The 110000-nt window shown below is 38.8% G+C and overlaps 3 protein-coding genes, 2 non-coding genes and 1 pseudogene across 5 annotated transcripts in view; 2 read left to right on the top strand and 4 right to left on the bottom strand.

Moving 5' to 3' along the window:
* The window catches only part of LOC135225242 (uncharacterized), a 139342-nt gene extending 119463 nt beyond the window's left edge, over positions 1-19879 (bottom strand). The window contains exon 1 of the mRNA XM_064264573.1: positions 19374-19879. The gene's annotated coding sequence lies outside the window, so the exon portion shown is untranslated. The remainder of the gene's footprint in view (positions 1-19373) is intronic.
* An 18317-nt stretch (positions 19880-38196) lies between these two features.
* Positions 38197-57381, top strand: LOC135225650 (SET and MYND domain-containing protein 4-like). Its single transcript, XM_064264978.1, has 5 exons — positions 38197-38472; positions 53255-53484; positions 53625-54377; positions 54657-54781; positions 55947-57381. The coding sequence occupies exons 2-5, from the start codon at positions 53421-53423 to the stop codon at positions 57087-57089; spliced, it is 2085 nt and encodes a 694-aa protein (XP_064121048.1). The 5' UTR covers positions 38197-38472; positions 53255-53420; the 3' UTR covers positions 57090-57381.
* Positions 57382-58207: 826 nt separating this feature from the next.
* LOC135225651 (reticulon-4-interacting protein 1 homolog, mitochondrial-like) lies at positions 58208-101019 on the bottom strand (annotated as a pseudogene).
* A 1061-nt stretch (positions 101020-102080) lies between these two features.
* The window catches only part of LOC135225241 (uncharacterized), a 115823-nt gene continuing 107903 nt past the window's right edge, over positions 102081-110000 (bottom strand). Inside the window, exons 8-10 of the mRNA XM_064264572.1 lie at positions 103455-103611; positions 103039-103137; positions 102081-102827 (exon numbers count right to left, since the gene is read on the bottom strand). Of these exons, the coding sequence (XP_064120642.1) occupies positions 102552-102827; positions 103039-103137; positions 103455-103611 (532 nt within the window). The 3' untranslated portion in view covers positions 102081-102551. The remainder of the gene's footprint in view (positions 102828-103038; positions 103138-103454; positions 103612-110000) is intronic.
* Positions 107463-107535, bottom strand: Trnaf-gaa (transfer RNA phenylalanine (anticodon GAA)). Its single transcript has one exon. It is a non-coding gene; the product is annotated as a tRNA-Phe (tRNA).
* Positions 108335-108441, top strand: LOC135225906 (U6 spliceosomal RNA). Its single transcript, XR_010317120.1, has one exon. It is a non-coding gene; the product is annotated as a U6 spliceosomal RNA (small nuclear RNA).

Raw genomic sequence — 110000 nt, 5'->3', positions numbered from 1 at the left:
CGACGGAGCAACAACAGGTATATAATCCCAACGAGAACCCATCGCCTTTCTAAACCTTTCTAAACAGCGGAGGAATATCTTCGAAGTCGCTAATTACGCTTAACTACGGAGTATTTACGCTTGTCATTGACTCCTTATACCCGGGCTAAACAAAAAATAAGTTCTTATATAAAAAAAAAAAAAAACCCTTAGATTGCCACCATTCTTCCACCCCCCCTCCATCCCAACAACCTCCCAACCCAAGAAATCTCTCGGGATGATTTCCGCTTCTATGACAACTTCTGTTTCTTTTGACTATATTTTCACGATCTTCAAGTTTTTTTTTGTTTTTTTTTTGGGGGGGGGGTCGCGCTTTAATATCAGTTTATTGCTTTCCATTCCGTTTGTTTGTGTGTGTGTGTGTGTGTGTGTGTGTTCTGCCAAAGGTTGACTTCTAGTTTCGCATTCGAGGAGCTGTGATTCTTTCAGTGTTTTATTTTTTATTTCTGTGTGTGTGTGTGTGATCATCGTCTTTCCCTTTGTTTACGGTTGAGTGTCATCCTCCGGTGTGACATGGTCATCTGTGGAGTTGCAGGAGACTGGTTTTTTCTTCTTTTAAAGACATTTTTTGCCACCCCCCTCCACAGACACACACACACACACACACACACATATATATATATATGTGTGTGTGTGTGTGTGTGTGTGTGTGTGTATTCATTTATGTGTGTGTTTGCTGTGCGATTACAGCATCACCGCTGACCTTCATCTGGTCGAAATTCTTGAACTGAAAAGTGCAACTTATATAGCACAGGTTTTTTTATACAACTCCCTCCGAACTCGAACTACGCATCAGATCCTGAAGCATGAGGGAGCAAATCGTGCATCTTTGTAACAACTGTGCGATCTGATTTCTTGAAATATGAGTCTTTTGTTCATCCCTTTTTTCGTAACGATACTTTTATTTATGCTATTATTAGTACCAGCTTACTTTTATTAACACTATTCTTAGTACAATTTTACTTTTATTAACACTATTATTAGTATCGCCACTTCTAACAGTACCGGTTCTCCTGCTAGTAACAGGAATGATGGTAGTGATAATGCTGAGTTTGAACTGACAAAAAGTCAAATGGTTCTAATAGTGAAGGTATTAATTTTTTTTTCAAGGTATTATAATATAGTAGATTCACATCAGCTGTGCATTTGATGTCTAGGCCAGTCCCTTACGACCCTCCTGATTGGCTGTTGATAAGCCAGTCACAGGGCTGGAAACTCCCAGTCTCTCTCGAGACTTTACATGGGTAGGATCTACCTTCCACCTCTCCTGAGGGATACGTCTTTCAAAAGTATCCCTCAGGAGAGGTTGTAATACATCTTGCATATATGAAATCTATCGAGAGACAGAGTTTCCAGACCTGTGATTGGCTTATCAACAGCCAATCAGGAACGGCCTAGACATCAAATGCACGGCTGATGTGAATCTACTATAGTAGTAATGTTGGTAATACCACAAAAAATGACACTAGTACCACCGCTAATCAGACCACTGCCAATAACAGAAATGATGAAATGTTGATACCAACGTTGAAGATAAATGATAACTGTTAAAATACATTGTAATTAAGATAAATTATAATGGTTATGATAAATGATAATTTTTAGGATGAATGATAATTGTTAAGATAAATGATAATTAAGATAAATCATTTTTTTAGATAAATGATATTGGTTATGATAAATTACAATTGTTAACATAAATGATAATTGTTAAGATAAACGATAACTGTTAAGGCAATAATCATGATTTGGCCCAGTAATAATAACAAATGGGTAACAATTCCACAGATTTCACACAAGTGTTCAGAGAAACCGGAATCGCCCAGAGGCATAATATGAGCCTGTTCATCTTACGGACGAGTCTCTCTCGAAGAAGTGAAAACGGAAGTGATAACCTGGCCTACTCCTCCTCCTCCCCCTCCTCGTTCTCTCCCTCCCCTTCCCCCTCTTCCTTGTTCTTACGTCCTCCCCCTTCTCTCCCTCCTCCCAGCACCTGGCGAAGGGAAACTACGCCTAACATCGTCTACTCCCCGTCCCCCCCCCCCTCCCATCTCTGCTCTCTCTCTCTCTCTAATAAAGTTCCGACCGCAAGATTTTCCATCCTACGCCCGCACGCGACCGCCCAAGATCTCTCCCTCTCTCTCTCTCTCTCTCTCTCTATCCCAAGTACCGCAAATGTAGCGAGCCAGGCGGTAGACCTCGGAGATACCTGTGGTTCTAGAGAGGTGCTTTACGAATTCCTCGGCCAATTAAAGGGGAGACCTCTCTAGCAGTTAAGATATGTACCTGATTATAGGTCTGTTTTTTTTTTTCTGGCACGTGCTGGCGTTTTCGTGATCGCCACGTTTTTACGTAGCGCAAGTGATTAAATATGTATGAATGAAGAGCGGAGGAATAAACGCTAATATGACGATAAATTTGTCGAAATAGGTAAGTATGATAAGCAAAAGGGCTTTCATGCGCAAAAGCAAAGAGGATTCTGATTTTAAGAGAGTTTCAACATTTCCTCAAGAAACATGTCCAACTCGACTACCCCACAGGGCGCCATTTTACTCTACCCTATAACAATGCATTTCCCAGTTTCCTTCTGTTACTTCTTTAGAATGAACACCATGTACTTGGAAGCTTGAATTTCAAGTCAGTGGCACATGTGGTGGGCTTGTTCCATATGAATAGGGTTTATCTTCTGACTAATAATAATAATAATAATAATAATCATCATCATCATCATCATAATAATAATAAGAAAGGGAGAAAATTGATAAGTATCAAGTGGAAATTGTACCCATAATCATAGGAACACTAGGCACGATTCCAAGATCCCTGTAAAGGAATCTGGAAAAACTAGAGGCTGAAGTAGCTCCAGGACCAATGCAAAAGAGTGTGCTCCTAGAAACAGCGCACATAGTAAGGAAAGTGATGGACTCCTAAGGAGGCAGGATGCAACCCTGGAACCCCACACTATAAATACACCCAGTCGAATTGGAGGACTGTGATAAAAAAATAAAAACAATAAATAAATAAATAATAATAATAATAATATAATAATAATAATAATAATTGAAAAGAAACCCACAAATTCAATTTGTAACTTGTTTACTTCTAAGTATTTACATTAAGTTTTTCTCCACACTCGAGTACTTTCAGGAGCCTTATGTTAAGATATACAATATTCAATTGAACACTTCAAATGACAGAAAGATGCGACAGAGTTGCTTAAGATCGTGAAGTAAATTTCAGCCACATTGCTTAAAAAACATAATATATTTTGCGCATGTATAAATCGCAGGCAACTTTCTAATAACAGCGAAGAGTTTTTCAAGTGCAAAATCACGGCGACATTGCAAAAATTACATATTTCTTGGCCTTGAATAATATAACCCAAGACAAAGTACAAATAGCTATCAAAAGTTTCGTTATGAATACTGACGGAAGGGTATAATAAGCGGTGCTGGCTCTAATGACTTTGTGGAAATCCCTCACAGGCCAAAAAAGTCCTTATTAATTATAATATTAACAGCAAAACATGAATTAAGAGATCTTGCATTTATTCGTGATTCATGTTGAGCAAATATCGCAAGTCTTGCTGTTGTCACTGTTTGTAATTTGCACTGCTAATTTAAAACAAATTCTGCTCAAGTTACTGATTGTACGTACTTCCGGTTGTGTTTCAACGAAGATAAACACATTTCTATCTCTAAAAGAAACAATAATTCCACGCCTGACTAAACACCCTTTCAATTAGGTAGCTCATTATAATTAGCGCAGTAATGAGTATGTGTGAAAGAGAGAGATATCTCACAGGACGTGACTAATTAAGTGTAATTTAAACGTTATGAGAAACTGCAGTTCAACTTACGACCCGTGTAACAGACATAGAAATTGAGACCATTAATATATATATATATATATATATATATATATATATATATATATATATATATAATTTATTTATATATATAATGTGTGTGTGTATACAGTATATATAAGAGTATATATATAAATATATATAAACTTAGAAACCCTTTAAAGCAAGCACTCATATTCATGACAATGGTCACCATATGCCTATATGAGGACACAATCATTGCCATCAGTCGCCGGCCAGCGACTCGCACGATAACTTTCCGTGAATGATAATGAGATTTCCATATTCATAAAAAAGAGTGACGGATCGTGATCACACTCACCATCACAGACAGACACACACACACACACACTTTCCTGACAAACTCTCTCACTTTCTCCCTTAAACTTAGCGAGTGTGAATAATTGCTCCTGTAATTTAAACGGCGGCAGCGGCGGCGGCGGTGGGGACTGTCGCAATATGGTCGGTAGCGTTTACCGCATCTCCGAGGCATTAAAGTCACATTTGTTTTGAGGGATCGTTCTCTGCCACGCTATCCTACCGTGTGTCTGGAATTCCTCAAGTCCATAGCTCTGTTTCTCTCTTTCCAAACAAATTCTTTCCTTTTCTCTCGTCTTCTGGTAGTAAATCTCTCTCTCTCTCTCTCTCTCTCTCTCTCTCTCTCTCTCTCTCTCTCTCTCTTTATATATATATATATATATATATATATATATATATATATATACATATATAAAGCTAGGGTAAATGCATTTAATACAGACATTTAATACAGTTTCTAACATGGTTTTTATACTTATGTCTCGATCTGTCAAACAGTTGACTGTCCAGCGAACCACGACATTAAGAACAGACTTGGTGTAAAATACGTTTAAATACCTGTGGATAAAAATAATAAATGAAAATCAAGCTATTTTTACATTTACGTGAACATAACAAACTTACTTTCGTTTTAAATAAAACTCGAAATCAACGCAAATAAACCCTTCAAAGAACGTAGGAGAAACCACCTCGGTAAAAATGAAATTTGAAACGTAAATCGAGTCAGTGGGAAAGTACGTAAGGCCGTAGAATGTAAATCACATAAATCCACAAACCGTGACAAATGACGACCACCCACCCTCATCTAACCTATGACGGTGGCAATGAAGGAAATGCACGCTGTTATTGAGTGTGCAAATAAAACGTGAGGTGTGCATGCGAGCACGCAAGCACACTTCTATGAAATCGGTTTCTAATCAGGTATATATAAGTATGAGAAGCGGGGAAGGGTGCATCGACATGTGAAGACAGAAAATGACGAGGAAAAATTGATATTCTGGAAAATAATAAAAGAAAATACGACACTGATCAACGAATAAGGGAGGACTGAAATCCAACAAAGAAGAAGAAGGAGAAGGAGAAGACGACGGAGGAGGAGGAAGAGGAAAGAAAAGAAGTAGAATAAGAGGAGGAGGAGGAAATAGATGAAGAAAATGCGAGACAGAAGCGATACGACAATCAACAGAGAAACATCAACAAATCAACTTTCCCTTCGGCGCCGGCATTTGGAAAACCACTAATGAGGGGAAGAGAGCGCCGAAGAAAAGCGAGAGAGAGAGAGAGAGAGAGAGAGAGCTCTTTTTAGGTTTTTTTAACGGATGCAGACTAAGCTTCCACACGTGAGAAGCAAATCAAACAATGGGTGTTTTGGACGGGAAAAGCGCTGACAAGCTCAGAGTCTTGTTTTCCCGCGTTGTATTTCGCTTATTTTTCAGAGATTTCCGCGGGAAACTGCCACTTTCGTTATTAGAAAGCAGGCGCTTAGGGTTGCTTCGCTCAGGGATGTCTTTGCTTTCCGAATGGCGTTTCAAAAGCATTATACGTTTTGTGATTATTTCATGCCAGTGAAATCACTGCTACAATAGATGAATCTATACACACACACATATATATATATAGATATAATATTAGATATATATATATTATATATATATGTATATGTATTATAATTATATTATCTATATATATATAATATTATCTATATATAATTATTATATTATATTATTATATTAATATATATATTATATATATATATATAATATTTATAGTATATATATTGATACTATACTAAATATTATATTATTATATTATATATATTAATATATATATTATTATATATTAACATATATTATTTTATATAATATATACGCATGTATGTGTGCACGCGTTTGTGTGTGTGTGTGTGAAAGTCAGATGTGTATATGCATGCATAGGACATGTTTGTTTAGTTGAATCTTTAACATGACAACTGACTTGACGAATTATAACATCCTCAGAATACCAAGTCCTTAGAATGCCAAGTCCTTAGAATGCCAAGTCACGCTGACCTCCGCCTGGGAAGGCCAGAGAAAACTAAGCATAAATCACATCTTGAAACTCCCATGACAAATCAAAACTTTTGAAGCCACGTATGTAAATTTGAATCAAAAGAATTTCAGAAACTTCTTTTGCCAAGTGTTTACATGACTTTGACGAGAGAATGTATAGTTGCGTCCCTGAACAATAGAATCTTGAAAACATTCTTGTATGGTAATGTTTAGTCTTAATTTTAGTGACATGCTTTAAAATATGCAATAAATTATTAGAGATATTTCAACTAGTTTGGACCAGTGACAAGTATTGAGATGTTTTCAAATCTGTAATTATTAGATATATTTAAAATAGTTTGAACCAGTAACAAGTGTTCCCGGATAAATAACCCAAGTATTGACGTCTAAAGCTATTAGTTATCAAAAATTAAATAATTCTTTCCTCTACATTAACAAATTCCATCTTCCCTCCGCTCAGTATCGAAATTCTCTATCCGAAGAAAAAAATATAAAATAAAAACATCAATAACAATAACTGCGACAAAATAATTTGCGGGTACTTTTATGACACGCTTATGTGCATGTTGAACTACGCCATAAAACTCAAGTGTTTTCCCCTTTGATTACTGTACAAACATAAAACAAATAAAAGGCACTGGACCGTCAATGGAAGATAAAGGAAGAAAAAAACACCGACAAGGAGAGGAAGAACACGGGAGAGTGGGAAGATTTCAGTGAAGTTTCGGACAATTTTTTTTTACGGACTTTGAGAGAAATTGCTCTACAGTGGTTTGCAGTCTGAGGAATGCTGAGTTTTCTTGACTTTTCCAAAATACTAAAATATACAAAAGCGGAAACCGATGACGATAATGTATAGAGGGAAATTCAATTCCTTTAGGCTAACCTTGAACATCTACAGATTATTGCAATATACTGCTATTAACGAAGATACACCACGTGAAAAAAATAAATACATCTAAAAATACTAAGGAGTACTGTACACTGAAACTGAAAACATTTACCAAGAAGACAGAATACAAAAAATAATCGAAAAGGGTAGAAAACATAAGTTGAAAACCTTACAGGATAAACGAGAACGCGGAAGGAAAATCGACGAAATTCCAAAATCATCGTAAATAAAAACCGACACCTTTTGGATGAGAGACACATCAAGAGTCATGTGATCTAAAGTATATTTCTCGTAAGAATGATGGATATTCCGCATACAATAATATAATGATGACATGTGATACGAAGGACAGAATATAGTTTATATTATTGTCGCAACGGTTGGAGGTTTTCCAGTTCCGTGTTACCTTTGGCACGGAGCACACGACTGGAGACAGGTAAACGCCCACTTACAGGTGGGTGTACAAAATAAGACGATCACTTACTAGGCCAATTATATATATATAAAAAATTAAGTAAAAAGTTGTGGAGACTGAAAGAACTGGCAAATTAACAACTTAAATGTTATAGAGAATACGGATAACCAACCGATATGAATTTTGATAAAGAAATAAAAAAAAACAAGATTATAACATAAAATTAAAAATAACTTTCGTAGAGAGTGGAAAACATCATAATATCGTTTGAAAAACAAAAATTTTGTTAAACAAAAGGTTTGAACAGGAACAAATGCAGACATGACGAGGGGTCAGGGAAAGGAGAAAACAGAACAAGGAGAATGGAAAATGAGAACAAATAAAAGAGCAAGGACAGGAAGCATGATTAATATAACCCGAGAAGTTCTAAAGCCAAACAAAACACATTGAAATGTATATGTGATATATATCCATATTCATACCTCAAACACAAACAAATAAATAAATAAAAAAAGTGTATGTGTGTTTTGCGTACACACGCGAGTGTAAATGAACGCTTAATTTCTGTGAACTTACACTAACACCCATCTGGTACCTCCCATATATATATAGCAAAACCAAATCACACATACATCCACGCACGCAACGAAGCTTACCATTGTCTGCACAACCAAGATATACTAAAATACTTTCCCAACGGTGGAACGTTCGGTCGATCCGAGTCCCGAGGTCCTCACAATGCTTTCTACTCCCTTTCACATTGTACGGCTTATCTAAGTCAACTACAGTCATCCACATTCTTTAAAAGTCCGCAACCGAAAAACAATTCTTGTTTCCCCAGAATGTTCCCATGTTTTTACATCAAATCAAATTAAAGATAAAAGATTTTTTTCTGCCGTTAAGCCTTTTCAAAAACACAGTAAAACATTGTTGGTTCTTTGAGATCAGTGGGTGAATCTGATAAAATTCAGCTTCAAACTTACTCTTTCATGATAGTAATTAGCGTCCTTCTCAAGACCAATTTCTAGAGGAAATAAAATAACATTAATAAAAATTAAAATTGAAATAATAAAAATATAATACAAATAATAATAATAATAATAAAATAAAAATAAAATACTAGAAATAAAAAATTATAAAAAGGAAAAGTAGTAAAAATAAAAAATAAAAAATAAAAATAAAAATATTAATAAAAATAAAAATAATGAAAATGAAAGTAAAAATAAAAATAAAAATTAATCCAAGTAATATTATTCTTGAGTTTCCTATACCTGGTTTTCCTTTCACTTAAAAAAATCTGAATGCATGATACGTTTGCTAGAATGGAAAAAAAAAATCACGAGAGCATGAAACCCAAAACCAAGCACGTGCGAGCAAACACATCTAATTTTACAACCTACCTGAGAATTAATCACACAGGTGAACGGGAATGAATTAAGTGCTATGGAGCACAAAAATGACCGTTATCATCACTAAGTATGGAGCTACTTTGCTAAGCTTTCCCTGGCTGGGAGCCCGGCGCACGCGCCGTTGCGACTGGAGGACTGAGATAACTGGGACCGTCAGTTAATGAACGAGTTAATTGACCTGTGGCTTGGCACGAGAAAAGTCATGCTACATACCAGATGAAATCGGGAACTGCTTTCTTCGCTTCATCATAACTCGGAATTCTCTTCTTTCGATTAAATCATCATCATCATCATCATCATCTTATTATTATTATTATTATTATTATATTATTATTATTATCATCATTTTTATTATTATTATTATTATTTATTATTATTAATTATTATTATTATTATTATTATTATTATTATTTTTATTATTATTATTATTATTGGAGAAACAAATCCACAGTTATGTAAAAGTACATATATATTTAAATTTAAAAACAGCAAGGCTAGCTTTCGGGAATCTGTTCGGTCCCCCTTACCAATCCAGATTGATAAGGGAAACCGAACAGATTCCCGAAAGCTAGCCTTGCTGTTTTTAAATTTAAATATATATGTACATTTACATAACTGTCGATTTGTTACTCCATTTGAAGACTCGTGCTACTATGAGAATTTTTTTTTATTATTATTACTAATATTATTATTATTTGTTTAAGCAGCCATTTCCAACCAAGTCCAATCGGCTGTTCAATCTTCATATGAGACAGGATAAGTTCAATTAAATCATATCACACGGGAATATTTCAGTGATGCTGATCTGATATATATTCAGCCTCGTAAAACTACAAATACTTATAGGATTCAAGGGAAACATTCCCCTTTCATTATCAACAAGAAGCCATGCAGGTAATAAATCACAAGGTGCTTGTATTTTTACTTGCTCCAATGATCTCGCTCTTACGTTCAAGATCTATATTGCACGGGCCAAGAAATGTGACAACCAAGGTCAACCAGTTGCCGAAATTATCACCTTCCTAACTTAAGCTAATTCGGAGATCCTAGTAGTAACAAGTATTCCCTTATACCTGGACAGACACAACGTATTCCTATTTTCTTCTTAGTTGAGGAAATTCAGAAAATATTAAAAGTAGATTCCGGACTTCAGAAAATATTAAAAGTAGATTCCGGACTTCAGAAAATGTAACCGAAGATACAATTAAATTAACTTCGTTAATTAGGAAATCATAACTCGTTTTAATTATACTTCTAATTATATCTTACTCTGAATTTGGGATTGATTATCGTTTACTTAGTTCATATAAATCGCGAAGAATCGACAAATTCAAGGAGAGTTACGGAAGTAAAAGTTTACTGGAAGGGGAATATTTATACACGGCAAAATAACAAAATTTCCAAATCGACAAAGTGATTTTAAAAGCATCCTTAAACACCGCACCGAAAGTAGGTCGACAGACAAACCGAATCCGGAAGACCGGAGAATTCAGACGGACATCATAACAAGACTATACTATATGATTCTAGACCCCGTGGATTCGGCGAGGAGGAATGAAAAGAAAGCTCAGACAACTCTTATAAAACTATCGGCGTCGACCAATAGCCCGAGGCGAACCTCTGGTAGCACCAAACTTCCGTCCTTTCGACCCATTCGTCCGTCCTTCACCACTCGTCGAACTTGCTGAGCTAGATTTGCCAAGCGATCACGCAGTATACTTTCATAAAAGGAAAGTTAAAAAAAAAAAGAAAAAAAAAACTGCGTCCGTTCCTCCGGCGAGTGGGCCAGAGAGACATCTAGTGACCGGAGAATGAATTAGATGATGGCCTGTGTCTGGTACCGGCGCGTCGTTCTCGTAAGTGGAAAAGAAGAATTATGGTAAAACGAGTTGGATTAGTGAGTCAAGAGCTGGAAAAAGACTGGAATTCCCTGGAGGGGTTATAAAAGTTTTCTGCTGCGGGAATGATTAATAGAAGAGACATGATGAGTTCATACGATGGAGGGAAATTCAAGAAAAGCTTCGTGTGTTGAATAAAAGATCTTATGAGAAAAAGCGACAATGTGTATCGTACAATATATACGGTATATATATATATATATATATATATATATATATATATATATATATATATATATATATATATTATATATATATATATTAATATGAGTTATATTTATTTTATATAATATATATATTTATATATATTAGAGAGAGAGAGGAGAGAGGGAGAGAGAGACGAGAGAGAGAGAGAGAAGAGGCCGAGAGGATTTGTTTTTTTTTTTGAGAGAGGAGAAGAGAGAGTCATTACCCGATTCCAAAAAATTATATAATATTTTAATCAACAAAGATAAGGTACGTTCATAATACGTCAGCTTTCGCAACTTCATTTTAGCTGAAACTCGGTCATTCAATATTTCGCTATAAAACATGTCCAAATTATTACCCGAACCAAAGAATTTATGTAATGCATTTAACCAACAAAAATAAGGCACACTCATAATTTGTCAACTTTCATGTGATTATTAAGCCGAAACTTTGTCATTCAACATTTCTCTGTAAAATATATCTTATATATTGCGTAAACAAACGAATTTAATATTTAATCAACAAATATAAAGCACTTTTATTCTCTCCAGAATTGAGAATTCAATCCCGAGAACCCTCACTAACAAACAATCCCCCCTACCCCCCAAAAAAAACAAATGATCTTTTTCGTAATAACTCCTCCGGTAATTTTTCTCATTTTCACACAAACATGAAAACGCGGCGTGACCACAATCAGACGTTTCTGCGAGAGAGAAAACAATGGAAACGACGACAGAAATATGTAACTATGACGAACAATGACTCGGGGGAGGAGGAGAAGGTCCCGAACACGCGCTGTATATCGACTTCCGTCGTATTTTTGTTCAGACGTTGCCAGCAGACTGTCGTGTGCCGGAGTCTTCGGCGTCATCTCCCATTGTCTTGCACACACCAGAAAAAAGGAAAAAAAAATCGTGAAAAATGTCAAAAGTTAGTTAAGTTGCAAAGCGATTTCTAGGATATGCATTCCCACCCCCGGCCCCCACCCCCCCCCCTAACCCCCTTCTCTCTCTCTCCTCTCTCCTCTCTCCTCTCTCTCGTCTCTCTCTCTCTCTCTCTCTCTCTCTCTCAGAGTTCAGCCTTGGCATTTCGAAAAATATTACGGAAAAAAACTGTTTTTATTGATACAATTCATCTTGCAATATACATTTTTCTTGGAGCTCTTAAAACCAACGCACTAAAACAGAGCAGCGTTCTCATACTTACGGTTTCTTAACATTGTTTTGGTTAGATGTGGTACGACTTAGCTGAAAATTTTCTTGTAGGAGTGTTCCTGGCTGGATCCCCTTCACGCACGAATGTGATGACGTTCGTGAAAATCTTGCAAAAAGTTTTAAATGTTAATGATGAATGATATATCATTTTCCAAAACGTTGAAAACGTTAATAATGAATATTTTTTCTGTTCCAAAACGTTAATGATGAATGTTTTTCAGTTCGAAAACGTTAAAAACGTTAATGATAAATAATTTATCCTATTGCAAACCATCTAAAATGTTAATGATGAATGCTTTTTCATATTCCAAAACGTTAAAAACGCTAATAACCAATGGCTTCTCATATTGCAAAAAAAAAAAACATAATAATAATAATAATTTTGCGATGTTTCTCCTATTCATGTGTATTTTTCAGGCCTTTTGGAAAGAATTACACGCTGAATATATTATATATGTAAAAAAACGAGCAGACCCAACACTGACGTCAGTCTTGGAACCATTGCATAACGAACAGAGCTTTGATTACTCTGACCCCTTCCACCGGAAGTGGCCCGGTGACCCCCTATTACATCATACGTCGTGCGCGCTTGGTATGATTGCATTTCGTGAGATTATGCTCTGCAGTCTTTTTTTCTATTATTATTGCAAATATCGAAAGTGCATTTGCTCATCTGGACTTCTATATTTTGTGTGTGTATGCATGAGTTTAGTTCGACTTTGTTTAATGATTATATTTTTTTATTAATAAAATTGTCATTACGTGTGTGTGTGTGTGTGTGTACGCATGGGTATTTTTGTTTGTATGGTGCTTTTACGTTGCATGGAACCAGTGGTTATTCAGCAACGGGACCAACGGCTTTACGTGACTTCCGAACCACGTCGAGAGTGAACTTCTATCACCAGAAATACACATCTCTCACTCCTCAATGGAATGGCCGAGAATCGAACCCGCGACCACCGAGGTGGGACGCCAACACCATACCAACCACGCCATTGAGGCGCTACGCATGGGTGTGACAATAGTTTGGAGAGAGAGAGAGAGAGAGAGAGAGAGAGAGAGAGAGAGAGAGAGAGAGAGAGAGAATTAATTAGTTTTCGTTGGCCCGGATTTTACTTATGTACATTAAGCCAGATGCATAAACCCTAAAAATTCACAAAATATAGCACAAAACAATCAAAACCTTACCCTTTCTTATAACAAATTCGTCTTAATATCAAAGAACGATTAAGCAACCATAACTTAAATGGACCAAGAAAAGACTAAATTTTATCCCTACCTACTATAGTACTTATACAGAGTTCAGCGGTGTACCCACTGGTCAACAGATTCCACCAAATGCATGACATTGCACATAGCATTTGAATCATCTCCCATCAATCTTTCAAGAATCTCAAGTAAAGCACTGACTTACTGAGAAATCTACTCTATCATACCAAGGATTAACGACGAAATAACCTTCAATTAAAACATGTAACAAGTCTCTTTAAAATCTATTCGATCATACGTATTATAAAAGATTTTCGAACAATGCAAAAGCTTTAAGTATATACTAACCAAATTTACGAATTCGTTAAGCTGCAAAAAAAAAAAAAATTGAAAATATTTCTGCATAAATGATGGTTCAGACTGTTAGATATGGCAAATAATGGATATTCCTTTGCACAATTTTTAAATACCAGTGGTATTAAAAGGCTTACACTTAAAATTTTTAAAACTTATGGGATGGCAGAGGGCTAATACTTGACAGACTCGGATCGAAATTTTGTGACAAGTGGTAATAACAGTGCTTGCTATTAATAATAATAATAATAATAATAATAATAATAATAATAATAATAATAATAATAACACTGACACAAACAGCGTCAAAAGCAAATTCTTCAAAACGTTTTGTTACCAAAAAAAACGGCCCATTAATTGCACTAGCACTTAATGCAAAAACACTAATTTCTGGAAAACTTAGAAGCCATTAACTTTAAAATCAAAATCTTTCGATTCAAACTCAGTGCGATTAAACTATTTAGAAGAAAACGACACACAACAGTGAAATCCACTTCTTGTAAATGCAGCTCCTGTCTTCGCTAGAGGGTACGTTGTAATATCTCCAGCATGGGAGACCTGCTTAATATTGTCTAGGTACTGAGAGTACAAGCTGAATTAAGGTCAAACCTTACCTCCGTAAACTACCAATAAGACAAGGATTTACATTCCTTTTGCTCTACTATTTGGCTTTGAAATTCACTAACCACTTCCCATTCTTTCTTCTTTATTTTCACATTTTCTACCTTATTAACTAAGGCTCCCTTGTAAATTTTTCACAAAAATGTGTCCTAAAGAATACATATTCACAAACACACGCACGCACATACATACATATATTATATATATATATATATATATATATATATATATATATATATATATATATATATATATATATATATATATATATATAGATATATATATATATATATATATATATATATATATATATATATATAGTATATATACGTATATATATATATACCTACATGTATAACACGGATTTTTTTCCATACACTTATTTGTCTGTGATAAATGACTAACGCGATCCACTGAAACCAGCTGTGATACTTCCCCAATTCTATCAATGGCAAGCTAACTAATGCTATTCACATCCACAAAGCCAATTTCCCAGATGAGTGCAAAGGTGCGAGTACTTACAAGGAGAAATGGACCGCTCAGAATAATGGATGGAGTTCACCAATCACCATCAATAACGCTATGGGGAACAATTCTTCACCAGGAAACCATAATAGAGAGAGAGAGAGAGAGAGAGAGAGAGAGAGAGAGAGAGAGAGAGAGAGAGAGAGAATTTAAAATTCAAAGAGAAGTGAATATTATGGAATAGCTTTTGCTTTTGTCTTGTTTAAGTACGGCATCAACAACGGAATATTTTGGCCCACAACAATCATTCTTGAGTTCCGTCCATTAAATTACTACAATACACTTATAATTAGTACTAATTACATCCCCATCCACTTTCATTACATACGCATCATAACTAGGTACAGTAACACTAACAGCTTGGAAGCATGTAATATTAAAATAAAATATGATTCCGTAGATGAATAAAAATGAACACATACTTAATAACAAGGTCTAGTAGTAAGATAATAATGATGAAAATAGTGAAAATTTGTCCAATATAATCTTGGTTTATATTCGAGAGAAATAATAGCAATGATTATAAGTCAAAAGCTTCAAGAGGCACAAAAAATACAAATATATATATACATATGTTCATATTCCGTGTTCACTTTCTCCCAGTAAACAATTCTAATCTTTGCCTCTGAAAAATTTCAGTGGAAATATTTATCTAAGAAACGTGGAGTATTACAAAATACAGCATAGTCATGGTCTAGCTAATAAACAAACAAACCACGTGGTACTTAAGAAACCATAAAGACGTGGATGTGTTGAAAAAAGGCATATTTGTTCTTGGATTGTGAGATCTCGAATACTTCAAACACCTGTATCTGTTATTTGTTGAGTTCCGATTTCCATTAAAAAAAATTAATGTCGCTCTCATAAATAATACGTGCAGAGTATGAAAAGATATGAAGGATTAACTGGTGACTTAACAAGAGGATTCAATGTTTTCCAATCAGCTAATCCAATCCCTTATGAGATCACTACTTGGCAAAATGAATTGAAATCTCTCACCCTGATTTTTTGCAGCATCCTGAATGATATTCTCACGGGATTTTCTGAATATCTGTTTTTACTAAGTGATAACTTATTAATCATCTCAAAGAATACCTCCTTTGTTTAAAAAAAACACACGTTCTTGTTAATAATAATAATAATAATAATAATAATAATAATAATAATAATAATAATAATAATAATAATAATAATAATAATAATAATAATAATAATAATGTTCTAAAGGGTCCACAATAATACAAAGTGTAAAAAGTCCGTGTATAATTTTGAAGACTTTACAGATAGCTATCTGTAAAGTCTTCAAAATTATACACGGACTTTTTACACTTTGTATTATTGTGGACCCTTTAGAACATTATATATACTCTCGTGATAGAGAGTTATTCCCTAATAATAATAATAATAATAATAATAATAATAATAATAATAATAATAATAATAATAATAATAATAATAATCTCACAAAAACCGCGGTAACGCAAGTAAAGCACATAAAAAACGAACCATTTAGAAAGGCTTCCTACTTCTGTGAAAGCTTATTCATTATTATTCATGGCTTTACGCAGTGATCTTCACTCACTTTCCCAAATTTGGGCCAACAGCTGAACAACGTTCTCCCTTAGAGGTTTCGTTGGCAAATATATCCTATAACTACAGTGCTGTGTGTATTACATATATATATATATATATATATATATATATATATATATATATATATATATATATGTATGTATATATATATATATATATATAATATATATTGTATATACATATATATATATATATATATATATATATAATATATATATATATATATATATATATATATATATATGCAAAAAGTATACATGAGTAATAATGAAAAAAATTTACAAGCATGCGCTTGTAATCCTAGACAATATAAATAAATATATATATATATATATATATATATATATATATATATATATATATATATATATTATATATATATATATATATATATATATATATATATATATATATATATATATATATATCGTATTTGTATACACAGGCAGTGTGAATTGTATATTTCACTTATAAATTTGTACATTTTTTGTTTACTTCAGTTTCTTATGCTAAATACGTAAGCACAGATTATATGATTGCATGCGATCCAACTAAATAAACCCGGACCCATTACAGGAGCAAAATGTTAAAATAAGTGATTAGACGCAGCGTAGGAGTCAGTGAGAGATTCTTCATGAATTTACTTCTGCTTACAAGCGTTCACAGACGAAGTACAAATGATGGAAAATTAAAGTCGCTTCTACCTCCTCCATCAATCATGTCCCACTCCTCCTTCCTTCCACTCTGCTGGAGATCTCTCCGTCCATTGTCGACAAAACGACTCTACTGCAATTCCGTGTGGGAATCAAGCACTCGAGTAGCAAGATTCTTATGAAATCTTCCTCTCTCACAACTCTTACCTGGGACTGCATTGTTTTTTGGCATTTTCGTTCGTCGGAAGTGTCGTAATCATGTTTCTTGTTTGATTTTTATGACAATAATCTTTTATTGTTTTCGTTTTTATTGCTGTCTAATTCATGTTTTCACTCCCATTCTTTCTCCTTAATATTTCACTGAATAATTCTCCATTTTTTAAGGTGGACAGAGAACCATGATATCCAAATTATTTATATTACTAGTAAAAACCCTTCATTATATTACACTCACATTGCTAATTCTAACTTACCCTAAGAATATCATGACAGGTGCAAAAAAAACGCATTTTCTAGGAATCATTCACTGAAATAAAGTAATATATGTCTATTTGTTTCGAGGTTTCTACACCTTTATTCATTTATAACTTTACTAGAAAATTACACTAACTTATGAACATTACGTCCTAAAAAAGAAACAATTATAATTATTACTTCCCATCTCATGTGCAACTCTCAGAACAGAAGTCAACCAACAATGTCTGATTATTTTCAGATGTCAATTACACTGAGAAGTCAATCTTTTTGTGATTCCACTTCTTGCAGATATTATCTTCATTATCTGGTCTCTATTGTTGAGGTATTACCATCATTCACGATGTTTACTAACTTATCATATACACACTTGTTTTGTGTAATATTACAATTACTAAAAGGTCCTCATTCAAAGTGGATGGTATCTAGCCGAGTTATTTATTTAAAAAGTTACAAGCTTTCAAGGACAAATAGTCCTCGTTATAAAGCATCCGTGAAAATGAGGACTGTTTGTCCTTGAAAGGACGTAAATTTTCAAATAAATAACTCGCTAGATACCATCCAGTTTGAATGAGGTCCGTGAACTCATAATCAGCCTGCATTACTCAGAAGAACGTTTTGAGTGAGTCATACAATAGAGAACGACATCGGCTTATATACAGAACGCAATTTATCATTATAATTTGGTACGAGTAATTGCCATAATATTCTGGGAGCTTGCCAATAATGTGACTGAATGCCAAAGGCACAATGCTCTTGAAATTTTTCGCCTAAAATAATGAAACAATTCGCGTCAACTGAAATTAAAATAAATGAGAGAACAACGAGTGAAAATCGTTAACTGCTCGCAACAAAAAATCGAGGCTATCATAGTTTACCTTAACATCAGTTAAGTTATGAGTCTAGACAAGAAACGGGAGGGGATGTCTAGTGAGCCTAAAACTACCACCAGTTTATGTGACGTATATATAGGCTAAACACCCCTCTCTTCTTTATAAAAAGTAAAATACTCAAACCTGAAACATACTTTAGCAGATTGGTGCCACCGGCGATAAGTCATCACGTGCGCAATGATTTTCAACGAAATAAGCAGGTGCATATTAACCCCACTCAGGAAGGAAGTTCTTTATCTACCGTGAGCTGCATAGCCTGGAGTAAACACCGCTAACACGAGGTGAACAATAACCATTCTTCAGAAGCTCTCTCTCGTCATCATAATAAACGCGAATAGATAGATCCCACGGGCTAAAACTCAAAACACCAAACTCACATAACATCCGTGATACACACGAAAGCCTCTGTGATTCTGAGAATAGCCTCATCCTGCTCACAGATTTCACCAAGTGGATTGTACCCACCCACAATCCATATTACCAACGTTATTTCTGTTCAACAGTTTCACTTTCCTAACCTGTTCCATGCTCTCTCTCTCTCTCTGTCACACACATACACATACACGCACACTCTCTATATCTCTCCGTCTTTCTCACTCTCTATCTCGCACTTTTCTCGGTCCAAATTCCAAAACATCTCTCAAGCTCCCCTTACTCATTGACCCACCGATAAGTATAGTCCTTTGTGATTGCAATGCAATACGCACATTGCGCTAAACAACTTCGCGTATGTCAATGAATATTTAATATATTCAACTTACCTTGAACAACTATAGTATGCAAATAAATGCAGAAAGAATCCCACGATGAGGCCAGGGATTATAGGCCTCCCATAAGGCCACACTTACGCTGGAGTCGTCTAGTCGTAATCAACAGTTAATAGTCACTATTCGTAGTTCGTTAACGATAGTTAATCCGTTTTATCGTGAAGGTACTAATCAGGATGAATCGCTAAAAGATATCACTCATTCGTCAAGATATTTCATATCCTAGGGTTAGGTTCGTCACACTTTTTTCCAATCGCAGTCTTAATTAAGCGGCTTTCATCTCCGAGTGAAAATACCAGATATAACTCAAAAGTATTAAACTCGTTAGACGTAGAAAATAGTTAAATACTCAGTGACTTCTTTTTTTTTTAATTATGGACAAAGTGTGTCAGTCGTGTCTTCGAGTGAGTCAGCCGCATCCACACCAGGATCGGGAACAGAGAGGGAGAGTAACGTGTGCCTTCCACGGTAGTCAGGCACCAACTGCGGCGCTCTGTCACTCGTTACCTTCACCGACAGACGTTTTCCATGAAACCTGACCGGGAGAATGCGTTTATTGGCGTTTCCCTCGTACACACTGGAATTCTTTATTTAATTTTCCCGGGTTTTATAGACTTTACTGAAGGTGGAGACCGGTGGACCCTGGGTCATTTGCCTAAAAAGGCCCTGATGGTCTCTAGACAGTCTAGAGCTACGCGAATTGTTTTGAACTCGGTGTCAATGAAAGTTAGCTGGGGTTAATGAATCTCTCTTTCCCGCCATTTTTTCTAACTTCGGCGTTAGCGAACTTTTAGGTTTCTCATAGGCCTAACGTACAGATACCAAGACGTTATGCTGTTTTTTCTTGCTCACTCTCTCGAACTTATTAAGAGAAACACTTTCCGAGTTTCAAGGGCGGCTTTCTAACCACGATTCAAACCGAATACCGAGAACAGGTTTCCTGACGCAGCTTCAAAAGTACCAGACTCAGTTTAGCATTGGTCCCCAGCCTACGGTGTGCGCGCTTTCCCTATTTTTTTTTATTTTTTTCTTCTTCTTTTTATGCAAGGCTTTTGCTTTGTCGATACACTACGTATAGTAGTGACGAGCGGAGAATGTCTCATAATAAGTAAATAATGAATAATAGTATTTATGTTTGGAGAGGTTTCTGTTAGGTGCAATTTCATATTCAACTTTACTGCAGTGAATTAGCTACTTTCAGTTGATCTGGTTTGATTTTATAAAAAAAAATAATTAAACTGATTAAACCAAGAACTTCATTTTTCTAAAAGAAAATAGGCCCCAAAAAAATACTGTTCTAGGAATTTCTCACAAAAAAAAATTAGAAGGAGCAACTGTTTGAAAAACAAGCGCACACTCATTTCGCAATGAAAGGCTGTAAAAAAAATGCAAGGAACTTTAGCATAGTAACTGCGCATAACGCATTTCCTTTATTAATATTGTCGGTCAGTTTCTTCACAGTCATAAAATAATCGCTTTGGTTAAGTAACATAATGATGATACATTCTCCACTCGGGGCGTGCCTTCAAGTACAGCACTGTAATCTTTCAAATGAAGGAAATGCTCTACTTACTGGAATTCTAAAACATCTGGACCATAGGAAAATAGTAAGCTTTAGAAAATAGTATGTTTGTGCAAAAAAAAGAATGAATACGAGCTATACGATAGCCACTTGAGTATTCAAGGACAAAAGTAGTTTCGAGAACCTCTCTCTCTCTCTCTCTTTCCCCCCTATCTGTCGAATGAACTCATGGTTATATCAAGTTCATACTGATCTACAGTAGCAAACACGAACAGGAAGTGACTACTCTTCCTTAGCTTTTTATAGTATTCCTAGCTTTGTGGATGAGCTAAATTAAATATTTATTACCCTACTCTTTGTGGGAACATCTAAAATCTGTTGGTAGATTAATTTATTGCTAAAATCTCGGAACCTTACCCATTTTTGCCACAATACTATTATCTGGCACACCAGCAAGTAAGGGGTAGCATAATTCTCTGTGGTGACTGGGGTACTCTGAATACATCAGGATTTTCTAGATCTATGTTAGGGAATCATGCTTACTTCTTGTTGTAAGAGTAATAAGCTGAAAACTGGCCAGCGAAGGCTCTTCCTAATAGTAGTGAAGGCTTTCCTCACCAACACTCACACTACATAGTTCAGATTCAAAGGCTCTACCACCACACATGCAACCAAAAAGGCTCAGGCTACATAATTCAGACTTGAAGGCTCGACCACCACATTGGAACCAGCAAAGATCGATCAGACTACGTAGTTCAGACCCAAGGGCGTTACTACCACACATGCAACTACCTTGGCCCAGTCTACAAAGTTCAGACTTAAAGGCTCAACCATCACACATGCAACCACCAAGGCCCAGACACGTATGTAGTTTAGACTCAAAGGCTCTAGTTGCATAGACTGCGTAGTTCAGAACAGACTTAGGTTACAAAGATCAGACTTAAAGGCTCTATGTACACCCATGTAACCACCAAGGCTCAGAATACATAGCGCAGGCTCAAAGGCTCTAATACCACATACAGTACCATCAAGGCTCAGGCTACGTAATTCAAACGTTACCACCACACTTGCAGTTTCTGAGCAGCATCCTAACTTCTATTGCCATCTTGGTTTGGAAACATAAAGTCTGTCATGTTTCCTATGCTACGAGTTTGACCAATAATTGTGGAAGTGATGTTTGGGATATAGTAACAGAGCTGTCTGTAAGGATTATCTTTTTTTGTACAAAGAGAAAATTATTAAGAACAGGTTTTCATTCTTAAACGCCAAATGGGGATTCATGTCAAAACGTGGTATTTGGCAAAGCATATTATTATTATTATTATCTTATTATTATTATTATTATTATTATTATTATTATTATTATTATTATTATTATTATTGAAGCCACGCTTACCATACTTCCTCTTCTCTTATTTTTTTTCGAAAGAATTTTTATACTACGGAATTAGACACTTACCAGTCGCAACAACTGGAAAGCCACACACATATATATAATTACTGCTTGAAGCATTTCACAGAAAGAAAACAAAAGCTCCTCATGAAGGTGACGAAATCCTTCAGTCACCAATTCCCTCTAACTTTCGAAAGCGGAAGTTCTTACTGGAGTCAATAACCTTTAGTGTTGTAACGCTAATTATATCATTCGACGAATAAGTATCGATTAGGAATTGCTCAGAAATGAACAGGTGGTGTTAAACTCTACGGAGTTTAGGCGCCCCTTTTCAGAATCTCTCTCTCTCTCTCTCTCTCCTTTAAATGTCATCGTTTTGACTGTACGTACTCTATTAAATATAACAGAACTGGAATAATCAATTAATAAAAGTACCAAATGTTTTACCATACTATAGAATTTCAAGTTGACGCCTTCATTTTGGTAAATGAACAGTATTTAAAAGATAAATACTCCATCATCAGAAAAAGGGAAAAGAGGAGTTTCGTATTCAAATAACTATGGCGATTTCAGTTAAGTCAGATATTAATCGTAGAGATATGCATACTTAAATATTAACACTAGACTCAATGGATGGACTTTTCAGTTTCCCAGAATTTTAAAGTTCTTGCTTGTATGGTAATCCGTTTTTCCTTTCTAAGCCTATATTCCGTATTTATTTATATTCTTATGTGTTTTTCAATCTGAATATCAAAATCCGCATACAATAACATACGTTACTTTGATAAAAAAAAATTAAATAAATAAATAAAAAGCCTCAGCTCTCATAAATTACCTCGATAAAAATCCACAGCCGATATCATTAAAACTAAATTGCTATTGGCCGCTGATGACGCTCGGCACCTGCAATAGGTTATTGTGATATCGGCTGTGGATATTTATCTCCAGCTATTAATTTTTTCTTTTTTTTTTTTTTTTTACATCTCAGCCTCTTGGAAAAAAATCTCGCAATTCTCCTAAAATGTCCTTCCACAATTCTAGTTCTCTGATAAGAAAACTTTTCTGTCCGCCCTCAGATCTTCAAAACTACTGAGGCTAGATGGCTGCAAATTGGTATGTTGATCATCCACCCTCCAATCATCAAACATACCAAATTGCAGCCCTATATCCTCAGTAGTTTTTATTCTATTTAAGGTTAAAGCTATCCTTAATCATTCATCTGGCAGCGATATAGGCCAGGCCACTAATGGGCCGTGGTTAAAGTTTCATGGGTCGCGGATCGTACAGCATTGTACCACCGAAAATGGATCTATCTTTCGGTGGTCTCGGTAAAATGCTATATGGCAGATCTATTTTCGGTGGCCTTGATTACATATACGATGTACAGAAAACTCGATTGCGCCGGAGTTCACTTGCTTTTCTGATGTGTCAAAAACGATTTCTATATTAGGAATAGACATATAAAATCTATCTTCATCCAAGGTATAGGATTCCTTACTCGAAAGATCAAGGCCCCACAGACCGAACTTGAACGTAACTGATACAATGTCGAGGAAATGTACTTGATAACAATGAGTCATCATTAACCGAGCTGGTTATCGTCGTCATTATTTACGGCTTTATTAACATTCCTCGTTTTTTTAATATGTAGGTTTCATTGTTTTTTTTTTATGTTTTCAGGGTTTTTTTTTTTTTTTTTTTTGCAGCTGTAACCTACAGTCATCACTGTGTCTTTTTTCCAAAGCATCTTCAGGCAACTTCATTCTACAGCTTACAGGTACCGTTAGGAGTTAATGAAAAATGTGACAAAAATGTGTAAAAAAAAAAAAAAAATTAGTTCCTTCAATATCTTGTCGAAGGACACCACAAGGATTAAAAAAAATAAAAAATAAATAAAAAAGGAGAGGGGTGGGGGAAGTTTCACAGAGCAAAATTGAAACTTTTCCAACTCAAATATTTCTGGTATACATAAAAAGGTCAGTTTAGGTTAAGAATAAAACCAAAAACAGTCAGCAAAGTGGCCATTAATAACTATATAAATATCAAGGTAAGTGACTCCGTATTCCGTGCTTATTATACGAATGAAATCAATGTCACTCTCGATTATAAACTTTCTTTAAAAAAACAAAAAAGTTCTCAAATGTTAAGACAACTTTGCAGATCGGGAATTAGAGAAATTAGTTCATTTGAAGATATGGAAGAGAATTTTAACATGGAAGGCTAATGCCAGTGATCATTTTCACTTGCCTTTTAGAAAGTACTTCAGGAATTAGAATTATAAAGTATTTCAGGAATTAGAATCAGAAAGTATTTGCAGGAATTAAGAATTAGAAAGTATTTCAGGAATTAAGAATTAGAAGTACGAAATATAAGCTACAACGTTATTCAATATTTATAAGAATGTATTTCATGAGATCAAGAGACTTGTTATAAACCATTAATGAAAATAACTGTAGTGTCTATGACATGCAGATCTAAGCAGTACTGCTATGGTATTCACAAAACAATAATTCATTTTAAAAAATAATTCACAAGAAAATAATTCAGTGGGATTAATCATTTAGAGTAGACAATGCCTTTGGCAGAATTCATCTTACTTCAAAATGTTAACAAATTCACGACACCAAAGTTTTTTTTCTCTGTCATCAGACATACTTATCCTAGGCGTTTGATGTAGAACTGTCCTAAAAATATACCAAATTCCTCGGTTCCAATTTGTGTCTATATATATGTGTTTATATACATGTATATATACAGACATACATACATACATAATATATATATATATATATATATATATATATATATATATATATATATATATATATATATACTTCTTATATTTATTATAGCAAGTGTCCTTGAAATGATCTGTCCGGGAGAGAATTACAGATACAGAAAATAAAAATTATTGGAGATTTGCACAAAAACTAATTTTTCGTTTTAAATTAAGAGAAATTACTTACGACACAGAACTGAACGTTATTGGAACCCAGAAAGAACTACTTTTTCATTCTTTACGGAGACTAGTGGAAGACATAGAATATATTTTCAATTTTTAAAAAAGTAGAATATGTGACTAGTTATACATGGGGAAAAATCCTGACACTCAGTTCGCTGATAATTGTAAATTTAAGGCGACTGGAAGTTCATTAATCTTAACAAAGAAAAATAAAGTAGCATAGCTTTTGAGGTCTTGGCAAAATTATTTTTTATCTAATTACTGCACAATTTTATCTCCAAAGAGCTTAGTAAAGCATACATTTAAATTACATGCAAATATTGTTAAAATCCACATTACTTCATTTTTTCATCCTGTAGCGAGTTGTTTAGCATAATATATATTATATATAAATATATATATATATAATATATATTAGATATAATATAGATATATATTACCATATATGTATGGATGTATGTATAATGTATATATATTATATACTATATATATATATATATATATTATATATATAATATAATGCTATTAATATATGTATGATGTAATGTCTTATATATTTAAAGATATTAATATGTATATATATATATATCTATATATATATGGATGAATGTATAATGTATGTATAAGTATATGTATATATATAGTATATATATGTATAGGTAAAGTTAAATGTAATATATATATTATATATAATATATATATAGGTATGTAATTAAGTATCTGTATATGAGGTATATAGATAATATAGATCGTATATATATATATTAATATATATGGTTATGTATATTGTATATGTATATGTGTATATATATATAATATTATATATAGATAATATATATATATATATATTTACTATATAGACAAAAGTCATCAGAAAATCGCACATTTTCTGTTGACATTTTATGTGAAAGTTCTTATAGTTCTTATATATATCATCCATCATGGATATACTGTGATACTTCAACTCAGAGAAAGAATGAGAAACTAAGGTAATACATCTCAACAATATCAGGAAATACGAGAAACCGAAAATGAAAATGAAATGAAAAGGCATTTTCTCGGGGATACCGATCGGCAATGGATCTGATATTAGCCCGTATAAAACTTGTCGATAGAATCCACCTATATAGATAATAAAACGCAAGATCCATCGTAGCTCCGAGCAAGTTATAGTAGATGAAAGAGAAAGCAGCGGGAATGAAAGGAGTACGCTTTCGAATCATCAAAATCATCAAAAAGCATCGGACACGGGGCAGAGGTGGTTTGGTAAATGCCATAGAAATAAAAGGGGAAACAATGATACAGGACGATTGATAGTGATTGCCACAAACGATCGTGCTGTCAAGTATCAGAGATAAACGAAAAGAGGTGAAAATTATTTAGTTTAAATAAATAAGTAGGTAACGAAGAGAAAGCCAGAGGATTTTCTATGGTGTGGACTGCTAAGAGCAGCACAAATGTATATGAGTGTATGTGTGTATATATATACTATATATATATATATATATATATATATATATATATATATATATATATATAATATAAATTTAAGAGAATGATACACACACACACACACACATATATATATATATATATATATATATATATATATATATATATATATACATACATATAATGATAATGTAAATATATATATATATATATATATATATATATATATATATATATATATATATATACATACCGGAATCCAACCCTCCAGGAGTTCAAAGAGGACGCACTACCTTATCAAACCACGAAATGCTAGAACACATTACGAACACTGACTATCAACTGTCTCTTCTCTTCCTGTTATCATTACACATAGGTGAGATGGAAAAGAATATCTCTCTGAACAGAATCTCAGATAACCGGGAGAAAAGGTAAAAAAAAAAAAATCTAATAACGAAAGTTACCGTTTAGTGATATTATAAGGTGTCCCAAAATGCAGGATGGCGAGAGAAAAAAAATAGGCATATTTTGTATTTCTTAAGAGCATTTACGGAAGGTTTGGTATTTTTTTTTTTCTACAACCAGATTTCCTATTCCATATGTATAAATTACAAATATTATTTAAATGCATACCTCATCTACTAACTCTTATTTATAAGACATAAAATTAAGTTATCTAGTTCATGGTCGCCAAATAAAAATAAAACTAATAAAAAATAAATCTGAACAATAAAAATTTTTTCTACATGAAAATTTTTGCTTCACATCTGCCTCCAAATCACCTCTTTAAACGCAGCCTAAGAAATTCAGTTCAGTTTGCAAGTTCATCCTAATTGCATTCTTGCGGTTGCAAGTTGCTTCCATAACTGTGGTGATTTTCTCCTTCTCATGAATATTTCTTTCCAGTAAATTAAAATTTCCTCTGCATAAAATCTTCGTATGACTGTCTAATCTTTAGAGAGAGATGATTTGTTCATCATTTTTCCTTTACAATTTTGGCACATTTTTTATTTATCAGTTATCTTAACTGTTCGTGAACGGTGGAGAAATGAATTGTGGCGTTGACAATGCGTAGAGTTTCTTCATATTTGGAACTTTAGTTGAAATTATATATGGCCAGTAGTTGCAAAAATTATATACATATATATATATATATATATATGTATATATATATATAACATATATATATGTATATATATCATATATATAATATATATATACATATAATACATAGTATATATATTAGTATATATATATATATATATATATATCACATATAGATATATACTATATATATACATATATATATATATATAATACATAGTATATATACATATCTAGTGTCATATAATAATATTCATTATAGTAATAATATATAATATATATTATTATTATTATATATATATATACACGTGTGTATACAGCTATGCGTATGCGTTATTTGAATGGAGAAATGGCCACGGTACTCATTATGACCCCATAATACATTATTTTGATGAGAAACTTGGTCACTACACTGATCATAAATTCAAGCTCTCATAATCACCTTTTGAGATGAATTAGCACCAGTTCTTAGTGTAGTGTCTGAATTAACAGGTAGACAGCACCTTTTTTTTTTTTTACTTAGTTTTGTTTCTTTGTTTGTATGGTGTTTTTATGTTGCATGGAACCGGTGGTTATTCAGCAACGGGACCAACGGCTTTACGTGACTTCCGAACCACGTCGAGAGTGAACATCTATCACCAGAAATACACATCTCTCACCCCTCAGTGGAATGCCCAAGAATCGAACTCGCGGCCACCGAGGTAGCACGCCAAGACCATACCAACCACGCCACTGAGGCGCTTTTTTTCACGTAGTTAATTCCCATTTTAACAAATGTTCATATCCTCATCATATCTTGAATTAAAAACGATAATCGCTATATGTTACTAAAACATCTCAACAGAGATTTATTCCTAGACAGCTGTGACCTTCATCCAACTGGCTTTCATTAATTATACACAAACAAAACGCCTTAACATAACCAACCATAAATCCTCTGACTATCAACAAGAAAAAATCTTCCCTGATTTAATCGAAATCTCCCGAAAGACTCGATCTAAATCCATCCCCCCCTCTTCCTGAAGTCATGCATTGGCATAGCCCACTGAGAGATAGGCCAAATTAAACCGTTCGTCACGCCTGGGGAATTTCATTTTAGAGCAAAATAAGCGCAATCATTAATAGCACCTTCGCCTCTGGCTGCAACGGCCCGACTGAGACAACTGGCTATCGCTTTCCAGAGGGCGCGTTCAACTCGTCGTCCAAATAAGTTCGGTCAGAGTGTTGGGTGCGTTCTTTTGACAGTAGTTTCGTCCATCCAAAATTAATGTTTCTGGATAATAGGTACGTTCTCTTAATGCAATGATATTCTAACCTTTTAAATTTAGTATCTCTGAATTTGATTGCGTTATTTTAACGGTTAATTTAACCTTTAATTACATATTCCCGTGCGTGTTATGTTCAAGATAACGTCATCTTCCAACGAACAATTTTTTACAGCGAATCTCTTAAAGGATAACAATATTTTAGTTTCTCTCTCCAATATTCTACGTTGTTGATACAAAAGACTACAATATAGGTTTAACTTCTTAAATTAGAACTCAATAGTTTAAAAAGTTAAATAGCTATATTAAAAGGATTTATTTTTGCTCAAAGACCCAGATACGTTCACTTTGAGAAATTAATCTGATGTGACTGAAGATTTGATAACTCTAAACATATATGGCGACTAAAAATTAATATTAATCCTATGAACTGAATATCCATTATAATCTTGCCATATATCATTCTTTATTCACTTTAGATTTCCATTCTTTTAGCCTTTTTCCTATATCACTTTCGTCTCGTCCAATCTCAATTTCCTTCCGCAGACTTTTGCCAACCCATTTCTTTATCGAATATCATCCGATACGGCGCAATTTTTCCAAGGCAATTTCGGACGCAGGAACAGCTTGTTTACGTAGGGCAATTTTGTCGTTAAGTGTTCCATCTGAACATCACAGTAAAAAAAAACATTATAATCTTCCCCCCGGGGAGAAAAATCTTTCCAGCATTTTTCCTGTTTCCCCCCCAACCAGGCCCTGGAGAAATTTACCCTGGAGCCAGCAACACTCACAACTGATACCGCGTCTCTCTCCTCCCGAACCTTCATTTTACCCATGACGCTAACGACCGTGACACGGCATGAATTCTAATGGCTAGAAATTCGAGCGACCTGCATCCTCCAATCACTCATGCATGCGATAAATCCGACGGTTATCTTGTATCACCGAAAACGCCGCGTAAAATAAACATTACTTGGCAACTTTCTCACTCCGTCTCGATCCCGCGAGGGAAAATGCTCCTGGAGGACTTCAAAGTAGCATAGCCAGTCGGCGAGTGGACTGCCTAAGGGAAAGTATTGCGGCTGGCGACCGCCGCAGGTTGCTTGCTCTATATTTTTCCCGTGAAGATGATACGACTGGCCATAAGGAGATGGGTGACTGATGGTGACTATCACCGCTAGAACGCGGCTGGAAAAGGGGGTAATTTCTTACTACATACAATTCGCTGTTTGATTCTTCTGCACAAGAAAGTTTTATTATTGATTTCTATAACTCTCATATTCTACAATGCATCACTTTGATGCATACGTTATTAGGAATCCTGATTGGCAACTAAAGGAGGAAGGAAAAGTAAAAGTGCGAATAACAAATCGTGTGGCTAAGACACACAATTTGATATGTCATACAAGTTAGGTTTCTTACAATAGCTGATATGTTTTCATATACTAACATTATCTTTTTATTTTAAAGGTGAGTTAAGAGCACCACGAGGTAGCTACAACTGAGATAGAAACATATACATTTTACAAATGTATGGAAAGTACGTGATACACAGAAAGACACACACATATATATATACTTATATATGGTATATATGCGTGTTCAAATAATTATGACAGAAGAATTAAAAGCTCATGAACGAATAAATATCGCCGTTTATGACTTGGATCCATTCTCTCTTTTAAAACATGCAAGTCTCTCGTCCTTTCTACTTTATAATAATAAGTCAGACGTGTCCCACAGACATATGTATCACTGTAAGCATTTCCCATAAGTGAACTTCTGTTGACTTCCGTCATTTCATTTTATGAGTTTCATTCCTTTCTGTGACTTAGAGCAACTTTCGGAAATGAATACTTTAGAATATTTATTAGTGATAAAGTTTTCCTTCATTTTTTCACCTAAACAGAAGTTCTTTGAATCCCTCTATATCTCCTCTTTCTTTTCTTTTTTTTTTCTCTCTCCCTTTCCCTCTGTCATTTCAAAATAGGACCAAATATTTTCCATTTCTGTTCGTCATTATATTATTCATAAACACGTGCATGAATGAAATACAAGAAGCTATTCTTACGTTCCTTAAGAATTACCATACAGGAATAATTCACGAGTGATTGTATTCACAATCATGGACCTGACGTCCAGATATACAGTTATAAAGAGCATTTCACGGAGCAGGACTGAATACAGTATGCAATATGTTTCACTTAGCAGGTCTCTGTATAACAAGAAATGTTCTTAAGTGGTCCTAGCATTGATATCTCCTCTTAAGTGGGGAATCTCAGACGTCTCTTAATCCCCACTTAAGAAAAGTGCTCAAATGAGCTTCAACTGACTTTCAAACCTTTCTATTTCTTATTTTTTTTTTATATTTCTTTGGCAATTCCTACTTTATCATGATAGATGCATTCGTTTATGAAGGTTAAGTGTATGCGTATACAATATATCAATATAAATATAACTCACACCTACACACATACAACCTGTACCTGTGTGTGTATGTGTATGTATATATATATTACATATATATATATATATATATTATATATATATATATTATATATATATATATATATATATATATATATACATTAAAATGCAACATATAATTAAAATACAATATATACATATATAATATTAAACGCACACCATGTTTCGATTTGCCTTTTTCCAACCCGGGGCCAACCCACCGCCATCTTGAACCTCCCTCTTCAACAGCACATCTAAAAGTACGAAAAATGAAGCTACGGTAGCCAGAGCTTTCCATGGACGGTAAGTAACGGGACCTAGCCTTTTCGACTCTCTTTTATATTACCGTTAATTCAGACGGCATGGGAATAAATAAAGCAAAAATTAAATGAACCAAAAGAAAACTCTAGACAAATGAGCCAGCGAGAGAAAGAAGCTGAATGTGTCAATCACCTTGGCATTGCAACGCCTTGCAGTTTATCTTGCCTTCGGTGGCGTCATTCGCTTTCATATGTCATTTGTTTGATCTTGCAATGATCCACAACAGTAGGCAATCAATCTCGCTTGGCTTTAAACTTTCTTGAAACTTCGTGAAATATATTTTTTATGATTAAATCTATGCAAAGCAATGTCTTTGCTTTTACATTCCGTTGTTGTCATTTGCTTTATGACTAATATATTAACTATTTGCTTCCGCATTTTCGATTGTTGGCAACACTGCAAATAATTGAAATGACTTTGCCGAATTTTAGAAGGGTGAATTTTAAGATTAAACAGACCTCTATTATGACTTCTATATATTAACCTATACGTCCCTTTCCACTTCTGCGACTATAAAGACAATCTCTTTTAATTTCGATTTCCTAAAGAGGCCTACAGATTTCCAAAATAGGCCTACACTTCTAAAAAAAAATCCTTGGGACACTCTTATATCAACAACAACAAAAAAGACAAAATAAATAAAAAAAATGTTCTCCATTTTCCTTTCTATTTCTGCAATTATAACAACTTCATTTTATTTAAATTCTTGAATAGGCCTACAGACAATTTTAATGAATCCCGGGAACCTTATAAAACGGCAAAATAAAAAAATATAAACTATTTTCCTTTCAGTTTCTGCAAATTTAAACTTTTTTTTTTTATTTCGATTTCCCAGAAGGCCTACAGATAATTTCAACGAATCGAGAGGACTCTTATAATTCGACAAAACCGAGAAAAATTAATAAATAAATAAACAAATTGCTCTCTTATTATCTATCTGCTCCGGAACCTTGAACATGAGAGGAAGACACGCCCACTGACGTAACGCATCAACAAAGTAAACAAAAAAAAATTTTATTTACTTTATTTTAATTTTTTATATTTATTTTTATCTTATTTTATCTCATATTTCATTCTATTTTTATTTTTATTTAATTTAATTTTATGACTCATTTTATTTTAATTTTTATTTTATTTATTAATGTATTTTTATCTTTTTATTTAATGTAGCATAATTCGCCTCTTAAACTGAAGGTTGCTAGGAGGATGTAACAGGATATACTTTGGGCTACGAGAGACTGTAAGAGATAATTTATTAATAAATTACGGTTAGGGTTGTTTTTGCCAAAACAGATTTATTAGCAAGTGGAAAACAAGGTCAGGGAAATTGTGATTTTATGGAACTGATAAAAGTGTATGTGAATAGATACGGTGCCGAATTCGTACCAGAGACTACATGTGGTAATAAATGGGTGTTAGATAATATAATAATAATAATAATAATAATAATAATAATAATAATAATAATAATAAGATATAATAATTAGTTATTATTATTATTATTATTATTATTATTAATTATTATTTTAGTATGTTTTTATATTATCATTATTATAATCAAAAATAATAACAAAACTACGTGTGATTTAAATGTAATCTTATCATCATATAATATATAGATTAATAATAATAAATGATAATAATAATAATAATAATAATAATAATAATAGATTAATTAATAATTAATTAATATAATCATTATTATTATTATTAATATTATTATTATTATCATTATATCAAGAGTTGCTGGCTGTAGCATTTATAGTAAGATATGTTGATGATGATGATAATAATATTAATAATTATTATTATTATTTGTAGTAGTAGTAGTAGTTAGTAATAATAACAGCAACAGCAGCAATATTATTAACTTCCATTTATTTCTCCTAGCCGCGTTTCTAGGAAGTCTACCTATTTAGATTCTCCCCCTCCCTCCCTTCTATCTCTCTACCCCTCCCACCTTTTCTCCCCTCCCTCTTAATTAACTTTAAATATCTCTCATGTACCGCCAGCGAAGGGGAGGCGCAGCCCATGAGTGGCACTGTGCCAAGGGTAGGTGCCTTATGACACCTTCGCCCTTCTTCATGGCCTTTCCCGGTGCGCGAGTTCTCCACGTGATGTTTGATCTTTTTTTCTCTCTTTTTCTTTTTTTTACTATTTATTTCTTTATCTGTTTAGTTTTTTGTTTTGTTTCTTTTTTCGTTCGTGAATTTATTTATCTATTCATCTGTTTATTTATTCATTCACGCCTTTTTTTATTTATTTGTTTATTTATTATTCATACTTTCTTCACTCGTCTATTTGTCTATCTAATTATTCAATTTTACATTAATTTATTAGTTTATTTTTCATTCTTTATTCCTTCATTCCTCTATTTACCTATCTACTGATTTATCTATTTCTTATTTATTTTTTATTCACTTATTTATTATTTACTTATTTATTTATTTATCTATTTATTAAGACGAGATACGGAAATCTACGTCACTCTCTGTGTTCCCAATGTTCTATGATGTTTAGCAATTTAGATTTTGGTTTTATTTCTCTCTTTATTCGTGTATTTATATATTTATTTATTTATTTATTTAATTAATTTACACAGGATCTGGGAATCTAATTTACTCTTCGTGTTCCCAATTTTTTTATTGTCCTAATTTATGTAACATTGTTGGTCATTTCTTCCTCTTATCTAATTATTATCACATTATCTAAGGGAGCTGAGCCTCATTTTAACTCATATGATTTTCTGAAGTTAATTATGGTCCAAAGGAAACTCCAGTATTGGAAGAAATTATCAACAAATCAAGGTTTCTATTTCAGTCACTACTCATGTCGTACCATCATTAATTTTACTATCATTAATAATAACAACAACAACAACAACAACAACAACAACAATAATAATAATAATAATAATATACCCGGCACTTGCACAGAACCAGTACAAAAAGAGGCATGATTCAGTGGCAAAAGCCCTCCACTAAAGCCTGTGCAAGAAACATCAGCTACCTTGCAGTAATAAGTGGTACGAGCACCAACCTGAGGGAGTGATAGAAAACGATCAGGCAAAGATCCTCTGGGACTAGGTATCAGAACGGATAGGGTGATACGTGCAATAGACCAGACGTGACGTTGATTGACAAAGTCAAGAAGAAAGTATCACTCATTGATGTCGCAATACCATGGGACACCAGAGTTGAAGAGAAAGAGAGGGAAAAAAATGGATAAGTATCAAGATCTGAAAATAGAAATAAGAAAGATATGGGATATGCCGGTGGAAATCGTACCCATAATCATAGGAGCACTAGGCACGATCCAAGATCCCTGAAAAGGAATCTAGAAAAACTAGAGGCTGAAGTAGCTCCAGGACTCATGCAGAAGAGTGTGATCCTAGAAACGGCGCACATAGTAAGAAAAGTGATGGACTCCTAAGGAGGCAGGATGCAACCGGAACTCCACACTATAAATACCACCCAGTTGAATTAGAGGACTGTGATAGAGAAAAAAAAATAAAAAAATAATATTAATAATAATAAAGCAAGTTCAAATAGGTGCACTCCAGTATAATTTCTGTTCCACATTTCATTATCAGTTTTCTCTTATCTGTTTTATGCTAATGACGTGATAATGTCACTCACTTGAAACCAAAATCATAAATACAAAGACCTCCTAACCCCCTTCTTTCACGCACTGAAGGTACAAACAATATTCTGCGTACAATTAGGGGCAATTAGAGCTGTATACTACGAGAAAACTGCAACCTATTTGACACCTAGATGTTTGAAGCTATTATTGCATCTGGCGGCATGACACCTGTATGATAGATTACCTGTAGGCCAGTGAGTTGCGTCAACATAAGGGAAAGGTGCAATGACTATTATGAAAGCGTTAAATTTTACCGGAAGCTGTGAATGTGCACTTGGCAAATAGAAAGGCTTATTTTTTAAAAGTACGACCATGCTACTATGTTTGATGATAAGGCACTTTCCTACACGATGAATTTTGTAATTTGAGTTTAATTTTTGTAATGACGACTAACGATAAATATATATCTAATACAAAAGCACTAAGAGAGAAAAACTTTATTGAACTCAAAATCAAATCTATGACTTGGAATAACTCAAAACTAAAATATAAAATATACACTTATAATAAACTCAAAAATATAAAATATAAACCACAATAAACGCAATATCAAATCTAATACTGAGAATAAACTTAAAACTTCAACTTCAGAACTCAAAAATAAAATTTAACGTTCAGATTAAACTCAAAATACGTTTATTCTTCAGAATAAATTGTAAAAATAAACTCTAGACTTTGTAATAAACTCAAAAAAATAAACCACACTAAATCCAAAATAAAATCTACATTGAGAATAAACTCAAAACTAAAACTTCGAAACAAACTCAAAAAGTAAAATCTACCGATACAAGCTGACTCACCTTCCTTTAGGTGGAGAAGGCTATACTGAGGAAGAGTGAAATCTTGTTATTAAGATGTGTGTGCGTGTGTGTGTATTTTATAAAATATTACCTAGTCGTAAATTCGTCACTCATTTTTTTTTTCATTCAGTTACACTTCACTTTTCACTTTTGTTTGCCGAACCGTAAAACAGAGTTACTGAGTAAAAGCACTTCGAGATTTATTAGCTATTGGGACCGTAAAACTCTCTCTCTCTCTCTCTCTCTCTCTCTCTCTCTCTCTCTCTCTCTCTCATTTTCACTTCTTTCCTTTGTTGCATTCTCATGGCCTTAGTAACAATTATCATTTTTTGTTTCTGTCTCTCTCCCATTTTCATCTCTTTCCTTTGTATTCTCATGGTCTTAGTAATAGTTAGTATCTCTCTCTCTCTCTCTCTCTCTCTCTCTCTCTCTCTCTCTCTCTCTCTCTCTCTCTCTCTCGTTTCCTTTTATTTCCTTTATTGCATTCTCATTCTTACTAACAGTTAGCATTCTCTCTCTCATTTCCATTTATTGCCTTCATTGCATTCTTATTCTCTCTCTCATTGTCATTCTTTATTACATTTATATTCTCTTAGTAATAGCTAGCATTCTCTCTCTCTCTCTCTCTCTCTCTCTCTACAAGGCCTCAACTGGTATTCGAATGCATCGTAACACAATACCAATTGATAAAAATACTTTTACTTTTATTCTAAATAAAAATAAAATTTGCAGTATATACTTCCACCCATAAAACAACGTAAGCTGTAAATTGCATATAATCAAATATTAAAATTTATGAGTTAGTTATTTTATTGTTGCAATAATTATTCAGGAAGAAAAAAGAAAAGAAAAGGGCGCTTGAGATATACCCTGATTTAAATGCATATTATCTGCAGCAGCAGTATTTCAAAAGCTTTTTTTACACAGGCAACAGATTTTTTCTTATTTTCACGACAGTTCTAGATGTTACATAAGTACAAGTTTTAATCAAAGTATTGATCACTCCTTCTCCAAAACCTTTCTGTAATTAAAAATCTTTTTGAATTTCTATTTTGTAATATCTTAATTACCATCTCATGTTCATTCTCATCAACCAAGTCCCTACAATATCAATTCGCCAACTGAGTTTGGAATTTAGCAAATAAATATATTTACTTTAATATTCTTACAAAGGTACAAAGCCAATATACATAATCTTTTAAATTTATGGCACTGTTTACGACAGTAAATTTGATCCAAGAGAAGGATCCAATTGAAGGACCATAACTGCCCTCAAAAAACTTAGGGGTGGGGGGCGGCTTTTCCCGCGCGAAATCCTTCTGCACTCGATAAATCACGCGCCATCTCCCGCGCCGAAAAACGACCTGCACGCTGAACATCAAAAGAGGGCGAAGAAATTCATTTGAAGCCGCTGGCAATAATAATTTGATGAGACTGATTACTCCTTGATTTATCAGCTCGTCAAATGTTAATGTTTCCCTGTAAAACGAGTTTATTTTCCATTTGAATTCGTGTTTTCTTACGACATTCGCACGAAAACCTAGACACATACCTAGTCCTACTCGTGGTTCTGTATACCTATAGGCTTAGTCACATGTACCTTGCATAAAGCTATAAGTTTACATATTGGTTTGAGCATTCTCTCTCTCTCTCTCTCTCTCTCTCTCTCTCTCTCTCTCTCTCTCTCTCTCTCTCTCAGCCGTCAACCGGCCTGGCACATTGAGCTTGTAAGACCTTTGGGTCTGTCTCTACCAGTCTTCTTGGCTTCGGTAGGGTGGAGAGGTTGGCACACATGAGGAAACGGTCGGAACTGATGCCGAGTGGGGGAAGAGGAGGGGGAGGAGGAAGAGGAGGTTGGGTGAGGAAAAGTAGGGAGGGGAGAATGAGTGAGAGCTAAGAGGGAAAAAAATGCGGGAGAGGGAAAGAGAGAACGAGAGAGGAGAGAGAGAGAGTGGGAAGAGCAAGAAGAAGAAGATGCCGGCGAACAGTTGATCAGTGGGCCTGCTGCGAAGTGTGTGTTTAAACTCAAAGCAAAAGTTTGTCGTCACACTTTTCGTGGTTCCTCTTTGGTATAGCGGTGCTGTAACTTCCGTCGCCACTGTTGGGGCTGTGGTGTAACGTTTTACATCGGCGAAACAATCAAAGCATTACATTACATTACAGGTATGGTCTGCGAGGTGGCGATCGTAGTAGTGGACACTCGTCACTCAGACTAAACGTGTTCAGTGCGACAACATCATTAACACTTTATACTTGTTTTGATAGATATTTTAAATATGAGAATAATTCCCATGACGTGATTTGCTTCCACGTAAACAACAGTTGTGCCCATAACTTTAAAGTGATCATATTTGGTATAGTGAGTCTGATTAATGTTACTGAACTAGTAACTTGGGAAGAAATCTCTGGTATTTCGTCATATCAGCAATACTTTGGTCATTGGTGTTATTAAAAGTTTTTTCTTATAACGATCATTGTGGTAATAAAAATCATAATGATGATGATAACATGAAAAGTTAACCTAACAAATAACATCATATTTATAACAATCTCACAATCACACGAGTAACTAAAATGGTGAAGATGGGGAATAGAGCAGGTTCTCCTTGTATAAATATTCTTAAATATACAGTCACACTTACATAAGTATGGTTTAGTCAACATTAAACTTATCATTAATGGTATTGCTGTTGGATAATAATAATAATAATAATAATAATAATAATAATAATAATAATAATAATAATAATAATATTATTATTATTTCTATAGTTATCATCATCATCATGTTATCTTACTTATACTCGTATTAACAGTAGCATGAGGCGTGGTATGAATTACAACAATTATTTTTGTTCAAATTAGTTTTCAATATTGTTAAATACAATTGTAACGCATAAAAACAGGACTATAATTTCTGTTCTTTGTGTGTATCTGACAATTAGGCCTACTTTCCAATTTCTTCAAACTTTTCATTATCGTAAAGTCAGTGCCACAAATGAACATTTAACAGACCGCTCAAATAAGGAGTTCAAGTCCCGCAGAGTTTTTCGTTCACGTCAACCCCTTGCCAAAAGGTAACAGGTGCCGAATATTTAAACACTGCTTCAAGACATGCATTTGTCCTTCTCTTTACTGGCTAACACGGCATTCCTGAAAGAGCTACGTCATACGTACGCAGCAGAATCATAAAAATGATCTCGTTAAATGAGAAAATCGTCGCACTGAAAGATACAAGTTTCATCGTATTTCTTCGTAGTCACGCGCTCATTATTATTATTATTATTATTATTTTATTATTATTATTATTATTATTATTATTATTATTATTATTATTATTATTATACTATATTGCATTATATTTATTAATATATTATGTATATATATGTGTATATATACATATATATATATATATATATATATATATATATATATATATATATATATATATATATATATATATATATATATTATTAAAATTATTAAAATAGTTTTACCAGACTACTGAGCCGATTACCAGCCCCCACAGACACAGGGCTGGTCCGAGGGATTTGTTTTTACTTATAAAACGTTTATAAGTGGATTAATCGCATAAGCTGAAGCTTCTGACAAAATTTCATCATGAAATGAGTAATGGTTTTCCGTAGGCCTATGTGCATAAGAAAGGCACCGTGGCTTTAGGATGCAGTATTTGAGATTTGTCAATATGTGCCCAAACAGACAGAAACGAACAGAAGCCCATAAAGGCACTTTTTAATAGGCCTACTTATGCATAAGAAAGGCACCGTGGTTTTAGCGAGGAGTATTTCAAATGAACCAGGAAAAAAATAAAAATAAAAATAAAAAGTCACAGGTAAAAAAGTGACTGGTAAAAAAGTCACATTGATAGTCACCCAAAAGGGTTTTAACCAAGTTTGCATCCATGTATCCACCATTGCGGCGTGTTTAGTACTAGCCCGTTGGGATGACCGTAAAAATATAAACTAAAGACTAAATACCAAAAAGATAACGAACGACCCCCCAAGAAATATTGTGAATTTTTCCCTGTGATTTTATTATCGACCACCATAAATTAATGTGACTTTTTTTTTTCCTAGTCAAAATTGCTATTTTTCCCCCTTTACCAATCTGTACCCAAACAGATAGACAGGCAGACAAAATCGAACAGAAGCCCTAAAGACAAGGATTCATTTCTCTCGGGTACTTGAGGTGATACAATCGCCAGAGACCGGCGTCGTGGAGATAAGAGGCAGAAGGAGAATTATAGTGCTAAAGGCCACATAAAGAAAAAGTGAAAACATATAGCAAATAAGACAGTTTTAAATCATAAAGGCGTCTTAGCAGTTTAAAAACGATCTATTATTATTATTATTATTATTATTATTATTATTATTATTATTATTATTATTATTATTATTATTATTATTATTATTGGTATGAAAAAGGTAAATGTTAATGCTCTTTTTCTTCTGCCATGGAAGGGGAAAAAAAAGACCAAAATTAAACTATGTAAGTGATACATACATACATACATACATACATACATACATAAGCACAAACATATGTCTGTATTTAAAGAAATGTGTCTATTATCGTGAGTGTTTCTCCGCAGCTAATATGAAATATGTAAAAAAAAAGCGAATTATATCAAATTCAATTACGATCTGTATATGGAAAAGGGACGTAAATCCCTATTATCAATTTCGTAAACGAGCTACAAAGTCGTTCCATGATCTTATATCAAAACAGTCGTCTTCGGGAATATAATATTTCAGTTTCGTTAAACGCTGCTGTTTCTGTGGTACGCAAGCGGCCAGAAATAGCTGGAGTGATCTAACGCCGCTTGCTACGAGACAAACGAACCTGCCCCACTGAACCCCAGAACGTGCCAACTATGCCATTAAGAAAACAAAAGTTGGGAACAATTTGTTCTCGCGCATTTGTCTCGAATAATTCAAAATTTAACCATTTTTCAGGGAGGAGGGGAGTCAGGGGAGGCGAGGAGGCGCGGGTGGTACTTTAAATTCAAACTTACCACGCTGAGAGTAATCCTTCTGGAATGGTTGAGTCTATGTGAACTTGTCCGAACGATATTTTCTATCAGAAGAGAAAAAAGTAATCCTTCTGAAATGGTTCAGTCTATGTGAACTTGTCCGAACGATATTTTCTATCAGAAGAGAAAAAAGTAATCCTTCTGAAATGGTTCAGTCTATGTGAACTTGTTCGAACGATATTTCCTATCAGAGGAGAGAAAAAGTAATCCTTCCGGAATGGTTTAGTCTACGTGAACTTGTCCCAACGATATATTCTATCAGAAGAGAGAAAAAGTAATCCTTCTGAAATGGTTAGTCTATGTGAACTTGTCCGAACGATATATTCTATCAGAGAGAAAAAGTAAGCCCTTCTGGAATGATTTAGTCTATGTGAACTTGTCCGAACGATATTTCCTATCAGAGGAGAAAAAAAAGTAATCCTTCCGGAATGGTATAGTCTACGTGAACTTGTCCGAACGATATATTCTATCAGAAGAGAGAAAAAGTAATCCTTCTGAAATGGTTAGTCTATGTGAACTTGTCCGAACGATATTTTCTATATCACAGAAGAGAAAGATAAAGAGAACTTCTACCGTAGAAACGAAAGAAAACGAGCTAAGTCTCAAACTAGGTGCAAAGAACGACTCCAAAATAAACGTCTAGTCTAGAAACGTCGACACAGTCATTGCAATGACGTCACAAGGACCTCTGCGCTCGCTCTCTCTCTCTCTCTCTCTCTCTCTCTCTCTCTCTCTCTCTCTCTCTCTCTCTCTCTCTTACCAGAGTTGGCCTCCAGCAGCACCCTTCATTTGGTAAAGGGAAAACAGACAAGCAGGCGCTCTTGTCAGTAGATGTAGTAGTTATAATTAAACTAAGCAAACAGTTATATCATCAGTATGGTGATAAAACGCGACGGTAGGTGCAGCGCAAGGGAGAAATCGTTGCCATAATATAGTCTAACCTGGGTGATAGCGCTTTACTATATTATCTACAATTTTGACAAGAGAAAAGAGCGGCTTCTGACAGTGTCAAATGCGGAAAGTGTGGTCCCACCAGGTGTTATGGATAATTATACATATGCATCTGCATATGCATTTATAGTTATGCATAAATTTTTTTTTTTAAAAATAAACAATTTTTGGTTAATGTGGTAATTTTGTTTAACAATTAAATACAAATCCTATAACACTACCCCTTATGAAAAATAATTGTATGCTTTACAATAACTTAGACAATTTAGTTTCAATTATTAATACGCACACAAAACTAAGAAGTTTGACAAAATCTAAAAACAGAATATAATAATTTTGTCATTTCGCTCAAGATTTAAAATAGGCTGTATTTCTTTTAACACAACAAATTACATTCATAATATAAATCTTCCAATAACAAATATAAAGACTTTATAAGGCTTTATGAGGTATTAGACTTTGTATTCGAAGGTTAAGTTAGACCAACTCGGTGGGGGGCATTCTTTATTGCTAATTTTAAATAGCTCCCCAATCATACGATGATGTTGGAGTCTCGAATTCGTGTCCTCTTTCCTATGATCTTGCCTTAAGCGTGATAAATGCATACATACATAAATACATACATAGTACATATATACATACAAACTTCCAAACATATAGATACATAAACATACATTAATCTACTAACGTCCTTTAATATCCAATTCGCCCTACCTCAGAATTAATTTATTTTCATTTATGTTAACCGAAGTGGAATTTTTTAGCTGATAAAAATTTCGTCCTCTCGTGGATTCAAACCAGCGGAGAGGAGAAATCAGGACTTCAGTGAGTTAACGACTCGGCCATCAGGTTGTTGGGTGAGTCGGTTAAAATATATATCAAAATGTATTAGTTCCGATGTAGAGCGAATTGGATATTAAAGAACATTAGTAGCTTAATGCATGTATATGAATCACGATGATGTGATAAAAATTAACATATAAATAAATATATACAAACTCAGAAACAGAAGTAATTATAAGGCATGACAAATACAACTCTTGGATTCAATTTTTTTTTTATTAGATATTGCTGTAAGTATATATATTATATATATATATATATATATATATATATAATATATATATATATATATATATACATATGAATAATAAACTTGACCACGAAGTATATAAAACGTGATGCTATGTATAAATAAAGGTTTTTGCCACGAAGGAAAAAATGAAAAGCGAGATACCCAAGAACTTTCGGTCTAGCACGACCCTTTACTCAAGGTCGTGCTAGACCGAAAGTTCTTGCCTATCTCGCTTTTCATTTTTTCCTTCGTGGCAAAAACCTTTATTTATATATCCATATATACATATATATATATACATACATACATACATACATACATACATATACACTCAGCAACAGGGGTAATTATAAACATGATGGATCCAAGAGCCCCAATTCTCTTTTTCTCTTCTCAGACCTGTAAGCACGTACGTACATACATACACACATGCATACATACATACCCAGTAACAGGTGCAACCATAAGCCACAATAAATCCAGCCACTATCGGCTACACTGTACCTAAACTGCTGACGACGCAAGTATGAAGACATTAAGCAGCCAAATCTAATTGATTTGAGTATTTTGTCACAGATATCACACAAAGTGACACAGTATCATTATCTTCAAGATAATGAAACAAATTCTCTTTCAGTAACATTTCCTGGTGAAGAAAAACGAGCATTTGATTACCTTTTGCTGATGACCCTTTTTTTTTGCGTGCAATTAGCGAAAGGTCGGAACAACCGAGAATTCTACTGTCATTCATTAGAGACGGGAGATCTCTTAAAACTTCCGCTTCACCAGCTGCCAGATTCTAAAATACCTCGGGAAAGACAGTTTAGTCCTTCAAACACGATGTTGGAGAATGTCAGTTTTTTTTGTTTTTTTTTTCTCCCCTCTTCCTCTTACTCCTTTCCTTCTTCGTCCTCTTCATTTTGGCAACAGATGGTTGAGGCATACCTCCCCCACCCCCCCTTGTGCCTTTCCTTACGGCGAAGATATGACATAAGTATGTGTTATTCTCATTATGCTAAGGCAGACTGTCATGTACGCGAGTTATCGTCATTGTGTGCGGCATCGCCTGGGGCTTAGACCAGAGGTTTCCCTCTGAACTATTTTCTTGTGAATGAGGTAAGACAAAAAGGATCTATTACTTCCCTTCACATGTTCGTATGATATGTAATGACGTGCATTTCAAATTTTTTGAAATTTAGTTTTTTAATTATCCTGATTTTTTTCAAAGGTGAACTTTTAATAAATATTCTTATAATATATCATAAGGAAATTATGTACTACATCAACGCTATTTAATCAACATCAACTATTGCGTATCATATTCGTATTTCACTGATCTGCAGTCATAGTATATGAACTAAAAATTCTTGGGATTCGTGATCAAACGACCAGAAATTCTAAAATTCTAGGTACTCAATAACTGGAGTTCCAAAAATTCTAGGAAATCAATGATGCAAGATAAAGAAACAATTTAGGCAATCAATGATCTGATATAAAAAAAATTCTATGCATTCAACATATCGAGATCCAAAACAAAACAAAAATATCCTATGAATCAATGCCCCAACTTAAAAAAAATGACAATCAATAACTTGAATTTAAAAAAAAAATCCTAGGTAATCGATGGCAAGAGAGAAAAAATCCAAGGCAATCAGAGGCAAGATAAAAGATAAAAATTCGCAGGCAATCAGAGGCTAGAAAAAGAAATTTGCAGGCAATCAGACGCAAGATAAAAAATAAACAAATCCCATGCAATCAAGACGCTAGATAAAAAAAATCCCGGGTAATTAGAGGTTAGATTTTAAAAATTCCAGATAATCAAGAGGCTACATAAAAAAACCCCCAAGGCATTCAAAAGCTAGATAAAAAAAAATCCCATGACAACTAATGCTTAGTGATAATAAATCTAAAGGTCCCAGGCAATCAAGTATCGAACCCCCCTAAAAAAAAAAAAAAAAAAAGTATCCTAAGCAGTCGATACGAATTCAGAGCGATATATGTTTTTTTTTCGAAACCCCCCCCCCAAATTCCACCCTTTCCAACGTAACCCATCGAACCCCCATTCCAAAAAGTTATTTATACAAAAACATTCATACAAGGATTGAACTGAACTGAATATAGATTTTAGACCAAAGGCCAAGCACTGGGGCCCATGAGGTCATTCAGCGCTGAAACGAAAATTGACAGTGAGAGGCTTGAAATGTGTGACAGGAGGGAAACCTCAAAGCAGTTGCACTATGAATCAAGTGTTAGGAGAGGGCGGAAAGTAAGAATGGAAGAGAGAGAATATGAAAGGGGGTACAGTAAAAGGAACGAAAGGGGTTGCAGCTAGGGGGTCTAAGGCACGCTGTAAAGGACCTTAAAGTAATGCTACGTGACGGCACTACTATATACCCCCCAACGGGGACATTCATACGAGGAAGACAACCGGTTCTTGCCACAAGTTAATTATGAAGAATATGAGGGAGTCGGCAGCATATGGCGGGTCGTCGGGAGGAGGGTACAACATAAATAGTTGTAGGGAGGTTTGGCACTATGCGTGAACACCCCAGGGGGATATAAACCTTTCAACTACAAGGGTGGCACCGGCCGAAATCAAGCGCTATTTATATTCTAAGGTCAATATGCGAGGGTGTTGTATGTACAGGCACGAAAGCTCGCGCGCTCGTAGACACCCTACGCGTCATGTTAGTTGCTATTTTTTTTTTTTTTTTGGGGGGAAGGGGTTTGGATGTGGAGGGGGGGGTGGTGGTGTGGGTAAGTTGTTATATTGGTAGCTGTTTTTATGTCGCACTTTATTGGTTTTAGCTTTGGTTGTGTATTTATCATTAATATTCTTGTGCTGTTATTCAATATGAGAGAGAGAGAGAGAGAGAGAGAGAATGTTCGTTTGCATCTATTTTTCACCTTAGAATGGGGGAACGAGAGAGAGAGAGAGAGAGAGAGAGATGTTTGTTTGCGTTTTTTATTTTCAGCCTAGAATTGGAGAGAGAGAGAGAGAGACGAGAGAGAGGAATGAGAGAGAGAGAGAGAGAGAGAGAGAGAGAGAGAGAGAATATGTTCGTTACATCTATTTTCACCCTAAAATTGGAGAGAGAAAGAGAGAGAGAATGTATCTATTTTCACCATAGAAGTGGAGAGAGAGAGAGAGAGAGAGAGAGAGAGAGAGTTTGTTTGTAACCATTTTCATCTTAGAAAGTCGGTTCCAGAAGGTATAAAACCATCGATTCTGTAAAACAAAAAACAAATACAAAAACAAAAAAGTGCACAAGTAATGAGGCTGCTGGCCGTATGCCCTGGCTTTCTGACAAGTCGCTAATGGGAAATTATTAAACGCAAACTGTCTCTGGTGCTTAGTTACAGTCGCCCAACCCGAAACATATATAAGTATGTATGTATGTATGCTTGCATGTATATATGCAAATAATTATGTGCATACACATCCACATAATATATACGTCCATATATACACACACACACACACACACATATATATATATATATATATATATATATATATATATATATATATATATATATATATGAATGCATATAGTCCCTATTTAAATGGGTCACCTTTGGAATATATCCATTTTCTGTTGAAACAACTAGTTTCAAATATTTATTTAACAAATTAACAAAATATATTTTTCTATACGAACTCCTACTTTTAATCTACATTCGACATTTTTCCCTTTTTCTTAGACTTTCTTTGCTGATTTCAACGTACATACCCTTGCTTTCTCAATGTAAAATATCTATAGTTTATTCATCAAGAAATGTTGTGGACTACATGACGTAAAAAGTGAGAAAGATCCCCTTGTTTTGCAAGACAGATTTTTTTTTTTTTAACCTAATCTGTTCCCTGGGAAATTCATCAAAACTAACTCGGAGGTTCTCCCCAGACTTTTATAGGTTTTTTATTATCGATGCTGAGGGAGAATTTTTGCAGATTTGAATCTCTGCCTTAACAATAACAATACACGACAGGGTTACAGACTCACACTAGAATAATATATAATATATATATATATATATATATATATATATATATATATATATATATATGTGTGTGTGTGTGTGTGTGTGTGTGTGTGTTATATATATATATATATATATATATATATATATATATATATATATATATGTGTGTGTGTGTGTGTGTTGTGTGTGTGTGTGTGTGTGTATGTGTGTGTGTGTTCTAGAAAGAAGCAAAATATATTGTATAAGGTTGCATGCCGTAACCACAACTTGAATAAATAAGTAAAACAGTAAATAAGTAAATACATATAAACACATATATACATACAAACACACACACATATATATATATATATGTGTGTGTGTTTGTATGTATATGTGTTTATATGTATTTACTTATTTACTGTTATACCTATTTATTTAAGTTGTGGTTACGGTATGCAACCTTATACATTATATTTTGCTTCTTTCTTGAACCAATAATCAAATGCCATCATAGTGAATGACTCATTAACCGTCATTCAATCAAATTGCATTATCTAATATGAATAATTTAAATTTAAAAAAAAATGGCCGAGCTAAACTCACACACAATATTTAATCGAAGATACGAATATTATTAAAAATATATATAAAAACCAAACTCGCAAAATGCAAATTTCAGATGCCTTCGTGATTAGTACCCAGTGCTTGGCAAGAGTACTTCCAAGGACGGCATGTTAAAAAAAAAAAAAAAAAAAAAAAAAAAAAAAAAAAAGAAAGAAAGAAAAAAAAAAAAGAAATACTTTGAATTGACAAAATTACTCGCTTGGAAAGCCTGACTCGCAAATGTTGTGACTAGGCATTTCCACGAGCATTTCAATGACGATCACTACCGTGAGAGCAATAAGCAATGAATTAGAATGTTCAAATAAATGGAGTAAAGGTAAATAGCTCGAAAATCATGATTGAAGATCAAGGAAAACAGGAAAATATAGTTTTTAATTTTAGTTACACCAACTGCATCGACCCGATAGTCTCATATGATGTTCTTCAAGAAAACTAGAACACCTCAGTGTTATCACTATTTATAGAACCCCTTGAAAACATTCTTTAAAACTTAAATAGGTTTAACTATAAAAGACACATGCAACATCATCGACCATGACATGAAAACACCGAGCTACAAAAATGTAAACAAAACCGCAACAGATATATAATAATAATAATAATAAGAGAGGAAAACAGCTACCATACACACCGTCCTCTCATCTCTTACACCTGATAGCCATAAGTATAACACTCACACCTGCCCTTTTACAACCGCGTTAGCGTAAACATTCAATAAAAGCTAGACTCAGATCTCAGAAAGTCCTACTCGGCCATCTGACGAACCAAAACATTGGCTAGACGGAATTCGCCTTCACGATTCTAGCGTCAGTGTACGTCTCTCTCTCTCTCTCTCTCTCTCTCTCTCTCTCTCTCTCTCTCTCTCTCTCTCTCTCTCTCTCTCTCTACTTTCGCTGCGGTGAGAGGGTTTTTCGAAGACTTCTTCTATAGAAATCTGGCGTGTTTGTTGGTTTGGAGTAACCACGATTACTTTAGACCTATAGAAACCTTGCGTGCATCTTGGTTAAAGCGAACGACGTTTTCTGAGACGCCTGTAGAACTAGAAACCTGACGCGCATCTCGGTTTCGACGGTCATGTTTTCTACTAAGACACTTTTAGAAACCTGGCAGTTTTCGGTTTCGATTAATAGGGTTTTCTAAGACACCTTGACGAACCTGACGTGTTTTTTTTTTTCCAACTAATATTAAGCGTTCTCTGTGGCGGTTTTCGAAACCCGACTTTTTTTTTAAGAACAGCGTTTCCTGACACACTTCGTACAGACGAACCACATTTAACAACAACAACAACAACAACAACAACAACAATAATAATAATAATAATAATAATAATAATAATAATAATAATAATAATAATTCATTTCTTTGGAGTCTTATAAGGTTTTCATCTTAAAACTCAAAAACCAAAAAAAAGTTAAACGCATCAAGTTTCTTAACTTGTTTTATTTCTGCGAGCTACTTGCTAATTCAAAACATATTGCATTTGAACTGCATATAAATGCGATAAAATGTAAGCACATACCTTGAGCATACTAGCGGCATTCCATTGAGTATGTTTTCATCAAACATATTTGAAATAGTAAACATATTTGAAATAGCAAACATATTTGAAATAGCAAAATATCTCTCAAGTACAAGTCGACTATTATAATAACGATGATATGCTTTTATAACACAACCTCTGCCAGGCACATGCGTGCGTATACACACACATACATACATATACACACCCACACACACACACACACACACACACATATATATATATATATATATATATATATATATATGTATATTACAGTAATATTTATATATGACCTATGTATATATACATACATTATATACATGTCAAAGTATATAGGCCTATATCTGTATAAATACACTCACTCGTGGGTGTGTGTGTTGCCAATTATTCTACTGATAGTATTTGATTTCATCTTTTCATTTTCTTTGATCTCATAGCATGAGCCAGAATATCTAAAATGTAATCAGTAATCTACTTTATGTCAAATAATCATCGTACAATTTTATCTCCGTTAAATTGACTCCATTTTGAATGTTGAGTTTTGACACTGATCAAGTCTACTATCAGATTTACCTGGTCGAGCAACTAGGCCTACTATTTAAGTATTCCCCAAAGGTAAACCCCGGTTTTATTTTCAAATAACTTCATCGCGAACTGATAGATCTAATAAACTAATCATAGACTAATGTTCAGTGTGTTTCATGAAAGACACTTATTCGAAATTAATAATATTAATGAAAGGAAATCTCTTATAAAGCAAACTACGAATAAATCTCTACCACTAAAACACAGCGCGAACCTCATCCATCTCCGAGATAAATCAGCTGTTAACTGAAGCGTTCAGCGCAAGACCTAGCTAAAGAAGACCCTCACTCGAAGCTACATTTAAAAGATGCGAAAGATAAAATACGACACAATAAAATGTTTAAAAAGAATAGAATCCTCCAGGCGTAGTCACTACTTGTCATGTCGGCCAAAGTGAATAATGTGGTCATTCTTGAACAGTACAAAAAACAAAGTGAAAAAAGTTTCTTTGATGTACTGTTCACCTATGTTTACTCTCGACCAACAACTCCAAATTGCCGCTCGCCAATATAAAACCTTGTTCTCTCAAGGTTTGGCAAGGGAATTAGTTTCGCGTTACAGTACCACACGTCGTATACCCATTGGCAATTCGCTTTTAAATCGAAATCTCTTCTTTACACGCGTCTCGGCCTAATGCTTTGCTTTCGCCGTGTCGAGCGGGACTCACTATGTTTCTTGGCACAGTTGTTTAGAATTTACTGATAAACGGATCTTTGTTGGTGACATGTCTTCTTAATCCGTCGCCTGATAGATTAGAGCATTTTAGCGGCAATTTAGAGCACGAGATCGTGTCTGCTCTCGTATCAAGAAGGAAAGATCAAGCACCACTGTCATGCAAAGTGTAGGCTAAGCTGTAAAGCAAAATCTAGCTAGACTTAGCTTTCTCTAGACGTGTGACTAACTACAACAATATTTGCTCTCTCTAAAGCTTCCAAAGACGGCGTGCATCTAAACATTCTATAAGAACGGCTAAAATTATTCCTGATCAGTTTAAATGTTATTTCATGACACAAAGGGTTAGGTACAATATATAATCTATATATATTAATAAGCTCTCTATATATTATTATATAATTATATATATCTTATACTATAATATAACTATATACTCTATAGATATATATTATTGTATATATCATATCTGTGCATTCTATAAAATATATACTTAGTTAAACCTAATTACCATTCAATATACATTTTCTTCTCAAACTCACGATTATGTTGACAAAGGAGCCTATAATATGTCGGATTAAAAAAAAAATTGAGTTCTGGTCGTATGTTAAGGTGAGTATTTTTCAAATAAGCAGGATTAAAAAAAATTTTACTTACCATATTTGTACTGGCGGTTCCCTGCTGTTTACTGCATCCAGCCATGTGGTGAAGAACGTCAAAGAATTCCCATGTAGGCCTATTTGTCACCATCACATCAACTACCTCCATGCCACTTTTTTTCTTTATTTTCCGACTTCTCTTTACATTTTTCAATGCAGAATGTGACAACTTGTGCTTTCTAATTCAGCAACGTTTAATAACTGCCATTTCTTTCACTTTTTCTTTATCACGGTAATTACTTAATAACACATTCCACAGTTTGGAGAACCTTCCGTAGGCTCTGGCACTACCCACATGTATGAAATTCGTTAGACGTCATTCGAGGGCAGCACTAAAGTTAGACGGGACAGATCCATTTAAATGAACAAACAAACACACAACATTCTCGAAGAAGAGTGTAGAACAACGTGTACACTGAAACCCTCGTTTGTTAGGCTCGAACAACCATGGTCAGAGCCGAGTGTAAGTCTAGTCAGAGCGCTTCAAATTCAGTTGACAGCTTGACATTATACTCAGAGCGCTGAACCTAGACCAAATGTGGCTAAGAAATCTATAGTTAGCGGGGAACTTTCCCATATAAAAGTTCCTTTAAAGTTGAGTAGTATGTATATAGTACATGCTTTAGGAGACACACTCGAATAACTGAAATGATATTAATGATAATATATTCTAACTGACGTAACTATGACACTATTGTCATTGTCTTATTGCATTCACAATTATGTTTTGTCAGATTCCACAGGAGTCTAACCCAGTCTATTCGTACCAGAAGAATACGAGTTGCTATGTAGCTAAAAAAAATTGTTATAAATAATTAAAACATCACATGACTGTAAATCAAATATATTCTCTAGATATTTAATCTCTCGCCTCTTTCACCAGCGGTAATTCTATTTCCAAATTTTCTAGAAATGTACATTTTAAACTTTACCCCAAATCAAGAATTAAAAAAAACACTTCAGTAAGAACGGCAAATATTAAGATTATAGCGGCATAAAAAAAACTGACAGCAAAGATAAACAACATAACAAAACAAAATCAAATCGCCAAAAGTGAAAAAGAAAAAGAAAAAAAAACTTTAACAATTGGCACTTCAACAAAGAATTTGTAATCTTTTCGCATCATCAAAGAACAGTTCTGGAGTCAAGCTGAGAGGCAGAAAATGAGAGAGAGAGAAGAGAGAGAGAGAGAGAGAGAGAGAGAGAGAGGAGAGAAGAGAGAGAGAGAGAGAGAGAGAGAGAGAGAGAGAGAGAGAGAGAGAGAGAGAGAGGAAAATGACACGCGTTAAAGGGAACGTCTAAATGACATAAGAGAGAGCCAGCTTCTGGCATTCCTGTGAAGGGAAAACCAAGACGGGCTTTAAGTGGGTACAATGAGGTATAGGTCTATTTGACTATTTTTAGCAGAGGCAGCGAGGGTGGCCAAAGTATTCATACAGCTGCTGTTTGATGGATATACCTGGTGTAGAACTTTACTGCGGACGACCACATACCCCCATAATGAATGTATATACACATTCATAAATTCAATTTACACAAGGAAATGCAGTTTTTTTTTTTTTTCTTATACCAATACAGTATCTTGATGCCCTAAGAAGGCTGGTTCTATTATCTTCTCTTCAATATATTATTTGGTTTACAAAAGCGAAATGACACTACATTTTTAATTGACCTTTCATATCTTAAATTACTTTTGGTTCCTCGAATTTTCATTTTATAATGCTCCCCTATCTACGACAAACTTAGCTTCCTAAGTTTTCACAGGTAGCTTTAAATTCTCTAGTATGCCCTTTTCTTAATTCCCAGTCCTTCAAACTGACTCCCATTTTCATCCACAGATCGTGACTTGATCAAATTGAACTCAAGATGGTTGGCATGGATCTTCACATCCACAGACTTTTAGAAACAAGAAACCCAACTTGTCACAACTTAAAGAATGAGTCTGCGTAGATAACCGGGAATTGCGAGTTAATTTTCAGTAGCTGGATAAAGGATTATTATAAGATGACGTCCTTCCATCAAATCTACAGTAAATTCAAAGGAGCTCTGCTAGAGGGATGGCAGACAGGTTGGTTATCTTGATGCGGATGTCTAGTCTGATATTGTTACATTAAAAAATTTTCCCCTTCTTGATAGTGGTTTTATCTTGACACGCCCCCATTATATATACTTGTTTATTTACTTTACTTTCCTATAAAATTAAAACAGGAGAAGTAGCAGCCCACTTCGGACCAACAGCCTCCCTCGAGTCAATGTTCAAGTACCTGTCATCTCTACCGGAAACCCAACAGATCCTCCAGCCTCCGCCAGGTGACAACCGAATCAGTCGGAAGGGGGCGGTCGAGGCGGAAAAATTCCGCAACGAGGGAAACCGGTTTTACCGCGAGAAAAAACTTGACAAGGCTCTTCTAGCCTACAACTACAGTATCCTAGCCGCTCCCCATCCCCCCGTGGTCGATGGGTCGTCCAATGTCGTGGGAAACGAGTATGAGGTTCTTGCTCTAGGCTACGCAAATCGCTCGGCTCTCCTGTACGAGACTGACCAGTACGAATCCGCCTTAGCAGATATCGAGAGAGCCATAGCCTTCGGTTATCCGGCCAATCGCAAACATCGACTGCAGGAGAGACAAGCCAAATGCCTTCTGGTTCTTGGGAGGTCGCAAGAGGCCCGTCAAACGTTGGAGGAGGCCATCAACCTCCTCAATGAGCTTTCTTTGGAGGAGAAGGAGGCTGCAACTACGTGGGATTCCATAACGAAGTTGCTCACAAAATGCGAAAATAAATCCCACGAGACAGAACCTACCACAGGTGCCTATGACATGTTGTACTACACAGGACCCACATGCCCTCCGTGCGTTATTTCGCCCCAAGCTAACAACCCCTGCATGAGCAGCGCCCTGAGGATTGCCTACACGCCAGCCCGTGGACGACATCTGGTGGCCGAAAGGGAAATACAGCCCGGTAACACGCGTTTTAAGAATCAGTTTTCAGTTTCACTTTTAATATAAATTTTTCCTTCAAATCTTGAATCACTTGATATCACAATAAACATGGAAAAGTGTATTTGCTACAAAGTTCTTAGCTTGTTCAGTTGAGCAGTTCACTGGAAGTTTCCAAGCAATTCGATAATGATGCAGAAAGATCCACAGAGACGTTCAAGTAAAATATAGGGCTCTATTCTCTTACTACCGATCATCTGCTTAGATTGTGGCTGACATCTATTCTTTAATAAATTCACAGGCGAGATATTGCTGGTGGAAGACGCCCTCACTGCCATCGTCAAATTAGACGCCACACTACGAAGCCATTGCTCAAATTGCCTGCGACGAGCGCCTATACCCATTCCTTGTCCTACGTGCTCACTAGTAAGTATTGTTATAAGTTGTCAATGGTAACACAATAGCTGCTTCCATTTATTAGAAGCATCCCAGTGAAAATCAACACATTATATATTTTCCTCGAAGGTTTACTAAAAACAGATTTATCCACCGATTTTCACAGAGACTTCACAGGTTGTAAACAAGTTAGGTAGCATTCGAGTTTGGAACGAAAATAATTTTGTCTGTTTTGAGGTTATTTACCCCCTTAAGAATCTAAACAGGATCGTCATCGTTTATATTATTTTAGAGGTGTCTGAGCAACGTGTGTTACGATACGAACTTAATCATTCACGTTCAAAGACTAAATCCAATTTTTAGTTTAGAATTTTCTCATTTCCATTATTTTGGGAACTGCCCTGGAATTCTTATTAAAGTTGCACTCTGTAGCCCATTAAGGCGAAACAGGTAGTAATCATTAGCCATGTATCCGTTAAATAGTAAATTACAAAAGGATTCTACATAGATTTAGACAGTAACTTGCCGGCACGGGCTCTTGCTCCCAGAGCGGTCCGTAAAAAAGAAATTCCCTTTTATACCTTACATCAATCACATTTATCATAGAAGGAAAATTTTCTCTCAATTTGATAACCTCGAAAACTATAACACCTGATCACTTAGATCATTCTTGAATTGTCTGACAGAAACTATTCTTGTGATGGGTTACTTAAAAAATTAAATACCGAAGTTTGTAGTGAACAGTAAGCAGTTAGGTATCGCTACATTAGCTGGCCAGATTCTCTTATTTGTTTTATTCTAATACTGGTGGTATGAAAATACTGACACTTAGGTGCGTTTCTCTTATACCAACCTCATCAAATTCTTCCCCAATGAATAGCTTACCTCTTATGCTTCTAGATTCTTAAAACTATAAACTGTTGTTATACAAGTGATTTTTTATATATGGCACATGACAATTATGACCATTTATTCACCAAATATTCATATTCATTTTATGCAATTAAGCCTTTAGATTTAATAATATATGATTGTCAGGTATTTAAACTAACATTATATATACAGCTATATTTACTTCCGATTAAAAGATGTCTACTTGTAGCTACATGGATGCATAATGAAGAAATTGACTGAAACAACTTTGATGTTATGCAGTTAAAGTTTCATCTCGCTAACTTATTCATTCTCGAATCAGGTGGTATTCTGCAGTGACAAATGTCGCAGTGTTAGCCTAAGCAGCGGTCACAGAGCAGAATGTGGAGTGCTAGCCACGTTAGTGGCACTCCAGCTAGACCCAGCTCCTGCAATAGCATTCCATGTCTTAGCATCGACTAACCTCCCCGCTCTCCGGGATCAAGTAACATCCATTCGAAGATGCACTGGAGGTGGATTAAAACCGTTGCTCCAGGTGACTCAGGACTACCGAAGTCTGTACCACCTGGAAGGTCATGCAACAGCTCGACCAGAGAGTCAGCTGCAAGAAGTAGCTGCTATGGCTTACATTCTAACACATATATTGCTTGAAAAATGCTCACATTTCCTAACAGACACAAATGGGTCAAGCATCACACCCACTGAAGAAGACATCACGATGGTTGGGAGCCAGCTAATGCTCCTCATTTTAGGTGTTGAGTGTAACGTCCACAGCACAAAAGAGGTAGAAATACGTAATAATAATAGTGCAACAACAGGAAAACAGACCAGAGGGAAAGAGGTCGGCTGGGCTGTGTACTCTGGGTTGAGCTTAATAAATCACTCTTGCATTCCTAATTCATTAACAACTTCTCTGGGTAGTACAAAGTTTTTGTATAGCATTAGTATCATCCCAAAAGGAGTAGAGATTACCGACAGCTACGGAGAAAGGTACGTCAGTCACAGCAGGGCAGAAAGGCGTAAAGCTCTTCAAGACCATTACTTCTTTTGTTGTGGTTGTTCAGCTTGCCAGTCTGATTGGCCAGTATACCAAGAACTTCCAGAGAAACCTAGTCTTCGTTGTCCTTCTTGTTGCCAAGTCCTTGTTGGATTCCAGTGTATGATTTGTAAACTTGTTTGTACCTCTGACAATGCCCTAAAGAATGGGATCAAATTGTATGATGCTCCCAAGACCCAAGTGCAAATAAGTCGTACTTGGTCAGAATATTCAAAAGCTGCTGCTCAAATTCAGCTGGGGAAGATAAGTGCAGACTTACTTGCTAAAGTACTTGAAATGTTAACTCTTTTAGATAAATACACAGTACACCCAAACAAAGCTTACATAAGTACTCAAGAGACGTTGATGACATGCTTTGATCTCATGGGTTCTGTTGTATACGCAAACCCACCAAATGCCAGTACTTAAATGCCATGAATGGTGCCAAACTTTGAACATTTAAGAGTGCTGTGAACTGTAGTGATATTTTCTATCTGTGTTATAATATTACAGTATATTTTTTACGTGACTTTTAGAATAGAATGTGTGAAGTAGGATTTAGATCAATCTTTTGGTTAAAAATCTTGTGGAATTTTCTACAATGCTTGACTTAGAATTGTTTGTTGCAAGTTTATTAGTGACTGATTGTTCAAAAGTATTTTCTTAACCAAATTGCTTACAAATTCAAATCATGTACAGTACAATAAAAGTTTACTTTGTATAGATTGTGCCTTCATACAACCTTTTAGAAGACAGAACTATATTACTTGTTCAAGTTGGTCCAGAAAATAAGGAACATTGGACAGTGAAGATATTTTACTACACTGTACTTTAAGTATAATTATTGGCGTTAACCACACTTCTTCAGCACGAACAGCACTTGGAGAAAAATCATTTGTAGCAAAGTAATAAATCATATAAATCATAACATAGGGTTTGCAAGAAACAATTTTTCTACATGCTGAAATAAGAAGGAACAATACTTTATGCACAAAATTAACATGGTTAGAACCAATTCAATTCCACCCACATGTAGACAAGAAAAGAAAGCATAAATTAATACAGCTCTCTGATCAGTGATAACAGATCTACCCGACAAAACTAGGATCTTAAGACACTAGTTCCCAAATAGCCAACAACAGACAACTTTTTCATCATGTGTTGATTCCATTTGAGCTATAAATACAAAGAAACCAAGTGTGTGGTAAAAATATGAAATTTCATGAGAGTTGGCTCCAACTTATAATTGTTTAAAGATGGGATTCAGTGGTGGTCTAGTTAAATAAATTAATAATACTGTGATAATTTCAAGGTAGCTCACTTGGTTTCACCTTGCCTCCATAGATAATAACGAGTCATCAGTGGCCATTGTTTGGTTCTCTCTGTCCCTTGTCAGGAGCAACCTTTAAAATCTCTAAATATTAAAATTTAGCTGTTCAACTTTTTCACTACCTCTAACTCCAGTTGGTACAAGAGAAACTGAATTTCCTCAGTTTGAAAAGTTCTTTAAGAAAGCTAAAATAAAAAGGTAATATATTCTTCAAAAATCCATTTACAAACTATTTATTTTGTAAGAAGACTGTACACTGTACAAGTGTTTAATTTATATATAATACTAGTAAAACTGTACACCTAAAAAATTTGTAGAGTACATACATATTCTACAATATGGCAGGAAGACCTCCACTCACTTTTTCGTTAAGGTATGACTTATTGTCTGGCAGTATCAAAAATAACAAACCCACAGTTTTTGAGATTCAATCATTTAAATATATCTACAAGGACAATTAAAAAAGTACCAACACACTGCTTTTTGGGCAGCACAAAATATTTTCATGCCTTAGTCATAAATAACAATATAAATTACTGAATTTTTCGTTTTTATAAGTTATTGAGCAAAATTTCTCAATATAAACAATAAATTAGCAGAAATCCTAACTCCCAGTTTAAAATCCAACCATAAAACCATTCAACTGACTAGTAAAACCATTTTATACTGTACCTTTGCAGAATTATGCATACTAGATGCAAAATATATTTTCTGCAGAATGTACTGCCAATACATTAATTTCTAAGCAAAATCAATTAAATCTCCAACAAAAAGGAAATGCAACAAATTTCATTATCAAATTCTTTTTGTCAACAGGTCCCATTACAATGGAAACTTATGTAAAATGCAAAACAATTTGAAGTTGTTTAAGAGTGGTAAAACACTATGCCATCTCATTTCTTCTTACAGTCATTAAGTCAACTACAAAAACACTAACAACAACATAAAACAACAATCATTTCAAACTCAAAACTTCTCATAAGGACCAAATTTGATTTCTGCACTGCAACCAGATTAAGAGCATTTGAAATACATTATCTCTGTGCCTGGCACTTCTTTTTTGCATGCATTTATGATATGAAGGCAAATCCCTGAATCAAAAAAATCCTGAAGCACATATCCTAAATCAGCACAGCACCCATTAACCGCATTACCTTACCTCTTCTACACCAATAGGAACAAAGTATCGTAGCGGATCTCAAGCATTTAAAAAAATAGCAGGAATATTTGAACATTTACAGATGATGATTATCTTAGCTTTTTAGGTCTTACTTGCCTTATACATCATTTTTACTGCACATACAGATTTCCAGTCTGACCTTGTTCATAAACAAGTCTTCTTTATTGATCCTACAGTTACATAACATTTACTGTTGATCTTGTCTGCTTACACCTCAAGTAACCAAATTTACATGGAGCCTTCCATCCTTGACGCTAATGGTCTTGCCCTGAAATGAAAGAATAAAATGAGTGACATGCTTTAAGTCTAAAAAAAAAAAAAAAAAAGGCAAAGTATACGCCATAAAAAGTATTTACGATTTCTTAAAATAAACCTATCAGGAGAAAACTTTGCTAAAGCCAATCTTCTCTAAATTTCACTCTGTCTTTATTTTTGTCAGGTTACACAATACAAATATTCAAAGTACTAGGGCCTATGCCTTGCGGGCAAAGTGACTGAAAGCATTTTGAAGATGAAAAGATCCTTGACAAACCGTGAGTTTTTTAGTCTTACAGTTAAAATGCTCAGAATTCTACTTTTTTCAGCACAGGATATATAAGATGTAAATATAACGTGTGGACTTTTTGTTGTACAAAATTAGAAACCAAGCATGCTATCCACTAAATATTGTACAACATAAAGAAAAAACTGTTATTCAATGAAGACAAAATGGCATAATTAGCAATCAAATATATTGATATTTTGCATTGCTATTCGTTAATAGTCATTAACAACAATTATTTAATCAAATGAATCACTTCAGCCAACACAATTTCCCTGTAGGCTATAGTTACCATAAATGGGACTCTAAGAATGTAGAAACACCAACTCTTAAGTTAAAAGTGAAATCAGTTACTGTAAACAAAAATGTGTTATTTGAAAGAGACAAACAGAGATGCAAAATACTTACAAAAAGCCATTCCTAGATTCCTAAGTGGAGAATTAATACTGCAATAAAGAATACACAAGAGTGTTAGCTGTTATTAATATACACACCCAACCATAGACGATAACCCGATTAATTACATGCTATATCATTATAAATGTTCATGATACAAATCAAATGGAATTCCACAAATTTTACAAACTTGAAGATAGTGCACAACTAGCAGAAGAGCACTCGTCTTCATCCACCATCCCTCTGTCATATATGAGAAGGTTTTACTGAAGATGTATGATTCCAAACCTAAAGCAGATGTCTCAATCAACTGTGAATGACTTATTCACTAACACAACTTATTATGCTACTAAAATTGAACAATTTGTAATTCTATCAAGCTTTGGGAGGTAAGTACAGCTCTAAATTAAACATGTTTGCATATCATAGAGTTGTAAAATCAAATCATGGAGTAAAAACTAGTTTTTCCTTTGCATAGGCTGATAGGGGAAGGCAAACAAATACTTTTATTTGCACCTAGCTTTAAATGGTTTAAAATACATCTGAAACAAACCCATTGTAATCATTTGCAGCACACCTTGAAATAAAAAGAACAGACTGGTCAGAATAAGGAGCAGGATAGTTTTTAAAATTATGAGATACACGATACAAAAACACTCTTATCCTGATATACAAATTCCTTGGAGACGAACATAAAAGGATATTTACTCCTGCTTTCTGAAAAATTCCTCTGAATTACATTATCCATACATCCCCATTACTTGTAATTGGCCTGTCATGTACCACAAAACGGCCTAATTATAAGTAATGAATTAGCAGACACAAATGTAATTAGTCTTTTAAAACAAAATTTTACTTTTCCATATAAGCCCATTACTTGTAATTAATCCACTTGTCCAGATTCTGTGGCATGAACATGCTAACTGTAAGTTCTGGGTTTGTGGTGAAAAAGCTAAACTGTAAACATAACTGCTTTTTAGTCACAATCAAATCCCCATCTTACAAAACTTGTCATTCCCTAAACTCATATGCACAAACAAACATGCAGAAAGATACTGGACTATAGTATTAAAATATACAACAGACAAATCACTATTAAAACCAAACAATGAAACATTATGCAATATCAATCTTCTAGTCTTACGCAGCTAAATAAGTAAGACTCCCATACAGCAACAAAACAATTCCTGCAGACATCTAACAAGATGAATTCATTTTTATAATAGTCCATTTCAGTTAACAGCAGCCCTTCCAGAAGTATAACCTGTCTTTTACTGAATTTGAATACGTATGTGGATATGGAAGACTTTCTTTATAATCATAACAATATTAACACTTCACACAAGCATATCAATTACTACAAACAGTCCAAAATAAAATTACAGTAAACAGAAAACATACCAATTATATGAACTTACCTGAATCGCACAACTGTCTTTCCAATTTGTTCACCTTTTGCCACATGTGCAAAAGCAACTTCCGCATCTTGTGCTGAATAAGCCTTATCCACAACAGCCTGTAATCTTCCTGAGTCAACTAGTGGCAACACAGCATCTAAGACCATTCCATTTACTTCAAACGTTGCCCAGCGGCCTCCCGTAATCAATGGTGACTGAAAGAGATGATTAAAAAATAAACACAAATACATATCCATAAGCATAATATGAAGATCATACTCAAGAGTCAATGACAGTTAATTAAACATCCTTAAAGTCAAAAATAACATGAACCATAAATGCTGAACCTTTTCTTAATGATAAGGACTAAACAGACTTCCATTCCTATAGTATACGTAATCACTAGTATATAACAAAATTCATAACTTGATCACTCATAAATGAACAAACCCCCCAAAAAATTACTCCATCCCTATCAATATCACAACTCCCTGTGTGAAAAGGCTTATCTATGAAAATATTGAAAACATTTCATTTTTGTAACTAAAACTTACAATATTCCAAGGAATGAGATCAGATGGTGAATCTTGCATAGCAACTCGCATGAGAACTAGTACAATTCATAACTGGACACAATTTTCCTTGTGTTTTCAATCAGACATATCCATACCATCAGATAGCACTGGAGATGAGTCTTATAAAGAAACATGCATAGAAAGCCAAGTCTTATACAGAGCATGCATAGAAAGCCAACTCTTTCTCCCATGCCTTTGACTCTTAGCAAAGTGCAGGTACCCATTAAAAGTTGTTCAAAATCTGTTTCTCAGCATACTACGTATTCTCTCTCTCTCTCTCTCTCTCTCTATGCATGTTCTTACTTTCACTCCATATACAGATTCAGGCAACTGAATAACCAATATGATATTATGACATTTCCATTAAAAGGCATCTCACTTGAATTTCATTTCCCATACAAATGCCAAGCTTTAAATGATGTTTGCGGTGTGCTGTATAGGGTAGCTCCATCTATGGAATCACAAAGAGTTCATTTGTCTATGAATGACTCACAGCAGATTAACACCATACTGGGCACTATAGAATGATTGAAGTAAAATAAGAAAGTTTCTGACCTTCCCTTACCAATTAAAAGTCCCAGTAAGTGACATATAAAATGTAAAATTAAGCTCAAGACATGCTTTCTTATAGCTGAAAATATATATTTATTTTTTTGCTGGAACTCAGATTACAAGTGCTTGATACATTCTATATAAGAAATTATATGAAGAAAGCACAAACAAAAAGTCCAAATATGTCATTTTGACAACATCTACTAGAAGGAAAAGGCTACAAGACCAGCCACTGCCTTACCTTTGTAAACCAGTATCTTGCTCTCATATATAAAGAGTACAGGCCTCCCATCACATACCCATAAGAATCGGACACTAACTGAGATGCACTGGTTGTAACGACAACTCCACCAGGGACACAGTATTTTAAACAGGATTCATGTAACACCTGGCCAACAGTGTTGAGAATTACATCATACCTGGAAAACCAAAACCAAGGCATATTAACAATGTTACTACAGGACGGAAGTTCCTAGTGTACTTTCAAAGTTGAGTAATATGACAATTTGTTAAAAATTGCATTGTCCTAACTATACAACCGGAGGTCCTCTTACAATAGGAGGTACTAGCGGCAGCTGATAGGTCGTAAGCGTTCGAACAAGGGGTTCGTAGTAACTGCTTGTCCGACAGGCCGCCGCGCGCGACTGGGAGGTAAACAAATCACTTTGCTTTGGCCCAGCAAAAAACGCAGAGTGAGGGTGGCATGAGGTGGGGCTATGTGTAAAAGGACCTCGGTTTGGATAGCTTAGGAAAAAATGCAATTTTTAGACAAATTGTCATTGTCCGACACGGCATACAAACCTTCGGTCCTTTACAATAGGAAGACTCACTTCTGGTGGGTGGAATCTGAGTCTTTTGGAACAGGACTGGTGTCGCCCCAACCTTGGAAGCCTCCCTGTCGTAAGAGCGAGGAGGGATCCAAGCATCTGTACGATGTATCGGGGTGTGCACCGCAGGATCAAGGTCAGACCTCTTGGACCGAGTACTAAGGAGAGAGGCAAGCGGACTCTTCGTACAAGCAATGTAAGAACTTGTTCCTGTACAGGAGCAAAGTTAAAGGCATGGTTTTGATCTTGGAGGCATCCATTCCCCACCTTGTAGAAGGAAGTGGTGGATATTCTGCTCCCATCCCCGTGAAAGGGCTAGGATGGGGCTCTGTCATTATAGCTCACCGCATCTCGTCCGTATCTAGCAGGTGATGACCGTATCCCTCTACCACAGGTAGAGGGAAGAAAAGATAGTAAAGAGAAGCAGTCACTTTTCCTCACATCTATTATACAGTCACACCAGGGACTCGATGCTGTTCAGCCGGCTGGGTCTGGGTTAGCTAGACGACGTGTTGAAGCAGGCACACGGGGTCCTAAGGAAACCGATCCAAGGACCTATGGGCAATATCCAAGAGAGGTATAAGAAGTTGCCGGTGGTCTGGGTGTACCAGACCCCTGCCTTCAATACCTGCGCCACGGAGAAGTTCTTACGGAAACGCCACGAGGGCCAATACTTCTAACTCGTGAGTTCTCGGACGGGACGTACGGATGTCGTCACTACCATCAGCCTCATACGCCCTCCTGAAGACCTCACGCAGCCAGGACGAAAGACGTGTTCTTGATAACTCTTTCTTGTGACCCCGTTGCTAACGAAGTGGCGTCGACCACTCAGGCTCCGAGGTGTCGAGTCTATTCAGATAGCGCCGTGCGTCCTCCAGGACAAAAGCAGCATTCTCATCTCACAATCATTATCTTGCATGACGCTCCCGTACTCTCTCGACTGATGCCAGGTCCAGCAAGACGAGGGTCATTCGAGTTCCTGGGTCGCAAGACTTTGGAAGATGCTACTAAGCAATGAGATCTCGACGAGTTCGAGATGTCCAAATCCCGTCAGTTTCAGGAGGGCGACAAGGCGGCTCTGTAGCCTTTGACTGTGGAACTCGAGGAGCTTCCTCGGCGAAGAAAAAACGAGGAAATCCGCTACCTGCTGAAGAGGGCTCTGAGAAAGAGATAGGCCCCGTCTACGAAACAACCACCGAAGGACGGACCGACTTCCCTGGTACACAGTTGCAGAGGACTGACGGGACGTTTCAAGCCATCTTGTGCGCGCTACGAAAAAAACTTCTCGTTCGCAAGAGAAGCGTTGGATAACAAGCCAGCCGTGGAAGACGTAGGGGACTGAGACTGCTCGGTGGTACGCTCGACGTGGGCTGCGAGAAGGTTGTCCAATGGGAATCTCTCTCGGTTCTCTGTGAGGAAGAGCCAGCAGGTCGGATACCAAATGGCCTGTGGCCATTGGAAGCCATCAGGATCAATTCCTGAGATCGGGATGGACCAGTGCTCGACTGATAACCTTCGAATCAGGCTGAACGGGGAAAGGATCGGCGAAGAGGTTGCCACGTGGTGTTGAAGAGCGTCCTCTGCACTGCCAGGATCCGGCACGGACGAGAACGAACCCTTGAGCTTCCTGAGTTGCCGGATAGGCTGAAACAGGATCCTCGGACTGGTCGCCCCCACAAGGGTTCTAAGAGCCTTTCCGCCACGTCCTGGTTGTTAGAGGACCATTCGGTCTTTATCACCTGATCCGACGGCTGACTGAGCGTGTCTGCTAACTAAGTCCCTACCTGAATGTAGGCATGCCGACCAGCTCGATTGAGTGTGCCTCGGCCCCACTCGGTGCACCTGAAGAGTCAACTGATACAACGGGAGAGACACTCAGGCACCCCCTGTTTGTTGACGTAAGCCACCACCGTGGTGTGTCGTACATCAAACACCACTTGAGTGTCCCATCAAGCGGTCCTGGAAACTCTTGGAGAGCAAGGAAAAAAAACCCGGCCTGCCTTATTTCCAGTACATTGATGTGAAAGGTGCTTGTCGTCTCGTACCACACTCCACCCCAGAAGTCCGACCAAACCATTCAGTCCCTGTTGTGCGCCCATCCCGCGGTCGATGCGGCTTGAGAGCAGCTGCATGTCCGGGGGAGGAGGAGTGCGCGGAGGCACTCCTCTAAGGGGATCCGTCGTCCAGTCACCTGGCTATGTCCTGCCTCACTCCTGTGTCAGTGACCAGGAAGGTTTGGGGGGATCCGTCGCACTGTGACCAACTCTCCTGGTCTCCCTGAAGAGAAGCAGGTGAAGACGCCCGTTAGGGACTGGCTTCCCGAGTGACGACAGGGTCCCCCGATCACGACTGCCATTGGCTGAGCTACCTGTTGTTCCTGCCGAGACAGGAAATGGTTGGCTGCCTCCCGAATTGCTACCGTGTCGATCAGCATACCCAGGTCTTCTATCTCGGCGTTGCCGAGATCGGACTTTTCGAAGTTCAGAACGATCCCCAGGATCGCGACAGAACTCGAGCAGTCGATCCCTGTCTGTAGCAACTGCGAGCGGTAGCTCGCAAGGACTAACCAATCGTCGAGATACCCCAGCAGACATATCCCGTTGCGAATGGCCCCAAGTGGGGCCCCCCCAGACGCCAGACGTGAAATTGGTTGAACACCTGTGGGGCGGTGAGAGATCGAAGCAACGGGCCTGAGCTGGCACACCGTACCGTCGAGGATGAAGCGGAGGTACTTTCCGAAGGACTGATGGAATGGGTTATTGTAGATCGCATCCTTCAAGTCCACTGAAAGCATGAAAGCGTTCTCCCTGATAGAGTGAGCCAGGCTGCAGCGTGCCGTCTCCATCGAATGAACGGGTCTTGGCGAACCAACGAGTTGGGGAGAGAGATCTAATCACTGGGCGCCAGCCTGTCGTATAGACTTTTTCCACCAGGAAGAGTCGGCTGTTAAAAGCCCGGTGACTGATCCGTTACCGATTCTACAGTTCTCTTGCCTCAGCATGGTCTTGATCTCCTGTCCAATGCCTACGGCCTTCGATGGCCCCTGGAAAGTAGCCTGCGATGGAACGGGTCCCAATGGCTGGCCAGGCACCCCCCACTCCGCAGCAGTGAGGGGGAAGGCCGTCCCCACTTGTGACGTCGTCCGTGGGGCTGATCGAGACCCTGACAGGAGAGAGACTGATACCGCTCCGACTCATTCCGTCCTCGTCGAGTCGAAACATCAGGAGGAGCCGAAAGGCTATATAATACGATGTCCGAGACACGAGAAAAGCCTCTCGCAGTAGTAGGAGGTGAAGGAAGCTTGTTCGACCGTCAGAACCGAGAGAGCCTTCTTGTCCGGAGAAGAGAAGAGGACTACCTGGCTAAACCCGCGGTAATCTCCGATCGCGGCAGACCCACCGTCGATTTGGATTCCCTCTCGGGCCCCAAAACGACTCGAGCGAGACGGGGCTCTGCTGGTGGGAGTGGCGATCGTACCCGAGGTCATTGTGCTGACGAAGCAGGCAGTAACATTGGAACAAAGTTACTCTGGATTCGGAAATCACAGCATCTTGCAGAGTGTGGGACCGTTCAATCCCTTCGAACAAGAGCATATTCCGAGAACCTTCCTCTAAGAAGGGGGAAACAGCGACACCCTCTCGGTTCTTCCCCATCCACTTGAGCATACGTCCTGGCCGGTCAAGAACCGTGCCTGGCACGTAGGGCGGTCGGGTGGATCATGAGTGGGCGTACCCCTCACATCATCTCCTCAATACCTCGCTCCTCCGGTGTAAACCGAGGAGGTGAAGGTCCGGAGAGGCAGACCTGGACGACTCCCTCGTCGCTCGCTGCAGAACCAGCAGGCTTGGAGGGCTGCAGGCGATCTTCAAACCCCGGTGCGATCGAGGCTGCAGGCCTGAGTTCGAACCGTCTCGCTGTGGAGAACGGCTGGACTGAGCACAGCGGCCCGATCTCGAGGTCAGAAGAGCTGGTGCTGGTTGCCGTTCCGATCGCTCTCGTGAGAGCGACGGTCAGGCGACTGCAGGCTCCCACTGTCGCCAGTGAGACCGGTGCTTGTCACTTCACGGCACGATCACGTCGCTGGTTCCAGCCGTGGGTGGCACCGGAGAACGGGAGGACCTCTTCCCAGCCTCATGCCGTGGGCGGTCGTGGACGTCAGTCACCGGGTAGCCAGCTGTTCACGCGAGAGATGAGAGTGTCTGGTAGAGTTCGCATGAGCGGCTGTCACCAGTCCTTTTTTTTTCCGCCCCGTGCGTGAAACTGACGCTGAGCGGATCAGAGGTCTGGTCATGCTGCACGGTCGCTGGTAGGCGACCGACACTCGGTACCTCACGCGAACGTAGAGGCGAGAAAAACGGGACCCTGATGCAGTGGCCAGAACCTCTGACACCAGGCGAGACAAGTACCGGGTGAGGCCGTACCCCTCTGGTCCCCTTAGTCTTCTCATTGCGGAAGAAGAGACGGGCCCCGTTCCCGAAGGATGCAGGGAGGACCAGCGGAAGGAAACCCTCCCGTCCACCGAGGTGAGACGGGGTCCCGAGTAAGCTCGAAGAAGCTTCTTAGAGGAAAGGAGGCGACCCTTTTCCTCGGCTGTAAGCATTAGAAGTCGAAGGGGAGAGGCGGCGGACGACGACGCTGAAGAAGATGAAGACGACGACCCACGACACCTTCTCATCTTCTTCGTCAGCTCCTCAGGGACAGACGTAAGATATGCTATCCAGGGCGATCCGGGCGGCTGTTAGCGAAGCCACAGGGCCCCGGACGCACCTGTACAGGACAAGACAAAAGTCTGGGGTAGTACCACCACGAAACAGGGAGACATCAGCAGGTATGGGCCATCTCAGGAACAGCAGGCACGGCAAGCACACATCGTAGGAACAGCCAGCGCAGCAACGGCAGGAACAGCCAGCCGCAGCAAACGGGGAAGGGCACAGCCAGGCAGCAACTGATGGACAGTCAGCCAGAATCGGCAGGTACGGCAGTGCAGCATCGGAAAAAACACAGGAAGTGAGCAGCAGCCAGCAAACATCAGGTACCGGCGGCAGTCCAGGGCGAGTGCTAGGGCAGCAGAAGTGTGCGTCGCTGCCAGCGCGGCAACCCGAGCGGCGGCGGCACGCCCCCCTCTGGTACGGCGAACGGACTCACAGCGGCTGTAGGCAAACTGTTACACGTGAGTCGAGTACACCAGGTGAGGAGGGACGTCGTCACCTGGTTCGCGTGGTCACCACTCCATGGGTGGACGCAGTAGGCCCAGACATAGAACCGCAGCCCCTGGACACCAGCAAGCTCTGCAATTGGAAAGGACGCCCATACCTCACCAAGGTCCACCCTCGTGGCAGTTAGCACCTGCGGAAAATAATAGTAGTTGCGATTAATGGGGGGAAATCCCTCCGTGGGGGGTTGATCCCTCCCGACGAGTGGAAGGACCCTAATACAATTGTACATCGGGCACCGGCGCCCCTCCCCCGCGCGTGTACGGATCGGGCGAGGAGAAGAACGCGATTAACTCCCCCCCCCCCAAGGGGAAGAGCAATCTGGGAGAACTGAGCGGGGGGGGGCTCGTTCCCCACCCCCGACACAGTACCCATGTACCAACAACAAAAATAAGAGCCTAGAGCAATCGTGCCATCGCACGAATACAAGGCATAAGGATCAATTCCTGACTGAGCGAACTTGACCAAATAATATTGATGCAATCAATAATAAGGACCAAAATGAAAATGCATCTTGCAAAACGATCACTTCACAATGAATAAGGGCTCGGATCGAGCGCATTTGCGCCCTGGTACCGAGCGCAAGGGTGAAAGGTTGCATTCCTTACCTTTAGGACTGATGCAATCAACAACTATATGAAAAATGAAAAGGACTACTGCGCTTGCGATTTCACTTCATACAAATAAAAAGGGGAAGGATCAATTCCCGTGAATAGAGGAACATTGATCCAGTCAACAATGCCAATCTCAATCAAAAATGAAAATGAAAAAGAACTGCACTTGCGATTTCACTTCATCAAAATAAAAAGGGGGACAGGATCAATACTCCGGGGCAAGTCGGAAAAACTGATCCCAAATGAGTATTGCTAACAATAAAAAAAATATATGAAAATGAAAAAGAAAATACTTACGTGCGATCCCACTTTCATACTGAATAATTTCCGTGCCGAGCGCATTCGTCGGGCAACGGGCCAAAACAGGTCAAAAAAATATAAATGAAAAGAGCACTTATTACGATTTTCATCTAACACATTTCCAACCCAACTACGCTCGGAGCGAGCGCTCCGCCCTCGGCCACGAGCATACACAATACGAGTGACATTCTGGGGAAATGAATTCCCGCAATACGCCCTCAGTCCCGGCACTCGGGTAATCGGAGGGCGTTGTGAACAAGATCCTTTTAAGTCACATGAATTCAAGAAATGATGGTACGTACAATTCAGTTCACTAGATACATAGAAAAGAAAAAAAAACCAATCATCGAAACGCAAAACGAGAAGAAGCGGGGCAGGAGAGCGCTTGGATACACGGTCCACACGCCAGAAGCCGAAAGCAAAAGTGGTTTGTTTACCTCCCAGCGCAGCAGCAGCGCGCCTGTAGACAGCAGTTAACTACCGAACCCCTTGTTCGAAAAAAACAAAAAAAGCTTACGACCTATCAGTGACGCTATCCTTCCTATGTAAAAGGACCGAAGGTTTGGATGCCGTGTCGGAACAAGTTACCTTTTATTATCATATTCTCTTTACTTTAAGTGAATAAGGAAAATCCATAGTAACAAGCATACATACAGGCATTTCGCTGACCTTTCATTAACTTGATCAGTGGTGAAATCTTCATTGTAAAGAGAGAAAAAGGAAATGATAAAAACCAAAAGGAAATTATAAAAACCATATACCTACAGCACTGCAGTTGAAAAGCCAACAGAAATCTTAAGAGTTCCTTTAGCAGCATAGGGGCTTACCTGCTTTTAGGTTATAACCCTCTTTGAGGTTATAACACCCCTTGATGAAAATCCTCTCTTTGATGATATAGCACCCTTTAGAGTTATAACCCTCACTGAGGTTGCAACCCTCTCTGAAGTTGTAAACTATTTGAGTTTACCTATTGCGTATATCAATAAACAAATTTTAATCTTTGAATAAAAATGTATATCTTTAACTGTCAACTATCAAAATTAAAGTTTTAAAATCAATTTATCAAAATTATGAATACCAAATCTCTGTATTTAAAATTTTACCAAGAGTGAATTCCATCTTTTCGAATGCTATGCAAGAAATCTTCCACACAATACCTGGTTGGAGATAATGTTGTAAGGACTAAATCTACATACACGCAAAGTCCCCGGGTTACGGAAGGGGTTCTGTTCGTGAGACGCGTTGTAACCGGAAATCACCAAAAGGCTAAGAAAACAGATATTGTAATGAACAATTAAGTTTTTTCATACTTACCTGGCAGATATATATATAGTCGGATTTTCCGACTGACGACAGAATTAAAAAACTCGACACACGTAGTGGGAGTCAGTGGTTAGTACCCCCTTCCCGCCGCTGGGAGGCGGTATCAGGAACCAGTCCCCATTTTCTATCATAATTTTATTTCCACTGTCTCATGCGGGAGAGTGGGTGGGATACTAATTATGTATAACTGCCAAGGTAAGTATGAACAAACTTAAATTGTATCATTACAATATCATTTTGTTTCAGGAACTTACCTGTCAGATATATATATAGCTGAAATCCCACCTGTGGTGGAGAGGAGACAGAATAGAAGATTTAGGAAACACATATATGCAGATATTGATATTACAATTTGTCGAAAATTGCATTTTTCCTTAAAAACATACAAACTGATGTCCTTAACAAGGGACAGTAGCTAGCGGCAGCTGGAACGGTCGTTAAGTCGAACAAGGGAGACGGTAGTTAATGCTGGTCCGAGCGTCGCGCGGCTGAGAGGTAACAAAATCACTTTGCTTTTGGCCCATGCAAAATACGCAGAGTGAGGGGATGGCATGAGGAGGGGACTATGTAAAGGACCTCAGGTGTCATAGCCTTAGGAAAATGCAAGTTTCGAACAATTGTCATTTGTCCGATACGTAATACAAAACACGCGTCCTTAACAATAGGAAGACGCACTTCTTGGTGGGAGAATCTGAGTCTTTAGATGTAACAGCTGGTGTTCGTCCATCCCGGGAATGCCTCCTGCGTCTTAGAGCGAGGGAGGGGGAGGGATCCAAGCCTCTGTCCGATTGATCGGGAGTGTGCACCGCAGGAATCAATTGGTCAGGACCTCGGGCCGAGTACTAAGAGAAAGGCAAGCGATCTCTTCGTACCAGCATTGTAAGAATTTTTCCTGGACATGAGCAAAATAAAGTCATGGGTTTGTCTCATGTAGGCATCCACTTACTCCCCCTTTGTAGGAGAAAGTGGATAGACATCCTATCCCTAATTAAAGGATAGGATGGAGCTCGGTCGGTAGCTTACTGCATCTGACTCCATTCCAGCATGTAAAGACCGTATCCTCTGCCCACAGGTAAAAGGTTAGAGAAAGATGGTGAAAGAGAGCAAGTCACACTCCATTAGCACATTCATTCTCCCAGTCATACCAGGAATCGATGCTATCTGGCCTGCTCGGGTGCTGGGTAAGCTTTACACAACGTGTTGAAGACAGCACCACAGGTCCCAAGGAAAAAGATCCAAGGACTAGTGCGGCAATATACCCGAAGGTAGAAGGAGTGAAGGTGGCGGGTTGGCCCAGACACTGCTTCAGGACCTGTCGCCACGGAGAAGTTCTTACGGAACGCTAAGAGGGTCCGATACCTCTGGACTTCGTGGGATCTCGGCGGGAGCTACGGATGCGGCGCTACCATCAGCCTCGTAACGCTCTTCTGATCACCTCACATAGCCAGAAAGAAAGCGTTGTTTCTGGAAACGTCTTTCTTGGTAAACCCCAGTCGCTTAACAAGAGGCGTCGACACTCAGGCCTGAGTGTCGAGTTCTATTCAGATAGCGCCGTAGCGCCCTCAACGGACAAAGCAGCATCTCATCCGCATCGTTATCGGTGAAGATCCAGAAGGGAAGGGGATCGGTGAAAGACTCGAAACCGTCGTCAGGGCATCGACGATGATGAGTCTTGGCTACGAAGTCGGGACGGAAACGAGCGTACAGATCCCCCAGCACTTGGTCGTGTTAACATCATAAGAAAGACCCTGTAGTTCCCCTACTCTCTTCGCCGATTGCCAGGCCAGCGCAAGAAGAGGGTCTTGAGGTCAGATCCCTGTCTGACGACTCTCGGAGTGGCTCGAAGGGTTTCTTCGAGTCAAAAACTCCTAAGGACGAGAGTCCCATCCCACGGCAGGGGGCCTCTAGTTCCCTGTGGGGGCAAGACCTTTCGAAGCTCCTCATAGCAAGGTATTCGAACGAGGTCGAGATGTCCAGTCCCCTCCAGTTTTTAGGACGAGGGCCCGGGCGGGCTCCTAATCCTTACTGTGGGTATGAAGGAGCTTCTCTCGGCGAAGAAAACGAGGAAAAATCCGCTACCTGCTGAAGAGTGGCTCTGAGAGGAGACCAGACCCTGTCATACGACAACAACCACAGAAGACGGCCCCACTTCCCATGGTACCAACAGCTGCAGATGGACTGTCGGACGTCTGTCCAGCATCTCGTTGCCTGCGCTATCAGAAAAGCATCCTCGTTCCAAGAGATGTTTGATTAGTGTGATAAAAGCCAGCGTGAGTGGAGGGAGGACTGCTAGGTTGGTTTACCGTTCACTGTGGCTGGGCTAGAAGGTGTGGCCAATTGGGTAGCTCTCTCGGTGCGTCAGCCAAAGAAGAGCCAGCAGGTCCGGATACCAAACGCTTGAGCCGTTTGGGAGCCACCAGGATCATTTCGAGTTGGGAGGACCACGCGCTCGACTGATCACTTTCCGAATCAGACAAGAAGGAGGAAAGGCGTAGGCGAGAGGTTGTCCCAGGGGGTTGGAGAGCGTCCTCTTGCAGCGGCCCCTGGTCCGGCACGGCGAAAAGAAACCCTGAAGTTTTCTGTTGTGCCGGGTGGCGAATCAGTGTCTACGACCGGTCTCGCCCCCACAGGGTTGAAAGAGGCCTTTCCGCCACGTCTTGGTGGAGAGACCCTTCGGTCCTATCACCTGGATCCCGACGGCTGCAGCTTGTCCGCTACTACATTTCCTCTTGCCTGGAATGTAGCGTTTGGCCGGACAGCCTATCGAGTGAGCCGTGGCCCACTCGTGAACCGCACCGTCAACGATGGGCGGGAAGAGACACTAGCCCCCCTGCTTGTTGGACATAGCCATTACTGTGGTGTTGTCGCACATCAACACCACGAGTGTCACACCCAATCGGTCCTGAAATTCTCGGAGAGCGTTGATGAACGCCGCTGAGTTCCAGGACATGATGTGAAGGTGCTTTCGTGATGTTCCCAACACCGCAGTCAGCAACTCCTCCAGGTGTGCGCCCATCCTCGGTCGATGCGTTCTGAGAACAGAAGCATCTCCGGGGGGGGTGAGTGCGTATGGCACTCGTTTAAGAGGTTATTGTCGTCGAGCCACCAGGCAGGTCCTGCCTCACCTGTCCGTGAGAGCCAAACGGAAAGTAAGGAGGATCCTTGCCTGAGACCAAACTCTCCCTTAGACTCCACTGGAGAGGACGCAGGTGAAGACGCCCGTGAGGACTAACTTCTCGAGTGACGACAGCTGGCCGATCACGACTTGCCATTGCTGTGTGCATGTCCTGCCGAGACAGGAACCGGCCGCTGCCTCCCTGAAGTTGCTGATACGCAGTCTGAGGGAAGACCTGCCTGGCTACCGTGTCTATCAGCTATTACCCAGGTACTTCATCTATGCTTGGGTTCGAGATCGGATTCTCGTTTAGTTTATCACGATCCCCAGATCGGACACAACTTGAGGAGTCGATTCTCTTGTCTGCAGCACACTGCGAGCGGTGAGCTCGCCAGGACCAGCCATCGTCGAGATACTCATGGAGACGTATCCCGTGCCGAATGGGCCAAGCTGACACCAGAGGAAACACGCGCGTGAACACCGTGGGGCGGTGGACAGACCGAAACAAAAGTGCCCTGAATTGGTTACACCGTCCCGCGAAGAGAAGCGGAGAGATACTTTCGGAGGAATGATGGATGGGTATTTGAAAATACGCGTCCTTCAAGTCCACTGAAAGCATGAAAATCGTTCCCCCTGATCGGTCGAGCACCGAGCGTGCCGACTCCATCGTGAACCGCGTCGTGCGAACGAAGCGGTTCAGGGGAGAGGTCTATCACCGGACGCCAGCCCCCGATGCTTCTCACTAGGAAGAGCTGGCTGTAAAGCCGGGTGAATGACCTCCACGATTTCTACAGCTCGTTTCGCCAGCATGGTCTTGATCTACTGGCGAAGAGCGTTGTTCCTTTGATGATTCCCGCGGACATAGGTTTTTTTTTTTTGTAGGTGGGGACGGTTGGAGGTGAGGGGGGGCGAGACGCGAAGGGTAGTAGATATCCCTCCCGAAGGCGTCTACTATCCAGTTCTCGGGCAGTTAGCGCTGCCAAGTTGCCCAATGGCTCGCCAGGCACCCCCCCCACTTCCGGCAGCAGGTGAGGGGGAACGCCGTCCCTAGCGTTTCCCTCCTCGTTTTGACTCTTCCCACACCCTCCTCGGGGAAAGGAGGGCGGGAGGAGGGCTGGTACGGCCTCCTTTAGCAAGACCGGGGGGGGTGGTCGAAAACAAGCAGGAGTCTTCACACGGGTTTGGACGGGCAAACCGTCTTCGCCGCGTGGAAGCGCTAGCCAAGCTCTTTGGCTTGGCCGCAGTCGTCGAGATGGCCAGTAACTTCGAGAAATGCTGGTGAACTAAGCGTGTCACTGTCATCAGTGCGCGCCTTTCCACCGCAGCGTACACCATCTCTCGGGAAAGAACAGAGAGCTGAGGAAACTCCTAATGTCCATTGCGAAGCCCGAGTGCCGCCTCACGCCCGCCCCCGTGGTAACTCGGGTAAGGACTTGCGTCATACGTCGAAGAACCAAGTTGGCCCCACATTAGCAGTTCTGATGGCGCGAGGTAAGAAGATCGCTCTCCTCCCAGACTGGCACAGGTCTCTGAAAGAAGCGTCGTCTTCGAGAGCCAGAACTCCCAGAGCGGCCGCTACTTTGGATATTGTGAGCGGACCACAAAATCCAGCCAATGACGACTGCCTGGAAGCTGCCATAGCGGTAGATTCCAGGGCAAGGCCTCCTGCTGCGGAACCAGAGGTTCTCCGAACAGGAAGCTGATGCAGGGACACCACCTGGAGTCCACCTCGCTAACTCAGGGTTAACCTGTTTCGGCAGGATGGGTCTTCCGAAGGCACGTTAAATCGGCCTCTGACGATGTAGAGGAGGAGGAAGCAGCTTAGAAGACGTTCAGATATTCATCGAATCCTCCCGTCCTGAGACGAGATTCTCAAACTTGATCCAGGACTGAGTCTGCAGAGCTAGGGATCGCGTTAACCCCACCATCATTTGGTTTCCCTCTTAGGATCCCCAAAAATGACTCGAGCAGGGACGTGGCTCTGCCGGTGGTAGCGGCGATCCTTCAGCAAGGTCATTATGCTGACGAATCAGCTTAATGACCTCCAAAGTTCGCCTCTGTATCTCGGGGGGACTGCGTCTTGTGGAGAGGACCGTCCAGTCCCTCCCAGCAAGAACAGATCCCGTGATACCCCCTTCAGAAGCGGAACAGCGGCAGAACCCCTGACGGTCACCCCAAACTACTTGCGCGTATGTAGCTGGGTCGGTCCTAGAACCGTGCCCTGAGCCATACGGCGTCATAGCGGGATCCGAGCGGCGCACCTCCCGTGATCACTCCTCGGACCCTCGCTCCTCCCGTGGTAGCCCGAGGAAGGTTGAAGGGTACGGGAGAGGCAGACCTACGCTCACCCCTGCTCGCGGAGGACCAGCGTGCGGTGGAGGGCTGCTGTGATCGTCAAACCGCAGGTGGCGACGAGCAGCAGCGCCTAGCCTGCCGCTGCCGGGGCGAGCCGGCTCGGCTGAGGAACGTTGACGCTGGATCTCAGCTCAGGCGAGCTGTTGCTGGTTACGTCTCCGCACGGTCCCTATGGGAGCGTCGGTCAGGGACCTGCTAGGCTCTCTGTCGCGGCGGAGGACCGGCCAGCGTCATCTCGGCGTTGAGCCGCTGGTACCCAGCCGTGGCTGGTAACGATGGCCGCGGGGACCACTTCCCGCCTCAGGCCCGGGCGGGCAGCGACCGTCACGTCAAACGAGCAAGCAGCCAGCTTGTCGATGCGAGAGCGATCCACTGGCATGGCGCGAGTCGTGTGCAGACTCCGCCAGGTCTTCTGCTCCGCGTGCGGTCTTTGGACGGCGAGCGAGCTCGGGCGTCAAAACTCTGGCTGGACGGTGTCTCCGTGGAAAGAGCGCCACTCGGTAATTCTCGCGAACGAGAAGCGGCCGAGGACGGAACCTGATTTAACGGAGGACCGCTAAACCAGTGTTGAGGACGTACCAGCCGAGGCTGTACACCTTGGTCCCAGCGTCTTCTCTTTGCAGAGGAAGAGACGGGCCCCGTTCCCGAAGAAGGAACAGGCAGGACCAGCAGAGAGCTCCCCAACTCGGCTGGGATCGAGATCCGGGCCCTTAAGAAAGATCCCGAAGGAGGTCTTCTTAGGGGTGCACGGAGGCAGCCTCTTCTTCTTCGGCTGGTTAGCCTTTAGAAGTCGAAGGGAAGAGGAGGGCAGCAGACGACGAGACGACAACGACACCTTCCTCCTTCTCCTCTTCTCTGCGCCAGGCTCCGCAGGACAGACGTCAGGTCTTCCATCAGGAGGGAGACGGTGGGCAGTTGCCGAAAGCAACAGGGCCCGACTGCACTGTCCGGAAGAACCTGAGACTGGTAGCAGCACCACCAACAGCAGGGCGACCAGGAACGGTCCAGGAACAGAAGGAACAGGCAGGAAAACGCATGTACAGCATCTGAAAAGGAAGAGCAGAAGGGACAGCAACAGGGACGGCCGGCACGGCAGAAACCACAGGAGCGCCAGGCGTCCTGTCAGCAGCGTACCCGTCATTCTCGGCATGGCGGCAGGTCTAGGGGGGTACTCTTAGGGCAGCGGAAGTCCGGAGGCGGCAACACAAAGGGGGGGGGGGAACAAAAAAAAAAAAAAAAAAAAAAAAAAAAAAAACCCCCCCACGCTGGCGGTTGGCACCGTCCTCTTTGTACGGCAGTAAATAGGTATTTGTGCACCGCAGCCGTAGGCGTCACCGTCATTACATGATGCGTGTACAGCAGTGCGGCGGCATGTCATATGCTGTGTGATATGGTGGGTAGTAGTGGTTGACCGTACCATGAGTGACCATGCCGAACCCGCCAACGCTGAATCAACCCTGGATACTTGGCACTCACTGCAGTCCCAGCGGACTCCCACACTGTCCAAGGTCGTCCTCGCTGGTGGCCAACATCTGCGGAAGCAACAGTCGGGTTAGTCAGAGGGTTTCGCGCGCTGGGTGGAGAAGAAACCCCCCAGAGCGGACGGAAAGACCCCGAATACACTGGACGTACGGGGTAGCGGGCGCCCTCCTCCACACTCAAAGGATCGAGAGAGGAGAAGGACTCGCACCCCCCGCAGGAAAAGCGCGGAAAGTGGTGCTGACCGGGTAGGCAGGAAAGAAGACGAAGGTCAGTTACCAAAGGAGTCCATGGAGAGCTTCCGATTATTCTTTGGCGGCCTAAGATCTCTTCCTGCCCTCGTACAGAACCCACTGCGCCTGGACCAATTCATACAAGTTATAAATGGCTCGTTGCGGGAGCATTCTTGCCCCGGGGCAACGAGTCAAACACTCATGGATTCCACATCACGAATCGATCTAAATCCGCCGCATCTACGCCCCTCAGCCGGGACACACTCTACGGGCGACTGGGGGGCGCGGCGAAATCTCATCTGATCACCATATTGCAAATGACAAAAGAAATGTATAAAGTACTTACAAGCATATAATCTCAATAAACCAGGAAAAAGAGGGCGATACTCAAGCAAACGACAAAAGCGGGCAGAGCGGATGACGGAACACGTCCTATCTCCACACGGCCGAAAGCCAAAGTGTTTGTTTACCTCCCAGTGTGCGGCGCGCGACGATCGGACAAGCAGAACTGACCGTTACTCCCCTTGTTCGAAAGCTTACGACCGTCCAGCTGCCGCTAGCTACTTCGCTATGTTAAAGGCCGATGGTTTGTTTATATAGAACGTACGGAACAAATCTTGTTCCTTACCTGTTAAGCATAGTGGCTTCAGATTACGTGCCACGTAAGGAGCTGTGCTACTAGACGTGCCAGCAAGGTAGAGACTAGTAGCTAGGTGCCATCCAGATGACTGTCAAACGGGGCGGACCACGACGTGGACAGGACCAGAACCATACTGATGAGGCAACGAGGCAAAAATTACAACCACCGGAGCTTAGATTAACCAAAGGTATCCCACTAACTAAGCTAAGGAGGAGGACCTGCCCAAGGCGGTCACCCCACAACCATTAAAACACAAGTAAAAACCACCTATCCCTAAAGGATAGGATGAGTGTTACCTCATGCCCCCAAAACAGTGTCTGCACATGTATGGTCGATGGGAGAAGCAATTTCGTATATCACTTTCACCTCAGCAGGTAGTGTGGAAGCGAACACCGAAGCTTCTCAAAATGTGGCATTCAAAATATCTTTGGAGTGCCATATTTTTATGGAAAAGCTACCGAAGTAGCGATAGCTCTCACCTCGTGAGCTTTCACTTCAGAAGCTTAAATCACTACACTGCACTTATCATGAGATTCTTTAATCACGTACTTTCGTATGAAGAAAACGCCAGTGGCATCTCGACATAGGAAGAATCGGGCTCCTCACTGAACACCACAAATTGTCAGACTAGCATCTGCAAGGCTTAGTTCTCGGCAGATAGTAGAACTGCTAGAGCCCTGACAGGACACAGCGAACCTATCACGTTTCCATGCCCACTATCTCTGACAACCCTTTGATTTCAAAGAGTCCTAGGACACGGGTTGGAAGGATTCTGTTCTTGCTAAGAACGCAGGACTTAAAGAAACAAACCGCATTATTGTCCGAAAAAACCAATCATGCTTGCTGATACCTGTGATTCGAGGCTAAAAAAACCCTCTTCGCCGTCGCCAGAGCGGTTAGAAGATCGTTTCTTCGTCAGATTCCTCAGAGAAAACTGACTGAAGCGGGTTGAAGGACTGACATCAAGAAAGTGAGCCACAACATCCAAGTTACACGGAGGGTACTTAGGTTGGATGACCTTCGTAGTCTCGAAAGATCTACTGAGATCATGAGCGTCTATTATTAGTAAAATCGAGTCCTCTGTGTCTGAAGACTACAGAAAGCACGCTCCTGTAGCCTTTAATAGTTGGAACAGCTACTTCACTTCGTCTCTCAGATAAAGAAGGAAGTCAGCCTATCTGGCTACAGAGGTGTGGTGGAGGAAATTGCCTTTTCTGCACCCAGCATCTGAAGACAGCCACTTCGAGGTACAGAGGCGATTGAGGAGGCCTCCTTGCAGGTGGGCAATCGGACTCGCCACAGGTCTGAAAAACCCCATCGCTCTGGCCAACGTCTTGATATCGGAACGCAGTCAGACTCTCAGAGCGGGGAGGTTTGTGGTTACCTCTCGAGTGGGGCTGCTGAGTAGATCTTCCTTAAGGGCAGAGTCCTCAGAAAGTCACCAGAGATAGGCCATTCACCTCTGTGACCCAGTCGGCTGCTGGCAAGAAGGGGGCGATGAGTGTCATCCTGCTCCCTTCGAGCCGCGAAACTTCCGCATACTTCCACGGGACTCTTGAGTGGGGGAAAAGCGTATAGGATCTAGACCGACCAACTCCAAAGTTAGGGCGTTTCTACTGCAACTGCTCCCGGGTCCAGAACTGGGGAGCATACAGCGGAAGTCTTTTGTCCTTGAAGTTGCGAAACACGTCCACATGCGGACAACCCCAAGGTTCCACAGCGAATGGCAAACCTCTGGTGAAAGGGTCCGCTCCCCCCTCCTCCACCGCAGAAAGCTGTCCTCGTCGACTGAGAAGGTCCGCTCGGAACATTCGTTACCCCGGGGACACGAACCTTGTCAGGATAGGACGTCTGGCGCTTCGCCCATAACAGGAGTTCCTTCGCGATGGCAAACAGAGAAGGCGAGTGAGTTCCCCCTTGATTTCTTAGGTATGCCAGTGCTGTGGTGTGTCCGAGTGATCTGAATGACTTGTGGAGATCCTCTGGAAGAACTGAGGCCAGGTAAATCGCTGATAGCTCTTTCAGATTGATGTGCCAGGACACCTGTTCCCCTCTCCAGGTGCCTGACACTTCTTTCCCTCCTAGGTTCTACCCAACCCTGGACGACGCGTTGGAAAACAACACTAGGTCGGGGTTCCGAAGTTTGAGAGAGAGCCCTTCTGCGAGCTTCAGTGGATCTGACCACCAAACTAGTGATCTTTCACCTCTCTCGTGAAAACACAAGATCGCCTCCGATCTGTTGTTCTTCCAATTGTGGATAGGAAGAATGAAGAGGGTTCTGAGGGTGCAACCTCCAGAGAAAACAAACTTCTCCAGTGAGGGAAATGGTCCCCCAGCAGGACTCATCCATTCCCTCACCGCCGAGCATGTTCCTTCCCAGAAAGGTCGCCACCTTTTTCCAAGCATTGAAAGTGCGCCCCTGGCACGAAAAGCCCAAAAGCCACTGAGGTCCATCTGAAATCCCCAGATAGGACTAAAGGATGAGAAGGAGTCAGATGTGACTTTCGAGGTTTACCAGAAGACCCCAGGGAACTTCGCTAAACGACAAGGTCGTGGGCAGGTCCTCCAGAAACCGGTCTCGCGATGAAGCTCGAATAAAGCAGTCGTCTAGGTAGAGAGAGATCTTATATATCCAGATGAAGCAGACTCGCCACGTTCTTCATCAGAATGGTGAAAACCATCGGCTGTGCTCAGACCGTGAAGGCAAGTGCCTGACTTGGAAATACCTTCCCCTTCAGGACAAATCGCAAGTATTTCCTTGACTGGAGGAGGGGACGTGAAAATGCGCGTCTTGGGGTCTAGTGAGAACATCAATCCCACGGTCTTAAAGCTGACAGCACAGATAGTGTCTCATCTTGAATTTTTCTTGGACGAAGAGGTTTAGGCTGCTGACATCAGAAGGGTCGGCCACCCCCCCCAACTGTTTAGGCACTAGGAACAACGGTGTAAAAAACCTGGAGGATTCAGGTCGAAGACCTGTTCCCACAGTGTTCTCGATTCATTTGATCTAGCAGATCGAAAAGCAGTTCTGTTTTTCTCCTCGATAAGGAAGGAGACAAATCCTTGGTGGTTGATGATAGCCGGGGGTGACTTCAGAACGGAATCCGTATCCCTTCCTCACGATATCTAGCGACCAAGGGTCGGCCTCTCTCTTCCCAGGCTTCGCGAACAGAGAACTGGGCTCCTACCGGCGGCTGAAGGACGTCATATCACTTCTTACTCTCGACGGAGCAGGGGTTTTCCCTCTGGAAGAGCCTCTTCCTCGAGAGGCTGTTTTCGAGGAAGATCCAACTCGAAAGGGCTTCGGTTTCTTGGTAAAAGAAACGCCAGAAGAAGAAGCAGCTGCTGGTCTCCTTGAAGACTGAGCCAGAAGATCTTGCGTTGCCTTCTCCTGAAGGCTTGATGCTATGTCCTAACCATAGTCTGGGGGTGAAGAGATGGTCTGAAAACGGAGCGAAGAGCAAGTCCGCCTTTTGCGCTGGAGAGACGGATTTAGCTGTGAAATTACAGAAGAGTACTCTCTTGAGAATCCCCAAGCTAAAGTGAGTAGTCAACTCCTCAGAACCATCCTGACGGCCTTGTCCATGCAGGACAGTACACTGGACAGCTCCCCCAGACTAATGGTATCAGAACTCCTTGACCTGGCATCCAAAACTCCAAGAGACCAGTCGAGAAGTTGAAGACCTCTAGAGTTCTGAAGAGGCCTTTTAGATGGAAGTCGAACTCGTTATGAGTCCAAGAGACTTTTGATGAAGACTTTTGAGGGCTGTTATGACAGAAGGGCTATCCTGGAGGCATCCACAATGCTCCCGAAATCCCCCTGAGCAGAGGCTGGAAGTTTAACGCCTACGTTCTCTCCCGTCTCGTACCACATGCCCCTTTTCCGCAGAGTCTTGATGGCGGCAAAGCAAAAGAGGACTTGCCTGACGCTTTCCTCTTCTCCATCCAATCGTGGATTTTCCGGAACGCTTGCTTCGTGGAAAGCGACTTCTTCATTTTAACGAATCCCGATGCCTTCGATGCTTTGAAAGAAGAAAATTTGAGAAGGGGGAGTACGAGGGGGCTTCAGGTTGGAATGTTTCTCCAAAAACTCCGACTGTAGAAGACGCGTCAAAACTTTGTAATCCGATGAGACAGGAGCTGGCTGCTGCTTCTTCCTCTGCTTCGACTAAATCATCGCTAACTACCCCTCTTCAGAACTGGAGAAGTTGGAGGTAGTACTGAAGAAATCCGACGAACAGGTAGGGTTCCCTCTCACTGTGCTTGCGTTGGTGAGGAACTGACGTCCACTAGCACGCGCTTGGCGTACCGAAGCCGCACGTTTGGCGCCGACGAGGTGCGCGCTCGGTATCTACTAGTGCAGCCTGGCGCCCACTGGCGCACACCGAGCGTCACAAGTGCACGCTTGGCGTCCACTGGCGCACGTTTATCATCAACAGTGCGAGTTTAGGCGGTTGTGGCGGAAGCGCGCTCACTTGCACAGAAGCGCGCTCAGCGTCCACAGGTCGCTTACGAACATTTGAAAAACGTGCGAGCGGGTGAAATCTCATCCTGAGAGCGAGAAACAAACTTCTCGTCACCTCCCTCTAGAGAGCTGCTGGGGACAGAACGAACTCTAAAGGGAGACTCGAACGGAGAGAGAGGCGCGAGCGAGGAGAAGGAGAATGTCTTGACTTCTCACAGGAAGCCTATCATCCTTTCTACGACGACGCGGAAGAGACCCTCTAGAAGCAAGAACGTCCTGAAGTTGTTGCTGCAATGACTGAAGCATCCTCTTGGTTGGCGAATCTTCCTGCTCTGGGGAGGGACTGATCCTGTGAGCGGAGAGTGGCGAGGGACGCCTCCTCCTCCTCCCACCGGCACTGTCTCTTCCCAGAGCTCTAGAGCGACTGTATCGCTCGAACGAGTTACCGAATCCAGGTCCGAGACTCTCTACGCCTTCTCTGCGGCGGGAAAGCGGCGAACGCACTGTCAGGAGAAGATCGAAGTTCCGGAGAACTTGGACGTGAAGCGTCATCAACACGCGCCGTCCTTTTCAGCGGACGGGAAGCACCATGAGAACTCCACCCTTTACGTGGGGATGAAGCCTCCGATGACGAAAAACACTCCTTGAGGAGACGTGCACGCGCACGCTCCTTGGCAGTCTGGGGATTTTCATCAGTAACTGCCGAAGGCACGCCAGATCGGTGGGGGTTCCTTGTAACCCTCCTTAGGCTTTCGACATGCTCCCTCCCCGGGTCCTGGGAGTCAAGCAGAGGTCCAGGCCTAGAGGCGAAACGAGGCCGATCTGACGCACCCTCCACTACACAAGGGGTATCACTGCACTTCTGCACATCACTTTTGCTCTCAAGAGCCAACACTTTCGATTCTAAATTTCGAATCGACTCCAAAATTAAGGACAAAGTATTACTCTCTACTGACACTGTTTCAGGGCCCGGAGGCAACACTACAGGGTTAGGAGAATTAACAGAAGGAGGGTTAACAGGAGAAACATTAAGTTTCTTGCATACCTGAAACACTCCTGGAGGAAGACCTCCTTAACCTATCCTTTTCTAGTTTCCTAAGATAGGTCTCATACGCCTTCCACTCAGAATCTGTTAACCTTTCGCACTCCTTGCAACGGCTTTCATACACACATTCATGCTCCCTGCAACCTTTACATACCGTATGTGGGTCTACTGAAGCTTTCAGTAGCCTACCTCTACAATCAGTCCTAGAACAAAATCTAGCGCTAGCTGTACTAGACCCTGACATATTATCCAAAGAGAAATCCAAACAAAATCAATTCATCCACTAATAACATGTGCCTAGCCACCGATCCAAGTCAATTAATCCAAAAAAGAACCAAAAGGGATACTCAAGTAGCCAAAAGTTCCAAATCCAGACGGAGGTGCTGTAAACAGATGTTCACAACACCGGCGACAGAAAAATTATGAATAGAAAATTGGGAATGGTTCCTGATACCCGCCTCCCAGCGGCGGAATGGGTACTATCCACCTGACTCCCACTAACGTGTGTCGTAAGTTTTAAATTCTGTCGGTCGTCGGGAAAAAATATCAGCTATATATATATATCTGACAGGGTAAGTTCCATGAACAAACTTACTTTTAATGCTTTGGGTGCATTGAAAACTATGTAAACTGCTTCTTATTGCATTTTTGCATCAAATAAACTTCAAATATTGATTATTTTGCATTTTTTGGTGTCATATTTCTTGTGCCAGATGAGTGTTGTAGGCGTCGTAACCCTGGAACATGCGTCGTAACCCTGGATATTTATCGATGAATATAAATGAAAAGCACCTTAACCTCAGAACGTCGTAAGCCGAACCCGTCGTAACCCGGGGACTGTCTGTATTTAAGTGTGCAGTGCTGTAATCAACAAGTCATACTTCATATGCTTATGAGGAAATTGCACTTACTTTTCTCTCAACATCAGCTCTTTGTCAAAATTTGAGTTGTCATAGGTGATAACATCATCAGCGCCAAGCATGTGAGCGAGGGGAGCAGCACGTGAGGATACAGTCGTCGTAACATTTCCACCCCATGCCCTCACCAACTGTATTGCCACAACACCAAACTCCCGTCACACCAGCATGAACTAGAACTCTGTAAATTAATATATCCCCACTCATTAATGCTCAAAATTATCTGAAGATGAACTTTGAAATACTGAATTTTATACACTACGATAAACATATACCCATCATTGTAAATATTACAAAAGCCTTTACAATGATATACAGTACGTACTGTAACTATTACACAATGATGGCCACATTATCTTCCCACATCAGTACACATCTATCCAACATACTGTACACAGTTTTTAAGCAAAAACCTAGGGTGAAAACGTATTGTAATGATTCCATTAAATATTCACTACTAGCTATAAAAATGATATTTTCATGATAAAATAAAGTTTCACATATACTTACCGACATAGCTTATAGCTTCTTACCTACGGCAGTCGAAATTCAAATTGTTGGCGCCAGCGGCGTTGCTATCTTAAGTATAGGTGATACAAGACCCGCCCACATCCGGGAACCCTGGGTACTGCTAGCCTTCTACCGTCAATTTTCGTTTAGCCGACACGTCCATCTGTGGGGAGGTGGGTGGGCTTTGATTATGTAACTGTTCGGTAAGTATATGTGAAACTTTATTTTATCATGAAACTATCATTTTGCAACATAAGTTGACTTACCGAACAGTTTACATAGCTGAATCCAAACTACCCGGAAGGAGGGTAGATGGACTACATAAAAAATGACAGTAAGACCACATTAAACAGCAAATGTTGCAGTACCCTACCTTGTGAGAGAGCAGCTGCAGGAGAATACTGCCTCTGGTTGGCGCTCTCATCACCTCGTAGGAGACGTGGCAGTATAGGCCAGGGTCGTTCCTACTTAGTGGGATTTTGTAACCATGGACAAGACCGTGGTTGACAAAATATTAAAAAACAGATAATGCCCTGCCCTGGGCTTCAAAAAACCAGATAAAAAAACAACAGACCATCACCTATACCAAAATAATGACATACTCAAAAGTAATAAATAAGATCTGGAGGTTCTCCAAAGTACTATGAGCCTCCAGTCTGCCCACGACTCAACAACCTATAACAAGGCGAGGAGACAGTAGAGGATAGAAAGTTCCCCTATGTTTCCTTTCCCAACACCATGCCCGCTACCGACAAAGGACCCAATTTACAACAACTATCATAGGTAGCCTCTACATTCTTCAGGTAAAAATGAGGCGAACACAGATCTCGATCTCCAAAAACGTAGATTGAAGAATCGAGGAAAGCGACATATTGTGCTTGAAGCTTAAGGATGTCGCCACTGCACGTATTTCATGTGCTTTCACCTTAAGCACATTTAGAGTCTGATCTTGGACTTGAGATGTGACTCAGTATCAGACTTCTCAAAAAGAACGAAATAGCGTTCTTGGAGAGGGGTTTGGCAGAATTCTTTACCGAACACCAAAGTCGGTCGGAATTACCTCTAACGGATTGTGTCCTTGACAGGTAACATTTCAGAGCTCTGACAGGACATAGTAAATATTCTTCGTCCATCGGACCCACTATATTAGATAATCCCTTAAGTACAAAAGATTTAGGCCATGGGTTAGAGGGAGATTCGTTCTTTGCTAAAAATTCGTTAACAAAAGAACAAACCGCATTACGATTTTTGAACCCCACCTCTAGGTGGATGGCTTGTAACTCACTCACTCTTCCTGCTGTAGCCAAAGCGAAGAGAAAAAAGTGCCTTCCTCGTTACATCTCTCAAAGACGCTTCACGAAGTGGCTCGAATCGTGAAGGACATCAGAAAAGTTAAAACTACGTCCAAGTTCCAGTCCACACTATCCTTCTTGGATACTTTTTACTGTATTAAAAGATTTAATTAAATCTCCAATATCCTGGTTAGAGGAGATGTCAAGCCCTCTATGCTTAAACACTGAGGACAGCATAGCTCTGTACCCTTTAATTGTCGATACGACAAGTTCTTAACTTCTTTAAGGTACAGCAAAAAATCAGCTATTTCTGTCACAGAGGTTTAGAAGACGAGAAATTATGTCTTCTGCACCACGTCCTAAAGACTCCCCACTTCGATTGGTAAAGCTTGGCAGAAGAGCTTCTTCGACAGTTAGCAATAGCCTCTGCCGCTCTACGAGAAAACCCCTTAGCTCTGACGAGTTTCCGGACAGTCTGAACCCTGTCAGTGACAGAGCGGACAAATTCTGATGATACCTGTCGAAGTGGGGCTGTTTGAGTAGCCGAGGATACTGAGGAAGAAGTCTGGGATGGTCTATAACCAACTTGAGAAGGTCTGGGAACCACTCTTTCCTGGGCCAGAATGGTGCTACCAACGTCATTGACACATTTTGATGTGAGAGGAACTTGTTCAACACCTCTCTGATCATTCCAAATGGGGGAAAGGCGTAAACGTCTAGACCCGTCCAATCCTGAAGCATTGCGTCGGTCTTCCAAGCAAGAGGATCTGGAACTGGGGAACAAAAGATCGGAAGTCGATTGTTCCTCGACGTGGCAAACAGATCCACTGAAGGTCTTCCCCAAAGTTTCCACAGTTCCTGACAAATTTTGTCTTGCAATGTCCACTCCGTGGGAAGAACTTGGTTACTCGACTGATTTCGTCCGCCAGTACATTTAACTTCCCTGTACAAACCTCGGAACGAGGGAAAATATCCCGATCTGAGACCAGAGAAGGAGATCTTCTGCGACTTTGTTGAGGGAGAATGAATGGGTTCCTCCCTGATTCCTGATATAAGATAGAGCGGGTGGTGTGTCGGAGTATACTGCCACTCTCTTTCCCACAACCAAAGGAGCGAATGCTTGCAGACCGAACCAAATCGCCTTCAACTCCTTCATGTTGATGTGATCAACTCTTTCTCTGACCATAATCCTGAGATCTTTTTGGTCCCTAGGAGAGCTTCCCCAACCTCTGTCCGATGCGTCGGAGTATAATTCTACGTCTGGGTTCCTTAATGTCAGGGAGAGACCCTCTTGCAATCTTTCCCTCGACATCCACCATCTCAAGTCGTTCTTGATTTCTTCCTGACACTGGGAACGAATACGTGTCTGGTTGAGACTTCCGACACCAACTCGCTTTGAAAAAATACTGAAGAGATCTCATGTGAAGACGACCCAACTTTACAAACGTCTCTACTGATGATAACATCCCTAGGAGACTCATCCATTCCAAGGCGGAGGAGGACTGACGGTTCAGGAATTGGCTCACTTTTTTGTAGGCAAGATTCTATTCTTTTCGGGGACAGAAAAACCCGAAAAGTCTGAGAGTCCAGAATCATCCCCAAATAGGGATCTTCTGGGACGGCACTAATTGAGACTTCTCCAGGTTGATGAGAATTCCCAATTGACTCGCTAATGACAGTGTCTTCGTAAATCCTTCACGCACTGTGTCCTCGAACCCGATCTGAGAAGCCAGTCGTCCAGGTAAAATGCTGCATTTATGCCCAACATATGCAGCCATTTCCCCAATGGAGCAAGAACACGAGTAAATACTTGAGGGGCCGTCGAAAGAAAGGCCGAAACAAAGGGCTCTGAATTGATACGTCCTCCCTTCGAACACAAATCTCAGGAACTTCTTTGAACTCTGGTGAATCGGGACATGAAAGTAGGCGTCCTTCATGTCCAGGACACCATCCAATCGCCTGGGCGAAGTGCCGACATCACAGAATGATTTATTTCCATATTGAACTTTGTCTTCAGCACATAAAGGTTCAATGCGCTTACATCTAGCACTGGCCTCCAACCTCCCGAGGCTTTGGGAACTACAAAGAGTCTGTTGTAGAATCCCTGAGAACTGCCGAGGACTTCCTCTATTGCTCCCTTCTTGATGAGTGCATTGACCTCTGCATGCTAAAGCCAAAGCTCTCTGATCCTGGAGAATATGCTGTTAAGCTGATTGGTGTATCGGAGAGGAGGAGGATCTAAAACAAAAGGAATCGAGTATCCCTCGAAGAACTTGAACTACCCATGCTCTGCACCTCTTCGACTCCATTCTTCCCAAAAAAGATGGAGTCTTGCCCCTACTTGCACGTGAAGGAACGGCTTCTCACTTGTCCGAAGGTTTGGGGGAGGTTTCTTGAGGACTTGTACTGTGGACGCAAATTAGTCCTGGGTCGTTGCCACTTAGGTTTATTCCCTCGAAAGGGATGCTTCTGAAGAGGAGAAGACTTAGCTCCTGTCGGAGTAGGCTCTTTCGGACGTCTGGAAGACTGAAGAAGGAGATCATTAGTAGATTTCTTTTCTAAATCCGATAGAATTTGTTGAATGGTTTCTTCAGGGAAAAGAGAGATTTGTTACAGAGAGGAGCAAACATGAGAGCCGACTTCTGGTTATTAGTGACTCCTTAGACACGAAAGAACACCACCTTTCCTCTTCTTCATCACTCCCATTGTGGAAAAGGGCTGCTAATTCTCCTGAACCATCTCTAACAGCCTTATCCGCACAGGACAGAACTCCTAACCAGTCTGTGGCAAAAATCTTCTTCTAAAGACTGAGTCTTCAATCTTGCGAGCTAAAGAGGCAATAGTCCAGTCCAAAAAACTAAATACCTCAAATACTTTAAAAATATTCTTCACCAAATGGTCCAGCTCTGAAGAAGAAAACAAAATTTTGTAGCTGACGAAAAAGCTGCTCTTCGGTGTGAGTCCACTAAACCGGAGAAGTCTCCTGGGAGGAGGCAGACACTCCCAAAGAAGGAACTTCTCAGTTGCGTAGAAGCGATACGCTTTACTCTGAAGCTTAGAAGGTGGGAAAGCAAACGAAGCCTTACCTGTTTCCCTCTTCTTAGAAAGCCACTCTGTTGACTCCTTAAGGGCCTGCTTCGAGGACTGAGAAAGAACCAGTTTTAGGTAGACACGAATACGCTTTGTCTTCCTATCTTTAACGAACATTGAAGCGGTGAAGACGGAGAAGCAGGTTCAAAGTAATCTTGGATAAGTGGACAGGAAAAATTTAAGAAGACTCGAATAAGCCGACGAATCCTTGTCATCTTGATCCAAGCTTCCTCTTCAGACTGCACGGAAGCAGAGTCGAAATCAGGCTTATGTTCTACCCCGGTGGAGGATTTCAACAAACTCATAAGATCCTGGAAATGCTTCTTAAATGGAGCTAAGGTAGAATCATCTAACACTGTAGAAGTCGATGGTCTTTCAGTCGAAGAACGATTCTTTCTAACAGGTGAAGTCTCCGCACAACGAGTCGACACAGGCGAACAACCAGTCGAAATTCCTATCGACTCACGGCGAAGGGGAGTCGAACAAAGACGAGCGAATACGCTTCTCTGGACAGTAATACGGAGTCGAACGAGGCGACCGAGCCGAAACTGCGACTGAGACTCGCTTGGGAGAGTCGAGCGATCGTGAATATCACGAAGTTTAGTCCGAGAGCCATTGCTTTTAGCCGAAAAATGCGACTGCGGAGGAGATTCACTAAATCACATCCGGAGCAAAACTACACGAAGGTTGAGGACTCCAATGCCTCTTAGACTTCTTAACAGGAGTCGGTGACGAATCACCCGCAAGAATCGAATGTCTTTTTAACGGTCGAGACACCAAATCACTTCGCCTTTTGCGCACTGGCGATTGCACTTCCGAATCAGAAGACAGACGAGAATCACAAACACTAATACCTTTCCACATCTTTTTGGACGACACCCGCGAGTCGACGGAGTCGACGGCTGACCGTGGGCAAACTCCCCAGACTCCTTCCGACCTCCGGTATGTCTTCTCCCGGTTGCGGGGGAGCGGGACAGTGACCTTCGTCTGGGAGTCGAGGGGGAACGGACAACCGCCTCCTCAGGCGCAAACATTAACACTTGTTTGCACTGCACTAGATTTCACTGTACTATCTACGAAAGCTTTAAAAGACATTCCTAACTTCATAAACTGATTCAGCTAACACTTTAAACTTTTTATCCATCTTAGACTCAAGCAAGGCAATGGTGTTGGGTCGGAAACATGGGCAACTTGAACAGGGTAATTCAAAGGAGAAGTAGGAGGGACTATTAATTGGAGAAATATTCTCTAATAAAGGAGAGGCAAGAGAAGACTTATTTGTCTCCGAAGGAACAGGAGTAGTTTCTAACCTATTCTTACTACTCGCCCTAAGAGCTGCCTTCCTCTTCCTATCTTTCTCCATTTTCTCAGCATGCGATCTAACTGCCTTCCATCCCTGTTCATCCAATTCTTTACATTCATCACATGTCACATCCATACCATTACAATTTTGTCCTCTGCATTTAGTGCACTTAGAGTGCGGATCATGACATAACTTAGCTAATCTTGTTTTGCAGCCAGCGCTGCAAAACCTTACAGCAGATGAACTAGATCTGACATAATTAGCAATAATGACAAAAAACTGAATAGAGATAGCTAACTGGCAAGAAAAAACCAAAAACTTGTACATCACCAAACAAAAACCAAAATCCAAAATGGCGACGCAGGAGACTGCAGCGAAAATCGCACAGGTGTTACCCCGTGAGCGGCAGAAACGAAAATTGACGGTAGAAGGCTAGCAGTACCCAGGGTTCCCGGATGTGGGCGGGTCTTGTATCACCTATACTTAAGATAGCAACGCCGCTGGCGCCAACAATTTGAATTTCGACTGCCGTAGGTAAGAAGCTATAAGCTATGTAACTGTTCGGTAAGTCACTTATGCGAAAGTATATAGTATATCCAAGTTCATCAAATAGGCACAGATATCTTAGGTATTGTAGTTTATTCAAAACTTTCAAGGCTCTAATGTAAAATAAGCCTTACTACAAACTACAATAATAGTCGATAAAATCATTTTTCCAACAGAGAAAAGGACAGAATGATATATATCTAATTAAGAAAAGAGGGTCTTCACAAACAGAGAGAGAGAGAAGAGAATATACAAAGAATGACTAAAGACTGCATAAGGAGACCAGTATAACTGGAAGTTTTTGAACTGAAATTTAGATGATACAAAAAGTATATCCATAATAAAACCAACTCCAAAGACAAATGAATGCAAGAAGACTACAGTATAAAAGTCCTATACAGGACACAGATCTCTTATATCAAGTGTTGGAATTGTTTAATCTATATGTGACACTATACAAATAATTTTCTATTACACTACCTCTTTCCACTTGATGTTTCAGGCCCAAGTCCTCCTTGTGAAACAAGAGCATCCCAAGCCATCATAATACTGTACGGCAAAGCCGCTGCTCCTTCATAAGTAAGTTTTGATGGTTTCGGTGCCACCAGTTCTTCTGATACAACAATATATTCACTTAATGTACCAGGATGATAAAATGGAACAGCTAGCCAAACCTGTAAAATTTCAATGATAGTTAACCTATACTTCTACACAGTAATCAAAACATTACCACCTTCCTACATTAGCACTTAACTGATTTCAACTTTCACAATGTAACAAAAAAATAGTAAAATATATTGGTTTCAATCAGCATGAAGAAATGTAAACTATAAACTATGATTGTCTGAATAGAGGAGTCTGCCAAGTACTTTGGTTTACATTTCAAACACTAAGAAAAATCTTGACTATTTCACCAGTATTCCTAATTTTCTTGTTACTATGACAATCAATTTGTAACCTCAAATTAACTGGAACTTCAAAATCTTTGCAAATGAAATTATTTTCTTATGTAATAAATCTTTATAATGAGACTGATGTAGATATTCATTCCATTTGTGTATGCACAGATTTGAGCAAAATCGTACAGAAAGTGTCATATGGCAATTAACTACTGATAAACAGCAAACTTTTACCAACCTCATCCCCTTGTTCAACTCGAGAAACTGCCTTTCCAATAGCCACAATAATACCAGAGCAATCTCTCCCCAAAACAACAGGAAATTCTCCTTCACTGTTCTGGAAAAAATTAGAAAATTGAGATTACTGGGAAATGTTGTATCTTATGATCACACTACAGGTTTGTCACTAGAAAACAAAATGGGCAAAATTACATCCAATATCTTCAAAGCACATCTATGATCTCAGTTGAGTAGTCAGAGTGAAAGGGCATTTTGGCATAATCAAGACACTTTATCACATTCATCAACTTCTGTTCCTTATTTAGATATTTGTACTGTACTTACTGGTATACATGTGTAGCATAAATGTACATGAAAGAAGATGCATTTACCAATGGAAAAATAACAGAAAAATAAAATTCAAGGAAACAATTTCTTTGACTTTTCATTTGTATACAGTTATAAACAGCCAAACTTGTGGATACTTTAAATACCTATGTTAAACTACTAAAATATTCTCTACAGCCGGGTGAACATTACTCTTAGAATCACTTACAGGATTGTACTTATTCAGCTGTTTCCTTAGTACACGACCATAGCCTTCAGCTATCTTGATGTCTAAGTAGTCAATCCCTGCTGCTTTTACTTGTACCAGTACTTGGTTTGGCTCTGTGATTCTTGGAGCAACAACATCTTCTACAATACCTATGGCCTAAGGATAAAACATTAATTTATTCTATGAAATATATGTGGAGTGCATACCCAGCAATGCATACTTGACTCCATTTGTCCATGCAATACCTGATCACCATAATCAAATCCTGGTTTTTATTACAACTACAATGCTTATGAGTATTCAAAAATACAAAATATTATTACAAATTTTCAATTAGAAATAGGGCATTCCAATTATGGTTTGTTAATTATTCACATTAATATCTGAATAAATTTACAACATCTAAAATACAGTCAGAAAAGTCATGCTTCCTCTGCATATATTTGGTTCTCCAACTTATACCCTGGAAAAATATACATAATCATACCTATAACATACTGTACAGTACTCTAATAAATGAAAGTCTAAAACATATAAAATGCAATTATCAAAGCTGAAACAAAGTGAGCTGACATACTTGAGTATCCCCTGAAATTTTAATCTACTAAGCTTAAAAAGTAATAGATATTCCAAACCTCAATTCCACGATAGCTGTTCGCCACAACAGCTCTCATCCGTTGAGGAGCAACTATACAACTTCGAAGCCTTAAACCAACAGCTAGCCCTACAAAACCGCCTACTAGGAAACAGACTCCACCAAAGTAAATATGCGTTCGCGTCACTGGAAGGAATGGAGAGACATAAAATGCAGCATTACAAGTAGTACAACAACAACAGCATTCCAAGTTAAATCACAAAGTACTGTCTATAATATTCTTTCTCTATATGCATTGTTCAGCATAACAGAGAATTAAATATACAGCATGCAATAGCAAAACATAAACTTCATGGTTACTATGAGACCCTCTACAAGTAAAACCCTCATCAATGAATTACATAACACCAAATATGACTAATCTATGCTGACAGGAAATAATATATCAGCACCCTCTATTATAAAAGGTATATGTACTCTTACATTATGCTGTACCACAAGAAAATACTTCATGTAAATAATGCTGAATACAAGAGTCTACTTCTTGGAGCAGGGTACAGTACACTGCAATTCATGAATAGTGCTACAGCAAGCAACAGTTGGCACAAAATGTCAACAGACAAATTATCCAAGAATAACAATTATCAGAAATATAAAAACAACTTTTAAGACAATAAATGGCACAGAAAGCAGATTATTAAAGTTTTTCCATTATACCTTAAAATGTTAACCTATAATTTACTTCTCAGCGGTTTTCTCACCACCCAAAGTGTACCACCTACAGTGTCCATTGCAGCTGTCCTCCCTTTCCACTAGTTAATTTTTTTTTTTTAATTATCTTTGTTCTCCTATTTAGATGTTCAACTGCTTTAAACTGTACTCTGCCTGTCTTTTTTTAATTTTCATTCATTTAAAAAAACTGAGTGGTCTGGTTAAACTTCTTTATAATAATGGCAATACTATTTGTTTATAAGAAATAACAGATCATGTCAAGATTGGCAAACCCACTATTTTTCAAAATATTATACCATTTTGATTTATATATATACATATATATATATACATATATATATATATATATATATATATATATATATATATATATATATATATATATATATATATATATATATATATATATATATATATATATATATATATATATATATATATATATATACAGGTAGTCCCCAGTTAGCCATGGTTTTGTCTTACAATGTTCCAAGGGTACGACGCTTTTCAAATACATTCATCAGAAATTATTTCCTGGTTTACGACACGTTCCAGGGTTACAACGCCTATGACGCCGATTCAACAGAAGGAATATGACTCCAACAACCACACAAGCTGTTAGATCAAGATTCACGTCTGGAAAATCCTTTTTAACAACACTGAAGTTTCCATATAGCAACTCTGGGCCAAAAGGTTAAAATTGTTTGTTTCCCTTGAAGCTTATAAGCTTTCCCATTTTTAAAGGAAAGCGCCACACATTTTCTCCTCAGTACATACCCTTTTACAACCAAGCTTAAATAGTATTACAATCTAACCTAACCTTAACATAACAACTCAACCTAAACTAACTAGTGGTAAGTTGGTTCCTTTACCCTTGTTCATTCCTCAAGCAACCCTTATTTTGAAGGAGACTGTTCTGTTTTGTTTGTTATTTGCTTTTGACCATCATCAATTCTATTAGACTAATGGCATTCCTGTCCCAAAACTAATTTGCTAATGGACCAACTACAACTGGAAAACAACCTAGGCAAAGAAAACAGATACTTCAATAAAACTAAAATCTACAAAGGGAGTAACAAAATCAGGACAAACTACATTAATTGCAGCACAAATATATTTGTATCTCACAAGAACTGAATGTGTGTATTATCAGCAACAGTCGCAAAAACTTACCTTCAGTTAAGAAAAATATTAAACATCTGTCATATAATTCGGAAGGTCTTATTGCACATATTGCTTCTTTAAGTTTAATTAATAATTCTCGTATTCTATCCGCAAGTTCTCTTGAGAATCTTTGTTGTTTTATAGCATCAAGTGAATTATTATAAGCTTCTCTGACCCCATCCCGAGCACTCTGGAGGCTGTCCACAAGATGTGAAGAGGCCGAACGGAGAGATAACTGGAGGAGTAAAACTGAAATAAATGACCCACATCATCACCACATGAAATTTAAAGCAATTAATATCCTCTGTGTGATTATCATCACAAGAATTATTAGTTTTTTACATTTCATTGAAAATCACAAATTTAAACCTCATCAAGACAAAACAAAGCAAGCTCTTGCATTTCCTTTTTAACGTAATGTGTTTTAATGGATGCCTGTACCAAAACACAAGAAACTACATTTATGTACTATTAATAAATATTGGACACACATCACCTAGAGCCTACACCCACTGAACTTCAATCCCAATATTCAGAGCTAGACTCATTCTAATAAAGTAAGCCCAACAAGATTTAGCAAGGATATAAAAATAAATGAGTACTTTTGAGCAACATGTTAATGATCACAAATCAGTTAAAATCAAACAAAATCGCACACCTCTTTTATCCTGTTATCCTTAAAATATTTAATGATATACCAAACCGCTAGTCATTCGATTCCAGCACTAAATACTAAACTCACAATCATTAGTCATACTTTGTCATACTAGGGAAACCAAACTTGAGTTTGCTATCAATTTGTTTCTTTATTACATGGAATACTGTATTTTTGTGTAGTGAACCTCTAATACACCACTAGCCAATCAAGCTAAGATGTATCATACTCAATGAATTCTGGAAAAACTACAAATACTGTGCCACAGTACTTTCTAAAAGTACATCCTTAAGTGACTTTTCTGCATATGGTCTACGATGTCAAAGTTCCAAAAGTTCCATACCTGTACTGATTCGACCCTCTCCTGGGCCAAGAAGAGGAGATGATCCATCCTCTAAAACATCATACCTGGTGAAAAAAACAATCAATATTGAGAATAACAATATAGTGGCTTTGCATGAATATTTGCATAAGATTAAAATGGAAAAATCTAACATATTCTTCAACAAAAAAATAAGTTATATGTACCAAACTTCCCCTTTAATTTCTGTATAGAATGCTGTACAACATAGTACAGTATGTATTTAACAACTTATTTCACTTAACCTTCAACTCCTATTTGGTAACGCACCAATATCAGTGCTCTAAACAGAATCGACCTTACAAGAAGTTACTGGTGAATAAAGGCCTACCATTGTATGGGCAGAAACTCATTAATCTGTCAAAACTGCAGCCACCAATCAATACAAAGATGTGCCCTAGAAAACTGTGAATACTTCCTAACCTATCCCAGCCTATAATGACGTGCTGAGGAACTTTTATCCTGTACAATTTTGTAATCTCTTCTACAACCCCAATATTCATCATGAGCCTAGTGATCTTGGAGAGAAGTTAATTTTCCATACAACTTGCTCTTCCTTCACAAGTAAGAAGGGATTACTTTCATGCTGAATGCCAATATGATGGACATGGTGTAATGATGGAAATAATTAATTTAGCATTTATGACAGTACTCATGGAAATTGGTGGACTGGAAAACTAATTGGTTTTCATCTTATCAATATGTTAAGTTAGCCACTCTAAGTTGAGATTGTCTATGACTGAGTGTACGTACGTAACTGTAACCAAGTGCGCAGTTGCATAAGCTCAAATTGCTCTGTTCGAGACGAGTACGGCATGCTGAGGGGAAACGAATGTATCTCCCCTTATATTCATTTGAAATGACGTATTTCTCCCTTGTAAAAGGTATGCACTTGTCGTAGTTTATAATGTATATATTGCCATAACATTTGGTAGTGTTTCTTTATACTTTTACTTTGATATAACTGCCAATTGCCAAGAATTGTAATGGTACTGTTACGTAAGTTGCACCATGTTGAGCTTGCATGTTGTTGCAATTGTACCATCAACTAAATGTAGGCTAAGATGTGAATTAGTCTTCCATATGTTTATAAAAATGTCAGTTCTAGAGTAAATTCCACCCATGTTATGCATATAAAGTCAGGCTAACTGCAATGTGTAACAGTAAAGTTAGGCATGAGTAGCATAACCTAAAGGCCTAACGACTGCATGCTCTTTGGCATAAGACTGCCGTCCTAAATGAACTGTTTGTATTACAGGGAACCAGTATAGGGGTCCAGTGTAAGAACCAGTATAGGAGCCCAGTGTAAAAACCAGTATAGGGGTCCAGTGTAAGAACCAGTATAAGGGTCCAATGTAAGAACCGGTGTAAGAATCAGTGTTGGTTCTAACTGGTATAGAAGGATTACAGCTAGGAATAAGCTGCTTTTACAATGTATCCACCTACTGTTAAGAAGAAATATTTAAAAAAAAACCCAGGAGCCAGCCTTTCCCTCAACCCTTATTACAACAATGAAGATTCGACCGTCTCCGACGTCAAATACCTGTTCCAGCTAAGGATAGGCCAAGAAGTATAGTAGCCTACGCCTATGAGGTACCTTATATTAGCCTATGGTTTGAATTGTTATGTATTGGCTAGTCTGAGTTAATTGCCCTAAAATGTATGGTAGTCTCCGAATGTTTAAGTCAGGACAATTGACACATCAGTACTGTATACATATGCAGTATAGAAAATACATGAGTCATAAGAATATCATCATTAAAGATATTTTACACATGACAATGGTTAATACCAAAGATAACAAAATACTATACACAAAAACTACCTAATGGTACAGAAACGTTATGATTTCTCATTCAGTACGTGACCCATATTTAGATCAATATGAGGGAATCCTTACCATTATTACCTAGGCCAAAACCTTGTTTTTGTGCTAAAGGCTAAAAAATGCATGGGGAACAATAAACACAAAAAATCAAGAAAAATGCATCCAAACTTAACCTGACCTAACTTCCCATTATACTACCTGAATGGGTATGGCTTCAGCCAAAGACCTGCTAAAACTCGGCTAAGAATTATGCCGGTAATTTTTAGCCTAACTTTCCCTAACCTAGCATAACCCAAGGCATCTTATCTCGACCAACCAGAGCCGTTAAGTGGTTTAACTTGGCATTAACGTTTTTCCAGTGATACTTATTAAGATGCGTCCTACCCTAACCTAACCTACCTTAAAGAGCAGAATAATATCTGGCAGGTGACCTCACCTTGACTCTGAATTCTTTTAGCATACTGATCACCTTATGGTTGAGAGGACAGATGATGGGGTCCATCATAAGCAGGTTTAGCATACTATACTTAATGGGGAGAACTGTGAAAGGGTTACAGTTTATGAGTATTGAGTTGTAGATATGAAATGGAATCATGAAGACTAGAAATTCCCACTCCTAGTTGTGAGCCTTCTTCAAAAAACAATACTTCAATGCACTCACAGAAAAACCACGACAATGATATTTTGCCTACATAGGATCCTTCACTAAAATACTAGGCTAGGGTGAAATAACGAATGGCTGGCCTCTACCATAGCGCGATCACCTTCCCAGAAATTGTGGCCTTAATTTGTGACTTTAGAGAAAAAACTTACTTCGAGAGGTAAGTAGAGGTCTCAAGGTGTTGCTTCAATGGACGCTGGCTCTTGATTAATGTCTATCCTTGATTACAGGATGTGTTGAAGTACTTTTTCAGGAAGGTGGTCACGCTACGGTAGAGGGCAGTCATTCTGTATTTTACCCTATATCCCCACTGATTCATTTAAGGTCTAGGCTACAGATACACAGTTTTCAGCAGATCAGACCATCTACTCTTTTTGGCATTAGTGTCAAATCCAGTAGTATAATATTCCACACAGTATTATGTAAAGGATGACATCGCAAGTACCATGAAGGGAGCACAAGCACTATTTCCTTGTGAATATACCTGTGTAACATTCACTTATGAATACAGCAACAAGTCTAGAGATTTACAAGAAACCTACGGAAATATTGAAAACTTGAATTAGTATAGCCTAGTACACCTTCAAAAGTTAAATCTCCATATACAAACTACTGAATGTTCTAAATGCTTTTATAATAAAACTGCCCTTTACACACCACAATGAAATACCTACTGTTACGTCACAATCACTCTTATTCAATCAATGGGAGCAACTCAAGACAACAGGACAAGATTCGTCTGGACAGTAGCTAAATCTCCCAGGAAGGTCCTCAAATGTAGGTTTTCTTGCATCAAATTGTAAAATATATAGTATTAGAAAAAGCAGCTGTAAAACTATACCTTTGCCATGGACCTATGTAAGTTTCCCTTAAGTTAACCTAACATCCCTAGTGGACAGCACACTTTCCCAGTTAGCTACCAGAGGGGCTTTGTGACCCTTTAACTGTTTATAGGTAACTGGCATAAAATTAGCCTGTTGGTGTATCATTAGACACCTGTAAGTTATAATTAACATTGTCATTCCTTTGCAAATACGATACTTTACTCCCCATTAAAGGCTTGGTTGGGCTTCACTAAGGCACATTGATTGGTCTCACTTGCTTGCCTGTTGAGCTACTCTTTACCAATTATGGTCCAAACCTGACAGTTACTATCCCTTCTAAACACCCAACGGGTAGCCTGGCCATGGACGGGCTTTACCATTGCCTAATTACAGGGTCACCTTCGCCTAATCTTAGCTAGGTACCTCAGGTAAAGGGAGATAAGAGCTGCTACTGTACCTATTGCACTTGTTTCAACTGTCAACAACCAACTGATATGTCATAGATTTGCTATGAACAATCACCGTTACACTTATATGTTGGATTTAAAACTTGCATTTCAAAATATTCGGTCTTATAACGTTAAAAACTGGACATTAGTATTCAGTCCCACTGGGTACACCGGTCTACTTTACCTGAAATTGTTTAGTATTGTCTAGACACTTATCCTTTGGTTCTTCAGTACACAGGGGCGTTCAGACCGTGTTTTGTTGAGAAAATGTGTTGTTTATGTAATAATTCTCAGTTCTTTGCCAAATTTACTATTTCCATTCAAACACAACTTTAAACCTTGCCAAAATAAAGGGAAAATAAATAAGCTTCTCTTCCAAAACCTAATGGAAATTAAATTGAAAGAGTAAACATCCTAATTGAGACTGGCTCTCATGCGTTGTTTACTCAGGTTTATTTTTGTTTAGAAGCGATGATGTAACATCACCGATTTAGGGCAGCGGAAAAGCAGGAAGGCAAGAGACCTACTTGGATGAGAACTGAGGCATGAGGCTGGTAATGAATGGAGATTTGTGGAAGAGAAAACGCAGAAAATTATCACACGGTATTGAAGGCGATAATGAAGGTACTTATTTTGGTCAAACTAACCGAAGTCAATAGAGAGAGCGGACAATTAAATGCCTCCTGGTATTATTATAGTTCTTGATCAAAGTGAATATTTAGAAATTATCTTTCAGTCTAAATAAAATACATAAGATAATACATATCTCACCAATGAGAAGACTATAATTCCGAATTATTGAAATTCTATGGAATCTAACACAAAATCAAAATTAAAAGGTATTTTTGGCATAACTGGCGCAGCATATGATCATAGTGCTTAAATGCACTATTGCATGTGAGCAAGGTGTACAGTAAGCACTTGCTCTGATAAGTCAAACTTGCAACCTGCAAAGTTTCTTTGAGCCTGATTTAATTTCGATCTGCATAGTACTTTAAATAACTAATGCCACGTAAGTTATGATAGAATATTTGCATTTAGATTTGCTACCCACAACACCTTGTGACCTTACCATTAATTTTTATGCCTATTTCAGGTATTTGCCCAGCTTTTTGGTAAGATATCCAAGCGACTATACCGTGAATATTCATTGTTTTGGTTTGAAGTTTGGTTATCTCTTATTTGTTTTTGCCTGAGATAAATCCTGAGTTCCTGACAAGAGTTGGAAAATAACACTGGTTTCATTCTAAGGTATTTTATTATAAAAACACAATAGATCATAATTACATTACTTACAGGAAAGTAAGCTCTCACTAAATCGTTACACAAGAAAAAATTCACAGATCTATCCTAAAACAACACACAAAAACGACATATATAATAAATAAGACTTCACAAGACAGGAACAAACTAAGAGTTACAACAATTCAGATTTAAGGCTGATGTGCAGAAAACGGAAAATCCCAGTTATTCAGTAGGTAATGTTTGACACTTTCTCTCAGACATTGGACGTGTCTTTTAACACATTTTGCGTCCTTGTTGACCTAAGTACTGAATTATGTACCTGGATGTTAGAAAGTTTTGGTGGATTGCAGCCGTTGTACAGGAGAGCATGGGTACATAATTGTAGTCTGTATTCTCTCTTGTTAACGCCAGGGAAGGAATGTTCAAAAACCAAGTTTTATCAAGGGTCAAGTCACAATACCTAACCTATGAGCTAAAGTATGCAGCGTACAATGCGACCACCACAAGAAGCGACGATGCGTCTGGCACATGAGCCTCGTTGTGATCTCCGTTCCCACGCAGAGAGCGAGCTGATGGCACAGGGGCGTCTGGGTCGTACTCACAGACTTTAGTCAGAGCGTTGACTATCTCAGGGTGGGAACTCTTGCAGTTTTCGACCACGTAAGGCATCAGGGGTTTGGTGCAGTCGTCTCCTAGCTTGACACAAGACGTGCAGAAGCCGCTCCGGTAGAAGGCGCAACTCTGAGAGGTAGAAATGCAGATGAAAATGGTGCATAAAACGCAGACTGGAATATTACGGTCTTTGGTCATTGGCTAGATCAAGGTCCAGAGATTAGAACTGATCTCTGGACCTTGGGCTATATAAAACCTTATTCATTTGCTTGATATGCAGCCCCCTCCACACCACCCCCAAAAATGCAACACAACAGTAGACTGATAGGTCTAATTTTACCTGTTCATCCGTTACGGCAAAATCTTCACATGCCATGCAGTTCATTCCAGTGACAACGACAGTTTCCTTCCAGTTCCTCTTCGTTTCGCACATGTCAGACTGAAAAAAGTAATGATTGAAACTACTGAAGGGCTAGAGGTGGTTCCAGTGTCCAGCGGACCAAATCTGGAAGTTCCTCCTTTTCCTGATGAAAACATACTGACTTAATTTTGCATATTCAGAGAAAAATTGCATCCTATAAAAGACTATTCATTTGTCATATAAAATCATACATTACTATTAGTCGTCAAACGTAAATTGAATAGATATTTTAGCGCAAATAACATCAATTTTGGATGCGCAAAGATATAGTTTGTTGCATTTTCATTATAGCTTTTCCATAGGCTCTGATAAAAGAATTGACAAGATTAACCAACCTGCAGTCTAGGAGGTGCGTCCGTGAGGTTCAGGAAGGTGTTGTTCTGCCAAGAAATAGAGTCGATCTTACAAAGATTGACAAAAGCCTCGCCGTTGGCTCCGAGGAATATGTTATGCTTGATGGAGGCTTCTCGCGGTCCCACTTCCACAGGGGAGCTAAGTAAAGAAGAAGAATGAGACTTTAATTTGAAGTACATTTTGACACTTATAAGCCAATAGCTGATAAGTTAGATTGCAGCCAGTCGTCGATAGATCAGCTGGGTTTCTTGCCTAGATTAGTGTTGGACTTCTGAATCCATGCAACCAACTGTGTGCATTATTTTATTTACAGAATTTATTTCTTTATAGATAAAAACTGCTAAAGAGATTGCCCAACCATTTGCCTCCAGAGTGTTTAGTGCAAATATGAATAATAGAATGGATATAAAAATTGTCTCATTAGGCAAGCAGAATACTGTACGATTTCTCCGACTGTTTTGCTGATTCTAGATTCACTTAAATTATCTTATAGCCAGATAGTCATGGTATATGCTTAATAACCGCGATAAAACACTGACTGGCAAAATGAAAAACTGTAACGATAACAGCAACTGTAATAGTTGCATTACTAATCAGCTGTTTTCGGGAAATGACATTGAACTTTTACTGAGCGCAAGACAAGATACGCAAAGTCTGTTCAAAGCAGTAACAATAGCGCCACTCACATCATAAAGCTGAGTCGGCTACAGTAAAACATTTAATAACTGGACACCAGTAAACATAGCCAAACTTTAGAGCTAAAAGCCCTCTTTTTCATTGCCATTTTATTGGGGTACAATTTTTGTAATGAAAATTAGGATAGATAAATTGGAAAATTCTCTTGTAAGATTGATACAACCCTGAAATAAGTCAAGCCAAGGATCCCGAAAATGAAATGGTTGGCTACACAAGAATATTATTCCGGTAAGTGAACCTCGGCTTTAGCTTCCCACGAAAGAGCTGCATGGTTCTTCATTCCAATTTTTTTTATTAGTAGAAGGATTTAATAAGATTTTATGACAATTTCATTAATAATAATACGTTTTGTAACGGTCATAGCACTTTAAGCATATCTCTCCCAATAGTCACGAGATAATGTCCGAATCGAACGTATTCATACACCTCTAAGGGAGTAAGGACTTCAACTTCTTGGCATCTTGCTTTCGGCAGTTTACTGATGCAAATGGTGTAGAAAGGTTATTCCGCGCGACAAAATGCCGACAATCCTAGTAACCAACCCTTAAATTACCTTCTACGATGTTTTCTGTGCCCCTGGCGTATATAGTTAACATTAACAGGATCCAAATGATTGTGTTGACGTGCTTTTATCTGTTTAAATAAGAGGTATTGGTGAGTGTTGTGTCAATTACTATAATGCATGGAACGTAGCGTACCAGCCATGTTATGAAATTGTAGTGCAACCTTTCGTATCGTCTCTGATAAAAGTATGTCTTCCAAACTTATTTAACCAAATTTGTCCATAATTATGACGGAGTTATATAGAGCTTCGCGATTTCTACAAGTTAAAAGCCAAGATTAGGTAGTGTTCTGTGACAGAGGTGAGAGAATAGCCGACTGGAGGGAACTTCAACTATTAAGCTACGCCAGAGTCAACCAACATGGACGTGCAAGGACGCTATTCGTCTTACGGTAAGTAAAGTTACAATGCCTTATTTTGATAATTTGGATATATATTTCGTTCATAAGCATTGGATACCTAATCCTGTCATAATCCCAATAGGCTACCAACTGATAGGGCTACATACGGTAGTTTTTTGTGCTGCAGGCCTGTCGTGTAAGCAGTTAGCCTAGGCTATACCTAGTTGTGGAAAGGTTACCTTACCCCTAGCCTAGTATAGATGAAAATATTAATTTTGTTTTTCTAAGATGGCATGGTAGTGTGGAAAGAATGCAAGAGAATTGTTTGTGTATAAGAGAGGAAGATCTAGGGTAATATTTGAGAGCTGGTTGCATGCATAGCCTAATATATACCTAGGTACAACTATTCTTTTGAGGATGGGCCTTAATCCATTAATCGTTATAAAGCTATATATATATATATATATATATTATATATAATATATATTAATATATATATATATATGTGTGTGTGTGATATTTTTATATATTATATGTTGATGTGTGGTTGTTATAATATAATGTAATATAATAATATATATAATATATATAATTATATATATAGATATATATATATATATATAATATATATAGATATGATATATATATATATAGATATGATATTATATAATATATACTATATATTAGTTTGTTTTTAAAATAATTGAAATAAGTATGTAGCCCTAGGTCATTTGTGCATTTTTTGTTCTTTTTAATTAGAACTCATTTTATACTTTTCATTGAGATGCTACTGTTGTTGTTTTAGCATTTTACTTATGGTTACATAATTTCTACAGTTTTTGTGAGGTTGGTGCTAACAACAATTAGGGATTAAATGTTTGATATGCAGAAATAGTTTGCCATTTTTTTTTCCATAATCTGAAATTCCTGCACATCAGTTGCTAATTGCTGTACTACTTCCTGAGAATTATTTTCAATTTGAAATTGCTTTAAAATTCATGTTCATAGAAAATTTGATTTGTTGGTTGTGATCAGTGATAATCATCATTGTCAGGATGTTTGTTCCAAGCTTTATTGTCTAATACATTGAATATTTGTTTTTTATTATACTCACTGAATGCTGGGGGGGAGAGTAAAAATGGCCTTATGCTGATGTACAGTTCCGTTCAAATGTAGGATTGTCATCAGTTTATCATTTTCATTTCATTTCTCATTTTTCCTTTCCCATCTAGCCATTACTTTCATTTCAGCGCTGAATTGATCTTATAGGTCCCAGCGCTTGGGCTATTGCCCTAATTCATAATCCATCCATCCATTATACTCACTGGTAGGTATTGTATACTAGGTATTGTGAGGGGTTGAATGGTTTCTAGACCCACTGGTAGGCATTGTATAGGTATTGTGAGGGGTTGAATGGTTTCTAGACCCACTTGTAGGCATTGTATACGTATTGTGAGGAGTTGAAGGGTTTCTAGACCTTCTGGTAGGCATTGCATAGGTATGGTGAACGAGTGAAGGGTTTCTAAGCCCAAGAAATTTGCCTCAACAATGACGATTGAATTTTGATGTTTATATTTAAGATTTTTGTTTTCCATGTGTTATATTTTGTGTTATTATATATTTTATGTATGTGAGTTATTCTATGTATTCTGCATTTTATTATTGTGAATTATTTTGTGGTGTGTATTTTATATTTGTGAGTTATATATTCATTTTTTTATATTTTACTTATGATATTTTTATTATATATTTCACAAGTTATTGTGTTTTATATTTTGTATTAACAGTTTTATATTTCATATGTAAACCCATTGTTGTTTATATTTCAAAAGTTTATTTTGTTTTCTTATATTCCACAACTTTTTAATATTTTCTCAATATAATTTTTTTTTTCTTTTTTTGCATATTTTTCTGTCATTTTGTATATTTTGCAAGATTTTTCCATTTTAATTTCACAATTATATCTGGTCTTTCAATTTTTGTATATATTTTACAAGATTTTTTCCATTTTAATTTCACAAGTATATAATCATATTGTATATAATTATATTTAAATTTAGAATATATATTTGTTTATTTGCTTTTTTTTATAATAGAGAAGAATGAGGCTTTGTATTTTTGCAAGATTTTAATTTTAATTTAAAAAGTATATGATTTTTTTATATACAGAATATTTAAATTTATTATTTTAAAAATTTAATTTTTTTTTGTTTTTTAAGTATTTTTATTTATTTATTTGTTAGTTTATTTATTTATTTAAATTTTTTTTTGTAATATGGAAGAATGAGGCCATGCAATTTATTATAGCATTATTATCGTATAAGGCTCCAAAAATATCGTATTCCCCCCCCCCCCATGATTGAATAACCCCGGAATGCAAAAATGGGTACTGCCCAGACCCGGGATCGAACCGGGGACCTTTAGATCTTCAGTCTAACGCTCTCCCAACTGAGCTATCTAGGCTTGTTTGTTAAACAAAATGGCGTTGAAATTGATCTTTGATGTTTTGTGGTATCTGGTGTAAACGTGATCATATCTTTGCTCGAGATTGCGTTATGGTTTCATCATTAAAAGATGTCCTTTTTTTTTTCTTTCTTTCTTTGGACTCTTCATAAAAGCTGTTAAGAAAATGCCTAGGCCTAACTCTACGAAGATGGAGATGTAGCAGAGAATTAAGGTAGAAAGCAGAAATAGATTAGAGTTAAATGAAAACAAAGTAGCAAATGATTTTATTATAACTTGTTGAGGATGCCCGTGATGCATTTAAGATCTCTCTCTCTCCTCTCTCTCTCTTCTCTCTCTCTCTCTCTCTCTCCTCCTCTCTCTCTCTCATTACTTGTTGAGGATGCCCGTGTTGCATTGGAGATGTGAAGTCTCTCTCTCTCTCTCTCTCTCTCTCTCTCTCTCTCTCTCTCTCTCTCTCTCTCTCTCTCTCTCCCCAATCCCAAACAATTGTATCTATTGTATCTATGTCTTGTAGCTTTTTGAATCGAGTTAGACATTTCTGGCTATAGAGATGTTCTTGAATCGTGACGCAAGACTTTATACTTATTTTTAGGCTAATAAAGGTAGACATATGTGTAGATATGTGAAATGAAGGTCCAGACTTTGGTTGAAATGTTTGTATGTGAAGATATATAACAGTTCATAGCATCATTTTTTTCAGAAGACCCTTCGATCCCCGGCTGTTTGTTTATCTTATGGGAAGATCCATCCCTCGCGCGAGCGAATCATATCCCGCGCTCTCACCGCCTCTCGTGATGTACTTGCTTCGGCAGTACATATACTAAAATTGGAACGATACAGAGAAGATTAGCATGGCCCCTGCGCAAGGATGACACGCAAAATCGTGAAGCGTTCCACATTTTTAGCCGCACCGGACCTCTTTTGACTCTGGAGCAATTAAATTCGTCACTGACTTTGCAATAATGCGTTAAAATGAACTTTTTTTATTACATTTCAAGGCACGACGCGCCCGGCCCGACTTCCACCGCGTTGGTTCGAGTCCTAGCTAGACAGATGCTGTTTTCGCTCGAGTGTAGATACATCGTTTCCTTTTTTATATACCTCGTGAAGGTGGCCTTTCCATTTTTATTTTCTGGTTATATTCCTACCTTTGCTTTGATAGTGTAAATTCAAGTTTCCTTTGATTTACATGAAGAAATGTTTTGCGAAATGGAGGGAATTCTTATAACTGACAGATTTGCAGCCTGGTTCATTTTCTTTACGGCAAGTCTGCTTTGATATCTTCTTCCCAGCTGATTCCTATTTTTATATGGGGTATGTACATATATACGTACTATATACTGTTTATTCTTGCGTCGAGTAGCCTAACCTGCTTTTGATTAAAGATAAAATAAAACATGCCCTTTAGACTAATAGATAATTACCAATTCAGTAATTTCTGAAAGTTTTCGTGATGTCTGCCATTCATTGTCGGTAAGGTTTTGTTTCTGGGTGTAATGTGAATTAATTTTTTTATTAATAGCATATCTTCACACCGAAATTGGTTCATGTAACGTAATGTATCGTCAGAGATTCTTCATAAATTTTTTGACAGAATTGTGGAACAATTCTTAAGCATTTTGATTTAGTGTTTAGAATTGAGCTACTTTAGTTTAGTATTTAGAGGGGAATATCTTAATCCTTAAGCTTAACCTTAGTTTAGTACTTACAGGGGAATATCTTAATCCTTAAGCTTAACCTTCACATCTGCGTTAAGTTTAATGTTCTTAAATATTGTAAGTCAGGCAAGAGAGCATTTGAACATTGCGCACGAGTAGTAATCGAACAAAATTAAGTGAAGATCGTACAAGAAAAAAAATAAACTAATGACTCCTATTCTGCAAGAGCTACGATATATATACCGACAAGAAAAACTGAAAGACAGTTATTATAAATATGAAATTGTTTCTGTAATTCTGTTTCTAAGGAGGGTTTGCCCATAGCTGTAATGCAACAATGCAACGCCTTGCCTTCTACTTGGCAGCTTTTCATATCCCTGATTTAGATCTCGCATATTCTTGGCATCTTTTATCCGAGTTGTTTGCAGTGTTGCAGTCTTAGTAGCCTAGTTGTTTGCAGCGTGGCAATTACTAGTAATTAAGTACCATTGCAGCAGAGTCGTTTGCAATGTGGCAATTTATGGTTAAGTATTATTGCAGCAGAGTTGTTTGCACGCTTATGTGGCAGTTTTTAGTATTCACATATCATTGCAACGGCATTGTTTGCAATGTGGCAATTTTTAGTTAAGTATTACAGCAGAGTTTGCAAGGGGGGCGGTTAATTTTTAGTAATCAAGCGGTTAATTTTTAGTAATTAAGTATTATTGCAACAGTATTATTTGCAGTGTGACCATTTTTAGAAATTGAGTATTATTGCGACTGAATTGTTTGCGTTTTGCAGTTTTCAGTAATTACGTATCATTG

Source organism: Macrobrachium nipponense, chromosome 13 (assembly GCF_015104395.2).
Source record: "Macrobrachium nipponense isolate FS-2020 chromosome 13, ASM1510439v2, whole genome shotgun sequence".
Lineage (NCBI taxonomy): Eukaryota > Metazoa > Arthropoda > Malacostraca > Decapoda > Palaemonidae > Macrobrachium > Macrobrachium nipponense.
This window is presented reverse-complemented; position numbering and strand designations above follow the sequence as displayed.

Coding starts and splice junctions, on each gene's coding strand:
- LOC135225650 (XM_064264978.1), top strand. CDS start 53,421: ATGACGTCCTTCCATCAAATCTACAGTAAATTCAAAGGAGCTCTGCTA. Junction 53,485..53,624: donor GCTAGAGGGATGGCAGACAG/GTTGGTTATCTT, acceptor AAATTAAAACAG/GAGAAGTAGCAGCCCACTTC. Junction 54,782..55,946: donor CTTGTCCTACGTGCTCACTA/GTAAGTATTGTT, acceptor TTCTCGAATCAG/GTGGTATTCTGCAGTGACAA.